The sequence below is a fragment of the Equus quagga genome, chromosome 1, assembly GCF_021613505.1.
Source record: "Equus quagga isolate Etosha38 chromosome 1, UCLA_HA_Equagga_1.0, whole genome shotgun sequence".
NCBI lineage: Eukaryota > Metazoa > Chordata > Mammalia > Perissodactyla > Equidae > Equus > Equus quagga.
In genome coordinates, this window is record NC_060267.1 from 140383679 (window position 1) to 140526378 (window position 142700).

The 142700-nt window shown below is 47.5% G+C and overlaps 2 protein-coding genes and 1 long non-coding RNA gene across 7 annotated transcripts in view; 2 read left to right on the forward strand and 1 right to left on the reverse strand.

Moving 5' to 3' along the window:
• The window catches only part of LOC124246913 (uncharacterized), a 1066-nt gene extending 179 nt beyond the window's left edge, over positions 1–887 (forward strand). The window contains exons 1-3 of the long non-coding RNA XR_006890632.1: positions 1–156; positions 280–386; positions 552–887. The exon at positions 1–156 is cut by the window's left edge and continues 179 nt beyond it. This is a non-coding gene — a long non-coding RNA (uncharacterized LOC124246913). The remainder of the gene's footprint in view (positions 157–279; positions 387–551) is intronic.
• Positions 888–25325: 24438 nt separating this feature from the next.
• Positions 25326–80567, forward strand: CDCP1 (CUB domain containing protein 1). Of its 5 annotated transcripts, XR_006889783.1 has the most exons (10): positions 25326–25534; positions 54492–54701; positions 60022–60384; positions 61194–61562; positions 70262–70483; positions 71489–71869; positions 73291–73653; positions 75015–75179; positions 75744–75831; positions 78214–78236. XR_006889783.1 is itself a non-coding variant. In XM_046669782.1 (9 exons), exons 1-8 carry the CDS (start codon positions 25453–25455, stop codon positions 75161–75163), a joined length of 2139 nt encoding a protein of 712 aa, XP_046525738.1. In that variant the 5' UTR covers positions 25326–25452; the 3' UTR covers positions 75164–75179; positions 75744–75835. The 5 variants fall into 5 exon arrangements, 4 of the variants coding, with proteins under 4 accessions (XP_046525738.1, XP_046525718.1, XP_046525728.1 ...); XM_046669782.1 differs by lacking the exon at positions 78214–78236 and having other exon boundaries at positions 75744–75835; XM_046669762.1 differs by lacking the exon at positions 75015–75179 and having other exon boundaries at positions 25327–25534; positions 78214–80567.
• A 43166-nt stretch (positions 80568–123733) lies between these two features.
• On the reverse strand, positions 123734–132370 carry CLEC3B (C-type lectin domain family 3 member B). The gene is made up of 3 exons (XM_046678452.1): positions 132138–132370; positions 128282–128380; positions 123734–124156 (listed from the first exon to the last, which is right to left on the reverse strand). Exons 1-3 carry the CDS (start codon positions 132244–132246, stop codon positions 123756–123758), a joined length of 609 nt encoding a protein of 202 aa, XP_046534408.1. The 5' UTR covers positions 132247–132370; the 3' UTR covers positions 123734–123755.
• Positions 132371–142700: the final 10330 nt, after the last annotated feature.

Genomic DNA, 142700 nt, shown 5'->3' on the forward strand with positions numbered 1-142700 from the left:
TGGGGGAAGAAACTAGATCACATTTCCTTCCAAACATCTTCCGTCTTACACCTGACACAGGCTTTCAAACTCAAAAGTCAAGGTTTTGTCAACTTTATTCTCTGCAAGGCAATGGGCCCTGATTCCAGCTGCCTGAGCACGAGGAAGGCCCTTAGGGTAAGTGAGGAAACTCAAGTTCATGCAGATCTCCCCCAGGCCTTTTACCAGCTCTGGGCGTCCTTCCCCTGGCTTCTGCATGCTTTGCTGCTTAGGGCTGACCCCTGTGACTCTGACCCTTAGGGAGAGCTGGAAGTGCCTGGGAGCTCTCCATCCCCTACCCGACTCCAGCAGCCTGTGGCCAATAACTGACTGATGTGGAAGAGAAACAGCAGCTCCTTTGCCTGCAGGTGAGCCAAGCCCAGAGCTCCCCACAGGCTCAGGCCGAGGCTGCCCCTTCACCTGAAACCTCCTCTGGGGGGCTTCTTCTCCCTCTCCTGCTTTCCCCACTCCCCTCTAGGTTCTCCTGGGCACACTGCCTTAATAAATTCCTGATGCCCAACTCCTTGGCCCAGGTTCTGAAAGAATCTGACCTGAGACTGCAGAAGGATCTGACCTGGTCAGCACCTCCCAAGAGTCAGGCCAGCAGTTACCGTTATTGGACACGTGCTAATGTGTTGGGCTGTGCTGCCTACATTTACAGCCAGATGTCAACAGGATTATTTTGGGTGCCAACTCGCATCTGGAGAAACTGAGCATTCAGGAGGTCAGGAGACGGGCCCAAGCCCTGTGGACGGCAAAGGCAGGTGCTGGCACTGTCTCAGATCTGTTCCTCCAAAGGCACACTCGTGGTTGCACCTCTCTGCCTCCCCGGTCTAGGCTGGTTGGGAGGTGTTTCTACTTGTTTGTTTTTTTAACCCAGAAACACAGACCCACCTATCAGGTCACCACTAGAACTACATACGTGCTGTCCCGGACGCAGCGCTGGAGAAATGCTGCTGCCTGCTCCCTTGGCAATCGAGCCTGGTGTTACCTGCAGCTGGGGTGATGGTGGGCACTCAAACACTGTGCCCCAAGGCCTGACAGAGTGGAGAAGTGCACTTTCAGATGAACCCCCAAGTTCTAGCTTCAGACTCCCTGGGGAGATGTTCTCAGCCGGAGGCAGTGCCCTAAGCATCAGTGGAAACGTCTCGGGGGGTGAGCTGGGCCTTCCCGCCTTCACTGGGCTTCCCCAGGCAATCCTGGTCTGCCCCTTGTCTCATCTCCGTGAGCTCTCTCACGTTGTGCTCCAGCTACCCTGAACACACAGAGCCGCTGCATCCCTCCGGGCCTTTGCATGGGCTGTTCCCCTTGCCTGCGGTGCCCTCTCCATGCTTCACTCTGTAAACATCTCCTAAAATGTTGATTACATGGATGGCAGTGTGGTCTAGTGGTTAAGGGCTTGGGATCAGGCTCGAAATCCTGTGGCCTGGGCTCTGTTCCAGGCTCTGCTGCTGAACAAACGTGTGAATGTGGGCAACTTATTCAACGTACACATGACTCTTGTCATACAGTTCTCTAGGCCAGCCCTGCTCTGGAGCAGATGGGGTGTAGACAGGGCACTTGAGACACAGAGTAGACTCTTAGTATTTAATTTTAATTGATATGGATTGACCTGCTTGTCCCTCACCTGGAGTGGCAGGATGAGCTTGGCCAGACAAAGAGATAACACAGTTTTGGAGTTAACCACTCAGACCACCTCCAGCTGAGACCCTCTTCCCGGGGAGTGTTGGTTTCAGATCACAGCTCCTCCCTTTCTGGCTGAATGACTTCGGGAAAGTCTCTGATTGACTTCCCAAGGGTGTTGGAAGGACCGATAAGTGCTTTGGACAGCGTAAAGGACGTGCCACTAAATTGGGAGATGTTAGGGCCAAACAGGGGCTTCCTGGAGGTGAAAAGAGGCAAAGTGTAGCTTTCTAATGGTGAAATTTCAAGCACATGCAGGCCAGAAGGGGCGCTGCATTTAGAAGCTGGGGACCTGTGAGTTCCGGCGGGCCTGGCTGTGACAGTCTCACATAAAGCTGATTTGGGGCTCAGGCAAAGCTCCATCAGTCCCAAAGGCAGGGAAGCCCCCAGCAGTTGGGCATTGAGAGGGAAGAGTTCTTGGCAAAATAAAGCTTCCATTCAGGAAAAGCTGTGTGTGGAACTATGCCAGGCGCTCACATGGTTTATAGTGTCTCGTTTGCATGACGACAGCTCTGCAAGGCAGATGTCATTATACTCGACTTATAGGTGAGCAAATTGAAGCTCAGAGGGGTGGCAACCTGCTCAAGGATACACAGTTCATTAATGGCAATGCCAGGATGCTAACCCAGGGTGGCTGCTTCCAAGGTGACAAGTAACTGTCACTGATTGCATGTTACAAATCATCCTCTCCTATATTTTCTTGCTTGACCTTAATATCAACCTCTGAGATAACAAATGAATGCCTGGCCCAGGTCCAGCTCACAGTGGGTCCTTGTGGTTCATCCTTGGAGCCGATTGGTGGTCATTTCTCCAGTCCCCAAACATATAATGCGAATGGATATACATTTACTTGGGAGTAAAATCCTCGTTGGATCCTCAGCCTGTGGGGTGGGAGCTGCCATGGTGGAAATGGCCAAACAGAAGGCCCTGAAACTACTTCCACCTGTATCACATCGCTAGGAGAATGGCAGAGACTAGGGCCACTCTTAACACCCTAAAAGATGCAAGGATGGTAGTCCCCTACGCAAGGCAGAGGGGTCCTGGAAGAAGACAGTGAGCCACCTCAAACTTCACCAAGTAGTAGCCTGATGGCTGTTGCCAAATGCCCTATCTTTGCTCAAGCAGATTAACAAGACCTCATATATGTGGTAGATAGCCGTTAAGCTGGCAAATGCAGTTTCTTTTCTTCCCCTCACCCCATCCTTATCAGAAAGAATTCAGTTTCACTTGGGATGGACAGCAGCACACATTGATGAGCCTGCCCAAGGGCTATGTTACCTCTTCTGCCCTCTGTCATAATATAGTCCAAAGGAACCTACCTCACCTGGAGATCCCTCAGAACACCCTTGGTCTGCTGCATTGAGGAGATCATGTAATCAGAACAGAGGATCAAGAAGTTGCAAGTATGATAGAGACGTTAATAAGACACAAGCACTCCAGAGGGTGGAAGATAAATCCTATGAGAGCTCAGGCACCCACCAGACTGGGCAAGCATTCAGGGGTCCAGTGGTGTGGGGGCATGCCAGAACAGCCCCTCTGATGTAAAGAGCACATTAGAGAGTTAATGGAGCGGGTACCCTGAGAGGATGGGGTGTCATCCTCCAAGAGTCACTACGTACCCTGGCACCCTAAGTCAATGGGCATCATATGGTACTGTGTCCCCATTAGAGAGAATACACACTCTGGAAACCAAAGAGGGAGAGCCAGAGTGGCCCTACTTACTGTCACTTCTGGGAACACAGTTGGAGAATTTCATGTCCCATCCCCACACTGCGGGTTTAGAAATCCTGGTTTCCAGAAAAGAAAACACTTCCACCAGTGACACAGTGACGATTCCATTAAACCCCAAGCTGCGGCTGCTGCCTGGTCACTTTGGGCTCCTCGTGCCCAGAGGCCAGCAGGAAAGGAGAGGAGTCACCTTCTCAGCTTAGGTCATGGACTGTGGTCATTGGAAAAAGCCCAGCTGCTGAAACACGATGGGGGCAGGAAAGAATATATTTGGCACCCAAGCGGTCCACAGGGGCCTCTCTTCGTTCTCCTGTCCCCAGTTTTGACAATAAATGAACAGGTACTTGGATCAAGAAGGGCATAGTGATGAGGGGCACAGACCTTTCAGGGATAAGGGTCTCAGTCGCCCCACCATCCAAGCCACCACCAGTGGAGGTGATAGCTCAGGGTGAGGGGACGTGAGAATGGATGGTGGAGAAGAGGATGGTGAGTATCAATTACACCCTCAAGACCAGCTGAATATCAGCCCTCTAACCTTCCCCCTGTAAGATTCCCCAGGAAAAGAGGCCTAACAGAATCTGGAGGAGCTGCTTCCAAAACTTATCATATGAAACTAGTGAATTCGAGCAGCGCAAGGGGCGGTGGACGCTACGTGCATGGCCCAGATACATCCTCCCGGCTCCGGCACTGAAGACTCACACCGCCAGCTCCTGAAGGCTCACGGCTGAGTGCCCCTCCGGGACTTGCCCTCAGCTGCAGAGAAACCGCTTAGCCAAGGTCAAGTTTTGTCCACAAGGGCAACTCGCAGTCAGTGACTGGTCACTGTGGCCCCACAGCCTCGCCCCCATTTAGGTCAACTCAGAAGACCTTGGAAGAACCCAGAGCTCTCCATAGGATGGACTGAGGTCTTGGTCACAACTGAATCACGTTCAAACTCTCCCTCTGGGGACAACCTGCTCTCTTCACTCCTCTGGAGGCCTTGATCCCAAGAGCCCTCTCCGGCAAGCCTGGATTCGGCAGACAAATCTATGCCCAACGTATTTCCTAGGGACCCACTTGAGACAGAGAGCCCCATCCAACCAGTCTCCGCTGAAGGTTCTGGAATAGGAATCTCATCCCACACCAGGGGAGCCAGAAGTAAGATTTTATTTTTCTGTAACTTAACCCAGCTTCTAAGGAAGCCCCGTTCTGCTGAGGTGCTGGACGTTTACCCTGGTGTGAAGTTCAAGTTCAGGGGCTCACACTGGATGGAGGACCCTTGAGGCCCCTCTGGACCTTCCATCCTTGACACGCCCACCCGCAGCTCTGCCCCAGCCTCGGGAATCCTTTCTCACCTCCAGAAGAAGCACCGTGGTCCTCAACTCCCTCCCGCCCCAAACTCCTTTTCTCTGCCCCAGATCTTTTCAGTCCAAAGTTGTGAACAGGCGTGGGACAGGTGTGGCCCATGGAATTAGCTGCATTCTAAATTTTTAAATTGATCATCAACATTTACAAATTAAGAAATCCCACATCAAAATCCGTACTTTTCTGCTTCCCTGGAAAGAAGAGATGAGGTATCCTTTAATTCCCCTGATGGCAACTGAAGCACGAACTGCCCCCTTCCGCTAGACCGGCTGGCTGTGGTCCTTCCTGCAGTCCAGCTGGCCGCCAGCTTTCCTCACTCAGCCACTGCCCCCGCCTGGTGCCAGGGCAACTGTTTGCTGCCCTGGGCTCCCTAAGGGCTCGGGGCTGCAGCTTTGGAGATACAAGTCTGCCAGTCTCTTCTCTTCTGAGGCGATGGTGGGGAAGGGGTTGCTGGGGGTGAGAGGGAAAGGCCGAGAGAGAAAGCTCCTCGAGCTGGGTCGTGAAGGCTGGAGAGCACTTGGGAAGTGGAAAGAAGAGGATAGGACATCCCAGGCCGGGAGAACCAACTGAGCAAAGGCCAGGAGGTAGAACGGGGCTGTCCCCACCGTGAGACGGTGCGGGCACCTGTCTGATTGAACCACAGGACCCCAGGTTACGGAGCACTGGGGGAAAGCTTGGCAGGGACACTGGGGACAGAGTACAGACAGTTACCTTGACCCACCCAAATCCCAAGCTGTGGGCAGCCAGAGACACAAAATCAGTTACTTCTCTGAGAGTTTTGTGTTTCTGAATGACATAAGTAGAAGAAAGTGGGTTCACACCAAGCCATCGTCCAGACCCAGGTCTGTGCCAAACCAAAAGGCAGTTCAACTCAACTGACGATTTTGGCTAATATTTTGTTCAAGGCTCTGTGCTGGGCACGGGGAGGAGGGGAATGAAGGCCACAGTAGGGAAACCGGGTGCAAGTTCTCTGACATTCCTCACATCAAACGGCGGAAAACAATTCCCCTTCCTTTGCATATGGGTGACCCTTAGCGACTCAATTCTCATCAGGAAAATAGAGCAGAATGACACTGTGTGACTCCTGAGGCTATGTCATAAAAGGCAATAGAACTTCCTCCTCTCTGGCGCTCTTTCCCCACCCCCACTCCCCGCCGCCCTCCTCTGAGGGGCCCAGGCCACAGAGAGGGAGGCGATGTGTGGGTGCTCCAGCCAGTGGGCCCACATGAGGTCCTAGCCAACAGTCAGGACCAACCACCAGCCGTGGGAGTGAGCGAGCTTTCAGATGATTCCTGCCCCAGCCTTCTGGCTGTCCCAGCTGTCACCATAAAGAGGAGTAAAATAAAGGTGGTGGTTGTTTTAGCCGCTAAGTGTTGGGATGGTTTGCAATGCAGTAGTAAGTACCAGACAGAATTACACAGACCGTGTTGTCACAGGACAGACTAACTCACCTCTTGACAACAGGCAGCCGAGCACAGTATCTGGCAGATCCCAAGTGCTCCTTAGCCATCAGATGTTTATTGTTTGTTTTCAGATGGAACAAGTCAGTTCTAAACTGGTTTTCAAGTACTGAGCTGTGCACACACAGACCACAGACGTGCAGCCCAGGCAGGGGCAATGAAGGAAGGCCTCACAGAGGTGACTGCATTTGGGCCACACCTTGGAGGATGAGGAAGAGAATTTCAGGACAAAGGGCAGCACAGATCCCAGACACTGGAAGCTGGAAGGGGCCTCGGGGGCCCCCTGGTCAATCCCAGCCTCCTTGGTTAAGGATTAGCGGCTCAGAACCCACATCCTATCCTGGGTGCTTCCCCTCTTCAGGCTGCCTGCTGCCACTCTCAGCCTGGGCATCCACCACCACAGTTCTCCTCAGCCCTGCAGGGATGAGGGGTTTGACATCTGTCCCCTGGAACCAGTCTGTTGACTGATCGTGGCTGAATTGTGTGCTCTGAGCTCCTTATCTCCCTATTCTGGCCTCAATCCCTGCTGGGCCCAGCAGTTTCTTCTCACCTACTCACGGCTGAGTCAGCCCTGGAGTTCGTTACTCAGGCCTCATCAGGCCCTCACTGATGGACACTTCCTTCTTGTTCCACTGCCAACATCCGGCTGCTTCTCCACCAGCCTTCCCCGGGGGACTGAGGCTTAGAGGGCAGGTGGTTAGAACCAACTTCCCAGATAAACAGCCCCTTAGGATGCTTTTTAAGTTATAAAAGCAAGATAAGTACATCACAGAAAGTGTTAGGAAATCCAGAAAAAAATTCACCCACGATCCCACCACTCCACTCTGAGCTCATTCTGCTTATGTTCCTCGTGTATTTTTTCCAAAACCTACGGTATTTTTTTAAACCTGTTATAGTCATACTTTACATTTAATTGTAACCTGAGTTTTCCATTTAATGTTGCAGTGCATGCTTTTGTCATAATTTTCTGTCTTAATGAATACACAGTGGCATCGAGTGGCTGAGCCACATTTTCTGTGATCTTTACTCCAATGTTTGCATTTAGGTGTCTTCCGGCGTTTGTCTGCAGTAAACGTTTTCCTTGCCAAGAGCTTTTTCCGAAAGCAGAATTGTCTCCTCAGGACAGATTCCTGGGAGAGAAACGACGGGGTCAGAAGTTGTGGGCATCTTTACAGCTCTGGATATCCATCCCTCATCAAAGATCACAGTGACTTTTTTTATTTTGAATTGTGATTCTTGTAGTTGATGCTGTTATTGTTACGAAAGGATTAGATGATCGAAAAGTCGAAAGATGCAAATAAAAATCTCCCGTATGTCACCCACCTAAACGGAATCATCATCAGTAACGCGTTGGTGTATCCTTTTCCTGTATTTATTTTTCTTTAATGTAAGTTTTAGGGTTTTTTGTTTGTTTCAGTGCATGCATGAATTAACATAATTGTGATGATACTCTGAATAAATTGGAGATCACAGTTTTCCTAGGGCATTACAGCTAAGCATTCTCCACTCTGTTGCAAACTCTTCATAAATACCCATTTAAGAAATGCATGGTTTTCCTTTGGGCAGGTGTATCCTCATTTACTTGCCTGTTATCCTATTTGGGGACACTTAAACTGATACCAAATTTTTCCTATTATTATTCACTTGCCATGAATAAATTTGCAAGTTATGACTTAAAAAGCAATTCGCAAGTTGGGTAAATAGAAAAATTATGGAAACTCACAATAGAGGAATTGACTAATTGGTCTTGATTGTGGAAAAGATTAATTTAAAACCTCTTTCCTAGACTCATGACTAGAATTTAAATAACCAAAGATTTTTTTTGGGGGGGGGGTCTTGTTTCATTTTTTGACAATCAAAATGAACCCAGTGGACAGAATACTGACTGGGAGTCAGGACATCTGGTTCTCTGACGGCTTTGCCTCCTGCTGTGTGACCTTGGGCAAGTCACACTGCCCCTCTGGACATGATAAAATGAGCAAACTAGACGGTGCTGGCCCTGGCCACCCGGCGCTCCCTGGCTGGGTCGCTTTCCTGCCCATGCCTTTGTAACCTGCACCTTCATTAAGCGCTCCTCGGTCACCACGTTTGAGTTGCCATCTGCTCCACCCCACGCTCCCCAAAACTCACATAGCAGCCTGGGGACACAAGTTCTAGAGTCTCTGGGCTCCACCACTGGCGGCAGTTCCCTAGAACAGAAAGTGTGCTTGATGCACAAGCCATTAAAAATGGTTGATGTTGCTTCCTACGTACAGACATGGAAAGATGAGACTCTTGTTACGCTGAAAAAAAACTCCGAGAGGCAGAACAAGGTGATAGTGCACTACCGTTTGTATAAAAATGAAATGGAGAGCTAAATACACACATATAAAAAAAATGAGCTCAGGACTTGGAGAGCAGCAGAGGGCTCCACGGTCACCACTGGCTATCACGACAAATGTGGCTTATTCACTTCCTAACACGTTCTATGAGGCCAACATCACCCTGATACCAAAGCCAGACAAGGACAACATAAAGTGGGATTTATACCAGTGACACAGGGATGGTTCAACATCCGCAAATCAATCAGTGTGATACACCACATCAAAAAGATGAGGAACAAAAACCACATGATCATCTCAATAGACGCAAAGAAAGCATTTGAAAAGATCCAACATCCGTTTATGATAAAAACGCTCAATAAAATGGGGATAGAAGGAAAGTACCTCAACATAATAAAGGCCGTATATGACAAACCCACAGCCAACATCATACTCAATGGGGAAAAACTGAACACTGTCCCTGTGAGAACAGGAACAAGACAAGGGTGCCCACTCTCGCCACTCTTATTCAACATAGTACTAGAGGTTTGGGCCAGAGCAATTAGGCAAGAAAAAGAAATAAAAGGGATTCAAATAGGCAATGAAGAAGCAAAACTCTCCCTGTTTGCAGATGACATGATCTTATATATAGAAAACTCTAAAAACTCTATTGGAAAGCTATTAGAAATAATCAACAATTACAGCAAAGTTGCAGGGTACAAAATCAACTTACAAAAATCAGTTGCATGTCTATACTCTAACAATGAACTAACAGAAAGAGAACTCAAGAACAACCAGGATCAAAATGAAAAGACAGCCCACCAACTGGGAGAAAATATTTGCAAGTCATATATCTGACAAGGGGTTAATCTCCATAATACATGAAGAACTCACACAACTGAACAACAAAAAAACAAACAACTTGATCAAAAAATAGGCAGAGGATATGAACAGACATTTCTCCAAAGAAGATATACAGATGGCCAATAGGCACATGAAAAGATGTTCAACCTCACCAATCATTAGGGAAATGCAAATCAAAACTACACTAAGATATCACCTTACACCTGTTAGAATGGCTATAATCACCAAGACGAAAAATAACAAATGTTGGAGAGGTTGTGGAGAAAAAGGAACTCTCATACACTACTGGTGGGAATGCAAACTGGTGCAGCCACTATGGAAAACAGCATGGAGATTTCTCAAAAAATTAAAAATAGACCATATGACCCAGCTATCCCACTACTGGGTATTTATCCAAAGAACTTGAAATCAACAATTCAAAGAGACCCATGCACCCCTATGTTCACTGCAGCATTATTCACAATAGCCAAGACATGGAAGCAACCTAAGTGTCCATCGACCAATGACTGGATAAAGAAGATGTGGTGTATATATGTACGGTGGAATACTACTCAGCCATAAAAAGGCAGCCAAGGTGGAGAACCACTTCCTGGGACAGTAAGGCTGAGAGATTCACTATTCCCCTTTCCTATTAATTTGGGATGTGAGGATGGAGTAAATAACACCTATAAGCCACTCTCAATCTCCTACACTTTAGTATAAATTAGTTTTGGTCATGATTCTCTCTGTGATGGCTAAGATTCAGGCCCCAAAGGCATGGGAATGTTTATGGCCAAGAAGGGAGGGGTATATGTTCTTGATGAAGGCTGGACCGCAGAGACGGCCGGCTCTGGTGGGTGATGCAGTGGGGCCGGGAGGAGAACCCAGAGGGAGATGAGCAAACAGCATGCACTTCCCAGCCTCCTCCAGAGTTGGCCCCAAGTGGCCATCCTCCTGCTGCGTTTCCGTAGCTCAGAGTCAGCAGGCATCTTACAGAGCAGCCAGGGCCACCTCAGGTGACACACACTAGCACCTGTTGCAGACCTTTCCCATCCTCGGGAGACACCTCTCCACTCCTGAGTACCTCTCTTCACAGACAGCTCTTCCCTGCACCAAGCTAAGGGCCCCCCTCCCGCAACATCCAGGCCATCCCCAGGGCTCTGCTCTGCGGAGCTGCAGATGAGAATGCCAGCCCCACCTCGAGAGGACAGCCCTTCAGACCCTGAAACCCATCCGCACGCCCCCAGACCCGCTCTCACCTACACGGCAGCTCCTCGTTCCCTGAGTGCGGCCCGAGTCGCCCGTTCCAGCCTCTCATTACCCTTTCTGGGGTCCTCCGTGGATGGTCGTTATGCCACCAGGTACCAGAGTGACAGCTGTGTGTCCACTGGCCCTGAGTTCTGTCTCTACCCTATAATTATTCTCTCAAGTCCTCACTACAACACTGTAAAACAGACACTGTGATGAGCATTTTATGTATGAGGAAGCTGAAGCTCAGAGCTGTAAAGAGACTTGTCCGAAGTCACACAGCAGGTCGTTAGTGGAACTGGGATTCAGACTCAAACCTGCCTGACCCCAGGACTCCTGCTCATCTCACCAAACCTCCCCACTGGGTCCCTCCGGGGGCTTCCCAGAACAGCAGACTCTCTGAGCAGCCCAGCCTCCCTTGGCCTGTAGACCCTCCTAATCTTCTAATCAAACTTGAGATCGGCTTAATCATTTCCATAATGGCCCACCTGCCCCATCAAAGCTCGGGAGGCCCAGCGGAGTAAACTCCCCCAGCAGAAACTCGAAGCGCCTCTGATGAAGGTCACCCCCATCTCCCCGTCCCACTTTGGGGGTGGTAAGGATTGTTTAAGTTTCCTTCCCAAACACTTGCTTGTTTTTCGGGTGTTTTTGCAGAGGAAGATTCGCCCTAAGCTAACATCTGTTGCCAATCTTCCTCCTTTTTTCCACCCCAAAGCCCCAGTACATAGTTGGGCATAGTTGTAAGTTCTTCTGGTTCTTCTGTATGAGCTGCCGTCACGGCATGGCTACTGACGGACAAGTGGTGTAGGTCCGTGCCGGGACCAAACCTGGGCTGCCGAAGTGGAGCGCACTGATCTTTAACCACTAGGCCACCAGGGCTGGCTCAACACTGCCTTGTTTTTGCCACTTCTGTTTCTCAGCACTTTCCTTGCAACTAGCCTTTGATCTTTCAAATATATTTTATTATTTAAAAAATTATAACAGCCTTAGAAAGAAAGACTAAAACAGCCAGAAAGTGACGAAAATGTGCTGGAATTAGGTAGTGGTAACTGATGCAGGACTTTGTAAAAGTACAAAAACCACTGAGCTATGAACATTGAAAGGGTATGTGGATTATATCATATACCACATACTTTATGGTATATGAATTATATCTCAAAAGAGCTGTTAGTTTTAAAAAATAGCCCATAAAGCATATATTTTTAAGCGATTAGAGTGAATTTGGAAAGGTCTGGAAAGCGTGAATGAATATAAGCCTTGTGACAATCTCGCATACAGTGAATGTGCTCAGTTTGTATAAACGGACTCTGCAAATCTGGCCAGCCTTGACACTCAGTGCCTAAAGGAATGCTCGTTAGGGTTGTTGTGAAAAGCAGAGAAGGCTAGGGCAGCATGCTCTGTGACTCCGGACTTGTTACGAACTGAAGAAGAGCCAAAACTGGGAGGCAGGCCATCCAAGTAAGAGAGGTGGGGTCTGAGAACCTAACAGGCTAAGTTTAATGTGTTTCCACTTTTCACTGCTTCTGAAGAATATCCATAGATGTGCCATGAAAACTGTATTTCTTCAAATCTCAAATACCACGCATGCATCTGACACCACTATTGCGGCTACCTCCAAGAAATAAAAAACATACTGTTTTCTTGTCTAGTCATCTGTAAGGTGCATCCCAATTTCAGAAATGTTAACATGTGAGAAAAAAAAATGAGTGTCTCTGAATCAATGAAATATGGTAAAAGGCTTCAAGGTGAAATGCATTTGGGAAATCTTTGAGTTAAACCAGCCTCCTTATTGCAGGACTTGTCAGAGCTTTTAATGTGCTCACATGCACTATGAGTCTCTACCAAGGGATAAGGAATGAGCTGTTTCCTGCATGTGTTGGTCCAAAGAACCCTTGCTACCAAAGCATCCCAGAGAAGGGGCGTTCCGAAGGGTCGACTCAGAAAAAAAACACTTTAAGGAAAGGGGGAGCATATGGGGAGTGAACCAAAAACCTAGGAGTATTTAAATCTGAAGAGAAAAAAATCAAACACGCTTTGGAAGAAAGACCTCAGAAAGAAGCCTTTTGGAGAGAACTGAGGTGAGGGCCAGGGAAGGAAGAAGAGCTGGAGAGAAACACAGGAGGCTGACACTTAAAAAGAAATCCAAGCTCCGCCCCAAATGAGAGGCAGCGTAACTCCCCGTTCCCTAAGTGTGGGCTGGGCATGGCAACTTCCTTCCAAGGAGCACTGTGTGGAGAAGGGGGGCCAGGGAAAGACAGCTGACACCGCCTCCTCAGCCAGGCGATCAAGGTTAACATCAACCATGATAAGTCATGTTGACGGTTTATGCCCTTGATAAGATGTAATGGGCATGTCATTTTCCCTCCGTGGCCTTCCTCCCAGAAGCTCAGAACCCAGTCTAATCAGGAGAAGAACATCAGACGAATTCCAATGGAGAGGCATCTTACTGTGCACCTGACTGCGCTCCTCAAAACTGCCCAGGTCGTCAAAAACGACGACGGGGAGAGAAACTGCCACAGCCAAGAGGAGCCTCAGGAGAGCTGGCAGCTCATGTAATGTAGCGTCCTGGTTGGGCTCCTGGACAGAAAAAGGACATCAGGTAGAAACTAAGGACCTCTGAATCCGGACTTCAGTCAATCCGATGTGTTAATGTTGGTTCATCAATCAGAAGAATGGACCATACTAATGTAAGATGTTAATAGGGGAAACGATGGGGGGATGGGGAGGTGCACGGGAATTCTCTGTGCTCTCTGCTCAAGTTTTCTGTAAACCTAAAACTGGTCTTAAAAATAAAGTCTATTAAAAAGAAACCACGATGGAAGGAAGTTATCCAAGGTGACAATTATTGGCCCTGTGGGGAAGAAAAGAAATGATAGCCCTGCTCGAATGTAACTGGAAATCACTCGTTCTGACCGGGACCTTTGGTGGTTCAGAAAAATCTTCTAGCTGAGTTGTCAGAAGTCCATGGAGAAAAATGAACCGGAGGGTTGTAATTAACATGACCATGTTTTCTGATCCCAGAATCCATTCAGGTGACCTGAAAATGGGAATGTTTTAAACTAGGACTCTTTAGAAAATCTAAGCTGGACAGTTGGGTGTATTTATTGTTTAACTGGAAAAGAAACAAAAAGACCACTGGCATAGATGCAGGGGATTTCAACTCGTCTAAGAACAGCTGCAGGAATGATGAGAATGAGGAAAAGCAAATTAACATTTTAAGAAAGCAAATGGGTTTGGGTTTTCAAATATTTATTCCAACTAGACCTTGTTCCTGGTAAAAGCTCAGTAAATGTATACCACCTGACTCTTAGCTTCATTCCTCCAATAAATATTTTTGAAATAGCTGTAAACACTGAGTTAAGTTCTGTGGGGAGGTCATCCAGATAAATAAAACAGGATTCTTGTCAGCCACATAACTAGAAATTCTGTATTTCATTGGATGCATTTTTTAAAAACTTTTAACATTTCTGAAATTGGGTACATCTCACAAGCCATTGACGACCAACGGCAGTCCTGGCATGGTCCTCGTGCCTGTAGACACTCACACTTGCCCATAACTGTTCAGATTGCATCACTTCAATTGAATTATATGCATAGTTGGTTCTACACATGTGGACATGTGGAGTCTAATACCTTTTACCATATGGTCAAAAAGATTCCAATATAATCCAGTATGGAAACAAAAAGTTGGCATGGACACAGAAAGGCATGGAAATGGGGCAGTGGGGCATAAATTTAATAGTAGAGTAGCAAATATTTGTCATTAGAGAGATGATTGCAACTTCATACTTTCTTGCAAAGCTATAACCGAGTGTTTATGGGAGTTAAGGAAGAACGTAGAATAAATAGAATTAGATTACACTGCTTTGTCACTGAGAAGTGTGCAGAAAGAGAGCAGACCACACAACAAGCAACGCAGGGGAAGGCAGAGGAAGCTCTGAATCCGCCCAAATAGATGAAGGAAACGTCAAAGTGGCACAACAAAAGCCGGTGTGATGGATGCCCTGGCTGCAAAGGCTGCCGTCAGCACACCAAACCTCCATCCGTCAGAGGCGCCCACTGACTTTGACTGAACTAGCAAATGCGATTCAGTTGAGGAAAGAAGAAGACTATGAGTTTAGTGAAAAAGGAAAATGCTAACTCGATCTCGGTATTCTTCAGCTTGGCTCAAAATTATCCTGACAATGAAGAAGTTCCAAGTGGTAAGAAAGCATCGTGCCATGGATTAATTCACAGTGTTTTTCTTTCTTAGCTGTACATGAAATAATCATGTTTCTTACTAAGGTAAGAAATCATGGTATCTTTGATTTGCTGAAAGCTACTATGTGAAATGAGGGTGAAAAGTGAACTATCGGGCCAGCTGTGGTGGCCTAGTGGTTTAAGTTCGGGGTGCTCCACTTCAGTGGCCTGAGTTTGGTTCCCAGACGCAGACCTACACCACTCTGTTAGTGTCTGTGCTGTGCTGACAGCCCATAGACTAATAAATAGAGGAAGATTGGCACAGATGTTAGCACAGGGCAAATCTTCCTCAGCTAAAAAAAACCAAAACAAAAAAAAACCCCAAACTGTCTTCGTTTAGGAAAGACCTTGATAAGGTAAGTCTTGAGGAATCGAAAGGTCCTAGAACTGAGCATCAATAGATGCTAACTGGGCATCAATGGATGCTAACGTCACCAAAAGGAGACAATCGGTGCCTTGTGACAGAAGTCCGCAACCCCACCCGTGAAGTGATCCTGCTGAAAAAATCAGATCAGTCAGATCAGGCCTCTAGAGCCAACTACCAGTTTATAGGAACTAGAGGGCAAAGGAACAGGCTAAATGACACCAGACAGACACATCACAGGAAAAGCAACCCGGTTTCTTTAACAAATAAATTTTGAGAAAAAAATAAGAGAGATGGGGAAACTATTGATTAAAATACATTTAAAAGACACCTCGTGGACTTAGTGATTCAATTCTGAAGAACAGAGCCGGGAGGGGCGGGGAAAATAGTACCTTTATGGTGGAGAAGCCTAGAGACACACTTAACCAAGTGATGGGGGTGAGCTCCCCCAGTGATGGTGTGTGGCTGTCACCACCGCCCCCCCACCCCCCGCCCCAACAGGAGGCGATGAGAAGGGGGCTCCACCTCTGTGCTGTTCTTACCAAAAACCCACTTCCCCAGTCTAGTCATGAGACAGACGTCAGACAAACCCAGACTGGGACACATTCTACAGGATCCCCAGCCTGTACTCAACACTGTCAAGGTCATGAAAAACAAGGAAAGACTCAAAAACTGTCATAGATCAGAGGAGCCTAAGGAGACATGATGACTAGATGCATGTGGTCTGCAAGATGGAATTCTGGGACAGAAAAAAGGTATTAGTGGAAAAACTCGTGAATCCAAACAAAGTCCAGAGTTTACTTCATAGTAAAGTACCAGTGTTAATTTCTTAGTTTTTGTTGTTGGTTTTTCTTTTTTTGGTGAGGAAGATTGTCACTGAGCTAACATCTGTGGCCATCTTCCTCTATCTTGTATGTGGGATGCCACCACAGCATGGCTTGATGAGTGGTGTGCAGGTCTGCACCCGGGATCCAAACCCACAAACCCCAGGCCTCTGAAGCAGAGTGCACAAACCTAACCACTACACCGCCAGGCCGGCCCTCAATTTCTTAGTGTGGACAAACGTATCACAGTATGTAAGATGTTAACGTTAGAGGATCCTGAGTGAAGTGTATGTGGGATTTCTCTGTACTATCTTTGCAACTTTTTGTAAATATAAAATTATTCCAAAATAAACAGTTTACTTTATTAAAAAAAGACATCCAGGGGCTGGCCCAGTGGCACAGTGGTTGGGTTCCTGTGCTTTGCTTCCACAGCTTGGGGTTTGCAGGTTCGGATCCCGGGTGCGGTCCTACACACTGCTTATCAAACCATGCTGTGGTGGCGTCCCACATACAAAATAGAGGAAGACGGCCACAGATGTTAGCTCAGGGACAATCCTCCTTAAGCAAAAAGAGGAAGATTGGCAACAGATGTTAGCTCAGGGCCAATCTTCCTCACCCCAAAAAGAAGACATACCAAACAATTGCAATACATGAACCATGTTTCGATTTGATTCAAACAACTAAACTATTAAAAACGATATTGATGAGACAATTATAAGTTTGAACACTGACTAGATATTTGATGCTGTTAAGGCACCATCACCCATTTAGTTGTAGGTGTGACGATGGCATTGTTATTACCACGTGATCCAGCAATTTCACTCTGGGTATAGACACAAAAGAATTGAAAGCAGGAACTCAAACAGATATTTGTACCCCCACGTTCATAGCAGCATTATTCACAATAGCCAAAAGGTGGAAACAATCCACATGTCCATTGATGGATGGACAGATAAACAAAATGTGGTATATCCACAGAGTGGAATATTACTCAGCCTTTAAAAGGAAGGAGATTCTGACACATGCTACAACATGGATGAACTGACAACATTATGCTAAGTGAAATAAGCCAGACACAAAAAGACAAATATCTTATGGTTCCGTTTATGTGAGGTACCTAAAATAGCCAAATTCACAGAGACGAAAAGTAGAATGGTGGTTGCTGAGGGGGAGGGAGAATGGGAAGTTGTTTAATGGGTACAGAGTTTCAGTTTGGGAAGATGAAAAGAATTCCGGAGATGGATTGTGGTGATGGTTACACAACAATGTGAATGTCCTTACTTAATGTTACAGAACTGTGCACTTGAAAACGGTTAAAATGGTAAATTGTATGTTATGTATATTTTACCAGAGTAAAAAAAAGACTCCCACCCTTATGGAAATACATACTGAAATGTATTGCAGATGAAATGATACGCTCTCTGAGGTTTGTTTCAAATATCAGAGGAAGTGGGAAAAGTGGGCTGTTGGGTGAAGATTGGGCATTGAAAACTGTTGAAGCTGAATGACGGGTACACGGGAGTTCATAATCCTATTTTCTCCATTTCTGTGTATGTTTAAAATCTTATGTAAGACAAGAAACCACAGTGACAAAGGAGAAGACGCCAGTCTGTTTCCCCACTGTCTCTGACTCAAGCAGCTCGTGCGCTGGTCGGGCCAGCAAAACAAGCGTGCTCACCCCCGTGCTGCAGCGTGACAGCGAGACAAGGGGAGGCCAAGCCCGTGTGCACGGAGCACAGCAAGGCGTCTTCCAGAGGAGTGCCTTTGAGCCGCCCGAGGTTATGGACTGGATTCTCAGCCCATTAAGTGACTGTGGGGTGGGAGGTCACTGCAAGCAAAGGCTGTGACCAATGGCTTTGGTGTCACTTGGTTAACCCCGTTTTTGCCTGTCCCTGTGCCTGAACTAGGCAGGCGGCAGGGACGTCTCAGAGACTGGACCCGAAATCCTTCCCCACCCCATTCTCCTTCTGAAGCCATCTTCCTGTCACTAGACCTGGTGTGACTAAGGGGAGGGGCTTTGACCATTCTGGGGAGAAAATTTCAGCAGAGCAGTGGGTGGGGGGAGCCACTCGGTGAAGGGCTGAGGGTCAGAGGCAGCTGGCAGCGTGGTGAGTGGAGGCTGAGGGCACCAGGATGCTGGCCAGCCCAATGCACTGGCAGAATTGGACCAGGATTTTTCAGGAAGGAGAGCTCATGGGCTCCTGGATGGAACTGACTTCCACTCTGCAGGTCACGTGCTGTGTGACTTGACTGTGTCACATCCTCTGTCTGTGACTCCATCCAGCAGGAGGTGACAACCAGACGAGCTCCAAGGCCTCCAGCTCAATGGTTACGGGACTAGATTCCCCTCTAGGGGGAAGAAAATCCCTGAAAGCGTTATAAAGGCCGCTTTCCTTCCAAACTGCAAGCAAAGACATAGAAAAGAAAGCAGCAGGGCTGGCAGGCACAGGCCTGACGTGGGTATGGGTCATATCCGAGGGTGGTGCTCTCCGGGGAAGAGCAGTGGCTGGCTCTCTTTGCCCTGTGGGCAAGTGACTTACAGGGAGCTGGTTGCACAAGCATAAGAAGGGAGCAGAGGACAGCTCTGTCCCCAGCTCCGCTTCTCCTCTCTTTTTGCCCCCTGACGTTTTACCTTGACCTCCTAGGTGGCACGATTTGGGGAGGTGATGGATTGCAGATGCTGGGTTTCAGGTAACTTTGGGGTAAGCACAGAGGGTGCCGGCTGCCTGCTAGCAATTCCTGAGTCACGTAGACCCGAGCTCACTCAGCCCGTCGTTCTGTGGCGGCATGACTACCTACCTGCTCCTTGAGGGTTTTCGTTATTTGTCTTACTCAGCCTACCACTGAAGTTGTACCAGGTGGTTACCCCCTGGGGAAATCACTTGGCGAAGTCAGTCATTCCTGAGGAGCACCTAGCTCACCCCGAGATCAAAGCAGACTCCTCTGTTTCAAGGCTCACAGAGGGGCCTCTGCCCAAACCATGACTGGGTGGTTTTCTCCTTCAAACAGCAGTTGGCATTGCATGGACTGGAAGGGCTGTTTGTGCCCTGAAAGAATCTCTGCTTTGTTAACGGGCTTAATCGCCTGGAAATTGAAATCGCAGAGATGCTGCCTCATTCAGACAGACGGCCCTTCTGCCCTCTGTTCAAACCGGATGAAGTCCTGGGCCACCAGACAGTGGCCAGTCCCACAAGTCCAGGCTCACTGCCAGACACCTGGCATGGGCCACAGTGGCTTCATTCTGGAAGCCAGGGGCCACACCCCTTTTTAAAATGAATTGTGTATTCATCTTTTCAGGGTCTCAAGTTTCAAGGAGCCCCCAGGCTCAGCTGGCCGTGTTAGCAGGGCCGTCCATGCATTCACAGACTAGATGAATCCATTCATCCCCCGCCTATTTGTTGAGCACTGACTACATACCGAGCACTGATTTTGGCATCGAGACCACATAGATGAGTAAAGCAGAGACAACTTCCTGCCTTGGGGAGCTCACATTTTCATGGTTGAATGAGATCATGAGAAGTTTGTCTCCAGACTTCTCTTTCCCGAACTCTCCCCTCCACCTCCGTGGCTTCCACCCCCACCAAGGTGACACCCACTCCTTTCACAGCAAAGCCAGTCTCAGCCAACTTTGCTGTGTATTTGCTATGTGCCAAGCACTGTGCTAAATGCATTACATAAATTATCTCATTGATCTTTGCAACACCCATAAAGGATGCCCTCTCAAACCTCACTTTATGGATGAGGAGACTGAGGCACATAGAGGGTTGCCCAAGCCGGCAAGTCGCAGAGCCTGTATCTGAATCCAGGACTGACTCCAGAAGCCGCGTTGGCCGTTGCTGAGCCATTCCACCTCGCCCATCTAGGTCAAGCTCCTTTCTGCAGTGAATCACTTGGGTCTGCTCTCCCTTAAACATTTTACAGCACCAGGAAAATCTCCTATGCTTGCCTTGGGATGAGGTTCAATTACAAGTGACTGGAAGCCCCATATCACAGAAGCTTAAAAAAGAGAAGTTTATTTCTCTCTCGGGTAAAAATCCAGGTAGGTGCCCAGGGCTGGTGAGTCACTTCACGGTGCTGGCTCCTTGTCTCTGGCTGCTCAGCTGCACGTGGCTCAGGTGCACCTGGACAGCACAGGTGTGCTGACGTGTGGCATGTGCGAGTCTCAGACAAACACCATTATTATTTGAGGATCTCATCAACAAAAGTCATGGCTCCATGTGATTTTACTCTGTCCTCCTGTTCACTTGGGAGGGACCCCCCTCCCTCCTTGGCCATACAACTTGACTCAGTCTGGACTCCGGGTGCTCTACGCCTGGTGCACGTCACTCCGGAAATTCCTTGCCTCTCCCTTGGGCTGTATCTTGCGCTTCCTGAGTCCAGAGGCAGATGGCATCACGAAGCTAAGAACGCTCAGCCATCACCGTGCAGCCCCTTCCAAGGGTGTGTGTTCACCTGGGTACATGTTTCTTATAAAATTTGCAAAGGCATGTATTTCAACTGCAAAAATAGTTTTCCCCTCACTTCCTCTCCATCACACTTCCCTTATGCACTGCAGCATTGAGTGGCTTCGGGCATTTGGGGATCTGCCTAAGGGGAAGCTGAATTGGAGATACATTTAATTGGGGTTTAGTGGGATGTATTTATGTAATTCACGGTCACTTTCAAGTGCAGTTAATTCATTGCTTGCCCACATGTTGCGGTAGTGGCTTCCAGGAATACTTCTCTCATCCACTGGGCTGACTCACCACGGGAGGTGATCAGAAAGAGCAAGGCCAGGGGTGGTACCACATTATGAACTTGTCCTGGAGCGCCCAACCGCCAGAAGCATGTGGACAGTGGAGGAGGAGGAATCAGGTTTGAATATACAGGGCCAGAAGCTAGTCTGTAGACAATTCTTCCAATTAGCAAAACTAAAATTTTAAGCAGCAAATTCAGTTCTCATCATGCCTTATCAAAAATGCAGCATTTTTTTCTATCAGAAATAAGTGGATAATGCAGCATGTAAAGTTATCCGTGTATTGTATTATTTTGTATTACCGTATTATTTTGTGTGATAAGAATCACACAAATAGAATTTGTAAGAATTCCTGTATTTGTAGGGTACAACACTACAGTGTTTCTACAAACAGCGAGTTCTTCCGTGTGTGAATCCACATTTTATGTGTCCCAACAAATTAAGACTGAATCTTATCTTACCTGATGCATCTCATCATCGTGAAGTCTGGCAGTTCCAGAAGAAATAGCGCACATGTCAATGAAGCAAAATGACCTGAAGAAGTGATGATGGAGAGCTGTACCCGTGAGTTAATAGTAAAGATATCATGCTATTTTTCTGGATTTTGTGACATTTGTGATATTTTTCAATTTTTTCAAGTTTGTAATTTGTTGTGATTTCTTTCCTCACTCTAAATAAATAATCATTTTCACACCTGAGTTTCTATTTGTAACTGTGTATTCTTTTTCTTAGGGTGATTAATATCCGCCCCACAAACCTGTATCCACTCCTCTCTGTGTTTCCTCCATTTCTCATTTAATTGGAACACATCCTCCAGTATTTTCCTGAGAAAATGTGAGTGGAGGTTCAGAGTTTTTTGTTTTAGATCTTGGATGTCTAAAAGTGCCCTTTTTCTACCTTATCACTTAATTGGTAGATTGGTTAGGTATAGAATTTTACGTTGGAAGTTATTTTCCTTCAGAATTTAAAGGTATTGCTTCATTGTCTTCCAGCTTCTAGTGTTGCTGTTGACAGACCCAAACCCATTTTGATTTTTGTTCCTTTGCATGAGACCCATTTCTTGTCTCTGGATGCCATAGAATCTCCTCTCTGTTCACAGATTTCTGAAATTTCACCATCACATGCCTTGATCTGGGCCTATTTTATCCATTGTGCTGGACGCTCCATGAGTCTTGAAATCTGGAAACTCGTATCCTCCAGGCCTGGGGGAATTTCTTGAATTATATCATTGATGATGTCTCCTCTGTTTCATCTGCTCTCTCTTTCTAGGAAACTCATTACTCAGATTTTGGATCTCCTAAACTGGACCTCCAAATTTCTTAACTTTTCTTGCCTATTTTTTTTATCTCTTTCTCTTTTTGCTTTACTTTCTAGAAGATATTCCAACCCTTCTATTTTTTTTTTTAATATCTACTACCATTTTTTAAACTTCCAAGAACTCTTTTGTGGTTCCTTGAATATTCATTTTCTATAACATCCTTTTCCTGTTTCATAAATACAAGGCTGTCTGCTAGCTAAGGAAGTTAGTAATTGTTTTTGTTTTGCTTTGTTTTGGTTTCTTCTCCTTACAGTGTCTCTTTCCTCCAGGTTGCTTTTTTCTGTTTGGTTACTTGGTTGATTCTGACTCTACCGTTAGAAGATTTCCTTAGATGTCTTGAAATCCTGATTGTCTGGTCATACTTAAAAGTGAAGGATTAAAAGGCTGAATTGGCAGGGCTTGCCAACTGGGAGCCTCATGGTAGGGATCTGGTTAGCCTGTTGATGGGGATAAATGTCTGTATCTTTAGATCTTTCCTCTTGGGCTGGTCAGATTCGGCAGCAGACTTTCCATCTCCAGTAGGGATGGTAAAGTCCTCTCTCTCATATCCTGGGAGGCAAGTTGGGGCTCAGCATTCGCAATGCATATGTCCCCTTTATCTACCTATTTTTCAGAATGTTTCCAAGCCTTCAGCTACGCCTGGCCCTTCTCAGCCCAGATCCCTTGGTTTTAACCTCTCCAGTCTTCAGACTTCTGCTGGTGTGAAGGAGGGGCAGTGGCCCAGTCAGAAGCAATGGAGGGGAGGTTCTGGGAATCTAACAATAGTCCTTCTCAAACAGCTTTATCGATAACCAGGCTTCCTTGTTTTAGCTTCCCCTTCGCCTTCCTGTTCCAGAATACCTTGTACTGCCAGTTCCTGACGGATTTTTTCGCAGTTTTGTTTTTTAGAATTCCACAGTATAAATCATGCTATATCTCAATTTTCCCCACTCCTGGCTTAGGGTTCTGCTGTCTCCAAGCTCCTACGGCAGTTACCACTTGTCCATCTGCTTTCCAGCTTCCAAGAGGATTTTGCTGTTGTCTTCCCTCTGTTCTCCCCATCTTTGTTGTCTTAAGTCTTTTTGTATTTTTAAATCTCTGTTTTGTAGCTTCTGTAGGGTTTCTGGAAGGGTCAAAATTAGATGGAACAGTACGTCTTAAAACTCACCCTTCAATCTGTCATTTTTCTCTGGCAAGAGACTATAGCTGCCTGGATTTTTTCCAGTTCAGAAATAACCTTTTAAAATTGACTCCTTCCATTCAGTCATGTTTGAAAGATGAAACACTTCCATACCTCGGCAACGCTTTGGTCACACTCGACTCCAAGAACCAAGACATTACCTCAAGACCTCTTGACTTCAACTGTGTAGTTGTGCTGTCATGCCAAGGACGCTGATACGCTTCCCTACTTTTTTCATCTCGTTCTCTTTGCTGCGTGGTCTAGGACCATCACTAATGCTTCACGTCTGAGGATTTTTGACTCTTAATTAATTTACAGAAAGTTAGTTTCACAATCCCAGGGAGGCCAGTTAAGCAAACTTTGGAGAAATGAGAGACAATAAAATAACTTGTTCCTTAGCCTTAAACCATCCAGCAATATTTCTGATCGTTTCAATTCAACGCACTGCCGTTCTGTTATTGTTATTATTATTACTGCATGTGGGAAATCGTGGCGTTATGGATGCTAGGAAAACATGCCGCGGTATAGAAGCCTGCTTAGAATTAGGAAGACAGACAAAATCTGCTTTCACTCTCCTGGTCCTCGTAAACATTTTTAAAGAATGTTTAGATTTTTCTCAAGATTTCTTTCTCTTACTGAATTTGCCTTCAATTCCTTGGGAGAACCAAGAACCTCCCTATTTTTCTCATTCTCTACCTTCCCTCTAGGCCTCAGTTTCTCCATCTATCTGCATGACGAGGGAAGTGGGCTAGAAGATTCCCTCCGAGGTCCCTCCAGCGCACAGTCCAGGCTCTTCCACAGGTAGGCGTGTGGATGTGGTCACGCCCCCACCTGGACATCTCTGCTTCCCTCACAGACTGTGGGCTCCCGAGGGCAGAGTTTGCTTTATTCTCATCCTTGAAGACACGTAGAAGGAAGGGGATGAAGCTCCTAAGAGAGGATTTCTCACCCAGTGTTCACTCTGAGAATAGGGGCAGGCTGGAGGGGCTCAGTTCCCCCAAGAATTAAACAGAAGTGGGGGCTACACTGAAGACTGATGCTCTTGCACATGCTCTGGTTCCTGTCCTAGTCCTCCTAGGCTGTTCTAGGCGACCCTGGCCCAGCCTCTGGCTGCCCACAGGCACAGGTAGCCCCAGGGGGTGCATGGAGTCATTTTGGCAAAACTCTGTTCTGCCAGCTGAGAGTCGCTGAGCCATCCACTGCTTTTCTCCCAACCCTGTGACCCTGGACTTCACGTGCGGCCTACAGATGGAAGGAGAACCCACAGGACCTTGGAAGCCAAGAAGAGGCGGTTTACCCACAGCTGGGAGGAGAAAAAGGAGCCTAGGGCCATTGACTCGAATGCCTTGTGCCCATACCCACACTCCACTCACAAGTCAAGGAGGAGGTCCTTGTCGACCTGTTTAGGCTTCTTCTCTTGGTCCTTTCCAGCCTTAGGCATTCATTCCCTCACTGATTCCTTCTTCAAAAATTTAACAAAGCAAGTTCGTTTGCAGAAAGCTCTTTCTGTGCTGCCAAATCCTACCTCTAAATCACTGACTGTCCTGGCAACTATGGTCAGGTTGCTAACTCAGCAAGTCTGTTTCATCCGTAGTGTGGAAGGACTGCCATGAGCCTTAGAAATACCGCAGACGAAGTGCGGGAGCAGGCTGCAGGCTCACAGCTCTGCAGAGGGTAGCTGTAGCGCGGCCGTTAAAGTCCAGGGAGCCTCCGGCCCGGCTCAGGCAGCCGAGGAGAGAGCACCGAGGAGGAAGCCTGGGCTTGGGTGATCCACGAATACGATTCCCGCGCAAAATGGGGCACACACTGGCCTCCTTCTCCGGGACAGCGAAGGGAAGGCGAACTGGCTTCCCCAGGGCCGACCAGCAAGCCTTTAGACAAGACGACCTGATTACTCTCTGCCTCGAGAGGGAGGACACGCCCGGGAAGGTGGCGACAAGTCCCAGCACCTTGGCCGGGAGAGGCGGGCGCTTGAGGCAGGAAGGGGAGGAGGAGCGGGGAGGGGACAGGCTCGGCCAGCTGGTGCTCCCGCGGCGCAGGGCGGAGCTCAGGCGGGTCCGCCCGCACACAGGTGAGCGAGCCGGGGCGGAGCGCTGCGCAGCCGGTGCCAGGCCAGGGCGCCCGCGGCGGCCGCTCCGTGCCACGGGCCACAGTCGCTTTCCCCGCCGAGGCCGAGGCGCCCCGCAGCCATGGCCGGCCTGAACTGCGGGATCACAATCGCCCTGCTGGGGGTCCTGCTGCTGAACGCTGCGCTCCCGCCGCTAGGAGTGGGTGAGTGCGGCGCTGCGGAAGCGGGTGGCGCTGAGTGGTTAAGGTGGCCCGCCAGCCGGCCAAGGCAGAGGGCTGGGGTAGGGGCGGAGGGTGCAGAGTCGGGGGCGGCGGCGGCGCAGTGGGGCTGACGGACGGCCCGGGGTCCCCGAGACCACCCGCCTCCGGGGCGCGCCGCGTTAGGCGCGGTGGCCGGACCCTCCAGGATTCCGAGCGACCTCGCCCTGGGCGCAGGCTGCGGCACGTCGGGTGTCCCCGAGCGGGGAGCCCCGCGGTCGGGGAGGCGGATGAGCGCGGCGCCCACCGAGGATGAAAGAAGAGCGCGCCGAAGCCGATCCCGGAGGGCCTGCGGGACAGGGCGCGCCGCGCGCTCGGGGGCTGTCCTTGGATTCCTGGGGGCGCCGGGGTAGGGCGTGGGGAGGGGACTTTCCTCTCTGGCCCACCCTCTCCCTGCTCGCCTGGGCCAGGGAGAAGGTGCAAGAAAACCGTGGCTTGGCGCCCCGATAGCCCATCGATCACCTTTTCCCCGTCCGGACGCTCCCTTCTTGCTCTCCTGAAGTTCAGGAACATTAATTCGAAATTGAAAGCGCTAGCTGGAGGCCGCCAGGCATCTGCCCCGCGGAGGCTCTACACCCCCGGCCCCTCGCACCTCATTGTGGTGGACTTTCACGGGGTTGAGGGGGTTGGCAGAGCGGGACGTTCCGAGTTGTGTGTGAATTTCGAGTTGTTCCGGTTGGGGGAGGAACGGCCGCTGCCTGTGTCTGCAAGGAGGTGCCCTGCGGGCCCTGGAAGTAACAGAACATAGCGTTAATCTGGTTTCTTCATGTAAGAACTTGATTTGAGGCCTTTCCTGAAACTGGCACAGGTTTTGTGGAGTTTTTTGGGTTTTTTTGGTGAGGAAGATTGGCCCTGGCAGCTGTTGCCAATCTTCCTCTTTTTGTTCGAGGAGGAGTGGCCCTGAGCTAACATCTGTGCCAATCCTCCCCTATTTTGTATATGAGAAGCCTCCACAACGTGGCTTGATGAGCAGTGTGTAGGTCTTTGCCTGCGATGGAACCAGCCAACCCGGAGCTGCCAAAGCACAGGGTGCAAACTTACCCACTATGGCCCCGCTGGCCTCCAGGTTTTGTGTTTTTAAAAGAGCTATCCAGGAAGAGATTGGGGTCTTTGTTCACCCTTTGCTGCGCCTAAGGGGACGTTTGTACTTGGCAGGTAGGGACATTAGGATAAATTACCTTAAGGAATAAAACTAAGCGGGTGAGGTGCACTTGGGAAGTTCAGCAACTGCCCTCGTTCCAGATCAAGGTGGGAAAGCTTCCCAGTTCCCTTCTCCGCCAGCGTCAGGTGACTCAGTGCTGCACGGTGGGCAGAACGTGGCAAGACCTCACGTAGAATAGTGTGTGCGTGTTTACAGTAATTTAAGACTGGGCTTTCAAGATTTCCTTTGAAGACAAAAATCAGCTTAAGAATAAAGCGTAATTTAGTTAAGGAAAATGTATAAATGTATGTTTGAGAAAAATTGTGTGCCCACCACCCTTGGCAGCGATGTTGAAACTCTGGGAATTGTTTGCGATGTTTCCGGTTGTCTGTGATAAGAGTTGAGAACTCCTCCAGTAAGAATATGGTGTAAATCAGGGCGTTACTGACGATGACAGTGACAGCCTGTCCTGAACTGGCTTCTCTTATGTGTCTGATTTTTCCTTGTGGCCTAGAGAGGCTGCTCTTTTGGTCTGCGGTAGCTCCAGTGGAGTCCCTTCCTTCCAGGAAGTTCTTGACTGTCAGAGCCTTGTCTCATGGTTCTGTGTGTGAGAGGAGGAAGTCCAGAAACACTCCTGTTTCACGCTCTTAGATCCTTCCTCTGGCCTCAGGAACTGGCCCTGTGAGGCCACATCGCCAGGCTGAGCTGAGGGCTCTGCCTTTGTGGTTAGAACCCTTGCTGAGTACATCAGCTCTGTCTAAAGTCTTGGGGTTGGTCTAACCTATGGGGGCCTTTGAGAAGTTACTTGAGTCTGTCTTGAAAGGATTGAGAAAGCCAGAGAGAGCCCTGGCCCAGCAGATTTGTTTTATGAACTCTCTTAACAAAGACTGGGCAGAGGGAAAATGAAGCTGGTGCCGCCACAGGGCTGCAGAGTAACGTCTGCATCACGGGGTGGTGTGTTTGTGGGAGTTTGGTGGGCCCCCCGCTCCCCCACTTCCAGGAGTGAAGAACTGGTGAAACTGAACCATAGCCTTGCTGAAACCCCCACCTGGTGGCTTTCCAAGAACCACTCGATGCCAGGGTCTGGGTCAGTGACCCCGTTCTTGGTGCCCTTGTTTCTTGGCAGAAATGTGAGCAGACATCAAATGACGTGTTCACTCACCCTGGGTGACTGTGTGCGTTCGTCATTCCTCAGATTCAAATGAGGAGCTGCTGGCTGGTGTCTGGAATGTGTAACTGGCAGGGCTGATGAGTCCCTGCTCCCCCACACCCTCACAGATTTCCGTGACTAGGGTCAGAGCGGGCTGCTCTGCGTGTCCTAGAGATGTGTTCGGGTGCCGGCTTGTCAGCCTCAGGGGTCACCGCAGATGCTGCCGTATCACCTGCACTGACTCTGCAAACAGACACTCTTCTGGGAGTTCTCCCAGGCTTCTGTGTGGGGGAAGGAAGTTGAAAACAATAATTAAATTGTTTTAAGTAATATATAGTTGTTGTAGAAAAATTGACAATAAATATAACCTAAATGGGAAACAATCATCTGTGAGCAAATCACCTTGGTCATTTTGGTGCACAGTCTTCTCGTGTGTGTGTGTGGGTGTGTTGTGTGTGTGTATAAAGCCAAAAATGGGACCATTCCATTGTATGGCTTTACCCAGTCTCCTATTGTTGGAAATTTAGGTTGCTTTCCATAAAAGCAGAACATGCTCAACAATAGGAGACTGTTTATATCAATTTTGATAGGTCTGTTCAGTGAAATGTTAAAAATTATGTAGCACAGTTTCTATAATGACATGAAACAATGTTATCTTTGTGTTGCTGAGGTTATAAAATAATATAAGCTAGATTATCCCATTTTGATATACCTGAGAATGTCTTCTTATGGCTGTATTGTTCCGCACGTTCTTCACTATTTTGTCTGACTCAAATTCTGGAAATAGAATTGCTGGGATGAGTGTAGAGAAAATGTTAGAGCTCTGGCTACATACTTCCGTGCTGCCCTGTGAGAGCATGTCCTGGTCTCCTGGTGTGCATTCCGGCCAGCAGCGTATGAATGCCTGTTTCCCACGCTCTCCCAGGCTGTCATCATTGTTGTTTCACTAGCATCTGTGGAAAAAGCATCTTCTTCCCTCTAGTTCAACAGTCGGGGTCTGAGCAGTGTTGGAGGATATTCGAGAATCTTAGGAGCACCCCAGCTGGATGGTACTAATAGTCCAGCAGTGCTTTTTTTGCCAAAAGAAAACAGAACTGAGTCCCTTGGCTTATAACACAAGCCTTACCTGCAATTTTGCCCAGCAGCGCCGACATGAGTTTGGACAGAGAAGGGGGGCTGAGTTTGCTGGTCAGAAGGACCAGTGATTGAGGTCAAGATGGGGGGCGAGGGACAGTAGGGGATGACAAGATCCCTGATATAGGAGACCCGGGGCTTAAGGCTCTCCACCTGGCTGATTAAAAAGAGTTCATACCCTTTAATTATCATTCTGAATTATAAAAATTATCCCACAATCAAATTATTTCAAACCACTTCCTACAACCTTATAATTAGCCCATCACCTTCTCCTGGGCAGCTGGCAACATTCTAGACAACCAGGCAGGGAGAGCCAGTTCCTTCCCTCACCTCTTTGCAGCCTTGGGTTTGTATTCAGTACATCAGTTTTTAAAATTACTCACTACTACTTGTAATAACTAACACCTATTGAGCATCTGCTCCGTGCCAGCCACTCTTCTGCATATTCTGTCTGTAAGCATCTCCCGCTTAACATCAGTAATTCATTCCTAAGAGCCAGACGTTCGCGTGAAAATACTCACCGATACCCTACGTCTCATTATTTCGTGTGGGAAAACTGTAACATCTCATTGCACAACAACTCAAACCCCCAACAGTTTCTAAGAGCATAAAGAAAGACGGGAAGATACCCACATATAATTAACAACCAATTCTATGAAACGTAAAATGCGTAAGACATCCCTTCTGGATTGCCTGTAAATGTTTATGTAGTTTTTCACAAACAGCTGCTTTGTGTGCGGTAACTTACTGCACCCTCCTTTGCTGACACTCGGGGCTTCTCCACCAGATCCTGACACTCTCCCTGTTGTATTTGCATCATAAGTCGAGACTTTCTGCATATCATTCTGTTTAAAATCATGTGTTGTGTTTGGAGATGTAAATATACATGTTTCCTAAATAGACATTGGCCAAAAATAACTATGATGGATGAAAGATAAGTTCTGCAATGTTCAAATCATAAAAGCTAAGCTGTTTCTCCTGAGAAAATGTAAATCGAGGAGGTGTTCTTGAGAAGACCTGCTAGTTGTTTGGCTCTGCATCCTCAGGCAAGTACTCCTCCTACACCCCTGTACAGGGCCACAGAGAGGTGAAGTAACTTGCCCAGGGTTACCCAGCTGGTATGTAGTGACGCTGAGACGGCAGCCCAGGTAGTCTGACTCTAGAACCCAGCTCTTGTCACCAGTGTACCATGCCCCCAGTGCACAGTGGGACTCCTGAAGACAACATTTGCTAGTTATCTTAGAGACAGCATCTGAACTCCACACATTTTCTTTCATTTTGAAAAAAACCAACCAGCGCTTACTGAGTGCTATGTTCATTGTTATTCTAGGAATGTATATGTATCTTTAATATTCAAGCAATCTAAAAACTGTGCTTAGATAAAGAATTACCTGTACACGGTAACAAAAATTCAAATAGTACGAATAGATGTGCAGGAAAAAGTAGATCCCCTTTTACCTCTGACCCCGGGCCTCCTCCCAGAGGCAGCCATGGTTTCTTGTGTGTTGTTCCTGAGTTATTCTACACATGTACAAGTTTATAAATATATGTACCTCCCTTGTTTACACAAACAGGAGCCCAGATATATAGTATAGGACGTGTCCCACATGCTTCTTGAGTTTTTTCACTTAGCCGTCCATCTTAGTGCGCACTCCATATCAGAACATATGGAGCTGTCACATTCTTTTTGACAGCTGTGTGATATTCCTTTCATGGGAGCACCATATTATATTTAACCAGCCCCTTATCGATGGGCTGTCTCTAGTCTTTTGTTACTGTAAACAGAGCCTCAGTGACCATCTTTGCAGTTGAGTTTGTTGGGTAAATAGACAGGTTTATCTGTAGGTGAAATTTCTGGAGGAGGAGTTACTGGGTCAAAGGGTTTGTACAGAAAGTGTCAAAGAAGAAATGGAAGAAAGTGAGTAACAAAGCTGGGGAGCGTCTTGCCCAAGGTCAGAGCTAATAAGTGGTGGTGCTACCTGTGAATGTGGGCAGTCTCCTTCCAGGGTGCAGGCTCGTAACCACCCTACGCTGCGGCGCACGACTTCCTTTATTCTTTCCAGTTGAAACTAACCATAAACTTGAGGTGAGGGACATGTGTTGAATTTTCTTTCAAATTCTGACTTTTGGTTAAGTGATCAGAATGCCATGAGTACTGTGTATCAGGAAGACTGAAGGCAGGCTGGAGCGGCTCTGGTGCTGACAGTGAGGAGTGGTTAGTTCTGACTGTACGTCCATAGGTCTAATAGTTAAGGTGTAACACACTTTAAGCTGCTGTAACACACAAACCGAAATGTGTATAATGGCTCAAACACAATAGATGTTTATTTCTTGCTCAGATAAGATCCCAAATGGGATCTCCTCCAAGCAGTGGTGTGCAGACCCAGGCTCCTTTCACTTTCCGGCTCCGCCATCTTCATTAGGCAGCTTCTATGTCCATCCACATCTGACTGATAGAAGAAAAATGCATGAGGGGTCCGTCAGGGGAGGGTTTTATGGCGCAGGAATGGAAGTTATTTCCCATCACTTCTGCTGCCATTCTATTGGCTAGAACTCAGTGGCATGGCCCCATCCAACTGGAAGGCAGGCTGAGATGCAGTCTAGGTGTGAGCCCAGGAGGAAATTGTCCAATTGGCAAGGCGGCTGGCCAAGTGGTCAGAGCACCAGACTTGAGAGTCAGGACACCTGGTTCTAACTTCAAGTCCTATCAGCAGTTGACTTTGTGACTTAGGAAAAGGTGCCTTGCCTCTCTGGCCTCAGTGTTCCAGTCTCGAATATAGGGACTTGCACTGTGCGGAGGAACCACCAGCCTTAATGTTTTACGAGCTGATTTATTCAGAGCTGATGTGTGGACCTGCTGGAGACCCCAGAGCTAGTGGAACAGCTCAGGCGGTTCATGTCCAACCCCCATGAGGTAAGTGGCTGGAATGGTGCCTGGCACATAGCAGACAGTAAATGTCTATGGAATAAACAAGTGGGTAATTCAGGTCCACCCCTCACGCCAAGTCTTTCTAGGAGGTGGAATGAGCTTATAGAAGTTAGATGACTTCTTCAACTCTCGCTGTTAGAAGGTGGCGAGGGGAAGAAGTTCTAAAGCTGAGCTCTTCCGGCTCCAAATCTGATACGCATCAGACAGAAGAGCAGGAGGGCAGCACAGTCCCAGTGACTGCGTGTGCGGACTGGGAAAACTGGAAAGTAGAGAAAAGAAAATGTGGAGTGACAGATGGGACCCCAGCTCTCTGTGTCCCTGCAAAGGGTGGAAGAGATTCCCTGGTGGCCCAGGTTCTCTGCCTCACCCCAGGGCTCGGGGTCTCCACCACGTAGAACATGCCCGTGAATCTCTGCTGGTGCCTTTAAACATGTGTCCAGGAGAGAGCGGATGGCGGTGTGGGTGGGTTTGCCGGAGCGCAGCCCACTCCTGGAAACTTCCGATTGAATAACCAAACAATGACGGAGAACTGCTTGTGATCCAGTGAAAGAAGCAGGGCGTGAATAGTGTGTATGTACCGTGTGACTCTAGTCACGTTATCTTGCTGTATTTCTGTCTGTATCGCTTGTGAGCTCAGGAAGAAAGCCTGGAAGGAAGGAGTTACAGCGGAAGTATCTGGCTTCACGGTGAGGTTCACAGATCCTCCTGTGTGAAGGACGGTTTGTTGTTGGTCGTAGTGACGATCGTGACACGGAGTTCGTAGTGTCCTGCATGTCCTCCCCATTTGAACCACGTTACTCCACAATGTCCACGCTCGGTTTCGTTTGGTTTTCTTTAAATAGCAATGCTGAGTGTGTGATAAAGTACAGTAGAAAATCAGGATTTGCTTTACAGAGATTCACTTCACAAACTTATGAAATTAAAAATTCCTTCTTCGATTATTCTACTTAAAAAATAATCTGCACTTCTCAATTCTGTTCTGAGTGGAGCCCAAGCCAAGGGCACCACTGAAAGTCTTGTCTGTCTCCCTTTGCCAGGGAGGGTCTGTCCTCTTGGACCAGCCATCCATTCTGCCAGATGGAAACGCAGCTTGGTAATAGGACTACGAGGCCATTAAATGCCTCACCTCAGGGTGTGAACATCTTTAAATAATAAATTTAGAAATGTCTTGAAAAACAAACTAAAACTGTTCCATGGGCACAGATGGTATAACTTTCTGTACATTTTAAATGAAGTACACATACTCCCTACCCTCAGTGACAGAAGACCAAAGCATTCTGGGTAAAATGTGGCATTTCTGCAAAAATGTGCGAAGTGCCAATCTGCTGCCTTTGTCTGGGACGATAAAAGACAGTTTCCGGAAGTGAGTTTCATCAACTTTCCAAGCCTCAAAATCACATGGAGTTTCAGTCAGGCTGTCGTTTTTGCTTTTGGGTCTGCCTACTTGGCCATATGTAATATCCTACAATGCTCGGGGCCCAGAGGGGGCTTCCGCAACATTTGACAGTGTGTGGTCCAGCTAGGAGCTGGACTAGGAGCGTGTATGTCCAGGCATGTGCCAAATTCATCCGAACAGGTGCTTTATCCTTCATTACTGATCTGGTGATGGGAACATCAGGCTATTTCAAACAAGGATGTTTAGCTAAAAACATCGTTCAACCTGAGAGCAATTTACAAACATTTAGTGCGAGGTCCTGGGACACCGTGGAAGATGCAGACGTGGTGAGATGAGGCCCCTGAGTTAGAAGGGCTCAAAGCATCTCTTGGACCCAGACAGACACTCGATTCTTGTGCACAATGGCGTTCTAGCCACAGAGGAGAGGCCAAGAGCCAGCAGCACAGAGGGAGTAGTTATATGCTGCTGCTCCTGCTGGAAGTCTGCACTATGCTGGAGGCCCCAGACAGGTGGGGCCACTGTCTCGGGAGGACGCAGCCAGTGGGGATGGGCCTTCCTCGCCACCTCCCACCCTGCTGACAAGTCTCACTGGAGTTGGACCTTCGAGCATCTCCAAGGCATACACCTAGTGTCTCTCAGTCACTGCTGGCTTCTGGGTCTTGGCTCACTGCCACGTTTCTCATTTCCTAGACGGCGCATCCCGAAGGGCTCCGATTCTCGACTGGAAACTGGCGTAGGGAGAAGGCGCAGAGAAATGGAAGGACTCGAGCCAGAGATCTCGCTGGGCTCACAGTTACCTTCTTGTTTTTTGGTTGCAGCCTCAGTCAGACGTGCTTTGGAGGTAGACAAAGCTTGGTTCACATCCTGACTCCACCACTTATTAACTAGGTGACCTGGGCAAGTCACTTAGCTTCCCTAAGACTCAGTGTGCTTAGTTCCAAAATGGGGTAAGCAACACCTCGTGGTTGGCTGGAGGTCTGCATGAAATCATGTCTGTAAATCATTCAGCACAGCATCTGGTCTTGAACGGATTCCTCATTAATGAGAATTGTTATTACTTTGATTATCTGAGTTGGGCCCAAAAAGAATTGAGATTTTCAGCAGCAGACAATCTGGACCAAACTGCCAGGCCATAGTCTGTGTCACCGGGTCGCTCGCGGGGAGGGGGAGGTCATTTATGTTGTTTTCAGGCCTCTGCTGCTACCCGCTGTGCTGCAGTCACTGTCCCGGTGCCGTCAACTCCTGGCACTTGTGAGGACATCTCGGGGGAGTTCCTCAAAGTGAAGCTGCTGGATTAAAACTGCAAGAAATTGTTCTCAATAACCTAGAACAAGTTTTTAAAAATTGTTTGCAAGTGAGTACCTGTGTGCACGCGCACACACACACATACGTATTTCCTGTTAGCCAAGGGACTGACCGGACTGGTTCTATATAGCTTAAATGTCATGCCCAATTTCATGTGAGAAATGAACAAAAACACCCCAGTGGGCTTCTGAGGACTACAGCTGTTTGTAAGCAGGTGTCATAAACCAAGACTGGGCTGGAGTGTGCCAGGTCGTGAGACCAGAGCTGCGTCTCCGTGGAGCCTGCAGGGCCCCCGCCTATAATCCCTGCTCAGAGGTGGAGAAGAATGGCCGAACCGGCCTGGAAGTTGCTGACAATCTTCTCAGGCACTTCAGGCTTGGGCAAAATCTGTCAGGAGCAAGGTCTCAACTTGTTGGAACATAGAGGGCATTTTTCAAACTGTAAACAGTGCTCGGATCATCTTGCAGAAGCGTACCACAGCCCAGGGCAGAGAAACCCTTGGAATAACAGCTTCCAGCCTCTCTGGTCTCTGCCTCTGTGGAGAGTACATTCCTAGTTCCAGCCAGCAACCTGGGATGTGAGGGAAAGTGTGTCCCGCTGGCACCTTGAAACTCTAGATAAGCATCTTCTGCTCCTTGGCCTGGTAGCTGGAGACTGGAAACAACCCAAATGTCCATCATTAGAACCCTGGTTAAATAAATTATGGTACCTTCAAGCAGTGGAATGCTATGCAGCCGTGTAAAAGAATGGGGTACTCTGGATGTACTGATGTGGAGTGACCCCCAAGATAAATTATGGAGAGGAAAACACAAGGTTCAGACAGGGAGTATGGCGTGCCACCTTTTGGCAAGATGAAATGAAATAAAATAAAATAGGGGTGGCAGACAGATATAGACTTACGTATTCATAGATTCATAGATTCCCTGTGGAAGGACGTGAGAAACTGCTATCAGTGGTTGCCTCTTGCAACAGCAGCAGATTCGAGGTAAGAGAAAGACTTTTTCACAAACCAAGTCTCATTGGTTTTTTTTTAATTTTGCGCTTCATGTGTTATTTATCTAAGAGTAAAACATGGTTTTCAGCTTTATTGAGGAATAATGTTCAAGCCGTAAAATTCACCAGTCTCCATTGCATTATTCAATGAGTCCAGTCAAATGCATGATGTGACATTTCCATTGCCCCGTCGGGTTGCTCCAGACGCCTCTGCAGTCCATCCCTGCCCCTTGGCCCCTCACAGCCATTGATTTGCCTTCTATCATCACTGGTTTTCCCTAAGAATAGTTTTAAATTTTAAAAAATATTCAAAGCCAGGTATGAATATAGCAATCAATAGTTTTGTTGTGTTAAAAAACAAATTTCTTGAATGTAGATCCTGTCTTTAAAAAAGTCTACAGTTGATTCCTGCAGGAATTTGGTTGTACAAAAGGGGTGGAGTAGAAGTGTGAAGTCACTAGGAATCCAGGAACTAATGACCAAAGCTGCCTTCTCTACTCAGAGCGACTTCTCTTGGAAAGAAACTTGCTGTGCTTTTGGGTTTTTCCCCCTATTTTTGGTTTTTTGGGGCCCAGCACTTTGATTTTTGCCTAGAATGTCTTGAAAAGATCTAGCCCAATCCTAGGTCATTTTGGTAACAAGTTCCATTCATTCCACAGATGTTGGAGCCTCCTGTTAGATGCTAGACATAGAGAGGTAGAAAACCTTCATCCTGTGCTCTCCAGGGACTCACCATCCAGAAAAGACATATAAACCAGGGGCTACAAATTGGTGACTTAGAGGCCTTGGCCCAGTTCTGTTTCATGTGTCCTGACAAAAGCTGAATTACAAAGTTTTTAGTAGAGCATGCACACTATGATTCAACAAGACCTCCCTCGCTGTGTTGGCTTTTCTCATTTATATTACCTGCCTGGACCCCTGAAAGCATTCAGTTTGAGATACTGTCCAATGTGATAAGTACAGCAAAAGATGTGTGCACAAGAATTGCAGTAAAGATCAGGGATGGGGCGTAGCTTAGAGAAGCTAAGAAAGGCAAAGAGAAGGAGGAGGACAAGGTGTTCCCCTGGTGTCTGAGGTCTGTGTGACATCATGACAAAACCCAGAGATTGGCCCCGGAGCAGAAGCATGGCTCTGTTACTTGTTACCAATAATCCTACAGTGTTCTTTTGGTATTTTTAAAGGGTTTTCCCACCTTCTCTGAAAAGACAACTTGCCAAGTGATCCACTATCTGGGAAAATATAATTAAGAGTTAATCCTTCAATGTATGATTTATAACTGGAGACACACTATAGGAGCAAAATAGAGTGTAGTTAAATGGCGATTAAATGCCTCCTTACTCTGAGATTTTAGAGTTTTGTCCCATCCTCCTCTTCTTTCCTTGGCAATAGCAATTAACAGGAGGGCCAACTCCTACTGTGAGGAAGGAATATGGTTCATGGAAAGGAAAGTGCTCGGAACCACAGTCTTTCTCCCTTTCAGGAATAACCATCTGCTTTTTTCTTCCGCTTGCCAATACAATGTGATTTGGAGCCAGGCTCCTCAAAACTCCATCTCAGCATTCTTGGCCCCTCAACTTAGTTTTTCACCTCTATGAATTTTTTGGCATAATTATCTTAAGATCGCTGGCTAGTCCCAACACTGGTACTGTCCAGGTGCCAATAATGGCCATCTTACTTGGTGTAACACCTTCCATCATGACCATCCTTATTGATACAACGTCATCCATGATGGCTGAACACCTATAATGTCCATTCTTGTTGATTTAACACCTTCCATAACAGCCATCCTCATGATCATAACACCTTCCATAATAATGATTCTCTGAAGTAATTTATTTCATAATGGCCCTCCTCATTGACATAACACCTCCTGGGGACTGTCCTTGCCCCTCTGGGTAAGGCGAGCATGTGTCTGTCTGGCCCCAAAGAGTTCCTGGAGTGTGCAGCCTTCCTTTGCTGACATATTTTACCCCCACCTACCTGGTTTGCCAGAGGAATCACTTTATTGACCTGGCCTGCAGTTGTTTGAGAGCTTCATTCAAAGACTTATTCTCCAAGTCAGGCTGTGTGGGTTGATACATGCTTTAAAATTGCTGGAAACAACAACAACAAAAGGTACTAATCCCCAGTCCTTAAAACAGAAGGTTTAAACAGATGGATGTATTCCCACTTGGCTGCCTGGCCCCTGGGATGATGAGACACTCACAGTCCCCAGTGATGTCTCCCTAAGTGTTCAAGAGGTTAGGCCTTTGCCGTTAGGAAACAGGTAGACCTAAGGCCCCCCAAGACCAGTTTCACCCCCTCCCAGCTGCCCGTGGGGAAGGCTGACGTCCCCTGGCTGCAGTGGGCGGATGCCGCAGTCTGTGCTTCCAGTTGCAGCAGCGATGGAGCTGGGGTGAGTCAGCTCGTAGTCATCCCCCTGACGGTGGTAAAGGCAGAGTGTAGATTGCTGCCAAACTATCAGGAGGAAAGGGAGTGAAGGAGGCGGTGCAGAGGTCAGAGATGAGAGGATGAGCAGATGCCATCCCTGGTTGCCCAGGACTCGTCTTTCCTGAGGACGAATTGGGGTCAGGGCTCTGAAGGTCAAGATTACAGGCCAAGGGGGGGCCTCATACTAGGTAGAGAGTCTTGCTTGGGATGAGCCTCCTTCCTAGCTACAGAACATTTCTGTGGTCAGGGAGCCTCTGGACTTGGGCAAACCGCCAGGTGCATATTCAGAGTAGGTGTTTGGAAAAGAAAACACCTGCACTTCTCTCTGTGTTGGTGGTGTTGAGCGGTACAAACCGAAACAACTCTTTCTGACCACTGCCCCTCCCTAGCTGGGGTAGGGGGTGAACACTTGAGGTGACCTTGAGGGTGGACATCTTGGAGGAGGAGCAGTGCATGGGCTCCGGAGTCAGGCAGTCCTGGGTTGGAATCTCAGCTGTGCATCTTCCCGGCTGTAAATTTGAACAATTTACCCAAAGGAGATGTATAGAAAGTACCTGGCACCTGGCAGATGCTGAACAAATGGGGGCTGGTAAGTTATTGCCACCCTTCCTAGATGCCACCTCCCACCGGCCTTCAGCCTTGGCCAGCCCCTACACAACCTAACATTTCTGGACTCTTTGGGTTTTAAGGCTGGCCTTGCCACTGAATCTCCCCTTGATTTCTGGATTTCGTCTGAGAACTCTCCTCTTGTTCTTGCTCTGCCCTCTAGGTGAGATGAGCAGCCATGAGCTCCCTTGGCCTCAGCATCACCTTCTCTCTGACCCACTCATCCACCTCCCTACCTGTCACCTTCCAGCATCTGGACACTAAAGTTTACAGTAAATACAATGGTTTTAGACATCATCATTGCTGTACGCTTCCATAAAGCCTATCCACTTGACATAGCAGCTTCCAGATTAGTAACTCAGTTCAGACAGAAAGGCTTGGTGTCCTAGATGACTTCATACTAGTCAAAACCCCTTGCCTTGAGCAGCTCAGCAGGTCCTGCCTGATACCCGTCTGGTTACAAGTTCTGTATTCGTTTTCTGTTGTTCATAACAAATTGTCACAAACTCAGTGGCTTAAAACAAAACCTGTCAATTAGTTCACGGTTCCGTAGGTCAGAAATCCAGATATGGTGTGGATGGATTTTCTGCTCAGCCCCACAAGGCTAAAATCAAGACGTTGGCCAGGCTGTGTTGTCTACAGCTTGGGGTCCTCTTCTAAACTCACATGGAGGCAGCAGAATTCAGCTCCTGTGGCTGTTGTCTGTGGTCCCCCTTTCCTTGCTGTCTGACAGCCAAAGCTGCTCTCAGCAATGAGAGGTTACGCCTATTTCTTGCCACGTGACCCCCTCCGTCTTCAAAACCAGCTCCAGAGAATCTCCCTCTTGTCAAATCCTTTTCACACTTCAAGGCACTTTCTCTAGGAAAAGCCCAGTCTCTTGTAAGTGCTCAGCTGATTAGGTCAGCCTCACCAGGTAAAGTCACCTGGGCCATACAACATAACCTAATCACATGAGTGACAGCCTGTTTTATTCAGAGTCCCTCCCACCTCAAGGGGATGAGAATATACAAGGGTATGGGTAGCTGGGGGTCTTAGAATTCTGCACACCACAGGGTTCAGAGGCTCAGGGGCTTTGTCTGATCTGTGGGGATGGTGATGATGGTGGCCATCACTAGTTGAGGGCCTGCCACATGCCCAGCCCCATTCTTTGTGCTATACACATAAGGTCTCATTCCAACACTTGTAGCAGCCCCACGCAGTTCATGCTTTTAGCCAAATATTACAAATGAGAAATCTGTGGTTTACCGAGGAAGGGTGGCTTGTCCACAGTGGCCCAGCCAGGTGCAGGCCCAGCAAATGACCGAGTGACTTCGCTCATGAGGCAGAGTGCTACTCACGTCCACTGGAGTGTTGGAGGTCAGCACTCAAATGGCCCCCCAGAACTGGTGTCTGTCTTAATAGAACCTTCTCTCCTGCTCTCATTCTCCCCTCCTTCACTAGTGGATTTTAAAAGCTCAGGCTGAACTAAATCAAAGGTGGATGTTTTAGTCATGAAGCATTTCCCTGCCGCCCCCACCCCCGACTCACACAATATCCTTTGAGGGACGATGAATAATAAGGTAGAAATAGGCTGATAAAACCTTCTGGAAAAGCTCATTTCAAACTGAACTTATTTTTAGTTTAATCAGCTCATGGCTTATGTTCAGACAAGTAAGAAAGTTTTCTTTTATATCCCTCCTAATCGCTGAAGAATGCAGTCCTATGACAACATTTCTCCTGGAAGCTATGCGCTCCTGCCCCCAAGCCCGTGTCCGTTGTTCAGTCTATGGCACAGAGACAAGGGACGGTAAAGGCCTTTGAGAGCCTGTGGGTGGCAGGCTGAGTGACCTCTGACCACTTCTTCACTTTTTGGAGAAATGCTCCCACTTATTTTTCATAACCTTTTGCCATCTTTTAAGTTTTCTAGTTATTGATACCATTTTTCGCTTAAAGAAAAATTTCTCCCCCTTCTTACAGAGCAATTATTATGTATATGCATGAATTTGAGTCTGTGTAGTTTTGCTCAACTTTTGGTTGTTATTCAAATCAGTGATGAGCAATTAATTCTCAGGTTTAATAGTGAAGCACACCTACTCTACGCTACGTGAAGTAAGCGAGACACAGAAGGACAAACACTGTGTGATCCCTCCTGCATGCGGTACCTAGAGTGGTCAAATTCACAGGGACGCAAAGTGGACCAGGGGTTGCCAGAGGCTGTCGGGAAGGGGAATGGCAGTTGTTTAATGGGTGCAGAGTTTTAGTTTTGCAAAATGAAAACAGTTCTGGAGATGGATGTTGGTAATGGTTGCACGATGTGAGTGTACTTAATGCCGCTGAATTGTGCACTTAAAAATGGTTGTAATGGTAAATTTTATGTTATAATATACTTTAATATAATATAATATAATATACTTTATCACAACAAAAAGATGGGGAAAGAAGTTTGCAGGGCTTATTTGTGGATAGTAAAAAGATGAATGCTCTTTTACCTTTTCTTTTTTAATTATTTACTTTTTACCCCCCCCCCCGCCCCCCGTACACACAAAAGTCAAGCACACCCCACAATTCTAAGGCTCGTCTTGTAAATGTACGAGTGCGTCGGATTCTAACCTTGTACTTGGAGGCGGTCTTGACACGCTCCAGGCCCCTCCTTTCCTAAGGCCCAAAGACATGAGCCTCCCGCCTCCGCCGTAACTCCCTGCACTTGGGGTTCAGACTCTGGTAAGGACCATTTCATCAGAAGCCAGCCGGCTTTTCTCCTCCATCTTCAGTGGTGGACAGACAACAGTTTGTTGTGTCAAGGGAGGCTCTGCAAGAACCTAGTCCCCTGAGGGCAGAGACTGAATCGTTTGTCTGGTCGGTGAGACCCCATGCCCAGCAGTGCTCGGGCACAGAGACGGACTCAGGAGGGGTTTGCTGTCTGCCCAGAGGGACGGGGGAGGGTTGACTTCTCATCCGAGAAAGTTTCAAATGGTTAGCAATGGTTTTCTGAATTTTAGAAATTGTTTTATTGAGGCATACAATAAAGTACACAAATCTTAAGTGTACAGATTGATAAATGTTATGTATGCGTATACATATACGCATACACATATATACTTCTGTGTGTGTGTCATTCCAGCGCCCCAGAAGTTTTCGTCTTAGCCCTTCCTGGTTAATACCTCCCCCCAGAATTCGCTATGCTCACTTACACGAGCATGGATTGGCTTTGTCTTCTTGAACGTGATACAAATGGAATCACACAACATGCAGTCTTTTGTGTGTGATTCTTGTTTAACCATCTCCCTGCTAACTTTTTTATTTTAAAATTGGCACCTGAGCTAACATCTGTTGCCAATCTTCTTTTTTTATTTTTCCTTCTCCCTAAGGCTTCCAGGACATACATAGTTGTATATTCTAGTTGTAGGTCCTTCTGGTTGTGGCATGTGGGACGCCACCTCAGCATGGCTTGATGAGCGGTGCCACATCCGTGCCCAGGATCCGAACCAGGAAACCCTGGGCCACCAAAGCGGAGTGCAGGAACTTAACCACTTGGCCTCTCCCTGCTAACTTTTTGTCAGAAGAACTTGAACAATGATTCAGTCTCTGAAGGCAAGCCAGGGCCATTGGAACAAACTGCTCAAGGGCAGGAACACTAAAGAGATTGGAAATTCAGTAACATCTAAACATTTAGCAGACAGGGAAGGGGCACTGGGACCCCCGGTCTGCGTCCATCCCTGAGCTACATGCAGATGGGCTTCTTTTGATCTCCTCCTTTGATTCTTGCCATCCGTCCCTGTGATCCTCAGTGCCTTTCATGGTCATCGTGACTCACACTTCAAGGCCTGACGAAATGAATCTTTTTAACATTTCATAAAATGTTAATGTGATTTAAACTGGCCCAGTGGCATTTTAGCATATCATCAAGAATTATTTACAGTGGTCATAAACTGAGTTATATTTGTTGTTTAGTTCTGCAATTCCCACATCCGAAGTCTGTTCTTCTGCAGCTTTCTCTACCTCTGTGGTTCTTCTTTGAGCTCTCCAGTGCAGTTCCATTCAATCTGGAGTTGAATGTTAAAGTCTGTGTCTTAGGTTGGCAAGAAGCCTTAAAACGGCCATAGTCCTAGAGGGATTTATGGATAGATGTGTCCATTTTCTTCAGACCTTGGCCCAGACAGGGCCCACAGCCCCACTGTGGGTCTCTAACATGGTGTGTGTCTTTGATCATGAAAGGGAAGATAACACAGAGGGTCTGGGTGGTTCTGTGCAAACCCATCGCCACTTTAGAAAAATAATCCAAAGCACCAGCCCTGCAGGCAGTTGATCGCTAGCATCCCCTTTGGAGGACCGTTCAGTTACTTTAGGAAATAAATAACTTCCATCATGGCATCTCAATTTCTTTCCTAAGGAGTGTGGGAATTAAAAGTAGGGAGTAAATGGATGGACACACAGTCCCCTGTTTTGATAATCTATTCCAACAAATCGGATTGGCTTGGAGTACACATGGGTTCCTTTTAACACTGCCCTTTGAACTTTGTCTTATGGTACTCTATGGTCATTCTAAGTGCTAGGGAAATAGTAAACTATTTTAAGGAAACTGTGGGTCTCTCACAAGGGGGTGGAAGTGACTCTGGAAGTCCGGCCCAGCTTTGTTCATCTTTGTATGCCAGTACCTGGCCTGGATGGCAGCTTGTCATGACCTTGAGTGTAGTGGCCAGAGTCAACCTTCGTCAGGATTACAGTACCAAGGGCTGGCCCAGTGGCATAGCAGTTAAGTTCACATGCTCTGCTTCAGCAGCCCAGGGTTTGCCAGTTCGGATCCTGGGCATGGACCACACACCATTCATCAGGCCATGCTCTGGTGGTGTCCCACACAGAAGAACTAAAGAGCTTACAACTAGGATATACAACTATGTACTGAGGCTTTGGGGAGAAAAAAAAAACAGAGGAAGATTGGCAACAGATGTTAGCTCAGGGCCAATCTTCCTCACTGAAAAATAAGAAATAAAAAGAATTACAGCACCAAGTTGTCTTCAGGCCTTCCACTTCCCCTGTGCGTGCCCTAGTCCTCCACCCCGTGCCTTTCTCCCTGCCCTGACCTCCCCAGTGCAGTCCTGTGTCCTATCCTACCCTGGGGGACACTCAATCACGCCCAGACCGTTTATTTCTACCTGTGGTCGATGTCCAGTCCTTCGTGGGGTGTTAGCCGATCATTGCAGTGTTCAGTGCATGGGCTGAAGATGTGGCCCTCTCCTCTGGAGAGCCTGTGAAGCTCTAATAGTGGAATGGCAGGCGAGTTCTTGTAGCCACCTGTGGCCCGTATCTGCACTTGGGAGGCACACATGCTCTTTGGGGCTGGGGAATGGAATGGTCACCTGTCCTGTCACTCACCTCTTCCTCCAGACTTCCAACGGCAGCCTGGAACATCCTCCCCCTCCTCCTCCGGCATGGCCCAACCCCCACCCTTGCCCCGGCTTCTTTGTGGGGTGCCTTTGGGCAGCCATCATCCCACATCCCTTTACTTCTGAGAGAGAGAAGGAGACATTTGCCCTGCTGCCTCGCAGGCTGCTTTCCCCAAGCCAGCCAGGGGAGCAGGTGGGTGCAGTGGGGAGCGGGACCAGGTAGAGGTGTGGGGAGCGTGAGTGTGTCTTATCAGGTCCTGCTGGATTTCCAGACCAGTGGACGAGTGGCTCAGACACCCGGAAGGACAGGTGGGAGTCTCTTTCCAGGAGGAAACACTTCCCGCCGAGCCAAACCAGAGGCCTGAGTTGAGATTCTCTCACCTCAACTAAAGGAGAAGCAGACTCGGTCGATGGAGATATGGGGAATTCTAACCCTAGGTCTGATTTTGCCCGTGAGTGTCACCGACGGTGGCCTCCAGAAGGGAGCCCCTCGGGCTGGAGTTCTGGAGGATGCTTTCCTGCCAAGACCTGGCACCGGCCCTTTATACCCAGTGCTTTGTTCCACAGTCGTGGCTGCTTTTCTTTTGCCACCAACTCGGCCGCGTGCCTCCCACGCCCACAACCCCCAGGAAAACCTCACGAAGCTGCAGAGCCGTCGCAGCTAAACATGGCTACTTCCCTTTCTCAGGCCCTTGTGCTGAGACGCTGCCAAAAAAATACACAAAAGAAGAAACACGCCCCAAACATTTCGAATTCCAGAGCACTTTAAATCTGAAATGTAAATTCAAACGACCCTTTCAAATCATTTCGAAATAAAGATGTGTATTAATGCAGTGAGCCCGTTTAACCCTTTTAAACAAACCTCTTTCCTTTTGGACGTCCTGGAGAGCCCGCCACCAGGAAATGCTTTATTCCAGCCTGACCGACCTTGTCTGTGGGAACAAACCGTTGGCAGCAGAGCTCCTGGCTGTGCGTGGAACTCCTAGGCAGGCCTGGCTCTGCTGAGCAGTCATTATCGGGCCTGGGCTCCAGTGTCAGACGCTCGGGCACAAAAGCTGGCCCTGCCTCTTACTAATCCCATTGCCTGGGCAAGTTACTTAACCTCTCTGAGCCCCCAGTTTCTTCACCTATAAAATGGGGATTCACACTAGAACCTACTGTATGGGGCGCTTGTGGGGATTTTTAAATGCTTGTCAAATGCAAGCTTGGCGCCTGCACGTATTAAGCTCTCACTGAGTGTTCACAGTTGTTATTTTTCAGGCAGGCCTGGTGTCTAGAGTCTCAATGCTTCTCATCCAAGACAGACTGAATAGCTCCTGAAAGGGCAACTTGTCTTGTGCTTCCTTTTTGTGTGAATGTGGGAAATTAACTATTTCCAGGTGGACAGATGGGTGGTCTTCCCGCCGTTGGTGACACTTCCTCCTCAGTTTACCAGTCTGTGAATGGACCTGGCCACATCAATGCCAAATGGATGTAGGGATGTAGGGTGTCGAAACCAGTTGTCCCTCCAATGCTTGCAAATCTCACTGCCCCAGGGCCACTGGATTAGAAGACTCCAGATTTGCCATGTGACCGTCTGGTCCTCTCCACCCCCCCCCCCCCCCCCCCCCCCCCCCAGCAGGCCCCCCTGAAGTGGGTTATGTTGGTGGTGATGCCAGGCCCTGGGGTCAGTCAACAGTTCCACGCACTTCATAAGAATGGCAGCACTTCCTCCCCGTCTGCTGGTTAACGTGAGCAGCCTTGGCAGCTTCCAGGATGCAGCTCCGTGTGGTACCCAAGGCCAGTGGAGAGGGCAGGGGTGCTGGGGTCAAACCAGAATGTCCCTGCTGCCTCCTGAGCTCAGCAAACTTGGGGAAGTGAGGTCACTTTTCTGAGGCTCAGAGGGGTGCTGGAGTCACATGAGTCAGCACATATAGAAGGGCCTTAATAGCCGGTAAACAGGGCCAGGCCAGGGCAAGGAGGGCGTGGGGAGGGCAAGGAGGCTCTCACACTTGCACAACCGAGAGCCGTGCCTCCTTAAAGTTGGCCCCTGGGTGCCTTCCCTGCCTCACCCTCATCTCGCCCAGCCGGCCAGGCCTCTGGGCTTTAGGCTGAGAGCCAAGCTGCTGCTACAGTCGTGCCCCCACCTACCGCCTCGGTGGTGCCCTGTCACTAGTGGTAGTAGTTGTACCACCGTTAATAGTACCAACCATAATAACAGCTAATGTGGATTGACCACCTGGCATTGTTCTCAGCATCTCACAGCTAACAACTCATTTAGTCCTTACAGTTCCATTATTATCCCCATTTGCAGATAAGGAAAGTGAGACACAGAACAGCTAGGGATTTGCCCGAGGGGGCCCAGCTGGTACGCGGTAGAGCCAGGAATAGATCCCAGGCAGTCAGATTCTAGAATCCAAGCTCTTATCCACTACACAAAGCTGCTAAAATGTGCTGGTCTCACCGGGTGAAGCCCAGACTCCATGGCCAACAGCCAAGCCCCTTCCCGGCCCGGCCCCTGCCTCTGTCTCCAGCCGCCTCTGCCCACACTTTCCTGGCCCTCTGGCTCAACCAGACTCCCTGGAGTGGCTCCAAGGAAGCCATCTTCTTCACACCTCTCTGGCGTTGCGCCTGCCGTTCCCTCCACCTGTCCTTCCTGACGCCCGTTTCATTGTCCGTGGCCAGCAAATTCCTATTCACTTTTCAAGACCTATCTTAAGTCGTGCTTCCTCTGTGAAGCCTGCCGTGAGACAGTTAATAGCTGGCCCTCAGGGTCTGCAGAGTACCTTGACCTACCTCGATGCCCTCAAATTGCTGGCCATCTGGTGGGGCAGAGAGACAGGCAAATATGCATTCAACTTATGGGAATTCAGCAAGTATTTCCCGCAGGGAATAAAGGCGGGAGAAATCATGTAAACGGGTGTGAGTGTCCCGGGGTGGAGGGGGAGGGGGGATGAGAGGCGGAGGACGGATCCCTGTCCCTCCTGCTGGTGTCACTTCCTCAGGCTCACCCCACGCTCTGAGTGAGCATTCACATTTAATGAAATGTATTTTGCAAACCTGGCCCCTGACATCAAATCAGTACTTTATCAGGTGCTCAACCTGAGAAGCGGGGATCTGCTCTGTGGATGAGCAAACACCAGCCACTGCGCCATGGACTTGTTGAAAGAGCAACACTGGCTTGCGACGTGACATCTTCCTAAAAGAGGACGGGGCTGTTTTGGCCAGAAGGGATTTTCTCCTTATGGGCTGGCTTTGGAGTCTGACTCCCACACAGGCTGTGATGATCCGCTGCCCTGATTCACGATTACACCGCTTGGTTCCTGCTTCCGTCTCCATCGGCATCCTGGGCACTCCTCCAGGGCACCATTCGTCTGAATACGTATCTCCTGGTGCTCAGGCTGTGCCCAGCCCCCGGCTGGGAGCTGCTCGGTTCACCTTCGTTGGACAGAGAGAGTACCTGAGAGCTGAGCCTCCCAGGAAACCACACCCAGATTTGAGGCAGCTGGTTCTGACCCATCTAAGAAATTTTAAATCACATTTGTTAGTCTTTTAAACCGTATTTGACAAATCTGGGAGCAAATAACTTTCCTGGTGTTTAGTGGCATCGCCTGCCTTCTTTGCATTTGTTTCCCTTGCAAAGAAATGGGGTGGTGGGGAGAAGAAGTAACAGGGCTGTTTGTACAGTATCCTGTGATACGGTGATTAATGAATGGTGAATAATGAATGGTGATTAAAATAATTGGAAATTCCCGCCCAAGAAGCTGCTGGTGAGGCAGAAACTAGCAAAGGTGTCCTAATAAGGAGGCAGGAGAGTGAAGAAGAGAGCTGTGAGTCATGCACCCACTGCCGTGCCTGCAGCTCTCGAGAAGGCTGGGGGGTGGAGAGCCCACGCACCGCCACTCAGGATCAGCTGGGGTTTCTTTCAGCCACTGAGACCTCAAAATCACGACAGAACCTGGAGCTTTGTCTGGGTTTCTGTTCACTAGACCAGTGAAATACCAAGTTCCTGGGGAGACGAGAGAAAGAGATGTTGAGGAAGAAAACGCCCATCCTTTTTCTCTAAATTACAGTACATTTATCAAGCGCTGCGATGTGCCGGCCCCACTGGGGGTGGTGGTGGTGGGAGGCTGAGATTTATTCCACAGTGTTGGAATCTCCACTTTCAAGGGATGATTAACGGTGGCAAGTGGGGAAGAGGGAAAATGTGCCAGCAAGATGTTGTTTTCAAACTCCAAACATTTGTGATAAAATGAGTTAGAAGTTATTTCACTCCAGCAGCGAGGGTCTCTCCCCTACTTTCATCCAGTGAAATCAGTGCCTCTAGAGTGTGGAATTGGGTGGGGGGGGGCGGGTCAGGGGAGTCCAGGTGTCAAGGATGTACGTGGTTGGATCATTGTCCCCTCACTCCCGCTCTCCCCCTCCAGCTGATACAGTTACCTTGTAGGATGAGGGCGGCAGTTGAAAGTGACAGTCCTTGGGGTGATGTGTGCTTGGCTGTGACCCTAGGAAACAGCCTATAATATCAAGGTCTTCTCCTGCTGCGAAGGTCGGTAAACCCTGGCTTTGGTGCACAGGTGTTCCTCCGGGCTGTGAGCTGGAAGCCAGGTGCAGATTACACACCCAGGGTCTCTGGTCTGGGGCACAGAAGGAGTGATGCGAAGTGTGGCTGGACAGGATATGCTGGGTTGGTCATCTCCAAGTCAGAACAAAGAAACTCCATAAGACGTTAAAAGTACGAAAAGTATACCCGGAGTGAGTCATTTAACCCTTACAAGACTTCATCTTCTTTGTTCGCAAAAGGAGTCTGGATGAAAATCTGGGTTATTTAGACCCAAAATAAAAACATAAACAACAGAGGTAGTACTAGTGATTCGTGAAGGAAGGACTGGCATATTCAATCATTAGAGTTGGGGCAGTTGGCTTTCCACATGGAAACAAAAATTGAAGTCAATCCCTACTTCCCACCGTACAAAAAAAAAGTGTTTCCAATACAGATTCCCAGGTCCCATGTTGGGCATTCTGGGACTCGGAACCTCATCATTTTTAGCCCTCCACAGACCATTTAGAAACCCCGGGTCTAGACTATTAACTCCCTGGGGACAAGGACTCCAGCTGTTTTTGTCGTTAAATCATTCCTGATGCGAGGTCGGTGAGCCGAGGAGTCCGAAGAAAGATTTCTTGGACTCTCAAGATCTGGCAGTAGGGCTCTTTTATTTAGAGAATAGTGTGGAATAGCATGGGGACAGGGCCCAGGGGCAGGCAGAGCCGCTGCTGCTGCCCCCAGTTGAGGGTTAGGGCTAATTTTATAAGGCATGGGTATGTGAGTCATTTCTTTACAAGACAAAGGAAAGAACATGAATAAAAGTTAAAATGGTATCAGTGCAGGTGAGGTCTGGTTGTTGGGTGATCCCATGACTTTTAGACAAGAATCAAATTGGATTAAGTAAAGGTCAGAAGCCACCACCCTAAATCAGTTACATGAGATTGCCAGACAGCAACCAACTTAAGTTCTTGTCTTCCCCATTAAGAGTTTCTAGGGATAAGGTCATCTCTCTTCTTCTTCCTGGTACGGAGAGGGAGGCACCTTTTACAGATAGAGATTTACCTTACAAATGTAAATGTGTCCCGAGAAGGGCAAGTTCCATTCCTCAGAGCCTCCTTGCCTGTCCCAGTTTATCAAAAGCAATCAGCCCCAAACAATCCCGATGCCAAAGAGACACATCCTGGGGTGGCCAATTTCAGGTCCCTACAAGGTCATCCCTCCTTCCTTCACAAATGCAAATATCTCTCAAAGAGCAAGCAAATTCCAGTCCTCAGAGCCTGCTTCTCATCTGCAGTTTTTTAAAGTTAACCAGCCTAAAATCCTCATCAATTCCTACCAAGTATGGTCCCTGGAACATATTGTGAACCCAGAAAATGTTTGTTGAATGAATATATGACTGCAAAGATTCTAAAAGAAAAAATGAATTTCTAAAAGAGATTATATATTTTTCTTTGGCTGTCATTAATAATAGAATAGAGTCATATACCCAGAATTATTTGAGGTACTGACCTGGCTGAAAGCAGGAGAGAAGAACTGAGAGGAGAAATTTTAGTGAGATCAGCCTTCTTCTTCTCAAAATCTAATTTAAAGCTATTTGAAAATGTTACTCATACCTTGAGAGAAACCAGGCCCACCCAAAAATATTATTATTAAACTATATTTTAATTGTGGTTATGATTATTCTTTTTTTCCATTTATTAAATACCTACTTTGTATAGAAACACAGTCTTTCTGGGGCCGACCTGGTGGTGCAGCAGCAGTTAAGTGTGCACATTCTGCTTCAGCGGCCCGGGGTTCACTGGTTTGGATCCCGGGTGTGGACATGGCACCGCTTGGCAAGCCATGCTGTGGCAGGCATCCCACATATAAAGTAGATGAATATCGGCATGGATGTTAGCTCAGGGCCAGCCTTCCTCAGCAAAAAGAGGAGGATTGGCAGCACATGTTAGGTCAGAGCTAATCTTCCTCAAAAGAAAAAAAAAGAAACACAGCCTTTCTAACACAAGTTTTTTCCTCTTTTTTGTTTATTAAGGGATAACTTACACACAATAAACCACCGATTTTAGCTGTACAGCTTGATGGATTGTGGCCTTTAGGTACACTGTGTGACCACCACATGGTCAAGCTACGGAAAGGTTCTGTCACCCTACCGTCTCCTCTGCCCTTTGCCCTCCAGCCCCTTCCCCCACCTCCAGCCTCTGGTGACCACTAATCTGCTTAGTGTCTGACACTTAATGATAATAATAGTAATCATAATGGTAAAGTCAGGAATTTGCAGATGTTTTGGCCAAAGGGTGTAAAGGCAGACAAAGGGAAAATGAGACTGGGAAAGAAATTGCTCACCCGACTAGCTGGGCTGCAGACCTCAGCTGGCAGCAGCTACACTTGACGGGGAATCAGCCCCACGGGAGAGCAGGCGGACGCTTCGGAGACTGGGTGTCCAAGAAGTTTTTACAAATGACGTGGTAAGACGTCTTTGTGATTACAGAGAAAGAACACAAGGGTTGGCATATACAGCTTGGATATCAATCTGGCAGCCAGGTTTCTGGACATGGATCTGATTCCTTTTTAATGTGATGTCTTGAAGAACCCCTGGGCCTGCAAATCCATCTCAGAACATCCAAAATGGCCCTGCTGCTTGAAGATGAAACATTCGAGTAAACAAACTTCTGTCTCAGAGGATGTTTTCTGTCTCTGAGGCTATGAATTAAAAACCTCAGGGGCCAGCCTGGTGTAGTGGTTTAGTTTGGCGCACTCTGCTCCAGTGGCCCAAGTTTGCTGGTTCAGATCCTGGGCGTGGACGTATACCACACGTCAGCCATGCTGTGGCCACAACCCACAAGGAGAATGGAGGAGGATTGGCACAGATGTTAGTTCAGAGCTGATCTTCCTCAAGCGGAAAAAAAAAGAGGAGGATTGACAACAGATGTTACCTCAGGGCGAGTCTTCCTCAGCAAAAAAAAGCTCAGAGTCCCTGGTTCCCACCGAGATTTGTTAGCCCAGACTGAAATATAGGAATGTGGTATGTCTGTAAGAAACTGTTACCAAAACCAAAGTGGGTTCCCTCCTGGCGAGTTAAATCAGACTCTCCACCAGAAGTAGTTGCCTCACAAAGTAAAGTATATTTGCGGCAAATAGGAGACCATGAGGAACCATTTCCAAAGTCATGGCGTCCTCGAACAAAGGGAAGCAGGGACTTTTATTTTGGATGGGGGACGAATATTCAAAAATAAGAGGTGGGTATTCGCTTGCGCAGGCTCAGCTGGAAAACTTGCTTCCACATACCCTGTAGGCTATGGGAATAAGGCCTAAGCTCGTCCTGGAGAGATCTTAGTGGGAAAAATGCGGGAAAGGTCGTGGGTGTGGCTCTTGTGGTGAGGCTTGGTCTGGTTCCGGGTGGTTGGTGATTGCATCTCTGTAACATAACAAAAGGAAAAAACCAATTTGGAAAAACAGTTAAAGTATCCAAATCTATCCTGAGTTCCTTGGGGTGACTAGTCAGTGACGAAACTAAATGCATCAAAGACAAGAACGTGGAGATTTTATATAGAGCTGTTGGGAGGCTTGTAACTTCTGCCTCCATGTGAGTACCGGGCACTGTCTGGGTCCTGGGGCGCCCACTGACAAAGACAGGCTAGTTTCTGCTACCTTCTGATAGGAAGGAGCTCATGTTCCGTTCTCAGGAGGCAGGAACAAATTAACAAATAACGTGGTGCTCAGTCACAGATGAGAGCAGCAATGGACATAGAGCAGGTACGGGACAATAGGGGAGGGTGTGGGAGGGGCACTTCAGGTGGCTGGTCAGGGAAGGCCACTCTGAGGAGGTGACTCTGGAGCTGAGACAAGAATAACAAAAAGGAACCAGCTCTTGTTAGAGAAAGAGCATTTTAGGAATCAGGACCAGCAAGTGCAAAGGCCCTGAGGTAGGAAAGAGGTTGGTGTGTTCAAGAAAGAAGGCAAAGGTGGCCTGAGCACAGTGACCAAGGTGGAGAGGGGTAGAAGCTGAGGCTGGAGAGATAAAAAGCTTTGCTCCAAAAATGCAAACCTAGGCCCTCTTGAAAAAAGTCACCAAGCCAGCCGTGCTGGTGACCTGGTGCTCTGAGAGATGTGTCACTGCTGGGCAGTAGTTGGGAATGCTTACAGTTGCAAAATCTCTTCTTACTTACTCATACTGATCATAGACTGCAAGCAGGCAGGGAAGGCAGAGTTATTCTAGCCCAACCTCCTCATTTTGCAAGTGAAGGGCCCACAGAGGGTAAAGTTCTTACCTGATAAACCAGGGAAAATATTTGCAGTTCATTATCACAGGTTGAGGGATCAATTTCCACACTATGTATAGAGTTCCTGGTGGGCAGGGCTGGAGCAGAGCAAACAAGGAGGGGAGGGGTACAAAAAGAGGTTGACAAAATCCAAATGTTTGATCACACACCCTGCTGGGCTGCAGGAATACAGGCCACCCGTGTACTGTGCAGGAGGAGAAATGCACAGCTCTCGTGCAGGCTGGCACATCTGGTAAAATTACAGCTGGTCAAAAACTGGAAAGAATTCAGATGTCAATCAATAGGTGAATGGATAAATAAATCATGGTCTCTCCAGACAGTGGAATACTACTCAGCAATAAAAAGGAGCATGCATCCATGCAATAACATGGATGAATCTCACGAACATGAGAGCAAAGAAGCTGGGTACAAAAGAGAATATACTGTAGGATCCCCTTTATATGAAGGTCTAGATCAGGCGGAACTCACTGACAGTTTTTTGGGACCAGGAGTGGAGGTTGACTGCAAAGAGGCACCAAGGGAACTTTTTGGGGGTGATGCAAATTTTTTTTATCTTGTTTGCGGTGGTGGTCACGTGTGTATACACATTTATCAAAACTCTTAAAATGAATAGGTCCTTTTTAATGTATATAAATTATATCTCAACAAAGTTGGTTCAAAAAGGAAAGGAAAAAGCGTAGCTGGAGAGCAAAGCTTTTGGTTACATTGCTATTTGTTGGCTAAATGCTTACTGAGCACCGTCCACGGACAAGCGCCATAGCGGGTACTGACCATCTCTTGGCTCCAGAAAACAGCAGGACAGAGGCACCAACTGCAGCCCCTCTCTGTGAGCCCCTGGGTTCCCTCCACGGGCCCCACAATCATCCACTGCTCCCAGCCCCTCAGCCACCTGGAGACTCACAGTCAGGACCCAAATCAGGGAAGGGGCAGTGGCTACTAAGGAGAAAAGCAGCTCTTCCTTTCAGTCCGAGAGGACTTAAAAGTCGATCAAGTGAAGGGGGTGGGAAGGAGTTGGGCTTCTTGGTGAATCAGGGCCCCGTCCTGACCTGGGCGCACACCGCTGTCTAATAACAACCCCATCTCCCTCGCTTGGTATTGTTTGTTCAGACAATTTTGCTGAACCCCAGTCTGAGGTATTAGCACTGTTTTGCTCTAAGTTTCCAAGTTCATTGCCACAATACGTTTCTATCTAATTTCTGCAAGTTTTCCTAATGTCCGCTCCTGCGTATACGTGCGGACTGGGCGTGAGAAGTGCCTGGCGCGGGAGACGGCAGCTCTTAGCAGGTAAACCTCTCTCTACAGATGGACGGTTTCTGTGTGTGGACTTTCATCTGATTGCCGTTTAATACTGCGCAGATGGGGTATCTGAAAACATACTGCTCAAGACATCTAGGTTGTGGTATAGTGTTTTTAATTGTTGGAAAAATTGAATAAGCCAACCAAGAGACATGTGTCAATGCCCAGCCACAATGGCTCGGTTCTTTCCCACTGGTAAGGACAGCAGTGTCATTTTGCATCATCTCCCTTCTCAGGCCAGGGGGGAAGAAACAAAGGTGTCAAAGAGGACATCCTCCTAGACCGACTGAGGGGATGACAGAGGGTTTGCACATCCAAATCATCCTGCTCACTTCAGTTTTCTTCCTTTCTTCAGAAGCTTCTGAGATTGCTGTGCCACATGGAAGCGGCATTACAGTTCTCATAAAGCCCGGGACCCCAACTCTGCCAGCGAAGGCCTGTTACATCGTCGTTTTTAAAAAGCATGTAACCATGTTGTCCATCAAATCCGGAGAGAGAACAGTCTTTTCCTTTAGCTGCCAGGATCCAGAGAATCACTTTGTTGTGGAGATCCAGAAGAATATTGGTAAGTGTGCTCTCGGGGACCGTTGGGCCCCCGTTCCTGTGCCAGCCAGCCTCTAATGCGAGAGAGCTAAGATCTCTCCTGCACCCTGCTTAGCTCTGATGCAGCCAGTCTTGGTTCTACGCGCTGTACATGGGTTCAGTTGTTTACTCCTCAAAACAACCATCTGAGAAGTTCACAGAGAGAGCACCTTGCCTCAGATGGCATAGCTCTTAAGTGGCAGCAGGACAGGAGCCCGGGCACGCTGGCTGCAAAGTTTTTGCCTGTAACCATTAGGTAACACTGCCTCTTAATGGAGCTGCAGATCTTCAGGACTGTGGTGCTCAGTCTGATGTGCAAAAAACATCAGGCTGATGAGGAGCAAAAGTCAAAGGAGTTGGAGGACAGAAGAATTGGAAGTTTGAGGAGATAAGAGTGAGGAAATGGGTCCACAGAGCACAATGGAGAAAACTACAGCTTTGGCGGCTGAGGGAGCTAGGCTTGGCTTCAGGCTCCAGGGCTACTGATCAAGTGACCTGATCACAGGGCTTCAAGTGAGTGACTGAATTGCTTTGTGACTTAGTGTTCTAGTCTGTAAAATAAGAGTCATTGTACCAACCAACAGAGTTGTTATGAGGATGAAATAAAATAATGGATTGAGAGTATGTGACACACAAGAACTCAACAAACTATAGATACTGGGTATTATTATTATTCATAATTTGAGGTTGGGAGAGGAGAGTGACATAAGAAATAATAATCAAGCAGAAAGAATTAAATGTATAATTTCCCAATCATTTTAAGTCGAGCATGCCAACTAGGAACTAATAGATGTAGTTATAACAAGGAGAACATTATTTTGACCCAATCAAAGCCATACTCAGAAAATTTTTTTCTTTCTTTTCTTTTTTTTCTTTTGAGGGAGATTAGCCCTGAGCTAACTGCTACCAATCCTCCTCTTTTTGCTGAGGAAGACTGGCCCTGAGCTCACATCAGTGCCCATCTTCCTCTACTTTATACGTGGGACACCTACCACAGCATGGCTTTTGCCAAGCGGTGCCATGTCCGCACCTGGGATCCAAACCGGCGAACCCCGGGCCACCAAGAAGCAGAACATGCGAACTTAACCACTGCGCCACCGGGCCGGCCCCTCAGAAAATTTCTTCACCTTTAACTGAAAATAAATGTATCAGGCAGTAGATCAAGAAGCAAGTAAAAGGATAAAATAAACGTTAGGAAGAAGGAATTCAGAAAAATAAAAAGAGAAAAAGTATTTAAAAACAGTTTTTAAAACTATGTCTGATAACTAAAGCCAAGACCTGGTGCTCTATAAAGACTAATTGAGTAGACAAATCTCTGACTAGTCTCCCAGAGAAGAGAAAAAGGAAATACAGATATACAGTATTGGAAGTATAAATGTGGATTTAATGACATATACAATGGTGATTTCTAAAATTGTGAGAGACTGTGTGCAACATAATGATCATAAATGTGGAAATCTGAGTGAAATAGATGATTTCCAGGGAAAACTTAATGGGCCAGATTGACTCATAGAAAGAGAGGAAGCCTGAATAAATAAATAACCAAAGAGGAGATTGGAGAAAACATCCAAGATGGGAGAGAGCAGGGTTTGGGTTAGTGAGAGACAGTTTCAAAGAGGATCTTATAAAACTTCAAGGAGAAGAGAATCTCTATGATATTTACCATTCTAGAGGAAGGTCGGCAAACTTTTTCTGTAAAAGGCCTGATAGTAAATATCTTAGATGTTGTAAGCCAGATGGTCCCTGTCACAACTACTCAACTCTGCTGTTATAACACAAAATCAGCCGCAGACAATAGGTAAACAAATGGGCGATGACGTCCCTCATGTTAATTCACATTAACGGTTATTGGGCTGGATTTGGCACATGAGCTGTGGTTTGCCGAGCCCTGTTCTAGAGCACAGAAAGAGGGAAAGTTTCACAGTTTATTTCATAAGGCCCTTACAACCCTGATGTCAAAGTGTGCCAAAACATAAAAAAGAAAACCATAGACCAATCTCTTATGAATATACATGCAAAAAAATCCTAAATAAAATGTAAGTATATCACATCCAAAAGATTCATTGAAAGACTAAAGAGGGGCCGACCCCATGGCCAAGTCGTTAAGTTCGCACACATGCTCCACTTCGGTGGCCCAGGGTTTCACGGGTTCAGATCCTGGGCACAGACCTAGCACTGCTCATCAGGCCATGCTGAGGTGGCGGCTCACATAGCAGAGCCAGAAGGACCTACAACCAGAATATGCAACTATGTACTGGGGGGCTTTGAGGAGAAGAAGAAGAAGAAAAAGAAGATTGGCAACAGATGTTAGCTCAGGTGCCAATCTTAAAAAAAAAAAAAAAAAGAAATGGGATGTTTTGCCAATCCAATAAAGTGTGTCTGTCAAAAACTGATAGCAAATATCATATTCAACAGTCAGCCATAGAAGCATTCCCATTAAAACAGGGAGCAACATAAGGATTCCCACTACGCATGCATGTTCTTGGTCGCCATTCTTCAGAAGTTCTAATTAAATGCTAAGGGGTAATCTTAAGAAGCACATCAACTCTCTATGAAGCAGAATATAAAACTCTACTAAAAGACAAAACAGAAAGTGGAAATAAATGGAGAGATCACCATGTTACCTGATGAAAATCTCAGTATTTTTAAAGTGTCAATTCTCCCCCAAATTAATTTACCAGTTTAAGTTAATTACAGTGAAAATCTCAATGAAGCTTTTACTGAGCTGGGGAGAGTACTAATATACTTAAAAATCCAATGGAATGGGGTGTTGCTGTTAAAAGAATAAAATAGATGTGTGCATCTGACATGGAAAGATGCCCCAGATAGTTTTGTTCCACTGAACAGAATGCAACTTACAGTAGGAGGATAGTTTGTGTAGTTCAACCCCTCTTTATTAAACCCACACACACTCACACACAATCATACAGAGCCCCGCGTCTGGAGGAATAAACCCTAAAATGCTCACCTTAGATTCTTCCTATAGTGGGGGAGGGGGGACAGGAAACATTCATCTTCTTCTTTGTGTTCTTCTGTACTGTCATTTTTGATAAACATGCATTACTTTTATAATCAAACCAAAAATGACTGCCACTTTGAGCAAGGAAAAGGTAACTGATGGCACACCTCACAAGATGAGTCTCCCAGTCAGTCCTCAGATGCCACACACAGTTCACTATATAGTAAAACCCACGGTTTTCAAAAAACAGTGTCATTTCTGAAGTGATTCACAACTCGTATCATTTATGAAAATATTAATTTCTAAAATAATAAGTCTAGACACTGGAATCAAGTCCAGAATTCTGCCTGCCCCTCATTTTTAAAACCTCTCCCGAATAGGCCTTCTGAAAGTTCCCGTGTTTGACACCTCTGTCATCATCCCTTCTTGAATAGTCCCATGAAAGTTGATGGAAGTAAGTCTGTGCCGAGGAAAACAGTTGTGACCCACTTCCGAAATGACACCTCTCCATCCTCTGGGTAGGAACCGTTTCAGTTATTTCACATTTCTGCGCTGGACGGGGAACAGGGGAAGGCTTGGAGGCACGCCCATCATTTTGACTCCTCTTACCTGTGTGTCCATCCTAAACCAAAGCTCTTAGCAACAAATTAAAAAGTGCTTGCACACTTGACTCTCCCAGTGTCGCATGGCTGGTAGCAGAGCCGTGGCTGAGAGATGGGCTTTTTGACTCCGGGTCCTTAGTATCGCATTAAATTAGAATCACTCAGGTGACCCAGGCATGTGTATTTTTTAAGCGTTCTCCAGGTGAGCTTGGCGTTGGAAGCAGGGCTGAGAACCACTGCCTTAATAGGGTTAAGTGATCCCACAAGAGTGCAGGACCTAGCAGGAGCCACTCCACGTGGCCACCCGGCACACGTGTGGGTGGAAAGCTATGAAAGCTATGTGGCTCGATATAAACAATGAAGTTCCTGTAAGCTCCTAAAAATAGGTACTATCTTTACTGACACGTGGGATCTAATTTTAGCCGCATTCGTCACCTTGTTATCTAACCATTTTATCGGTTAGACAGCGTGGCGCGTTGGCAAGAATTCAAGTTGACCAAACACAGCCAGGGTTTTTGTCCTGGGATTGTGCGCACTGAAGTGCCACACTTGTCACCCAGACTCCAGGGCTGCTTTGCAAAAACTAGAGGTTTGGCATGGATGACCGCAGAGGTCCTGGATGGTTCTGAAATTCTTCTGTAGTTCCATTTTGAGTTGGCAGTGCTTTCAAATACCCACCTGGGGCAGCAATAAAGGTTGGCAGATTATCATTAGAGTGAGCAGAGTCCACTCATCTTTCAGATTCCCCGTGCAGGAGCCCACAGGAGCCCTCCTGTTCCGGTGCCTGCTTTCTCTTACTTCTTCCACTTGCTTTCCTCTTATTTCCTCCTTGACAGCCGCGATTCTCGCTTTGTTTTAAAAGGCTTAGGAAACAGTACATCAAAGGACGTATTAGTTGTTAGCCGGAAAAAAAAAAAAAAAAAATTTAACTGCAGTAGTAATAAAGTGCCAGCATTAAAAGTCACGAGGCAGAAAGATAACCGTGCCTTGGGGTCCCAGCCATTAAGAGGGTTGTACACTCAGAGTGTACTGAGTAGGTGGATGAGTGTGTTGATGGGAAAACCAGTTTTGAAAGGTGGAGCTTGGCACTGTGCCCTAAAAATTGTGAAACCGTGCCTCTCTCGGAATAGGGGCAGTAGGATGGCCCAAAGCACAGGTTCCATTGTGGAGGGCCTCCCTCTGGCTTCCAGGGAAGCCTGGACAGAGGCCCCCCACCTGGACTCCAGTGACCTAATCTGGAAACACAGTAGTTAGGAGGTATCTTGGGTCTCGTTCCCTGGAGGCAGAGCCTGACATGGGGATTTTGGTTGGTCATTTGTCTTGGAAGAATCCTATGAAGAAGTAAGAAAAGCAGGATAGAGCAAGGGAAGAAGTAAGCAAAGATTTGGTTTTAGCTGAACTGTAGTCTCAGGCTGATGCTGGCATGTGAATGGCGTCACCAGATCGTGTCACTTGAAACAAGGAGGGCAGGCTTTTTCACTCCTGTACTGGGCAGTGATTGGCTGTGGGCTGCTGCTCCCCCTTGGGCTGGGAGTGACAGGGCAGCAAAACCTCTCAGGCTTTTCGGGTCCAAGTCCACTCCCACAGCCAAGGCACTGCCCCCGAGAAGGGTGAGCCATTGGCCGCCAACACTCATGCAACCAGGGGATGGGAGCCCCCTAACAGCCTCCTCCAGGGCTGAGGAGGAGCTGTGAGTAGCCTGGTAGCGTTTGTGACTAAGATTGCTTTTGTGGCTGTTTCAGACTGCATGTCAGGCCCGTGTCCTTTTGGGGAGGTTCAGCTTCAGCCCTCACCGTCGGTGCTGCCCGCTCTCAATAGAACTTTCATCTGGGACGTCAAAGCTCACAAGAGCATCGGTCTGGAGCTACAGTTCTCCAAGCCTCGCCTGAGGCAGATCGAGCCGGGGGAGAGCTGTCCAGATGGCGTCACTCACTCCATCAGCGGCCGCATCGATACCACTGTGGTCAGGATCGGAACCTTCTGCAGCAATGGCACTGTGTCCCGGATCAAGATGCAAGAGGGAGTGAAGATGGCCTTACACCTGCCGTGGTTCCACGACAGAAACATCTCCGGCTTCAGCATCGCAAACCGGTCGTCTATAAAACGTGAGCATGCCACTCCCTCCCCGGCTATTCAGTGAGGAGGAAACATACAAAATCACCACTGTTCTACGTCGGGAATGGTCAGATGTCGGTGATTTTGTGTGATTCAACCCTAATCCCTTAAAGGAGGATCCCACTCTTCTGTAAGCAATGTGGGCCCCTCACTCCTGGTGTGAACCCACTCTTCGCTATTAAACACACCCGTGGCGACTCTCTTTCCTTTCTCCTTTGTGCATATGAGGTTTGTTTTCAAGAAATGAAAGGGGATTGATTCCACAGACCTACCTTAATTGCTGTTCCTAATTTCTTTGTCTTGTCCTCTATCTCTTCCACATTTTCTATCATTGTATCAGTGGTGTGCTATTAGTTTAGAAACAAAGGTAATATATTCTCAAAAACTCATCACATCCTAATTACTTTACTACGTTTTACTGTTATCTGTGCTCTTGAGATTATTGGTGCCGGTTGTATCTGCAGGTGGAAATACTGTGTGGTGAGCTGCTGCCCAGGTCTTCGCAGCGCCACATGCAGTCAGCTCACACTGGGAGCTTGAAGTTAGCCATGGTGGGAGTGCTTACACCGAGGAAGTGGGCAGATGCTATAATTAGGGCTTTTTTTCTGCTGAGTCGGTTATTAAACATATTTCTTTGCACACCGCTGACGTCTCCTTATCATGCCATATCCAGACCCACTGCTCAGGACCTGAGAATCGCCTTTTCTTCCCTTCTAACCCCCTGCCCCTCAGCTGTGGACAACCAGGGCAGGGTCTAATTGCCTCCTGTTCTTTTTCGTTTGGGTTCCACTCCCAATAGGACTGTGCATCATCGAATCTGTGTTTGAGGGTGAGGGCTCAGCAACCCTGATGTCTGCCAACTACCCCGATGGCTTCCCTGAGGACGAGCTCATGACGTGGCAGTTTGTCATTCCCGGGCACCTGCGGGCGAGCGTCTCCTTCCTCAACTTCAACAACTCCAACTGCGAGAAGAAGGAGGAGCGAGTTGAGTACTACATCCCAGGCTCCACCACCAACCCCGAGGTGTTCAAGCTGGAGGACAAGCAACCTGGGAACATGGCCGGGAACTTCAACCTCTCTCTGCAGGGCTGCGACCAAGATGCCCAAAGTCCAGGGATCTTCCGGCTGCAGTTTCAAGTTTTGGTCCAACATCCACAAAACGAAAGCAGTAAGTGCGCCCACTTTCCTCTCCCCTGCTCCTCCAGCACCTCTTTCCCTCCTGGGTAGTCTGCTTGGGGTGAGGTTCCCTTCCTATCTCTCATCTGCGTCTTCTGGAACACTTGGACTCTGGACTCGGAGCGTTTCAGGAAGCACGTTGCTAGGCAGCTGGGCAGGCTCATTGGTGAGCACCTGGCATGTCGTTCTGTCTCAGCATAATAAGAAGCAAACGTGATCTTGCATTCACGGTGCTAAGTTGTTGTTAATGAAAGTGTTGGAAGGTTACCCTCTAGATCTCATGTCTTGACCCTACAATGTGAATCAGGATGTCTTCATCAATCATAATGGTAACTAACACTGTTTTATTGGCCGAGTGCTGCATACCATGGGCACACGCTCTGCATGCCAGGCCCTGCCCTAAGCACAGCACTTATGTGGTCTCAGCTAATCCTTATTACAACCCTGTAAGGGAGACAGGAATTATCTTCATTTCCTGATGAGAAACCAGAAGATTCAGGAGGTTATGGAACTAGCCCAACATCACACAGCTTGTCAGGAGCAGAGCAAGCTCAGAACCCAAAGCCTGTGCTCTGGGCCATAACTGAGCCCCAGGTGGATTAATGAGAATAGATTGCACACATACAATTACTGAGATGCCATAAACCTTGAGAAGGGTCATCAGGGCCAGAACTCCTCAGAGCTGAAGTGCCCAGGGCACAACATTTAAGGAGGCACCCACGCTGAGGTGCTCACTCTTACAGAGGCGCTCCCCGTTGGGGTCGTGTAAGCGCAAGATCGGCACCTGACAGCCAGCGCCTCCTTAAACATGCTCTCTGGGTGCCTCGCTCACCTCAGCGAGGGGCGTGGTCTGGATCTTGAGATAAAAGGTACAAGATGAGTTCAGCGTTGCTGTTCCTGGGACTATCTATGAGCGGGGTCTGTGAGTTGTGACAAGTGACCTTGAACCAGAACATCTCTGATGTGTGCTGAGGATGGGTTCTGTCCAGAGGGCTGATTCTCATCCTTGTTTTTTAATATTTGCTTCAGGGAAGTAGGCAGCAATATTAAGTGGCAGTGTGGAATGACATGCTGTTTGTTTTTGAGGGCAGATAAACACCTGAAAAGTGACCATGTGGAGTCCATTCAAGGGGTCGCCCAACTGGCGCTGCCTTGGGAATGCCCTCTCGGTGCCCACTGGGAGCCCGTCTCCTCAGGAAGCTGCAGTTCCACCCATAGCTTGACCCAAGATTCCTTCTAATTCACTATAACTATGTGGAAGGCATAACTTTATACATATCTGTGTTTGTGTGTGTGCGTCCACTGACACATTTTTATGATTCCACTGTCACAATTTCATCATCAGAATGTTGAAAACAGCCACGAAAGGATTTGGAAATTGAGTGGGTTTGAGTTTGAGGAGACGGAGGGTTGTGTTTATCTTCTCAGTCATGGCAAAGTGCTGCTGATTAATTCTGTTTCCTGTAACATCAGCTGGGTTGATTTCTAAAACTAATCAAATTGTTACACATGCTGTAACCAGCATCAAGAAGGGCATGACTTTAGTTTGAGGCAAATAAATAAAGAGTGATTAACTGCAGTTGGGAGATATTTAGCAATGTCAAGGCTTTACATAAAGTAGAGTTTGTAGTTTTCTAGAGGAGTGAGTGGACTTGGCCAGCAGGAATACCCAGGCTACACTGGACTCCCTGAGAGCTCCAGTTTCTGGACACCTCCATCTTGATCCTTTGAACCCTGACATGGACCCTAAATTTCAAGGGATTGCCCAAGGAAGCCAGCCCTGCGCACCCACGTTTGTCCGATCCCATCTTCACTATCCTTCATTCGATAAATATGTGTGGGCAGCTTGTTTCGCAGGCAGCGTAGTCCACTGGTTCAGGGTGCCTCCTCTGGAGCTGGCCTGTGTGGATTTGAATCCTGGTTCCCCTGTTACTGTGTGACCACGGGCAAGTCACTTAACCTCTGTGTGACTCAGTTCCTCATCTTAAAATAGAGATGATAGGACTGCCCTTGTAGGGGTGTTGTGAGGATGGAATGAGCTATCACAGTGCCTGGCAGGTAGTGAGCCCTCTTTAAATGTTATCCTGCAGTGTTGTAGGTCGGGGAAGGGACTCAGGGTTGAAAAGACATGGTACTTGTCCTTAGAGATTAGCCCGTGGCCCAGGAGAGATATGAGGCTTATAGGATGCAGGAGGTCTCCTCCCAGGAGGAGTTTCAATGGTGTGTGGTGGGGTTCGAGGCAGGGAGCACACCTCAGGCTGGCAGGAATACCAAGAGGAGACATGGCAGAGCCTGACCCTTCTCAAGCTGCCCTGGAGGCCCCAGACAGTCTGTGCCCCTCATTGCCACAAGAAAAGGTTCTATATGCTGTTTCTGCTCTTTCTTAGCCTCAGAGATGAGAAAGAAGAAGCCGGAGGGTTGGGGAAGGCTTCAAGAGTCTGAGTCCCTCGGGCGGGAGCCTCTGCCCTTGCTTCTCCCAAGAATGCTGGTCCCCCATGGAGCCTTCCTCCTGCTGTACCTCCCTGAGCCCAGGCCAGGGCCTCTTACTCCTAACTTGACCTTCCTTCGTCCCCAGCAGTAGGAAACAACATGGAAAGCCAGAGCCACGGCAAGGGCAGAGGCAGCCGTCAGAGGCACAGAGCCAGCCCAGACCCCTCGTCATCCATAGCAGGATCTGACCACAGTGGGTCCAGGCTGCAAAAAGACAACTTCTGAATGTGGGCAGCAGGCAGATGTTACCTTGAAACTAATTGTCTGCCAAAAAAAACCTCTACTATCAAACCCCCTCTCTACTTTGCTGAAAAATATCATATAAGCTCAAACTAGACCCAGAGGACCTCTGCAGGGAATATCTTTTTATGGCTTGACCACAAGCATCCTATGTCTTAAGATGACTAATGTACAAGCTGCCTGGGACCTGAGGAATAACTGATCTGGCCAGCTGTGACCAGACGTGTGAGCACTGATGGCTTATGCTGCCCAAAATGTACAGCTCAGTGATGTTTGAGAGTTCGATTTCATGTTCATCTCTACCAAACAGATCTTGTTTTTAAGTGCTCCATAATGCGCTCTCTTCTTTTTGGATGGTACAATACTACCACGTCATATCTGGTATTATTGCCACATCATTACCTGGAGGTCTAAAAAATAAATTTGGGGCCTCTTGGAGTTTCATCTAATAGTCACAGCAGAGAGAAACCTTCTCTGTTGTCCTGTGCAGCTAGTTTCTCTTTTCATGGTATTGTTTCTAAAAGGTTCAAGGGCCCCTGCTGATAATGATCAGATGAGTTAATAGTCGTCTGCCTATCGACATTATTCTCTTTAGCAGGAGCAGACTGCTAGCCTGCTGCTTTATGCATCCTCCTCCAGCTTTTGGAGGAGCATCAGAAACGAGAGCAGAGGCAGAGCCAGGAGGCCTGCTCAAGTCACAGAGGGTGGCTGTCACAGCAGCCATGGAAAGCCAGAGCCTCAGCAAGGGGGGAGGCAGCTGTCAGAGGCACCCAGCCAGCCCAGGTGTTTACTTGCTCTGAAAATACCAAATGGCCTAGTGTATCTTCAAAATCCGTGGATTTCTGGGTTATCAGGACTCAGATAAGGTAGACGGACAGGAGTTTGCAGTGTTGTACACCAGGTTTTCTTGTTGACCGCTCCGGGTGTAGGGGAGGAAGGCAATTCCTCCACCCTCTAGGTCCTTCTGGCTGGCCTAAGAATTAAATTGACATGAGACCAAATAACTGGAGAAAATCAAACAAAGTTTAATAACATTAATACATGAGAGAAATCCCAGAAAACTGAGTAACTCCCCAGAACGGCTGAGGTCACCACCTTAAATACCATCTTCAGCTAAAGACAAAAGAGGATGTTGGGGGTGGGAGGAGTCAGTTATGGGAGGTTACCAGAAAAGCACAGTAAACAAGAGTAAGGTTATTATGCAGACTTGAGTCCTTTCCTTCCGCGTTGATAAGAGTTCCTAGAGATAAGGTCATCCCCCCTTCTTCCTGGTACAGAGAGGGAGACACCTTTACAGATGGAGATTTCCCTCATGAACGTAAATGTCTCTTAACAAAGGGTAACTTCTACTTGGTTTTCAGAGCTTCTCCCATGTCTGCAGTTTTCTAAAAAATGACCAGCCAAAAATAAGCCTCATGCCAGAGAGACACATCTGGAGGTGGCCAATTCTGCTCCCCACACAGGCCAGCACTGGTGGTGGAAGCCGTTGTATTTGCTTCTTTGGCTTTTATAAACTCCAGAAGTGGGGCCAGCCCAGTGGCGCAGCAGTTAAGTGCACACGTTCCGCTTTGGCGGCCCGGGGTTTGCTGGTTTGGATCCCGGGTGCAGATATGGCACCGCTTGGCAAAAGCCATGCTGTGGTAGGCGTCCCACATATAAAGTAGAGGAAGATGGGCACAGATGTGAGCTCAGGGCCAGTCTTCTTCAGCAAAAAAGGAGGATTGGCAGCAGTTAGCTCAGGGCTAATCTTCCTCAAAAAAATAAATAAATAAACTTCAGAAGCCACCCAGAGCCTTTAACTGAATGTTGACTCTGTTTCTGTTTTTTGTTGTGTAACTTATGCTCTGTGAGTCTTAAATTTGTCCTGGTGGAATTGACATGTCTTGTGGCCTCTGACTTAGTCCCATGGAGCCCATTTTCATTTTAAAGTGTCGATGAAAATAATCCATAACCAATCTATAGATCAAAACTGGGGGGAGTTTATTATGAGCCAGATCTAAGGACTAGCCTAGCCCAGGCCTTCCTTCCCCAAGGAACAAAGAGGAGACATCACGTATGATAGGAATGTCCCCTTTTACAACAGTCAGGAGATTGCCTAGCGAGCACAGCACAGCTATTCACACAGCAGGTAGTAGGTCTGCTGTCTCCGTTGACACAGCAGGGTGGCAGGTCTGTTGTCCTCCTCGAGCTGGGGGGTCACAGGGTGGGCAGAGCAATCAATCCCTAGCCTAGGGAGAGATGCTTATCTTTAAGGAAATGCCAAAAGGAGGAAATTGCATCTTTATCTTAAGGGCATTTGTTCTTGTCTTTGATAGTAGCAAAGGCTTAAAGCAGATATACAAGGCATGCTCAATAGCCATGCTAGGCCCTTTTGGGAAAAACAAGATCGGGCCAGATTAGGTTTACACCAAATGGCTTCCTCATATACTCCAGTATATCCTCTTGCTTGCCATTTGTTTATCAAAAGTAAGAAATCTCTAACTATAGGTAGCCCCAGAATAATTAGGGGCCTTTGTGAAACTTCAGTCAATAACCTAATCCCTTCAAAGGTTCCCAGTGTCCGTAACTATCAAATAGTGAGAGATTTTCTTTTTTGTGGGAGGGGTCTTTTTAATCCTCAGTCTCAAATGTTTTTCACATGAAGGAAACACCTGAAGTGTTGTAGAAAGAATACGGGATTCTTTGGCGGCAGGAAACTGGGTCCAGACCACAGATGTGCCCTCTAACCGCTGAGTAACCCTGAGCAGTGAATTTGAAGCTCCCCGTGGTCTCCTCTGTGAGGATGGGATAAGGCAGCTTGTCAAAGCACATGGAAGACACTGAGTGAAACTCTGCCTTGTCTTTCCAGAGATTTACGAATGTTAATAGGTGACCTTTACATTTAAAGGACCTCATCTGTGAGACGGGAAGGCTACACATTTCCATCCAGCTTTGCCTGCGGAAGCCACCTAAGAAAACCTTCCTTAGGTGGGGTCAAAACAACTAAGATGAGTTTTTAAAGGACAGTAAGAAATGAGCCGAATGTGGGACTAGGAGACTGAAAAGCTTACCGTTTTCTAAATCAAATCATATTTAAGTTAACAACATTAGAATATATACTCCAGCCCTGGACATGATATCTCTCTGATTAAAGCACTATTAGGCATCATGGTAAAATTTACAGAGAAACAGACAATAAGAACTAAAGAAAGGAGTCAGCAGATGTGACAACCCTAAGGCATTTCCCTAATTATGCTTCTAATTTGACAATGAGCTCCCTGGCACCCAGTTCAAAGGGAGCAATTCCATTAATGAGACGGTTCTTGTTCCCAGGAAGGAAGAAGCTGGGCAATCCTCTTGGGAAACAGAGCTTTCCCAGCTGTCATTGAACTTAGTCCCTGGAGCTGTAGGCAGAGATGCTAAGGGACCTGATGGACACATGGGCAACCCCTTGAACTGCAAAGGCAGCCCCACCGTGCGCAGGCTCCCTCCTGATTCGATGACTTTCTATAAAAGCATAACAAATGGAATTAAAAAGCAACTCCGTAAAAAGTGATCTCCAGGGCTTCCTAGGGTAGAGTCTTCTGGGAATGACATTATAAAGAGAAAGGACTCTTTTATAAAGTAATCTGGTAATCTATTCTAAATAGTGGAAAAAATATTCCTATCTTTCACCTAACAATCAGTTCTGGGACTTTATCCTGAGGAAATAGATTAAAATTAAACATGCACATGTACTTACTAAAGTCTTTTATTTCTAATGGCAAAATCATAGAAATCGCCTAAATGACCAATAATTGGGCAGTTTTTGCAAATTACGTAAGAAATATGTGATTATTGTCTTATTAAAAATTCAAACGTTACAGACAAAGCTAAAACCCGCTCCCCACCTCCGCCGACCACCTGCAGTGTCCCCACTTCCAGGCCCTTCTCCTGGAGGAACCACAGTTTTGGATTTGTTGTACTTCTTTCCACATCTTTTTTCTCCTCATTTACATACATAAGTATGTACATGTAGAAATAGCTATTTTGTTTTACAAAGAGATTTTATAATCAAATGGTGTCATAGTCTGCGTATTGTTTTACAGCTTGCTGTTTTGCTCATACTGTATTTTGGAGGTTCTTAGATTAGTATATTTAGATTTCCCTCATTCTTAACTGCTGCATAATATTCCATTCATGAATACTCCATAGTTTATTTAACTATTCCAGTATCAGGTGGTTTCTAGTTTTCCGCAAGTACATTGCTGTGGTGCAAACGTGGCATACATCCTGGTCACGCTGCTGGCTTCACAGGGGTGTGGGGTTTTTATGTTTAAACCATACACTCTTTTAATTTGGTTTTCTCTGATTACAAGTGATGTCAAGAATGCTTCATATTTCGGATTTTGGACATTCATATTTCTTCTGTGAACTGCTCAATCATTCTATGTTGCAAATATTTTCTCCCAGTGTGTCCCTTGTCCTTTAATGTTATTTATGGCACCAATTGTCAGAGTAGTGGTTTAGTGGTTAAGATTCGATGCTCTCACCATGGTCTCGGTTTGTTTACCAGTCAGGGAACCACACCACCCATCTGTGGTTGTCACCCTGTGGCAGCTGCATGTTGCTGTCCTGCTGAAAGCTATGCCACCGGTATTTCAAGTCCCAGCAGAGTCACCCATGGTGGGCAGGTTTCAGCAGAACTTCCAGACTTAGACGGACTAGGAAGAAGGACCTGGCCACCCACTTCTGAAAAAATTGGCCATGAAAACCCCATGAATAGCAGTGGAGCATTGTCTGATAAAGTGCCGGAGGGGGAGAGGATGGTGCAGAAACTCTGGGCCGGGTCCCGCTCTGCTGTACACAGGGTGGCTAGGGAAGGGAAGTGACTTGACTACACCAACAACAAATTGCCAGAGAGATTTTTTTTTTTTTTTTTGCTTTTACAATTTGTGTTTACTCCACACATATAAAGATACTCTCTTTGTTTTTACTGTGGGGACTGCTTTGAGGTGCCAGTCTAAGTTTATTCTTTTACTAATGGGAGAGTCAGCTCTCCCGGCCCAGCCTACAAAGCAGTTCATCATTTTCTCACTTATTTGAAATAGAGCCTAATATCTGTGGTTCTATCCATCTATGAATCTTCTCTCCCTGCGCTAACACCACACTGTTGTCAATTACTGTTCATAACGGGAGAGTATTGAAATAAAGGATGGAAATCTCACTTGGTTGACTATTATACAGCCATTAAGATTAATGAATGTTGAAAAAGATTAGAGAATATGAAAACTCTATGGTAAGATAAGTAAAACTGTATAAAATAATAAAGTAAAAGCTGAGTATAAAATTTTATATACACTATACTTTTAATCAGGTGAAAATATGCATAATGTTAAAGAACAAAAGTTCAACCAAGTAAATTTGAAGATCTAATTGGCTTTTTTAAGCAGTTCATGAACTGGGCTGCGTCTCATCTGGCAAATAGAGAGATACTCCAAGGAGTTGTACAGAATGGAAGGTTTTTATAGCAGAAAGAGGGTGGGGCAAGGAAGTTAATGGCAAAAGAAAAGAAAGGATTGTTTCTGGCCTGGGCCTCTTTTCTGGGGAGGGCACTGCATGGGTTCTATGCAGATTATCTTAGTGCTGCTAATCAGGAAATTTCAGATGGACTGTTTAGAGGTCACCTTCCTGGGAGAGGGTGAAACTGCAATTAAGTCTTGGTTTGCTGTCATGGGGGCAAATGACTCCATTTTGGACCTGTTATTTCTTCTTTAACAATACATATGAATGAGGACTAAAATGAATTTGAAGAAATGCAAGCAGTTAACTAAGGGTGGTAGAAATGCAGTCCATTATTTTTCTTTTTATATTTCTTTTAAAATTATTGTGATGTTGCCTTAATAATAATAAAATCTCTCCAAGGTTTTGTGCTAATTTTTGCCATGTCACTGGGTTGCTGCTGATCTATTCTTCACGCCTGTTTTCTATTTGTGGTTCCAGATAAAACCTACGTGGTAGACTTGAGTGATGAGCGAGCCATGTCGCTCACCATCGAGCCGAAGCCCATCAGACTAAGCCGAAAGTTTGTCCCCGCCTGCTACGTGTGTCTGGAGACTTGGTTCTGCAACACCACCCTCACCCTGACATCTGGCTCCAAACACAAGATCTCGTTCCTGTGTAATGATCTGACACGGCTGCGGATGAACGCCGAGAAAACCATAAGTACGCCCCCTTAGTGCACCCTTCCCAGACCTTGGGCAGCTCTCCCTTCCCTGCTCTGTCTCCTTAGTGGGGTCCCCTGGGTAGTTTGCAAGTAGTATGATCAGCAACGTCCCCCGCAGTGCAGGTTGAGCAAGGCTGAGCAAGAAGCAGACGCACCCCCTTTAGGATCAGCGGTCTCAGCTGGAACGTGCATCCTTCAGAATTGCATTCTCCGTGTCTGTGCTTATATCTCCATGCCCAGCCTTCCAGTCTCTCTTATGAAATCCTCTCCTCCTCTTCATAGCCTTCCCAGCTTCGCCTGTCAACATGCCCCCTACTTCCACACTCACTGCCCGCTTCTCTTCTTTCGCATGAGACTGAGTCTTGAGGTCAAGAACTTTGGCTCATTCCTTTTGCTATCCTTTTAGCCCCCAGCAGTTCTGGGCATGTGCTAGTCACGTCATAAATGTTTGATGACGGGAGGGCAGCCAAACCAATAGTCACCTCCCAGCTGGGCTACCATGGTCTCTGACCTGGACGCTCTCAGAGTCTCTACAGATGCAGCAGCTGAGGCCACGAGAGGCAAAGCGGCCTACTGGAGGCCACCCCACTGGGAAGTGGCAGAGCGGGAACATGAGCTGAGATGTCCCCAACTACACTCCAGCCTCTAACCACTGCACAGAACGGCCTCCCCACAGATGGGACCACTGGGAGGAAAAAAATCTGTGCCCTGCCCACATGGCATGTAGCATCTAAGGTACAGATACACACAGGAGAGACCTTGAACAAACAGGAAAGGAAAATTTCAACACTAAAAACTCCTCAGAAGTTGGTCTGCCAGTTTAGTAGTCAGTAAGAATGTGAGAAGAGCAGGAGGGGAAGCCAGAAAAGGAGCCAGCAGCAGAGGACAGAGTGGGAGAGGAGAGACCAAAAGGAAAAGCAAGAAAGCCTCGGGCTGACTGGAGAGCTGGGGGATGTGCTTCCAGTCTCCTCCCGGCCTGGGTACCATGAGCCCCTCTTTTCCAGGCTGCACGGACCACCGGTACTGCCACAAGAAGTCTTACCCACTCCAGGTGCCCAGCAGCATCCTCCAGCTGCCTGTGCAGCTGCACAACTTCTCCTGGAAGCTGCTGGTGCCCAAGGACAGTCTCAGCCTGGCACTGGTGCCGGTCCAGAAGCTGCAGCAGCACACATACGAGAGGGCCTGTAACACCAGCTTCAGCTACCTCGTGGCCAGTGCCGTCCCCGGCCAGGACCTTTACTTTGGCTCCTTCTGCTCCGGAGGCTCCATCGAGCAGATCCAGGTGAAGCAGAACATCTCGGTGACTCTCCGCACCTTTGCCCCCAGCTACCAACAGGATATCTCCAGGCAGGGCCTGACCGTGTCCTTTAGACCATACTTCACAGGTAAGGGGACTTTCACTCCCTCCCTATCTCCATGCCCCTCAGCCTTGCTTGTTTGGAAATTCATCTTATTTTGATTTTGTGATCATCTTAATTAAGTTGTAATGTGAAGAGAAGGGGTAGCTGAGTGGGACAGTCCTCACACAAGAAATTTGCAAGATGGTGAGTCCTGATCCCGACTTTACCATTTACCTAGTGTGGAAAATTCCAGGAGTTAGAAATAAAACTCTCTGACAGTGGGAGGTGCTGGCTGGTAGGCAGCAGAACAAATAATCAGTTCCGAGTCTTTTTTGGAAGCAGGCAGGGCATAAAGGAGGACTAACGAAATATTCCTGAGTCCTGGATTTTTAAGGTGGTGACATAAAAATCCTTGTGCAGACAGTTTTATGATTCTACTTTGACAACTCAGAATGCAGTGTGGAGAGCAGGGAGGGAGGAGTCCTGGGAGAGAGATGGACTGAGAGTGCTAGGGTCCTGGTCTCCTGCCTGGCGGAGCAGACCCCTCTCGGCAGCTAGTGTATGATCGTCAGTGTTCTGAGGCAGCAAGTGAGGTCTCAGTAGGTCACAACCGTGAACTCGACATGGCTGATGTTAAAAGTCCCAGTCGCCATTACAAGTTGCTCCAGGTTAGAGGCCATTTTAAAATAGACCAAGCCTTTCTTTGAGGTTTACTTAGCACTTTTGTTCTCAGAGGCATGAGTGGGAGGGAGGGAGAAGAATCTTCGGCCATAAAATGATGGTCAGTCCAGGCTGCCTGATATCTCCAGGGTCACCAGAGGAACTCCTTCTGGGGCGTTTTCGAAAATAAGACACACTCGCCTCAGCGTGGAATGGTGGGTGTTTATCTTACCCGAAGGTGAATTAGGGATTAGCTGACGTATCTGACGCTCTTTCAGCTTTGCGATTCTACAGTTCTTCCCAGAACTTGAAATGTTTTTAATCTCTGAAACCGACATCGGTGCATACCGGTCCCACCGTGGAGAGAGCCGGTAGATGAATGTTAGCTATGTTGAGGGCATTTCTGAAAGGAAGCTGAGTTTGACAAACTAGCTTGTTTTTTGTTTGTTTGTTTATTTTGTTTTTTTCAAAAGGCCTGAGCACCTAATCTGACTGAGACTCTAATCCTGTGCTGACCCATACCGTAGCCACTGGCCACATGTGGTAATTTAAATTAACAGGAAACAAAGTTACAAACTCAGTTCCGCAGTCACACCAAGCACAGTTCGAGTGTTCGGCAGGCACTCGTGGCACAGGCTGCTCCATCGGACAGCATGGATGAGGAACATTTCCCTAAGTGCAGAAAGTGCCGTCGGACAGCACTGGTCCAGACGGTTTAATACCGTCCCCTCCACCACTGCTTTCTCTCCCTTTTGGTTCAGTGAAACAACATCTGTCTGGATTCTCTTCCCTTTCCTTTCCTGCAGAGGAAGCTGTTTTCACGGTGACCCCAGACGTGAAAAGCAAGGTCTATCTGAGGACCCCTAACTGGGACCGGGGCCTGCCATCCCTCGCCTCGGTGTCCTGGAACATCAGCGTGCCCAGAGACCAGGTGGCCTGCCTGACCTTCTTAAAGGAGCGGACCGGCCTGGTCTGCCAGACAGGGCGTGCGTTCATGATCATCCAGGAGCAGCGGATGCGGGCTGAGGAGATCTTCAGCCTGGAGGAGGTGCTTCCCAAGCCAAGATTCCACCATCACAGTTTCTGGGTCAACATCTCCAATTGCAGTCCTGTGAGCGGCAAGCAGCTGGACATGCTCTTCTGGGTGTTGCTTTCCCCGAGGACAACAGGTGAGGGTCTTCAAGGTCTTTCAGGGATGGTGGGGGATAGTGAATTGGCAACTGAGAAGTGAGGAGCAAGTCTGGGAGGCAAGCCATAAAACATAGATTTGAGTCCTGGCTGTCCATGTAGCAGTCAGCTGTTGCATCAATAATGCTGCATAAGAAATCACTCCAGAACTCAGTGGCTTAAAAACAGCCATTTATTATTGCTCACATGTTGGCTGGGCAATTCTGGTCTGAGCTGGACTTATCAGGGTTCATTCACTCATGCACCTGTGGGCTGCTGCAGGTTGGCTAGAGGACTTTGCTGGTCTTGGCTGGGCACTCTTACACTTCTGGGCCCAGCCAAGATCCACTGGGATAACTGGGCTGCCTCGGCTCTCCTCCACATGGTCCCTTATCCTCCAGCCTGGGCCTGTTCTCATGGCAAAGGCAGAGAGGTCCAAGAGGGGCTGGAGGTAGCATGCAAGGTCTCTTGATGCTTAGGTTAGGAACTCAGACACTATCCTTTCTACCGCATTCTTCTGGCCAGCCCAGATTGAAGGGGTGGACAGCAGGCTCCACCTCTTGATGGGAGGAGCTGCAGAGTCACATAGTAAAGGACATGGTCAAGGAGGGGGTAGAATTGAGGCATTTTTGTAGTCGGTCTACCACCATTTACTCTCTCTCTGACATAGAAGTCTCTTCACTCCTCTGATCTTCCTCACCTATAGAGAGTGGATGATAATAACAACCTCATAAAAGTATCGGTGGGAATTCAGCATTGGTGATTAAAATGTGGGGACCTGGAAAGTTGACACAGGTGCATGGTGCTGACATTTTTCAGTTAGTCCAGTGAAACACTGGAATCCATGAAATGCCCTCGGTGGCAGGCCTCAGAGCCCAGATGGGAGTTTGCCTCTCTGCTCAAAGTTGCAGGATCCATGGAAAAGTTTCAGACAAGGAAACGTGAGTGTGGCCGGGCAGTCTGTGGGGGGGCCTTGTTTGCCCTTTATTCCAAGGTGGTCCCAGAGCATCACAGAGTGTCAGAACCAGGAGGGACCATGGCGGTTGTTTCTCTCTGCCCCTTCCCTTGCTGGCGGTCAGAGAGATCGAGTGTCCACCCACGGCCACACAACTAGTGAGCAGCGAGAGAACTGATGGGAACCGACAGCCACAGAGCAAAGCTCTCCCACGCTCTCAAGTCAGCTCCTGGCTTTTCTTCCTCTCTTACATTTATTTTCTGTCATTTATTTCTATTCCTATTTTCTCCTAATCTCCCCTTTTGTTTTCTTGTTGAACAAGCAAGAAATTCTAAGTCCTTGTTGGAGGCAGGGCTCCTTCTCTGATTTATTTTCTTTTTCTTTTTTTTTTCCTTTGTACCGCTGCAGGAAAGAACAGCACAGATGAAACAATCCTCTGCTTAACTCCTCCCCCTCTGACTTCTGACTCCCTGTTTCTCCCACACCTCTCTGCTCTCCTCTCGTCCACAACAGGTGGTGGCCATTGGGGGAACACATGCGGGATAGGCCAGGAGTAGCCTTGGAGTAGATCTGGTAGGTCCCCGGTTTGTTTCAGTTAGCTATCACCGCATGACAAACCACCCCAAGATTTAGTGGCTTAGATGATAACCATTTTTCACAATTCCAGGGTCGGGAATTTGGACAAGTCCCAACAGGGTGGCTCCTCTCTGCTCTAAGGTATCTGGGGCCGTAGCCATACACCTTGAACAGCGATAGGGTGGCTAGGATGGTTTACATGGAGACAGATGTCAGGGCCCTTGGTGCTCACTTTTGGCCAGGTTCCTTGGTTTGTTTTCCTCATAGAGTCTCCAAATGGCTGGCCTGGGCTTCCTCACAGCCTAGTAGTCTCAATACAGTCAGACTTCTTATATGGTGGCTGACTTCTCTTCAGAGAGAAAGTGCAAGAAGCTGCCAGGCCTCTAAAAAGTTAGGCCCAGTACGAGCACAGCCCAGATTCTAGAGAAAGGAAACAGGCTCCTCGTAGTGTAAGGCAGGGAAGGAATGGCTGGCGGCCATCTTTGGAGACTCGACTCGAGTTCATCATCGGCCTAACCCCACTTGTCTCCTCCTCTCTCTCCCTTGTGTCTCTGCTCACAGACGTGACTGTCATCATCATCGCAGTGGTGGGAGGTGGCGCCTTACTGATGTTTGCCCTCGGACTCATTATTTGCCTTGTGAAAAAAAAGTAGGTGGAATTTCTCAAACTATCTTCAGCTGATCTGACGCATCCTTAGCTCACACTGACCAGGGCTACTGTTAATTATTGACTGTTTTCTTGCTTCCCATTTTCTCCCTGAAGATCAATGTTAAATAATATTGCCAGATGTGAGTTATGCTTGGAGCGGAAAAAAGAATCTCATACCTAGCAGGAAAAAACCCAGAAAACAAAATACATATGTGGTAACATTTTAGCCTGTGGTTTTTATGAGCTGCCTCCATACAAGTCCCCTGGGAATCATTTGCCGTCGGCTCATTGATCATCGCAGGGGTGATCCTGACAGCAAAATGCTCCCGTCAGCCCCGCCAGACCGGGCCTCTGAACCCGCTCCCTCTGTCACCTTGAGGAAAGCAAATGAATCCTGCCCTGGCTTGTTCTCCTCCAGTTTCTTAAACAAACTGTCTGTTTTATGCTTGTTTATGGGACTCCAGACAAGCACCAAAAAGCCAGCCCTGTGGGCGAGAGGAAGGAAGACCCAGTTAACTGACTCACACTCGCCTTCCTTCCCCTGGGGATGACGGCTTCTGTCTTACAAGAGAAAGTGTTGACCTCTTTAGACAGAGTACACACTGCCACCAGATTTTATCAATTCTGCTCGTAGTTCTGATTAAAGCCTTGATGGAGGGGGGGCAAATCTATTTTCTTTAGCGTGATTTGACCTTCCAAAAAGCAAAAAAAAATTTTTTAATTAACTGGGTCCCTGAGCAAACAACTGAAATTCCTAAACAACGATGAGACTGTCTCGAAGTGTCTCCACTGATCAGGAAGGACCTGCCCACGGCAGATCCAGGAGAGGCCTCTTGTCCTTGAGATGGGATTGTACATCTATTGCATGGGGGGAAAGGACTTCTCTAACAAAACATCATTTCATTGTTTCTCTCGGAAACTTTCTCGTCTGGGGTACACAGTGTGTCCCACCCAGATCAGAAAGCATGGCATTAACACTAGGCCCAGCTTCCTCATCAGGAGGGAACTGAGTGATTGGAGGGTCTAGTACTTGCCTCCGTCTCTAAGCTGCCCCAGTTCTGGCCTGAGAATCACCAGCCCCAGACTTGCTGTAGCAGAGGCCACTGGCTGGCAGGTTGCATAAGGCTAATCCATCCCCAAGTTGGTATGGGAGGGTGGACGGGTTGTGCAGAGGGAATGAGGGAAGACAGTGCCACTGAACTTGTTCATCAAACATGTATTTCCGAGAATCTCCTGGGCACTAGGAACCATGCAAGGTGCTGGGGATACAGCAGTGAGCAAGACACAGTCTCTTCTCCCACTGCCCAGGGGGACAGAGGGACTAAAGAGGCAGGCAGATAAAGAGGCAGTTTCAGGACAGCATGAGAAGAGCTTTGTGGGGACAAGCAAGGCACAGTGGGAGCACGAAGGAGGGGCATCTGTCACAGGGCTTCAGGCAGGAGCCTTTGGAATCCGTCATCCTGGCTAGAGACTCAGTGTTACGAGCTGAATGTACTAGATTTATTTTTGTCTCAGAAAAGTGCAGGAGCCTGTCCAGAATTACTGAACCGCCAGCCTGTGCATTATATGGTCCATTATGTTAATTGAGCTAATGTCCTCCGTTTGAATCACTGGTCAGCTGAAAAGTCAGCGACCCTGCTCTTGGCTCGTGGAGATGGAGACTGAAGCCTTGTTTTCCGTGACAGAGAGTGCTCATGCCTATCTGCATCCAAGTACCGAAGAACATTACAAACCAAACGTTAATGGTGTTGAGGAACTCTGGCACCCTGGCCTGAATTGTCTTCTTTCCACCTCTTTCCCATGTTGAAGGTTACTGCCAAAGGGACCAGATCCCTCTGCTTATGCTGAGTTCTACCGTCCCCAACTCCAGCTAAAAACTAGGAAACAGCCTTCCATTCTGAGTCCCGGACATTATCATTTAGAATCTAGATGGTCAGAGCTTTTCCCCGTGCGAAAGAAGGATGAAGCCTTAGCTATAGGAAATGCTGAGAGAGTCGTAGAAGGTGGGCCTGGGCATGCTGTGCCTGGTGAGGTTGGGCTGAGACACCACCCCTTCCTAGTAGGAGAGAGGGCTTGTCAGTTGTCTCCACCATCAGATACTGTGCATCTATCCAGGCAAATTCAAGCACAGATAGTGTTAACAGTTCCCTCTCTAAACCACTCTCTAGTCCCTGTTTCCACCTTGAGAACTGGAGACAGGAGCTGGTCCCTCCTAAATGTTCACTGAGGACAGTAGTTTCAGTTTCAAACGTGAAGTAATTTGAAGGCCTTGGGGGAGACACGGTCAGAACCCTGACGGATCTAAGTTCCAGAAGGAATATACACATGGTGCATAAGTAAGATCTTTTATTCCTGACTTCTGTCTTGTGTTCTTTCTCTCAGGAAGAAAAAGGAGATAAACAAGGGCCCGGCTGTAGGTATCTACAATGGCAACGTCAATACCCAGATGCCGATGCAGTCAAAAAAGTTTCAGAAGAGACGAAAGGACAATGACTCCCATGTGTATGCGGTCATCGATGACACTATGGTATATGGGCATCTGCTGCAGGATTCCAACGGGTCCTTCGTCCAGCCAGAGGTGGACACCTACCGGCCCTTTCAGGGCCCCACGGGGGACTGCCCTCCCTCCCCACCCCCCATAGGCTTCAGGGCCCCAACTGCAAAGTTGACCACAGATGAACCACCCCCTGACATCCCTCCTGAGTCTGAGAGTGAACCGTACACCTTCTCCCACCCCAACAAAGAGAATGTAAGCAATGGGAACACAGACATTCCCTTGCTGGATGTCCACAAGCCAGCGGAGCCAGGGGAATAACTTGGGCCCATCCCAAAGACTTTGCATGAAGCAGGGCACTGAGACACCCTTTAGGGTCTTCAACCAGAAATCCTAAAGAAGGAGAATTATATGGAAGGACTAGCAGGAGGTTTTCCTGGATACCACCAACTTCTGATTTCCAAGTGGAATCACTTCAATGACGAGACGTTGAAAATGATGAATTCTGATCTGGATACAATCATCACAATTCATGTCCTTCTAAACTCAGGTTGGGCTGTGACTGTGACCCAGCCCGTAATGAGAGGGGAGAGGTGTAGTCACCCAGTACAGGGTTGCAATGAGCCCTGGATTCAGATTTGGATTTAGAACTCTTCAGGTCAACAATTCCAATCCCTAGGAGGCCACCAAGGTCCCTGCTCTCACTGGCGTCCCCTGGATGAAAATGGCAATGTACCTTTTTATTATTATTATTATTTATTTGTGGTCCTGTGTATTTAAGAAGTCAAATGTATAAGCGTACAGCTTGTTCACCTGACCTGGTGACAACTCGTGCCAATGGTTTGGATGGCTGGGTTTTGACTTCTACTGGTGACCACTAGATACCCATGTGCTTGTCTGCTGGGAAGTGGGAATGATTTACGATCTGTCCACCCAGAAAAGAGCATGTGTGTTTGAGCAGCGTTGATGCATTGATGCTTATCTGCTTTGATAAGAGACTTCTTGGTTCTCTCTCTCTGCGTGTGGTTATCCCACTGCAGAAATTCATTAAGTCCCATTGTCCTTTAGTCCTGGAAATAAGAGAAATTTCCTTCCATTGTCATGTGTGGCTCTCCCAGCTGCAGCATCTAAACAGAAACTCAGAGAGTATTTTCATCCTCTGAAAATGTTTAAAAATACACCAGAGAGTGGCCACCTGGATTTGTTTCCTATTACTGCTGTAACAAGTTACTGCAAGCATGGTGGCTTAAAACAACACAAATTTCTTATCTTCTGGTTCTGGAGACCAGAAGTGCAAATTGGGTTTCACTGAGCTAAGATCAAGGTATCGGCAGAGCCACGTTCCTTCCGGACGCTCCAGGGGAGAATCGGTTTCCTCGCCTTTTTCAGCTTTTAGAGGCTGCTCACATTCCTTGCCTCCGATGGCTGGTCACGCTCCGATGGCTGGTCACACTGTGGCACTGTGACACTGAGCCTCCTGCTTCCCTCTTTCACTTATAAAGCCCCCCTGGATAATCCAGGGTAATCCCCACCTCAAGATCCTCAGTTCACTCACACTGAGAAGTCCCTTTTGCCGCGTAAGGTAACATATCCTTATGTTCTGAGAATTAGGATGTGAACTTCTTTGGGGGACCATTATTCTGCCTACCACACCTTCTTGTCACTGCAGGAGAGACTACAAAATGATCCGGCCCACAGGTGTGTTTTGTTTATTAGCTTGCAGAATCTTTTTGAGAATTAGTTACTAACACTTAAATTACACATTTTTTACATAAAAATCCAGATCTGAAGATCTGGCCATGCTGGGGTTCACATTCTCGCCTAGCCACAACTAGCTAGAGTTGAGAAGCAGCTCCACCTTTAGATGGGGCATCCACTTCATCAGTTCACCACAGTCCCCAGCACTCCCTGTCGCCTCCCTGTGTCTATTGCTATTGATCAATGCCCTTGCAGGGTTGCTTTTCTCATAATGAAATGGAAAGTTTGGGACCCATATCTCAGATCAAATGAGAACAGAGGCCTCAAGGCTGCTGTGTGTTTCAGGAAAGTTTTTTCTTATACCCCGCCCACATCCCTCATTTATCCTAATTACCAGCCCAGCTCCTGTGGGCGTTTGCCTCTGTGGCCCCTGTTCTCTCTGGGAGGAGGATCGTGTTGTGGCCTGTCAGCCCAGTCCAAAGTTCAGTATTTCTGTGGCAAATCCTCCTTTAAAAAATAAACGCACTTCGTTGTGTTCAGTGAATTCACCTTGGAAACGCACCGCCTAGACTTGTTCCCGTGCTGCTTTGCCTCCGTGAAAAGGAGCTTTGCAATTTCCTAAATGGTGTGTGCTCAAGGCTTCTTGAACTCTTTCCAGAAGGAAGTTTGTTGTTGGTTTTTTGTTTGTTTTTAAATTATGTCCTCGGTGTTGCCTATGGCACCTTTCCCTCTGAAAGGCTGGCAAACCCCCCAGGAAGGGCCACGTGAGGGCTGTGGCTTCCTTCCCTCCGGTGAAATTGTCTCATTCTGTAAAACCACGGGTGGAGCCCTGGCCCTCCCCTCTCTACCTTCCCGACCTCCTGGCCTCTTCTGAGGCTCACTCAGTGGGTGCTCTGCATTCCGCCTGCAGCGTGGCTGGCTATCTTTGGGCTGGCTGTCATCATACTTGTCACCTTTTCTTACAAGGGCCCCGGTGGCCATTTTCTTTTAACCAAGAGCTCAAAACTCCAGGCCAAATTGCTATCTTCCTGAGACTTAGGTGGATTTAATATTTTCTGAAAATATGCCTCCTTGAAGGGGCCAGCCCAATGTACCCCTGGCCCTTTGCTTTAAGTCCCAGCCCCACTTATGTACAATATTTCAGGGTCACTGGAAACCAGTGAGACACGTTTGTTAAGCCTATTTTGTGTCAGCACAGTGTCCCTCCACACTGGGTCAGCCGATGCCCCGGCCGCTGTCACGCCCGTCTGCTGGACCCGTGAGGAAGCCGGGTTTATACAGGCCTGATCTCTGATGCTGGGGTCACTTTGCATCCCGAAGCAGGAGGGGAAAGTCTCAAGGAAGAGTCAAGGGGGAAACGCATAAGTCCATGGGACGCAACCTTGGTCAAGCTTGGAGGACTGGTTTGTGTGGATCTGCAAAGCTTAACTGGAAGTAATTTATTTGTTGTAGATACTTTTTAGGTAGCATTTTATTAATTTCCTACACTTTTTTAAATAAACAAATGTACTCCAAAAATGGGCATCAGGTTGCTTAAATGTTTCGGCCGCTTGTCCCCTGGTTCAGCTGAGGCCCCAATTTCCCAGTTGTTTATTGTGACAGGCTCAACAGGGCCTCAGTAGATGCCGTCTCCTCCACGTGCTTATGGTTCAGGAAGCTGCCAATGAGCAACTCAGAGGCCGGAGCTGGTTCTGTTCTGTTCTAGTTGAGGGAGCATGAGCCCCCTCTTCACCACTCCCAATACCTGACCCCCACAGAGGCCTGGGGCCGCCCTCATCACTGACTACAGTGAGCTCTAAGCCCAACACGGGCACTAGGCACCAGAACAGAAGCCAAGGGAGGGTGGTGGGTGATGGAAGCTTGAGATGGGCCCCCAGCACCCACCATGCACTTGGAGAGGAGACCCAAGTGCCTCGAGGAGACCAGACGTTGCTACGTAACAAACCAGCCCACACCTTACTGACTGAAGGACAGTGGTTTACTTTGCTCACCAATCTGATTTGAGCAGGGCTTAGTAGGGGCAGCTTATCCCTGCCTCTTGTGGACTCTCTGGGGCGGCTCAACTAGAATCCACTTTCGACGGTGGTATCACACAGCCGGCAGGTTAGTGCTGGCTGCCAGCTGGGTCTATGACTCCTCGTCCCTCAGGCCACTCCACAGGGCCTCATGGGCTTCCTCACAACATGGTGGTGGGTCCCAAGAGCGAGCGTTCCCAGAGTCAGGAAGTCGGAGCCACCAGTCTCTTGAGGCCTGGGCCTGGAAGCTGGCTTGGCATCACTTCCATTCTAGCCTATGGGCGCATCAGTCACAGAGCCTGCCCAGATTTAAGGAAAGGAAGCCAAGACCCCACGTCTCAGTGGCAGAGGGGTCAAAGAATTTGCAGCCATCTTTAATATGCTAGAGTGGGGCTGGGGAGATCAGAGCCAAGTGTCCGTGCCCTTGGGCAGCGCTGACCAACACTGTTCCCCTCGATCACCATGTCCACATCTGGGCCACATCCCACCTCTCTCACGGCCCCTTCTGGATCCTGTTTTGGGGCTTCAAGATTCAGTCTTCAGCATTCTGGCCTTTCTCCTTGCACACTGCCCCATGGGTTTCCAACCATGTCATCAATTCTAGGACAATGCCCCAAATCCCAGCTGATGTCTTCCTGGGTGCCGGGCCCCCCATTTCCAGCAGTCTGGTGGATTTACCTGCTCATATCTCCCATGTACCCCAAACCTGATTGCTCCAGAGGTGAATTCATCGTCTCCTCAGCCCCCTGCCCTAAATCTTCTCCTCCTTTACTATGAGTTTATTTCTTAACTCTGCCCCTAACTAGCTGTGTGGCCTCAAGTTGGGTTCTTTTTCTCAAGTGCCTACTCAAGATTAAATCTTCTAAGGCCACTTCCATCTCTAAAACACTTCGATTCCTTCGGTCACCCAGGCCCAGGTTACTGGACCCAACTTTGGTTCATCCCTATCACTCACTCTGATTGTTCTAGATTCTTCTCCCAACCGGCCTCCCTTTTTCCATTACTCCTTTTTATCGTGTGACTCCCTTGCTCTGAAATCCCTGCCTCCAGATTTGTCCCTAAGAACGAAATCCTTGCTCTGCTGCTGGAGGTATGACCTCCAGTTTACCGTCTGACCCCATCTACCTCTCCAGACCCCTCTCCCTCCATTCAACCCATGACCTCACAGCTGCATCCCAGCAAGGCTCAAAATCCTCAGGGTGCCACACGGTCCCTCCTGCCCACATCTTGGCTCATGCCACTGTTCCTGGACAACCCCCAGCCAAAAGCTGTCCTCCCTCCCTACTAATGAAATTCCTACCAGTGTTTCAGAGTCTCCCACAGAGCCCGCTTCCTCCAGGAAGCCCTCCACTCCACTGAGCTCTCGGTCTCAAAGCCAATAGTCCTCATGATTCACAACACTCTATGCTCTGGTTCACTAGTTTCATTACTTAGAAGTTTGTGCTTGCGTATCTTTTGCCTAACAAGATCGTACTTTTCTCAGAGGTAGGAGCCCATGTTTTGTACTTGGTTCATCTGCCTCCCATTGCCCAACACAGCGGGGGCCCTAGAAATCACGTCTGTTACATTTTAATTGTCAGAATAGAGACACACTGTACTTCGGCAGTGACTTCAGGCAGGTGTCAGACTTGAGGTTGCCAGATGGAGGGAAGGAATTAGATGCCAGGCAAAAACTCTGTGCTAGGAGTTTTGCAAACCTTATCTCAAGTCAGCCTCTGAGGATCCCAGGAACAACATTTCATCTCCAGTTCACTGGTGAGAAAAAGAGTCCCTACTAGTAAGATGGAATCACTTGTCTGAGGCCCCAAACCTGCAAGATGCCAGGTGGCGACCACACGGCCTTTCCACGGTGCTCTGCTGCTTAGCTCAGCCCGGGAGCACCCTGTTCTCCTGGGGTCCAGGATCAGGGGAGGGACTGCCAGGGATGGCCCAGGGCTCCCATGGGATCCTTGTCTGCCCCGTCTTCTTTCCTTCCTCCAAGAGGCCACAAACTTTAGGGGAAACAAGCCTCAGGGACACTGAGCCAGTACACAGGGCGTTCCTGCTCCCACCTGTATCCACCTACAGTCCCTCTCTGGACTTTGATTAGCAGCTCCTCCCCCAGGTCAGGATGCCCAGGGATCTGGTGTTCCAGCCACAGAGCAAAGCACCTACAGCCCTCCAGGCCGCTGCCCAGCCCTTTCCCCCACCCTCACCCCTGCCCTCAGCCCGCACCGGAGGGACTCCTGCTCCTGTTTACACCTGCGTGGGTTCCAGGATCGCTGTCAAAAAGAGCCACAAGGCACCCTCAGCAACGCTGCACCTGGGCAAGCAAACAATGCCCCACCCCAGGGCTCACTGTTCTATGTCGGGGTTCACAGGGCTGCTTTTGGCTTTAAGGGTGCTCCTGAGGAATCAAGAAGGTGTGGAACTCAGTCTCAGCCCAGCTGATTCTCTCCTTGCCTTGGGCCCCTGAAGACCCTCCGGCCCACCCCACAAGTTCCAGGCTGAGCCAGCGCGGCCTCTTCCCCAGCCTTTGATGAAGGCAATTACAGGGACATCTGAGACCAGTCAACAAACAGGACAAGAACAAGGTTTGCTGTGTGGCCTACAGGACTCAGACAGACGGAAGACCCAAAACAGATGTTAGGGAAGAGCGCCCACGCCAGCCTGCCCTGGGCCCGGGCCCCAAAGCCCCACAGCCCCACAGCAACAGCAAACACTCTGGTCTTTGCTCAGCCCTTGCGCCCACTACTGCTTTCAACACTTTGACCCCTCAGCGCTCCTTCTCAAAGCCCTGGGGGCAGCGGCAGGGCTGAGCCACCTCTGCAGTCCCGGAGGCCCCCACTCGAGTGCACGGACGCTAATGCTCCACTGTGGCCAGTTTGAAATTCTCGATAATTTTTGAACAAGGGGCCTTGCACCAGACCCGCAAATTCTGCAGCCAGCCCTGCATGGAGGTGATGAGCCCTCTTCTCAGAGGACAAAGCAGGCTTTGAGGGGTTAAGTAAAACTTGCAGGAGCCCACAGCTAAGAGGTAAAACCCAGATTTGAGTCCTCAAGTGTTTTAAACTCCATCCAGCTCTTTCTTCAGGGTTCTGGCCCCTGCTTGCTCACCCAGACTTTCCTCTCCTGTGTACCTGATTTTCTAAACTCTTTCAAAGGGTCCTTCCATACCACACATTGATTAACTGGTTAAAACACATAATTACTAGACTGATAATCTGAAAACAGAACATTTAGAAATAGGTCACAGGATAGACTATAGAACTGTTCTTTACAATAGCCACTGGCCACATGTGGCTATGTAAATTTTAATATTAAATTAATTTTAGTTTAACATAATTTGGTGCTAATTAATGCATCAAAACGTACTAAGGTTTCCCTCTTCAGATTAAGTGTGCATGATCGTATATGGAAGAGATGCTAAGGTCCCAGGTGGGAGGACCACAGAAAGGGATACAGAGGCGACACTTGACTTGGATGTGCACCTGGGGGGCTCTGCGTGAATATATTGCACGCTTCAGCACCTTATTCGTTTTGAGCTGAATTTCAATAAACTACAATTTTCACCCCTTCCTCCAAAAAAATTTAGTTCCTTAGTTGCACTAGCCACATGTTCAAGTGCTCAGTAGCCACATGTGGCTAAGTGGCTACAGTATTGGACAGCAGTGACATAGGACATTTTCATCATCACAGAAACTTCCAATGGACAGCACTAATACACTGAATGTGTGTGTGTGTGTGTGCATCCACAAAATACCACCTTCCATGTGTTGAATGCTTACTATGTGCCAAGAACTCTTCCAAAATGTTTGTATGGACCATTCCACTGAATCCTCATATTTACCTTTCAGTCCTTATTTGACACAGCATTGAACATCCCCTCTCACTCTCTCCTCCATTAAATATTTCCTTCTCTTGGCCATCACACCCTCAGACTTGGTTTTCCTCCTCCCCTCTGGCTTCTCCTTCTCCGCCTATTTTGCTGGTTCTGCCTTGTCTCGCAATCTCTAAACATCGGAAGGCCCCATGCCTCAGTCTTCAGATCCTTCTCGTCTACATTCACTCGGTGACCTCCTTCAGTCTCGTGACGTTAAATGCCATCTAAGTCCTAATGGCTCTCAAGCTGGACCTCTCCCCTGAATTCGACTTATGTATCCATCTCTACTCAACACCTCCACCTGGCGTCTAACAGGCATCTCAAACTCAAAACATCCCCAACTGTCTTCCTGCTGTTCCCCCTCCGAATCTGCTCCTCCCATTGAGGGTAAGGGTGGAGGAAACAGGTTTGCTCCAACTCAGTTGATGGCAGCTCCACCCTTCCACTTGCTCAGGCCAAGACCTTTGGAGTCCTCCTCAACTCTTTCTCTCACACTCATATTCAGTCCACCAGTAGGTCTTAATGGCTCTTCCTTGTATCCAGAATCCCCTATCTTCCTACTTCCACTGTTTCGCTGGGTCCAAGCCACCATCATCTCACACTCAGCTGATGCAGTCACCTCGTAATCAGTCTCTGTGCTTCCGCCTTTGCCCGCTGCAGCCTCATCTCAAAACAGCAGCCACAGTGATTCTGTTAATATATAAGGCAGAGCTTGCAACTCGCCTCCTCAGCACCATCCCGTCACCCCATTTCATTGAGAGGAGAAGCCAAAGTCCTCCCTATGGCCCGTGAGGCCCTGCTAGACCTGGGCCCATCACCTCTCTAACATCAGCTCCTACCACTTTCTCCCTCAGTCGTTCTGCTCCACCCTTTCCAACCCCTTGGTAATTCTTGAACCTTCTGACCCCACTGCCTTTGTACTTGCTGCTCTCTCTACCTAGAATGCTCTTCCATCAGAAACCCGCCCTGGCTCTCTCTCCTACTTCCTTTATATCTTTACACAAATGTCACCTCAGCACCTCAGTGAAATCCCATGTGGCTTCCCTGGCCACATTCTCTAAAGTGTTAAGCCTTCTGCAACCTCTACACTTCATATCCACCTCTCTTGCTTTATTTTTACTTCTTAGTATTGATCATCATCTAACAAACTATATATTTTATTTATTTATCTTGCTTATTGTTGGCCTTCCAACTAGATTATAAGCTTCATGAGGCAGGGACTGTTGATGTGTTTTACTCATCCCCACCCCAATACCTGGAACAGTACCTGGCACATGAGTACAGTCAAGTTCATGTAACAAAAACAAATAGTGGCTTAAACAAGATAGAAGCCTATTTCCTCACATACATGATGTTTGGGAGAAGGACCTGTCTTTCTTCTTCACCATCCTGGCTGTGGCTTCTACCAGCAAGTGTACCTCATGGTCTCATCGTGGCTGCCCAAACTCTAGCAATCACATACATATTCCAGTTAGGAAGAAGAGAGATGGAGTAAAAGGACACCTACCTCTCAGCTGAGGCAGTCCCCATTAAAGAACTTTCTTGGGACCTCCACTCAACAACTTTTGATTACACCTCACCTCTATCTTCAAGAATGACTGGAAAATTAACGGGCACATTGGTGACTCTGACAATGTAAAAGTCTATTACAGGGGAGGAATGAGAGAGTAGACACTGGTTGGGCAACTTAGCATCTATGCCTCAGTCTTGGTCTCTTATGTATTTGTTGTAAATCCTTCAAAGACACACAGCCTTTGTTTCCAGCATAATGTGACATTTGGTTAGAGGGCTAGATTCTCTTCATTCAGACATTTATGCATCCAGCTCATTTCTTTTCTTGTTTCTTGTCTTATCAATGTAAGAGCCTCTAAAGAGATTTTCTCCCCATTCCATCACTTTTCTTAGCTGATTAGAGACCACTCTAAAAGTCACTGGTGGTTTAAATAGTTTTATCCTATCTTTATGTACTGGAGAAATGTCTCCATTGAGAAAATTGAGTATCATTTGGCATTTGAAATGTTTTTCAACAATGAAAATGAACATGTTTTTGGCAGGCATCAAATGAGCGCCATCTTGTAATACAAATGTGCCCATTATAACACCAGAAAAAAATCCTGAGTCCTGCTGTTATATGGTGATGTTTTGTTTTGTTTACATAATTGGGCATTAAATAACCTCAAAGTACAATTTGTCACCGAAAGTCTATGGATTTGACAAAGAGCAGTGGTCACGAACGAGGCCCAGGTGAACTCATTTAGACAATGGACAAGCTAATTGGAAATGTTCATCCATATGGGAGCTTTCATCATCTTACAGAGTTAATCTTCATTTTCCCCAGTTTTGAGCAGGGCCTGAGTCTGTTGAAACTCAAGGCCTCTCTAAGCCTTACTTGAGGGTAATATTTGTCCTTCTGGCCGGGCCTCAATGGAAAAGTTCAGCTGCTGTGAGTTTTCCACCCTGCTCTAGTTGGTGTCCCATCCCATGGCCTGGAGTCTCTCAATGTGATTTCGCAAAGCTGTGTTCAAATTGCCTGGAGAACTCAAATCAAAGGACTGCCAAGTCCTGGGCCCCACACACAAGTACGGTCAGGATCTCTGGCCTGGAGTTCAGATGTTCTCAACAAGCTTCTCGGTCTTCAATCAACTAGCCAAGACTTTTATTCAGAAAGGGCATTGTCTTAGTGTGTTCTGGCAGCTATAACAAAATACCCTAAACTTGGTGGCTGATAAGCAACAGAAATGTATTTCTCCCAGTTCTGGACGCTCAGAAGTCCAAAATCAAGGCACCGGCAGATCTGGCGTCTGGTGAGAGGTTTCTTCTTCATAGATGGCTGGATCCTCACTGTGTTGTCCCGGGGAGGAAGGGGCTAGATAACTCTGGCTGTCTCTTTTATAAGGGCTCTAATCCCGTTCCTGAGGGCTCCACCTTCATAATCTAATCGCATCGCAAAGGCCCCACCTCCCATGCCATCACCTTGGGCATTAGGTTTTCACATATGAACTCAGGAAGGACACAAGCATCTGTAGCAGAGATCTAGACGAGACTGGTCAGAGCCCATCTGGGATCTCCTTCCCAGTTGAAACTAAAGCAGGCACTGGTGGGTGGGGCTGCTGAGGCGCATAAAGGCTACCTCGGTACAGATCCAGGACCTCCCAGTGCCTGCGCAGGGACTCAATGTCACCAGCCAAAACTGCAAATGCTGAATGAGGGAGCACTCCTCAAGGAGCAGAGGATCAATTTCATAGTCAACGTGTCCATTCCTTCTGGCACTGTTCTAAAACAAAGACCTGGGACCCAGATAATGGCCGGTAGTTCAGACCTGGGACCAGCAGAGCCAAACTCCTAGGGCCAGTCCACGCTGCCTCAGACCCACCCTGTGCAGGTGACTTGAAACTGAACTGCTGTCTGTGTGGGGGAGGGGCCTTTATTCTGCTGTTTGCCTGAGGTCATTCACTTTTCCAAAGCTTTACCACTTAAAAATGATCCTGTAAGATCTTAGAAATGCTCTTTCTTTTCTTTTCTTTTCTTTTTTCTTTTACTTTTCTCAACTTCCAAAAATTGTTTTACATTTGACAAATAAATATGGCAAGTAATAGGATATATTGGAGTATATGAGGAAGCCATTTGGTGTAAACTTAATTCGGCCTGACCTTGTCTTTCCAAAAGGGCCTGACCGTGGTCATTGAGCATGCATTGCATATCTGCTTTAGACATTCCCCATGGCAAGAACAAAGGGCCTTGAGATAAAGGTGCAACTTCCCTCCCCCTCCCAACGTTGGCATTTCCTTAAGGATTAAGCATCTTTCCTTAGGCTAGGAACTGATTGCTGCGCTCACCTGTGACCACCCAGCTCGAGACAATAGATGTGCCTCCTGCTACCCTTCTCAAGATAGCAAACCCACTACCTGCTGTGTCCATCAAGCGCTGTGGCGACAGGGCAATCTTGTGACTATTGTGGGAGGGACATTTCAATCATATGTGAAACGTCCTGTATGGGGGTATATAACCACTGTGTATACCTCACTTCTTTGGTGCCCTTTTTTCCTTCGGGAAGAAAGGCCCCAGGCCATGGTCCTCAGATTTTAGCTCAGAAGAAACTCTCCCAAATTTTCATTTATAGATTGGTTATGGATTATTTTCATCGACACATTTTATTATCGAAATCTTCTAACATGCCCTCAAGTAGAGAGAAGAGTAAAATGAATACTAATACATCCATCACCCAGATTCAACTGTTATCAGCATTTGCCATTCTCATTTCATCTGAGGTTTTTTCTTATTGTCATAATAGTTTATAACACTGTAAAATTTCAGTTGTACATTATTATTTATCAGTCACCATATAAATGTGTTCCTTTTACCCCTTATACCCACCTTCCACCCCTCTTCCCATCTGGTAACCACTAATCTGTTCTCTTTGTCCATATATTTGTTTATCTTCCACATATGAGTGAGATCATACGATGTTTGTCTTTCTCTGTCCAGCTTTTTGGCTTAACATAATACCCTCAAGGGTCCATCCATGTTGTTGCAAATGGGACATTTTTATTTCTTTTTATGGCTGAGTAGTATTCCATTGTATATGTATACCACATCTTCTTTATCCAGTCACCAGTTGAGGGGCACTTGGGTTGCTTCTACGTCTCGGCCATTGTGAATAATGCTGCAACAAACATGGGGTGCATAAGTCTCTTGGAATTGTTGATTTCAAGTTCTTTGGATAAATACCCAGTAGTGAGATGGCTGGATCATATGGTATTTCTATTTTTAATTTTTTGAGGAATCGCCATACTGTTTTCCATAATGGCTGTGCCAGTTTGCATTCCCACCAGCAGTGTACAAGGGTTCCTTTTTTCCACATCCTCTCCAACATTTGTTGTTTTTTGTCTTGGTGATTACAGCCATCCTTTTTTTTTTTTTTTTTTTATTGAGTTAATGATAGGTTACAGTCTTGTGAAATTTCAGTTGTACATTAATGTTTGTCAGTCGTGTTGTAGGTGCACCACTTCACCCTTTGTGCCCACCCCCCACCCCACCTTTCCCCTGGTATCCACTAAACTGTTCTTAGTCCATAATTTTAAATTCCTCATATGAGTGGAGTCGTACACAGATTATCCTTCTCTCACTGGCTTATTTCACTTAACATAATTCCCTCAAGGTCCATCCATGTTGTTGCAAATGGAATGATTTTGTTCTGTTTTGCAGCTGAGTAGTATTCCATTGTATATAGATGTGCATGTATATTGCATGCACATCTTCTTTATCCATTCATCTGTTGATGGGCACTTAGGTTGCTTCCAGGTCTTGGCTATTGTAAACAGTGCTGCAATAAACATTGGGGTGCATAGGACTTTTGGGATTGCTGACTTCAAGCTCTTTGGATAAATACCCAGTAGTAGGATGGCTGGATCGTATGGTAGTTCTATTTTTAATTTTTTGAGGAATCTCCATACTGTTTTCCATAGTGGCTGCACCAGTTTGCATTCCCACCAGCAGTGTATGAGGGTTCCTTTTTCTCCGCAACCTCTCCAACATTTGTTACTATTAGTTTTAGATATTTTTGTCATTCTAATGGGTATAAGGTGATATCTTAGTGTAGTTTTGATTTGCATTTCCCTGATGATCAGCGATGATGAGCATCTTTTCATGTGCCTATTGGCCATCAGTATATCTTCTTTGGAGAAATGTCTGTTCATGTCTCCAGCCCATTTTTTGATTGGGTTGTTTGATGTTTTGTTGTTGAGTTGCGAGAGTTCTTTATATATTATGGATATTAAGCCTTTGTCAGATATATGACTTGCAAATATTTTTTCCCAGTTAGTGGGTTTTTTTTTGTTTCAATCCTGTTTTCATTTGCCTTGAAGAAGCTCTTTAGTCTGATGAAGTCCCATTTGTTTATTCTTTCTATTGTTTCCCTTCTCTGAGAAGGCATGGTGTCCAAAAAGATCCTTTTAATACTGATGTCAAAGAGTGTACTGCCTACGTTTTCTTCCAGAAGCCTTATGGTTTCAGGTCTCACCTTTAGGTCTTTGATCCATTTTGAGTTTATTTTGGTGAATGGTGAAAAAGAATGGTCAATTTTCATTCTTTTACATGTGGCTTTCCAGTTTTCCCAGCACCATTTGTTGAAAAGACTTTCTTTTCTCCATTGTATGCCCTCAGCTCCTTTGTCAAAGATAAGCTGTCCACAGATGTGTGGTTTTATTTCTGGGCTTTCAATTCTGTTCCATTGATCTGTGCACCTGTTTTTGTACCAGTACCATGCTGTTTTGGTTACTGTAGCTTTGTAGTATGTTTTGAAGTCAGGGATTGTGATGCCTCCTGTTTTGTTCTTTTTTCTCAGGATTGCTTTAGCAATTCGGGGTCTTTTGTTGCCCCATATGAATTTTAGGATTCTTTGTTCTAATTCTGTAAAGAATGTCATTGGGATTCTGATTGGGATGGCGTTGAATCTGTAGATTGCTTTAGGTAGAATGGACATTTTAACTATGTTTATTCTTCCAATACATGTACATGGGATGTCTTTCCATCTCCTTATGTCGTCATCCAATTCTCTCAGAAAGGCCTTGTAATTTTCATTATATAGGTCCTTCACTTCCTTAGTTAAATTTACCCCAAGGTATTTTATTCTTTTTGTTGCGATTGTGAATGGTATCATGTTCTTGAGTTCTTTTTCTGTTCTGGAGTATAGAAATGCTATTGATTTATGCAAATTGATTTTATACCCTGCAACTTTGCTGTAGTTGTTGATTACTTCTAACAGTTTTCCAATGGATTCTTTGGGGTTTTCTATATATACGATCATGTCGTCTGCAAACAGCGAGAGTTTCACTTCTTCCCTCCCTATTTGGATTCCTTTTATTCCGTTTTCTTGCCTGATTGCTCTGGCCAGGACCTCCAGTGATTACAGCCATTCTAACAGGTGTAAGGTGGTATGTTAGTGTAGTTTTGATTTGCATTTCCCTGATGATTAGTGATGTTGAGCATCTTTTCATGTCCCTATCGGCCACCTGTATGTCTTCTTTAGAAAAATGTCTATTCATATCTTCATCTGAGGTTTTTTTAACCAAGACCAGATGCCTGGAATCTCCGAAGTGGCAGCAGGACCTTGAAGAACATGCAGGTGGTTACCTCTAGCTCCTCCAAACTCCTACCACAGACCTTAGTGGCCACAGCAGCCCTGGACCTCAGGAAAATGGAGAGAACATGAAGACCAAGAGGGCTTCAGAACCTTGGGAACATTTACTCACCTGGTGATGCTGGTGAGGGGATGTTGGTGTTGTTTCTCCTCTACCCATCTTAGGTTCATTGGCTGGAACCCTGCAAATTAGACTGACAATAGACAGGTTAACAAGAGAAGAATAAACAGAAGTTTATTAATGTGTGCAACACGCATACACACAGGAGAGCTCAGTGATGAGTAACTCAAAAGGGTGGCTAGAACTTGGGCATAGATAGCATCTTAAAAGAACACTAAATTTGAAGGGAAGTGACAAGACAAACGAAAGGGACTTTGAGCTCCCACGGGGTGGCAAACTGTAGAAAGGTAAGTATATGGGGGCCTGTGGAAGAGAAGGGTTCTTTTGGCAATTGTGTTATGCAGATATCTCTGGGCTGAAAAAGATGTAGAGTTGTCTCTGGTGATTAAGAATCACCTTGTCCTTCCTGGTAGAGAGGGAGAGGACAGAGAGTTTTTCTTGTGTCTGCTTCTTCTTAATTGCCTTCAGCTCAAAATAATCCTTATACCAGGGTAGCATATTTTGGGGTGAGATACTCTGAACCCCTCATTCTCCCATTTGAAATTCAGTAAGTTTCATATAGTAAAAGTTGAGTTGGTAGCTGTGGAGAGAGATTATGGGTTAGAAGTTGTGAGTTAAGAGATCTGCAAAGGTGGAGAAAAACATTAGATGGGACAATGGAAAAAGAACAAATCTAAGTTTTGCCCCATATTGTACTGAAGCAGTGTCTCCGGCCTGGGAACACGTGGCTCCAGATAAACAGCTGTGTTTCATTTCAGGAAGGGGTGGTGTAGGTGGGAGTAGGGGGCCCACCTAAGTTAGGCTTCCATATGCTGTGAGCCAATCAGGCACTTAATGAGGGACATCTCTATAGAAGATGAAGGGGAAAAAGTTATAGTTCGAACAAACTATAAACTCAGTTTTCGAGTCCAAAGTCTAATTAGTTGAGAAGATTTCTAGATTTTGGGCTCGGAGCATTTTTAGATAGTGAAGTGAGAACATCAGCGCCAATCCAATGAATTTCCTAGTTTGCAATTTGAACATCTGGTGATGGCATACACATCAATGTCACAGTCACGGATGTTTCTCAGAGCAGAGTATGGTGTGTCCAGCTTCAGTTTGAAGGGCTCTCCTTCTCTTTCTCCTTTTTCTCCTTTCTTCTTTTTTCAGATAGTCCCAATAAGGATCTGGGCAGTAAGATTTTAGTTCTCACTGCCACCAAGTCAGGAGGGTAAGAGAAAAATTGGAAACATTAGTTACTGACAAAATGCACAAATGGCAGGAGCCGGTCTACAAAGAGGTAAAAACGTTCAAAGACAGTGAGCATGGCTAGAATTTAACAACCCAGAAAAGTACGAATTGGTTTCTCATTGAAACACAGAATTTCTCTCTACAATCATCCCCATTTTTATCAAAGATAATCAAAGTAAGACTATTTTGTTTGCAAGATAAGTCTATTCTCATTAAATTTGGCCTGATTATTTACATAAGTGCAGCAAGAATAGTAATTGACCATATAGGATCTTTTTTTCTTTTTTTTTGAGGAAGATTATCCCTGAGCTAACATCTGCCAATCCTCCTCTTTTTTGCTGAGGAAGAGTGGTCCTGAGCTAACATCCATGCCCATCTTCCTCTACTTTATATGTGGGACACCTACCACAGTATGGCTTGCCAAGTGGTGTCATGTCCACACCCAGGATCCAAACCAGGGAACCCTGGGCTGCAGAAGCAGAATGTGCGAACTTAACTGCTACGCCACCGGGTTGGCCTCTATATAGGATCTTTTAAATCGGCTTTGCTGGAACTTTTAAACTGAACATAAAATGGACAACTAAAAGCTTCTCAAAGCAAGGAAGCTAAGCTAGGAAATTGCCATCAGATTTTACCTGTAATACCTATAGATTGGGGTGAATTCCTCTTCCCAAGGTTCCCAATGTATTCTAAGGTTCCTGTGGCTGCTAGCAAGTGACCTTCCTTACTCGCCTGTAAGGTTGGGAACCCTGTAACCAAGGCACCAAGCCAGTATTCCAAGAGGATTTTGTAAGCATTGACTTAGAGTGCTTACATAAAGTCAACCTTAGTTCCTTAAATCTGTCTAGTCACATCTGATTCTGCTCAACGTTCTTAAATACGACATTTCAGTCAAAGCCTTGGTAATATAACCCATGTTTCCAATTATGTTCTGTTCTAAGGAGAACAGACTCTTATTGAACTTATGCAAATAACTATATTACCATGAAAATAAGAATATTAAATAAGAGTTTCTAGATTTTTAAGGGATCAGGTAGGGAGAAAAAGATAAATGTTTCATTTCTGTTTATAAAAGTATCATCAACCAGATTGTTGTAAGAGAAAAGGAGCAGACTATGCCACCCCAAAATATTCCTCTTTGGCATAAGGATTATTTTAGGCTGATTATTTTTAAGAAAGAGCAGACACAGAAAAAGCTCTGAAAACCCAGTAGAACCTCCCCTTTTGTAAGAGAAATTTACTTTTATAAGGAAAATCTCTGTTTATAAGGATGTCCCTCTCTGTGCCGGGAAGAAGAGGATGACCAAATCTCTGGAAATGTTTATCAAGGAAGAAGGCAGCAACTGAAATCTGCATAACAACCAGACCCTTATTTACTGTGCTTTTCCTAGTAACTTCCCATAACTGACTCTCCCCATCCCCCCGCCAACATCTTTCTTTTGTCTTTAGCTACAGATGGTATTTAAGGTGGTAGCTTGGGCCATTTTGGGGAGTTACTCAGTTTTCCTAGGTATCACCCACGTCACAGGAGATACACAAGTTATTAAACTTCTGTTTGTTTTTTTCCTGTTAATCCATCTTTTATTTCAGGGGAGTCTCAGTCAAGAATCTAGAAGACTAAACGGAAAATTATTTTCCCCCCTACATAAGGTATAGATAGTTTAAGAGAAAAGAGAAAAAAGCTTGCTTAAATCTGGAAAGCAAAACATTAAAGAATGAGTAACGTTTCAAACAAAAATTCATAAAAAATTATAATCATCCTCATCAGTTCGTTCAGTCTCATGTAATTACTTCTGGTTTTGCTTGATTTTCGATTAGCAGTTTCATGAACCCATCAACTTCTCCACTATAGTTCTGGGAATTTTTACTCAGTCCAGTGGTGTGATTTTAAAGTTATCAGAAATCTATACTCCAGAATACTTGTCAGAGTCTTTTCTGTGAATCTCTTTGAAGACGAAGCTCTTTGGGACCGTAGCTGATTGCAAACCCTTTCAGGAAAGCATCAGAGTAAAACAATAATTGTCTGTGAATGACAAAAGACTTAAAATGCCCATGATTAAAGATCTGATGAGAGTCCATTATCATTCAATGGACAAGGAAATTTGGTTTTGGCCGTTCTAATAGTGTTTTGGATTTTGGCCATTCATATAGGTGTGTATGGCATCTCATTGTTGTTTTAATTTGCATTTCCCAGATGACATATGATGTGAAGCACCCTTTCATATGATTATTTGCCATCTGTATATCTTCTTTGGTGAGGTATCTGTTAAGGTCTTTGGCCCATCATTTTTTTTTAAAGATTGGCACTTGAGGTAACATCTGTTGCCAATCCTCTTTTTCTTCTTCTTCTTCTTCTTCTTCCTTTCCCCAAAGTCCCCCAGTACATAGTTGTATATTCAAGTTGTAGGTCCTTCTGGCTGTGCTATGCTGGATGCCACCTCAGCATGGCCTAACAAGCTGTGCTAGGTCCCCACCCAAGATCTGAACCAGTGAAATTCTGGGCCACTGAAGCAGAGCACATGAACTTAACCACTTGGCCACAGGGCCGGCCCCTGGCCCATCTTTTAATTGGGTTAATTGGTTTCTTATTGATGAGTTTTAAGTATTATTTGTATATTTTGGATAACGGTTCTTTATCAGATGTGTCTTTTGCAAATATTTTCTCCCAGTCTTTGGCTTGTCTTCTCATTCCCTTGATTTTGTCTTTCACAGAGCAGAATTTTTTTATTTTAGTGAAGTCCAGCTTATCAATTATTTCTTTCACAGATTATGCGTATGGAGTTGTATCTAAGAAGTCATCACCATATCCAAAGTCATCTAGGTTTTCTCTTATGTTGTATTTTATGAGTTTGACAGTTTTGCATTTTACATTTAGGTGTATGATCCATTTTGAATTAATTTTTGTAAAGGATGAAAGGTCTATGGCTACATTGAGAGGTTTTTACCCTTATTATTCCTAGCAGTTTCATTTACATATATTTATTAAAAATTTTAACCCTTAGTAACCTTAATCTCCAGTGAAAACTAGGAAGCAGACAGTTGTGAACTATCATCTATCGGCATTCTATAGTAGATAGTAAATTTGTTAATATACCATTTCTTAATTTCTAGAGGTGTATGTTTCTTCATAGTACAAGAATATAATTTTTCAATGTGGCAAAAAATAACTTGTTTACTAACAGACCCAAGTATCTTTAGTCCCTCTGCAAAACTTACGAAGCCAAAAGTATACAAACTTAAAGTTATGTTTAGCAATTAATGTTGCAATACTTTATCTTATTTGGAAATGATCTAGATAGTCAATGAATATCCATCGTTTAACTTAAGTTAGCATAACATTAAGGTTTCCAGCTACCAAAAAAATTTTGCAAATGATTTTTAAGCAGACATTATAAAATATAATTACTTGTTGAAAAGTTCATTTATGAACTTTTATGTCAATTTAATTCATTAACATCAATTTAATTTACTTGTTCCTAACAATTATGATTGGATTGTTCATGAAAATTTCATGAGACATTAAAAACCTAACCATCATCTTATTTTTCTTGTTGATAAATCAGACAAGTATCAAAAAAATCACAGAAGCAAAGAACCTAAAAATTAAACATACAGCTCTTTCTTTTTTGTTGTTTTTTACTGCCATGCTTGACGTACACCAAGCAATTTATTTTTAGTGTACATTTTGTTCTTAGATTAAATTTATAGTATTATAATTCTGAACATCTATTAAGATAATATAAGCTACTTTGATTGGTAAACCCAGGTGGAATAAAATTGTGTGTCTGCATTATATTTAATGTTGATAATTCTAAAGACATACCTGTTTTTATTTAACCAACAATCTTAAACTAGTCTTACTTACCAAAGATTATTCAGATCACATGAACTTGGGGGGGGGAAACATTTGGATTAATTCCTATTTTTTTAAGAGTTTTAGAAATAATTTATATAAGCACTTATTTTTTTAAAACCAATTAAAGCAGAACAGGATTTTATGGGTTAATTTCAGTGACACCATCTGGAAAGAAAATACCACCTTTACATATATACTTAGACATAAACATATAAATGCTAATAGAGATCTTATAGCTTTTATTTTAAAATTTTATCCATGAATCAGGCAAATATAGTAATACAAAATTCGCAAGTTTATATAAAATGGTTGGCTCTGAATTGTTTCCTACAGATGGAACAAATTAATGTTCAATGAGAGCTAAAGCTTTTTATCAATATTTGTGGAGGAGACTGCAAGGTTTTCATTTGCTCTTAATAAGTAATCGAATGGAGGCTGTCAGCTAAGTTTTGGGTAAATAACCCTTTGGAAATGCCAAGTAGCAGTTTGTTTCCAAAAAGCCTGTTTTTTCCTTTTTTTTTTTTTTTTCTCTTCACTCTCAGGTAGTTGCTTTAGCCAAGAATCATCTCCTGGGATGTTTACATTTCAAAGACATCATAACATTTACATCTTAAAGGGACAGAGAAAAGATGTAAGGTTTTTCCTAACAAGGAGTTTAGGGGCTTATTATCAGAAATCTAGAACAATTGCTATGTAAGTTTTGTTTTTCTTGGCAGTGGGGGATCCAGGATACATTTATAAAGGGCTTTGCTTGGCAAGGCCTGGAGCTGATGAGGTCTGATGACAGAGTAAGGGACACTGAACCGGCCTTGCTGTGTGTTCCAGGGCCTTTGCTAAAGTTATTTCCCAACTGTCAGTATTTACAGAAGTCTTACACCTGCCCAAGTGCCTTTTGAAATTCTTAACTCTTGTTCTAAAGTTTTATATAGCATCTCAACAAAATTTGTAGAGTAGTGACAAGACAAAGGAAAGGGACTTTGGGCTTCTAGGGGTGACAAATTGTGGAAAGGTAAATATATGGGGGAAATTGATGGAAGATTCCTCTGGTGAGGCTCTGGCCTAGTAAAGAGTCTAGAATTGTCTCTGGAGGTGAAGAATCCTCCTGCCCCTCCTGGTAGAGAGGACGGAGACAGAAGAGAAGAGAGTTTTTGTGTCTGCTTCTCCTTAATTGCCTTCAGCTCAAAATAATCCTTATGCCATAGTGGCATATTTTGAGGTGAGATACTCTGAATTCCTTCACCAGCCAGCATTCTGCGGGGTAAAATGAAATCAAAAAGACCCCTGAGAACCAGATGGATTCTGTGTGGCTAACCCAGACCTAAAAACAAAATGGAGCCAAGTGGCCATGACGGGACCGGGAAGCACTCACAAACTCTGTTCTCAGAAAAACAGAATGCACTCTCAGGCTTTGATTCTGCCAGAGTTCCTGATTTTACAAAAGCCCCAGCGGCCACCTGGACCTAACCAATAAAACTGTGACCTGTGCCAACCAATCAGGACTAACCTGGCTTGCACCCCTCATTTGCATAAGTAGACCTGAGTAGGAACCTGGGTGGGACCTTTTTCTGTAAAGGCAGCCCCCTTTCTTTGTTCTCCTGGAGAATAATTTTGGTTTGCTGCTAAAGGCCATGTCTCCCCAATTTGCAAACTGTATGAGCAATAAAGATTTCCTAACTAAATTCTTGTATTCCAGATATTTTCGTTGACAATTCAAACTATGTAACACTTCATCCCAACACTTCATCTCAGGCAACAGAATGTCCTGTGACAAAGGGTTACCTGGGTCAAACTCTCTTCCACAGTGTACAACCTTCACAGTTGTCCCCTCCCCCATCACCATAACAACCAACATCCCATAATAAGCATCCAGTTATCTAGAGAAATGGGAAAACAAGGTAGCAAATCTGATCTTCACTCCAATATGAAGTCTTGAATTCTAAGGGGTCTTACACGGCAATCTCACCTTACTCTTTTGGGGTCTTAGTACAACATCCACCCTTGAACATAGAAAAATCCCCAGACAGCTTCGGGTGCCCTTGACATCTTGCAAAAGATATTTTTCAGGGCTATATGTTACATGCCCAATAATCAGCATCAGAAGAGAAAGGGAATATAAAAATCTTGCATCTTCAGTAAAGGGAAGGTAAGGAACCCTAGCTCTAACGCTTGGGATCACACAAATGTTATCAATTATATAGATAGTAACCTATGGTTTTATTGCCCTATAGGACGTTAATCAGATTTGTGTCCAACTTTTAAAAAGAAATTATTTTGGTGTGCCTTTCCCAGTTCCTCAAGTGCTCTTGGCTTTACCAGCTTTACCATTTTCCTGGTTCCCTCATTAATTAATGAGTTGAATAAAACCTGTGGCTCATTTTCATTCTATTTGGCATAAAAGTCATGTTTATAACTTTTTTTACTTACGTTTTGACACAAGAACTGTCCCCTGAGCCTGCTGTCACAGTAATGAATGAGGCTTGTCTCAGCTGGCTCCCTTCAGACCCCCTGTTTCAAGGAGAATGTCTCATTGGCTGAGTCCAGGTAACAGGGTCCACCCCTGGCTACATCAGATGGGGGAGAGGAAGGACCCAACCCCTTCAGCATCCAGAGTGGAAGGCAGGCTCCAGGGAAATGCCTCCAAGTAGACCAAGTAAAGTGCCACTGGGAAATGAGAATGGATATTAGGCAAGCAAATATGACAGGTGTCACTGTCCCTTCCTTCGGCCTGCTGTGACCTAGTGCAATCCTCTGATTTACAGGTGAGCATGCTGGGCCTCACTTCGTCGTCCAGCTATGCCACAATCACTTGTTTGCTGCTCCTTGAGAGGCCTCAGAGGACTGGTTGGGGAGGGAACTGGTCTTTGAGGTGTGGGGAGGAAGACAATTCCTCTACCCTCTAGGTCCTTCTGGCAGGCCTAAGAATTAAATTGACATGAGACAGAATAACAGGAGAAAATCAAAGTTTAATAATACATATACACGGCAGAAACCCAGGAAAACTGAGTAACTCACCAGAATGGCTGAAGATGCCACCTTAAATACCATCTTCAGCTAAAGACAAAGGAGGATGTTGGGGGTACTGGTTTGGGACTTCAAAGGGGAGAAAGGCAATTTACATAGAGATAGAAATGCAGATTTTTTATAAACAAGCATTTGCTGGGCCATCTATAGATAATGTGACCCCAGAGGCAGAACTTGGATACAAATGGTCTTGCTAGTGCCTTCCTGTCTGTCACTCCTAGTTTACAGTATGCTATAGTTGTCTTATGGTATTAGCTCCTTCCTGGAACAAGCCTTCTATCTTAAATTCTTTTAGGCAGTTAGGGGGAAAGTCAAAGTTTCTTTCAGAGTCTTTTGTCCTTAAAAACAATCAAGCCAAAGAGACACATTTTGGGGTGGCCAATTCTGACCCCCATAGATGGAATCACTGCCACCGTGGCCCCTCATTGTGTTCCAGGAATGTTCCAGGAGCAAACCCACGGGGGAAGCCACAGGCCAGTCACTCACCACATCTCAATGAGATGGTGTGGGTCTATCAATTTGTGCATAGGAGTATGTATATGAAACCCAGCCTATCTCATTTTTAGGAAACATTTCTCCCCAGCCTGAAGAAAACTGCAGAACTGCTGAGAGGCACCTGTGAAGTACCAGCTGTGTGACCCAGGGAGGCAATTTAACTTCTCTGGGCCAAAATTTCCTCAACTGTAAAATGTGAATTCTAAATACCTACTTAAGATGGTGATTGTGATGGTGGGGAGAGATGACGTATATGACCATGTCTGAATTTAGCAGCCACCCTTCGTGAAATCTACACTGAAGAGGAAAAACAGCGCCAACAGTGTGTTTATTCTGGGTTGGTCTCATCCTCAGCAAGCTGGCTGTCCCTTCCTGTGACTTGACAGTTGTCTAGCTAATGGTGTCAGATTCAAAGACGCTGCTCTCCTCGTCCTCTCCAAACTCATTTAGCTGTCAGCCCCAGCAAGCTGGCGTATGATCTTACAGTATTTGTGCAGCCCTAGAAAGAGATGTTCCTGGGAGAAGTGTGAGCTGTGTGGGCTCAACAGCCAGGAACAGGGACCTGCTGGGTCTCATTTTGTCACTCTGTTGCAGTGTGATGAGATCTCAGCTGCTGGTGTCTGAGGCAGCCCTGGGCGTTTGACCAGGGCATCCAGATCAGAGATGGACCCTGATGGAGACGTGTGAGGAGATGCAGCATTCCCACCACTGTGGCTAGAAGTAACCATAGCAACTGTCCAGTCTTTTTTCCCTGCTCCATCCCCACCCGCAAAGGACGCCCTTCCTCAGTGACAAGGGGCTGGACAAAGAGTACCATTCCTTTAAGGATGGTTAGAAACTCATTGCTTCTCCTCCAATATGCAGCCAAATCAGTGCCTCTAAAGAGCCTCTAAGCATTTAAAAGTTGAAAAAAGAAGTTTGAAAAACATCTTGTTAAATAGAGACTGTGAACAGTGTTTGCCTTTGTAGGGGAAGAAGACTTTTCCTCTATCCAAAGTGGGTTCATCTGGCCGGAGAATGAATTAAATTCACATGAGACAGAATAGCAAGAGAAAATTAAACAAAGCTTTATGAGGACCATGGCCCAGGGCCTTTCTTCCTGAAGGAAGAAAGGGCACCGAAGAAGTGGGGTGCACAGAGTGGTTATATACCCCTAAACAGGGTGTTCCGCATATGATTGAAATGTCCCTCCCACAATAGTCACAAGATTGCCCTGTCAGCACAGCGTTTGATGGACACGGCAGGAGGCAAGTCTATTGTCTTGAGCTGGGCGGTCACAGGTGAGCACAGCAATCAGTTCCTAGCCTAAGGAAAGATGCTTAACCCTTAAAGAAATGCCAACGTTGGGAGGGGGAGGGAAGTCAGTTACAGGAGGTCACCAGACAAGCACAATAAAATGCAGATTTAAGTCCTTGCCTTCCCATTGATTAAGAGTTTCTAGAGATATCTTTACAGATGGAGAGTTCCTTTACAACGTAAATGTCTCCTAACAAAGGGCAAGCAAGTTCCACTCCTCAGAGCCTCCTTCCCTGTACCAGTTTATCAAAAGCAATCAGCTTCAAATAATCCTCATGCCAAAGAGACATATCTTGGGGTGGCCAATTCCAGGTCCCCACACCTTCATGGTGGAAACTGTGTGACCAGGAAACTTCTCACTGTGTACCCTTTTGTAACTTTTCAATTTGAATCTTGTTAATGTATCTCATTTTTTAAGTAAAATAAAATGAAAATGAAAAGTTCTTTTTAAAACCTGTCAAAACTCGCGATTCTGTGATTGTGGAATGCCTGAAGACAGTGTTCCAGCCTTGCGGCCTCTGGTGAATCCAGCCGTTCAGGACTTTAAGCCTTCCCTCCCCACCCCCAGTGGTGCAACCAGTTTGGCCAGACTTCACCCTGCTGTGGTCAGAGATGCCAGGTTACTCCCCAGGAGGCTAATGGCCAGAAAAGACTGGAACGGTGGCAGCAGAAACGCTGCTCTCCCTCTGCTGGAAGCCTCTTCCACACCACCTCTGGGGACTCTGAACTCCATTCAGCCACCCACTCCTCAAACCTCGATACTCCCAGGCCAAGATGTCCTCAGGGGGCTGACGACCAGCCCTGGGAGAGCATGGCTCCCTCCATCTGGAAAGAGGAGTCCTGGCACTGGCTGGCAAAGTGACTTCCAGCCCCTTCGTGCATTCCACAGGTTGCCCAGGACGTTCAGATCTGACCCCTCAGGGATCCAGGCGGGAGGGACTAGAATCTGCACAGACCTTAAGCCGAGGGACTAGGGTTGTGAGGGGGTCGGGCTGGTCCTTGGAGTTCAGGGAGAGAAGCCCGCCACCTGAGAAGGGCCGCTAGGAAAATCATTTTGTGGTTGCTGTGTAATTTGAGGGGAAAAAACATTTTTAGACAAAATCCAAGTCCACAGCCTTGTGAGAGTGAGAACAAGAGCCACCATGCCTGCCTGGGACGTGGATTCTGCGTGAACTTTGGACCCTGGGCTGGCTCACTGGGTCTCAGCAGGGGCCAATTCCAGTCTTGATGGCTTTCTTTTCACAAGACGCTAATTGCTTGGCTGCCTGCCACCCGCGGCGCAGCGTTGCCTGAGCTGGCTTGCAGGCTGAGCGCGGGCAGGATCGACCCATATTCCTGGGTTAAGCGTCCTTCTCCACCTTCAACCTTGGGACCGCCTTCCAATCCCCTGCCAAGGCTGCCACCCTCACCCCACCCACACCCCTGGTCGCTGCAGGCACCAGGAGGCCAGCCTGCAGGCTGTCATGGGTCTTTGATCTCAACGATTGTCAACTAATTATACCTTCTCTTTTGATTGGCAAAGCACTTTCCCAGACATTATTTTATTTTATCCCACAGGCAGCACAGAGCCTGGCACTTAACAACTCAATATCTGAATTGGATCGGTCCTTATAACCACCCTGTGAAGTTAGGGCAGCAGGACAAATTATCTTCTTCCTCTCCTTTTTTTTCAATTTAAATGAGGAAGTCCAAAGAATGTGTGATCTTGCCTAAGGCCTCACAGCAGGAAAGTGGCCAACCCATGGGAGGACTCCAGCCTCCTGCTTCCCAGTCTGGGGTCCCTTCCACGAGACCACATGTCACTCCGAGGTGTATTTATAAAGCTTTTTGGTGGCTGCTGATCTTTCAACTCAGTGTTTCGGTGCTCCTGACGGCATAGGTCCTCCAGAGCCTTAGGGCAGGGCTTCCCCGGGGCCTTTGGCGTAGGGATTCCTATGACTCAGGATCTAGCCTGTTTCCTTTTTTTTTGCTTACGTGTCTTTCTATAAGTAAAGTCACTAACAGGTCAAAAAGCTCAATTTAAAGTTGCCCAAGGAGAACGAATCTGTCTTTTTACTCTGAGGGCCCCCATTTCCAGGAAAGCCAAACATTCCTGAGTGATGGTCCTTGCCATTCCAGAGAGACACTAATAAAGGTAATCACATATCAAGACCCACAAAATGGAGGCCGCCCCACTCAACCTAAGTCAGCCTGCACCCACTGGGAAGCACCTCGCCGTCAGGGCAACCTAATATATGCCAGTCACAACCCTCCAACTCAGCTTTAGCCAGCTGACCTGACCCTAGAAAACAGGACCCGCTGGACTTGTAGGGAAATCCCTGCCCTCCTAGCCCATCATGCCCTCTGTCCCCGCTGCCGCCTCCAGCGCTCTTTAAACTCGCTCCTGCCTGAAATCCCTCAGGAAGAGCGCACCCCTGCTTGTGAGGCACTGGACTCCCCCAATCCACGGATCGTTTTCCCTTGAATAAAGGACACCAAACTCAACTTACTAAGTTGCATTATTTTTATCATTTGACGACACCAAAAAGGGGGCTGCAAGAAATAACTCATTCATCCGAATGTACTGAGACATCGCCCGCCAACTCCCCCTTCCCCAGGTTACTGAGGAGAGATCTGTGGGCAGAGAGAACTTACATGGCAGTGGTGCCATCAGCTGCAACAGCTCCACAGGCCACAGAAGAGGCACTTGTCCTTTTGGTCTAGTCAGGCTTGGTTATTATTTTGCAGGAGTATGGTCAATCATGTTAAGAAAAGTTATCCAAAACTTGAAAGTTAGACAACATGACAGCCTGAATGTCCTTTCAGAGTCTCCCAGAGCAGTAACAACCCCCGCAACGGTCACTTAGTGATCCAGGGAAATGGAAGTTTGGGTTGACTACTGATTGGGACCTAGACTCTGTTAAGAGTATGTGCTCATTTGCAGAAAATTGATAAGTTGCAAATGTTTTTTATCAGGTAGAGATGCAAATAAACTCTGTCCAATAGAAAAGATAATGTCAAAGGTTATGGTTTTAATGCCCCATAGGACATTAACCAGTTTTGTATCTAACTTTGCCATCTTATTCTACCATTATTTATCCCACTGAGTATACATTTACTATACATCATGATTCTTCAGAAAAATAAATAATTCTGGTGGGCTGAGTGTTTTTCTAAAACAAGCTACCACCTTCAAGAGAAAGAGAACAAAATGCATCTGAAGCACCCAGCAATTCTGCTCCCCACTGTCACCCACTCAGAGATCCGGAGTTGGCTCCCCACACGGTTGCAGGAAAAATAGAATAGAGGAAGACTCCACTGATGTTCAGCTGCAGGAGACACAGAAGGAACTTCCTCATCCTGTTGGAGAGAGCAATCTGTTGCTCCAAGGGGAGGGTTAGAAACAGAGCTGTGGAGGCCTTCAAGAGGCAACGGACTTGTGGACTAGTGGAAGGGCTGTGGACACCAAGGGAAGTAGGAAGCCCCAACATGGGGCGCCCTCCAAACGACTAAACAGTCTTGTCTCCTTATATAGTAGCAAGGGTTGAGTTAACTAAACTGGGGCATGCTCTAGCTGAAGAATTGCTTATCCTCCAGCACAAGGGTGTAGGCTCCCTATGTGCGGGGACTCAGCCTTAGTTCACTTCTGTATCTTTAGGAAAGCCAGAGGATGGGATGCTAAGGGGTGACACCTCTACACTGTAGACCCAGTCTGATGAGGACTGACTACAAAAAAACATGAGGGAACTTTCTGGGGTGATGGAAATGTTCTCTACTGTGATGGAGGTGGTGGGTTCTATGGGGGTAAACATTTGTCAAAACTCATCAACTCTACACTTAAAATAAGTGTGTTTGATTGTATTTAAATTATAGCTGAACAAAGCTGATTTAAGAAGAAAAAACACTAATCAGCATTTCCTAGATTTTTAAGACAGTCTGTACAGGGGAGGGAGAACGATCCCTCCTTCTGGCTGGTTTAAGAATTAAATTGACAGGACACAGAATAACAGGAGAAAACCAAAGTTTAATAACACGGGAGAAACCAAGGAAAACCGAATAACTCTCCAAAATGGCTGCAGCTACCACCTTAAATACCATCTTCAGCTAAAGACAAAGGAAGATGTTGCGGGTAGTGGTTTGGGACTTCAAAGGGGAGGAAGGCAATTTACATGGAGAAGGAAAGGCAAATATTTGATAAATGTTTGCTGGGCCATCTATAGACAACATGACCCCAAGAGAGAACTTTGATAAGAATGGGCTTAACATGGATCCTCCCAGTCTATTATACCCAGAGTTATCTATGGTGACGGCCTGTCCTGGGGACAGGGCTTCTATCTTAAATTCTTTTAGGCAGTTAGGGGGAAGGTCAAAATTTCATTCAGAGTCTTTTGTGCCTAAAAGTAATCAAGCCAAAGAGACACATTTAGGGTTGGCCAGTTCTGATCCCCCACATCTGTGACTCATTCTAAGCAATGCCTGGTTTACAGACGCCAGACTTCACTCTCCTGCCATTTTCAGAGCTTCTGTTTGAAATGCAAATACTTGTTTATAAACACAAATACTTTGGGAGACTCAGTGGAGGCAGAAGCCTTTCCTCATATCTTTAAGAATAAAAGACTAAGATAGATTCATAATTTGGTATTAACTGACCAATTGCTCTTCATTTCAGCCAAAGAATTTTCATTTTCAGCAAAGAATTGTGAAAAATTAGAATTAGAAGGAATGTTAAAGATCATCCAGTGATCAACCCATTCATTTTACAGATGAAGAAACTCAGGCCCAGCTGAAGCAAAGATAATTGGGAAATGCGTTCTTCAGAGGTGATCCTTGAAGTCAGGGGTTAGATCTTTCCAGAAATCTCCCTCACTTCCTCTTGAATGGCAACCCAGTGATTTTTCTGCAAATAGTATCTTTGAGAAACACTAGCAACAGAGAAACTTCCAATAATGAAGATAAAAATGCCTTATACCTTTTAAAAAATGTCTAGCATCAAATCACTCCAGTATATCCAGAATGAAGTTGTATTTTCAGTTATGTTTTCCTTAAATAACATGGATAACAAGCTCCTTTTGAGATAATAAAGCTTTTGTCTTCAGTGTTAAAAAAAATAAAAAATCAATTTAATTTATTTTCTCCAGGCCAGGGACATCGATTTTTAAGATGAAAATTTACACTTACTACAGAAGCTGCAAGCGTAGACTTCTTGCACAAATAGATCAAGATGTTTCTATTTGTCTTCAGATCCTTGCCAAGGGCTGAGCAATAATTGAACATGACATCACGTCTCCTTCGGTCTGCATGGAGAATTTTAGTGCGGATAGCACTAAACTGTGTGGTATTTATTCTGGTAGATATTCATTTCAGTTCGGTTTTTTTGATTCACTCTTATTGAATACCTACTATGTGCAAGACATTGTGCTGATGCTAAGTGCCAGTGGAGAAGAAGTTGCCCCGTAAAGCACTATGAGGGAGGGTCCAGAAATGAGGTGGGTGGGGAGGGGGAGGAGATTGCAAACTTTAGGTGGTAGCATTCACCCACTCATTCCACGAGCATGGCATGATTTCTTGAGCTGTTAAGACACTTCTAAACTAGAAGAGGAATGAACGTGGGGCCTGTGGCTGGGGGGGGGGGGGGGGCAGTAATAAAATGTGACGAGGGCTCTTCACCAATTTTTATTCAGTTTTCCCAATTCTGGGCTTTTGTTTCTAGCTCTGCTCCCAAGGCAACAGACTCCGGGCAAACAAGCTACGTTAATCTATAAACCAATTAAAACATATTGCAGTAATTTCTCAGCAACATTATTGAACTAATAACTTTCAATTTGGATACTGAAAAAGGAAATCATGCACTCTGTCATGGCCCTCAGGAGCAATGAAGGCCAGAGCAGCTAGAAACTTAGATTCTGCACCTGTAAGAGACAGGCTCACCTCCAGATTTAGCCTTGATTCCAAACCTCTGCAGAGAGAACTACGGTTCCTTTAAGAAAAGCAACCTAATATTTTTCTCACCTGAAGGAGAGAGGAAAACCATATTTGGGCCACCTGGGAATAAAAAGAACCAAAGAGGCTGAGGTCAGGAGCGGGGTACTCTGGAGCGTTCTCCATCCACCTCATCATACCCAGGGCTTGGGGTGGCGACAGTGGGCACTTCAATGATACTGTAGACCCATCTTGAGTTTCCAAAGTGGTATTTTCCAGGTCCCCTTTCCCAAGTTTTTTGAGGCCCCAAAGAATCAGAAAGAGGGTTTTGAAGATAATGGCTGTGCTAGGGATGAGCTTCTGCAGAACACACCCCATCCTTGACCCCTCTCTGAACAGCCGCCATAAGATGCTAAGTAAGTGATGACACGAGGAAAGGGCAAGGGAATCAATGAACTTTTCTCCTAGGTTGGTCAAATTCTTCCAGCAAATTCCCATGAAAGGGTTCTTGCCGCAAGAGGACCATTAAAGGAAGGACTGCTGGTGCCCAGGGGACATCTCCCTCCCAGACATCTCCAGGGGCTGCCCCCAAAATGACAACAACAAAAATCTCCACCCAAAGATCCAGGGTTATCTCAGCCCCTAATTCTTCCAGATCTTTCTAGTTTAAAAGCTCTCACCCAGGGGCTGTGAGGCAAAGGCCCCGAGGCCAGACTCATCCCAGCCCCTCCCTCCACCTCCTCTTCGAGGGGAGGGTGAGGCACATCTTGAGGCAGATGTTTAAAGCAACCGTTCCTCGTCTTCATCCTGCCTCCCACTTCCAAGGCAGGATAAAATGGACCAGTGTGGGGACAACTGGGCAACAGACGCCGAGGCCTGAGAGGCCCAGAGGGTGAGAAAGACCCTCGAGCCTGGAGGACGAGAGTTGAGGGAGAGTGAGTTCTGGAGATGGGGGAGACCCCGCGAGCAAGGCTGGGGGAATAGAGGGGAGGGCGTGGCGTGAGCCTCGGAGATTCTGGGGAATCCGGGGGTCGTGAGGAGCGGGGGGGCGGTTAGTCTCGCGGTTGCAAGCCCCCACCTTCTCCCTCCAGACGCCAGCCCTGCGAGAACCGCGCTATGCGCAGGGTGGAACAGCGCGGAGGAGGCCGTGAGCTCCCTGGCCCGCCCCGGGAGACTTCCACATGGGCTCGGGGTAGAGGTGAGGACCCCTGGGCCCTAATCAGGGCGCAGAAGCCCATTAACCCCAGGTTTGAGGCCAACAGCGTGTGCATGAGGAAACTGCTAGGACCCCAATTAAGAACAGGCGGATGGAGAAGGAGCCATTCGTCCAGGTTAGTTTCCTGTTCATGTGTTCACTGCTGAGGACGGAAGAGGTGTGCGCTCTCAGAGCCCCGGCCTCGTGGTCTGGGCCTGCTTTTCCTCTGGGAGCCTGCGTTTCCCCATCTGCGCCCTCCAGTCCTCCCCTAGTTGAGTGCAGAGCTAAGAATGTTGGCAGTGAGAGAGGACAGCATGGCCTACGGGCCATCCCGCTGGCGCAGCCGTCACCGTTGGCAGCAGCCCGCTGCTCCAGCCGACCGGTCCCAGGGAGGAGCGTAGAAAACCTTTCTGATCCTCTCTTGGAGCGCACACGGTTCCCTCAGTCTCCTTCCTAGAGGCACACATGTTCCTGCGCGGCACACTTTGCTTCCACTCACCAGTTGAAGTTGGGCTGTTAACTGTGGCCTCATAAGTCTCTGGAAGGCGACACTCATTTTGGTCTGTTCTCCCTAAAGGCCCGTGCATTTCTGACGCTTGCTCGGGTGAGAAGACTGCTGTGGTGGGCAGGGACCTGGCGCCTGCCCTGCAGCCTTGCCCTCAGGGGCTTCCTTCTGACAGAAGGAAGGTCAGGGGCACACATGCCCACCTGGGGCTCTGGCGTCAGCCGTGCTTGGAGGTGGGCTGTGGATCCCTTCTGGGGTGGATGTCCCTCTCCCGGCTTTCCTGACCCATCCCTCAGCACTCATCTCTCCCGTTTTGCCGGTCCCCCCACCGGTTCTCTGGTGCTGTTCCCAGTGCCTCCCCACGTCTCTTCTCCCTTGGAGGGATGGCTGTAGGCTGGAGTGATGCTTCAAGGGAGGGCCCAGTTGGGATGGACTCGGTCTCCCCTCTTCTATATCTCCTGGGCTCCCCTTTCCAGCTTCGTTACCCCTGAAATGATCGGATTTTCACTCTCTCTCAGTTCATCTGCTCCTGTTCTGGGAACCTTCAGGCTTCCCTCAACCTGCTGGTTCCTCCCATCTGCGAGCAAGTGCTTCTTGTGAGCCGCCCATTGTGCACGCACATTCTCATCCCTGACTCGTATAGAACTGACTTTGCTGCCTTGTGAAGGTCAAATGTGTCTCCACTTCAGTGTGAACTCTTAAGGTCACACAGCGATAGAGTTGGACTTGGAACTCCAGTCAGAAGGTTCATCTACGCCTCAGCTGTGTGTACTGAAACCTTTTTGTCTCGTCCTTGTCTTGCCTTTAATCTCTTCTCTTTTTCTTGCATGGGATCGATCCAGCACCTTGGAGACAGACTCAGGAGCTGACGTCATAGAACAGGCCAGGACCTGACCCCTGTGGACCACGTGTCTATGCCTTGTACCCAGTCCACCGGGAACAAAGTTGGATTTCCTGATTTGTTGCGATGAGGAAGACTGTATTCGATGAGGAGTCCTGTGGCCTCTCAGTTGGAGGGTGCGACAAGGGACTTATAATACAATTAGACTTGTGTTAAGTGACGCGGGGCAAGTTTCAAGGAGGTGGGGGTTTGTGCTGGACTGGGTGCTATCAGAAGGCAGGATCAATTCTATGATCAGAAATTCCCATTTTTATATAGAAGTTGAGACAAAGACAGCATAACTAAAGCCGCGGTTGGTAGAGATGGCCGTCACTTGTGTCAGCTGAGGGTGGGGATGCTGGGTGGTTTTTGTGGTTTGCACAGTGGCCTTGTTTTTGTCTGTGCTCAGAGGTGATTACTGAATGGTCTTGTGTCGGAGTTTCTCTGATGTTGGTCATCTGTGAGACTGGCTCTGTTCAACAGGAGAACATTGCAGCCTAGCTGTGAGCACCTGGCCGGTGGGAGCCTGCAGCCAGGGGCTACTTTTCTCTTTCTCACTGCGAAGGCAAAGCTTGATCCTCAAGGTCCAGCCTTCCCTATATCGCAGTCTCATCTCTTCATGGTGGGATAAAGGTCATCACATCTGAAGAGGAAGAAAAGGAGGAATGGACAAGACTAAGGAGGGGGGTTTGTTTGGGGGTGGAGATGAAATAGCATCTTAGCTTAGAGGATTCATATCTCTGTCACCTGAATGGATCCATGGTTCCGTTCCTCCATCTGGATACAATGGAATTCCAAAGCCATGTTGGGGGGGAAGAAAAAAATGAATTAGGATAACATTGGTGTGCAGGTGTCTTCTCAATTTTTGGAGGAGGTTCCCAGTAGAGGGATGGGGAAGGCAATGAGAAGTGGCTGTTCTTAGTACAGATAATCCTCACTTAGAAATACAGTCCACTCTCTTGGGAGATATAGGTAGGGTAATCTCACATCCCAATTTTCTGGTCCATCTCTGGTTTTAAGTAACACAACTATTCGATTACCTTGGATATAGTTTTGCTACATATATTGTTTTATATAATTTTAGTTTTTTAGTGAAGGGAATCCATTACTTCTCTGGGCTTCTGAGAAGCAGACAGCAAGATGGGATTAGAAGAGCAAGAGATTTACTGGGGGAAAGAGCTGCAAAGGATCAAGGGTTCAAGAGAGCAGGAGTGGGCAGGGAGAGCCCTCTGCCATTCAGGTCTGACCGCCGCCCCATGCAGAGAGAGAGAGAAAGAAGGCTGGGGTGGGAAGAACCTCAGACTGCAGTGACGTTCTGAGAAAATCTTGGCCTTGCCATTGGGGGTCCCCAAGCTAAACTCTCCCATTCAAGGAGTCACCTTGTTGGGCGGGAATGGTTCAGCACTGGTGCCCCTGCTGTGCTCAGTCATTGCCCAGAGGCAGCAGGGACAGACTGGGCTCCTGGCCCTGGGGGTGGCACCAAGGCTGTCGGTCAACTCTGCTCCTTGCAGCAGGTTCTGTTAGAGCCATCTAAGTGGCACCTCCGTGGCCCTATGTTTCTTTGGTCCCAGTACCACTCTTTTTGAGTCATTGAACCAGTTCAAGTCCTCCTAGAAGCAGAAGCTGGGATGGGATTAGACATGCAAGAGATTCTTCAAGGGAAAGGCCTGAAAAGGATAAAAGAGGGAAGAGAGGAGGAAACCAACCTATACAAACGAGATTTAAACTGTATACTGCTGTGAATAAATCAAATCATAGGAGAGTTCTTTTTTTCAAAAAGCCTTTGTTAGGTCATGTGTCCTGAATTTTGGCTTGGGAAATATGGTTTCTTTGTAAGTCATGAGTGATGAAGTTGGAATTTGAAGCATCAAACAAATAACGTCTGCCTCAATGAGCATTGAGGCCCCTTTCTGTGAGGGCTTCCCAGGTGCCCTCTCCCTCACGGCTGCTCAGCTTCTCAGCGGGGGGCCATCTGCCCCACTATGGGATATTTGGCAATGTCTGCTGACATTTTGGGCTGTCACAGCTGGAGCCGGGTACTGCTGGCATCTAGTGGGTAGAGGACAGGGATGCTGCTAAACAGCCTACAATGCATGGAACAGCCTCCATAACAAAGAATTATCCGCCCCAAAATGTCAGTAGTGCCCAGGGTGAGAAACTCGGCCCCACTGAGCGTCTCCATCCTCTTGCAAGGAAGCTGGCAGCATGGGTGACTTAAGTGGGCTTAGTGGGCAGACCCCCAGTGACTGGGACCTCCTAGGTGCGGCAGCTCATCCCTGAGCCAGCGCCAGAGCAACCGAGCTACATACAGCTATCTCCTCCCAGTAGACTGTTCGTAGAAATCAAGCATCCTGCGGAAGAGCAACCAGACCCTCTTTCCTATTTAAATAGCAAGTTTTTGTTTAATGAATGCCCAAAGACCCTCAATAGATTTCCAAAGCTGTAACTAAAACGCACAAAAACATAAGCTACAGAAACTCTCATGTCAGAAAGTAAAATGCTTTAAAACTTGATCCCAAGCAATATGCTCTATATGCGGTAACATCTGAGAGAGATGTACCCACGCCCGCCCTGACATTCTGTCAGTTGTATTTAGAATGTAATTTGAAACTTCCCCAGCCCATCTTGCTTAAAATCTACTGAGTTTGGGGAACTGTCAATAGGAATTTTTCTTATAAACACTGCCTGGAAAACACTTAGTTTGCTTTTTCTCCTCCCTATTGACCTCTAACTCTTTGGGTTTTGTGTCCCAGCCAACAGGAAAAGCAGCACCAAGGGGTCCTGCAGCACAGCGGGTGTTAGAAGGAGCCCCACATTGAGATTCCCGTCTCTGTGCACTTAGTCTGTACAAGGTAATGTTAACACTGAGCAGCAGAGGTGCAGGCAACTGTCCTGGACTGCGGGGCCTGGACGTAAAATGACAGCACAGCATTAAGTACACGTACGCCCCATCCACGCTCCACTCGCCTGCCCTCTGTGTGCCCTGGGAGCCTGAGCAGATTGCACTGCCCGGACCTACTGCTAGCTGCCTTTCCACTGGGTTCACCCAGTGGGAAGCACCTGCAAAGTCGGGAGGGTGGGCAGAGACAGGTGATGGGGTATTTCTCCCAGTCCCCTCTGTGATCTGGGCCACATTTCTCTCTGTGACTGGGTCCCTTCGCAAAGAGACTCTTCCCGTGTGTCCCTGCTCCACGGCTCCAGCAGCACTCTTTGCTCTCCTGGCCCGTCTGCCCTACAGGATGCTCCTGGCGGTGGCGAGCCCCTGGATGCCCTGCTATCCTTGGCCCATTTACTGGTAATGCCCATATCTCTGTAAATACAGGAATCCTCACTTCACACAGCAGTTTGGGACTGTAAAAATGACCGGGCAAGCTGAAACCTTGCAAAACAACCTTAATAATCAATGGGAAAAGTTATGACTGTTGAATGGCATTTCAAAATGTTTGTCAAAACATTAAAACCCTCTTACATCGATAAGAGAAAAAGGACTAAAAATTAATATTAAATACACTAATTTGAAACATCAGGAACATTGAAAGCATTTCTCTGTAAAAGTCTTACCAAGAATAGTTCGAACAGTGCTTGCTTGCTCCTCCTGTCATATATCTTGATAAGGAGTGAGCATCTTTTCTTTGCCTTGGCAAATTGTCATACTCCTTTCTAAGTTTGGATCAGCTTTCAACATTTTATCCCTTTTACTTTCAATGTCACAACATACCTCCTAGGGTTCCTTTACTGCAGGTTTTTGCTGGCGTCACCTCTTCTGGGACATCTTCATCCTTTTCGTCACTTTCTTCACTTTCTCATTTATGTATTAAATTCATCTTCCCTAGGTTCTTCCAGCTGCATATCTAGAGTCTCAAATGGCAGCAGTGACAACCTTCCCACAGTCAGCTATCCTGTAACTCCATCTGTATTCTACTCAAATTTCACTTCCAGCATTATCACCTTCCATTTCTTTGCTACATTTTCATCTATATTGGCCATTTCCCTCTTTTGATTATCCATTTTTGTAAAATGGCACATGGGTTTATCACTAAGAGACAAGGAAGCAACACAACCACACACTTTGCTGTCTGTGCATGAATTGCATAACAGATGTGCAGTGACCAGGCACCAACAGGCTTGCAAAGAAGTGACACGATTGGTCACTGGTCATGCTGTGCATCTGTTATTTACATGGTGATTTATGGACTGGAGAGCTAACAGTCCAATTGTGCTTTAGCAATTGCAGCTTTATGCCATCGCTCACAGTTAATGTACCACTGTAACAGAAATTTTAACCATCTTGTAGGGGGTGTTATACAACTAAAATAATTGAAATTCATGCAGATCAGAACTATGCAGAACAAGGACTGCCTGTGGTCCTTCCCTCTAGTCCTTTGAACTCTCTGAGTTGGATTCTGCTTCCTGCTGGGACCATAGCTGACACAGGGTGCAATTACCTCTCCAGAGGAGCAGAAAAGAAAAAGTTTTGGAGAATTCAGCCAAGGTCTGCCAAGATATGCCCTGTGGCTTCTGAGTCAGGATCAGCCATCAACGATTCTCCCGTCCAGGTACAGGCAGGCAGGAAGGCACCTGGGGTTCACACCCTTCTAGGTCCTGGCTCTTCAGGAAGAGGGCTGGTCCATGAGACAACTGACCCAAAGTAAGGCTGAGGCAGCCATGCTTAGGAACCAGGAATTTGCTGAAAAAAAAAACTAAGGCATGACCCAGCTCCCCAGTTGAAAACAAGCTTCTCCCACTGAAAGACCTGTGGCAGCAAGTTTTGGGAACCAGATGAATGAATCATCATTCCTTCTTCAAAGTCTCTTGTTTCTCCTGCCTCCCAGCTTCTAGTTCCCTCCACGTTCAGGCTTTGGGTCTGCAATGTCTCAATGGCACAAGCTGCTAATTACCTACCCTTTGCCCCTTCTTCCTTAAAGAAGTTTAATTTTATTTGGGGTGTCAAGGTACCTACCTAAAGGGTTGTACTTCTCAGCCTTCCTTGCAGACAGGCATTTGATGAAGCGCTGGCCTATGAAATATAAGGAAAAGAGAAGGCTCCTGAAAGGAAGCTGACTGGACCTTTCTTGCCCATTCTCCCTTTTCTTTTACTTGATGCCTGGAATGTGGATGATAATGGTTGGAGCTCCAGCAGCCAATAGGGAACATGAGATGACCTCAAAGATGGAAAGCCCACACTAGAATGGTGAATGGGACAATAAAAGGAACCTTGAATCCCCATGACCACAGAGATGCCATACCAGCATTAGACTACCTACCTTCAGACTTCTGTCTTGTTTAAGGCACTGTTATTTTGGACTTTTCATTATATGCAACCAAATCTAATCCTAACTGATAAACATGCCTACTTCCTACTGAAATTAACCTATTATACCAAGTCCTTCAAGTCGAACCTCTACTTCCTGTCAAAATCAATATAAAACAGTAGCCAAACTGATTGTAGCCAATCCCGATGAGTGTGCATGGTACCACTGCTCAATGCTTAGAAGGGTAGGAAACAGACTGATGCACGTCATGGGTGGAGATATTCTGGGACTGATGGGTTTCCTCCAAAATCCTAACCTAGTAGGCAGCTAGCTTCACCTAAGCCAGTGGTTCTTTACCACCATAGCTTGGAACCACCTGGAGAGGTTTCAACCCTCCCACTGCCTGGGCCCATTCGCTGGAGATTCTGATTTAACTGGTCTAGAGTGCAGCCTGGGCACTGGGTTTTTTACAAGTAGCTCAGGTGATTCTAATGTCTGGCCAGGGTTGAGAACCACTGACCTAAACTTCAACTTGGCCTGGTCCACATTAGTTCAGATCCAACTACGTTACCAGACTCTCTTCCCGAGAGAAACGTCTACACAGTGTCATGTTAGCTCACAGTTGAGCTCACTGTGTTTTTTTCCCCACCCAGGTAAAGCCACGGCTTTTTATTCCCTTTCATGTAGGGTACCATTGTCTAAAGGTCTTCATAACTGTGTGCCACGCAGTGGGCTAGAGGCTTTGCATGTAGTAGTCTTCACAACAGCAGTGTGAGAGAGGCATTGTGCCCTCTCCACAGATGGGAAACAGCCTGCGAGAGTAAGCCTAAGCCTGGGTCACCACAGTCCCCAAGGAATGGTCTTCTGCTCTCACCTCCCAGTGCATGCCCTCCCAACACCCCAGAAAGTTGAATTGCTTTATGGAAGCAGGATATGTGAAAGCTTAACATATGTGGATTACAGGTCCTTCTCCACTGCCTTCTCCCATGGCCCTGGAGACAATAATTCAGAGGGGACTTGAAAAGACTGTGGTAAGAGAGAAGCCAGCCATGGCTGACAGGAGAGGCTAAGAAATCTGTCTTCATCCAGGTCTGTGAGCTTGGCTCTGATGCTTAATTCTCCCATCTCAAGTTGTGCAGGTGAAGAAACCACAGCCCAGAGACTGTGACTCCCCCAGGGTCACAGGACTAGAAAGTGGCAGAGCTGGAATCCAAGTCCAGAGTTTCTTCCTGACCCTGTGCCACTGCCAGTGAGTAACTTCAATCTGGTTTCAGGCTTTCCTGGTTAAACTTGGTGATTGATTGGAGGAACCCCTAGTTTCCCAACTTGTCTTTGACCTAGCTCTTTGGCTTGTATGTCCTCATCTGAACAACATTTTCCCGCCAATACTGCCCAATTGTTTTCCCAACAGTGCAAAATATAACAGCTACTCTCTGGGCAAACCAGCCCCATCTCTTTGTCTTTGATCTCCTTAAGGTGCCAAGTCCCCCACCAGCTTGTGTGAACACCTCAAGAGCAAGATCCAGGCCTCCATGCCCCAGCTCCTGGCAGAGTGCTTGGCACATGATAGGCACACAATACTTCCTAGTTGGCTGTTTGGAGAAATGGCTTGCACAACACTTCTTTCTACTAAGAAAGTGAAACTCTGGGCTCATTCGCCAGCAAGCTGCGTGACCCTGGCTGTTCACTTAACCTCCCCATGCCTGGTGTTCTCATCTGAAGATTGCGTTGCTCGTTGTGATGTTTCTCTCCTGGGTGTGCTCTTACACTGCACGAAACAGCAGTGCCCTCTAGTGGAGGAAATGGTTAGTGGCTCTGTATGTCTTGCCATGATTTTTAGCTTAAAGAGTCATAAACCACGTTCATAAATGAGTCACCCATAAAAGCAGGTGACATCAAACCTAACACCAGGCTTCAGAAATAGCCCTAAGAAATCTGTGTGGAAAATGTGTTTTTACAGGATTCTCTACCAGCAATCACAAATACACACCAATGCTCATCACTGTCAACTCCTCTTTACAAACCTTTCACAATCACATCATGAAACACCTGAAAAGCTTCTTCAAGATTCAGGAAGAACTTGATGTATATAACAGATGGGATGTAGGCTTTGAAACTCAACAGTTCTGTGCGGGAATCACAGCCCTATCCATGGATGTTCTTGGAAAAATTATCCTCTCTCTCATTTTCCTCAACTATAAAACCAGTTTGGTAATACCTCTCCCTTAGGTGATTATGAATATTAAATGAGATAATTTCTGGGTTGTTGCCAGGATGCAGTAAGGGGCTTCTGGGTCAGTGCCCAGCACACATGGGGAGCATATACATTGTTCATTTTGTTTTTGTTAATATCTCCATCTTCTCTTAGTGAAGCCAAAATCAAAGAAAGAATGTGCCTGGAGGTTTAAGGCATCAGGGACACACCAGCGGATTGATGTTTTCAGTTGAAGCAAATATGTGTGTATGTGTGGAGGGAAGGCCACCTTCCGCAGGCCACCTCTGAGCAAGGCGTGGACCAGCCTTCTCTGCTGTGCAACTAGCAGTTGTGCAGTAAAGGTTCTGGTTCAGGGAGGGTGGGAGAGCCGTGGGGGCAGATGGGGAACCGGGAAGGATGTTATTTGCAATGGTTCAAGCAGGAGACATGGACCCAGTAGCAACGGAAGCTGAGAGGAGGGGACAGACCAGGGACTTCTTCAGAAAGTAAAATAATGGGGTCCTGATGATTATTTGGATCTCGAGTGTGACAGACTGAGGCACCCATGATGCCTCACAGGTCTGGGGCTCCGGTGACTGGGTAGGTGGGGACCTCCCATGGAGTAGGTGGACTCAGGAAGGGAAGAAGATGGAGTGGGAAGATGCTGAGTTCCTTTTTGAAACATGTTGACTTAGGTACCGAAGGACTTGTAGGTGGCGGTGTCCACCAGGCATCTCAACTTGCACCTGAATTTGGGATGCAAGGGAGAGGAAGCAAGGGCCTGTGGTCACTGCAGAAAATGAGATGGCCAGTGTAGGGGGTGAGCCTCGTGTGCAGAGGAAACAGTCACCAAACCGCTTTCTTTTCTGGAGAGGATTCTACAAAAGACATTCCCGAGGACAGCTGGGCAGAAGCCTGGACTCAAGAGTCCTAAGAGAGCATCTAGTCTAGACCTCATTTTGTAGATGTGGGGCTGACATGCCCCACAGGCCTTCTCCAGGATCCCAAGGCTAGTGCCACCAGGACCAGCCGCAGGCTTCCCAGGGCACCCCTTTCTCCACACTGGGGGTCTCCATCTCTACTTCCTCCCTTGGTTCTCCCTCCCCTTGGCTGGGACGGGCTAGGCTGAGGAAAGCTGTAGGAATGGCCAAATGTGAACAGAGGATAAGGAACAGGAGTGGTGGCAGTGATGGGGCAAGGAGAGAGCAAGGCTCAGGTGGGGCCTGAGCACACGCCTCCAGCAAGTTAGTGAGGGACAACAAGCTAACAGAGAAGACCCTTACAGAAACTGCCGCCTTTTGCTGGAGAGTCGCTCAACTTTCAAATGCATTGTTCTCAGAGAAAGGGTTTACGCTGGTGCTCTTCAAACTTATTTTGCTAGCATTCTCTCAAAACACTTACTGTTAGTACCCAATTGAGCAAAACATCACAGATATATTACATATTTTTATACACATGATTAAACTGCAATCTCTCTCTCTCTGTTTTTTTCGTGAGGAAGATTGGGCCTGAGCTAACATCTGTGCCAATCTTCCTCAATTTTGTCTGGGGGATGCTGCCATCACTTGACAAGTCATGTATGTCTGCGCCGGGATCCGAACCTGCGAACTCCGGGCCACTGAAGCAGAGCACATGAACTTAACCACTACACCCATAGGCCGGTCCTTAAACAGGAATCTCTTAATCACATGGATGGATTTTTCTTTAATTGGTTCATGTATCCTAGAGTGAAGCAAGGTTCAGCATCAATATTCTGACTTTTCACTTTTAGAGTTGTAAATATTGAGAAACCTTGTTCAGATAAATAAGTTAGTGAGACTGAAAAGAATGTCGCTTAATATTTGGACTTCTTCTAAAGTACAGGTCAAAAGTGCTCTATCATTGGAAATGATTTTGCACAGTCTATATGAGCTAAGAGCTGGATTAGGCTCTGCTCCAAAGTTGTTGAAGGCAAAGAACTGGAAACCACTAAACTTGCAAAAGGAGTTTTTACCCAGTCTTTTGCTTCCGCAACACCCACACCAATATTTCAAATTGTCCCTTTGTTCGGCCTCCCCACAGCTTTTTACATACGAGGGCAACACACCTTGGTAAGGAGGGGAAAGGGTGATTATGAAAGAGGGCTCCCCTGCCAGTTCTGGTAGAGCAATACAGAAGCTGAAGATCTAGAAACCAACTTCATATCATCGTTTATATACACCTTGGAAAATTCTCTAAATTTTGTACCTCTGAGAAAGGGGCAGAACTAGTGAGGTGGGTTAGGCCTTCACCTGGGGTGAATGGAAATTTAAGGAAGCACCAAAAAAGTTCAATGATCATGATAAATAATATTTGAACATGATAGTTCAAAAAATCAAAATTAATGTAAAAAACATCAATGATGAACAAAAGTCAAAATTTAAAATAAAGACAAGATCCCAGGACAGGTGTACCCCAGGTTGAAGTCCACAGGTCTCAGTGTCCCAAATGCATTCGTGGCTGATGAAAGATGGGTAACGATTCTCTTGCCCATACTGCCACCTGCTGCCGGAAGCGGGCAATGCTCGCTGCCTGCCCCAGGCGAGCCAAGCAGCGCCTCTCCACCAGCCCCCACACTCACAGTGCAGGGGCATGGTGCCCTCTTGCGGGTAGCCACCCACTCCCAAAACTTTGAAAAACCCCTGGCCACCAGCGTCCTGCTAGAGAGCTAAGTGGGGTAAAAAGAGCCAAGACTCAGAGTTGCAAGACCTGGACTTGAGTCTCAGCTTTGCCTCTTGAACAAATTGCATCACCCTACTGAGCCTGTTTCTGCACCTATGCTGGATCTCATTATGTCTTCCCATAATTGTTGAACTGTATGAGATGCTTTCTGTGACAATGCCGAGCAGACTATCTGGTATCAAGTATGTATGCAGTTCATTGTAAGCTACCTCCCCCAGCCCACCCCACCACCATGGATCAAATCAAACTATCACCAATTTATTACTGAAGGCGAGCCCGACACACTAAAAGGCCACCAGGAAGAGAAGGTACTGCATGTCCCGACAGTGGAGAAAACCATGGCTGATGAGATAAAGAAGGCTTCCCTTGGGAGGTGGCCTAGAGCTCAGCCGGCGTGGTTGGATGGACCAGGTCACACCAGGAGCTGGCCAATAGCCTCTGGAAATCACTAGGCCACTTTTCTGATTTTTTTTTTTTTAAGATTTTATTTTTTTCCTTTTTCTCCCCAAAGCCCCCCGGTACATAGCTGTATACTCTTCATTGTGGGTCCTTCTAGTTATGGCATGTGGGACGCTGCCTCAGCGTGGTTTGATGAGCGGTGCAATGTCCACGCCCAGGATTCAAACCAACGAAACTGGGCCGCCTGCAGCGAAGCGCGGGGACCCAACCACTCGGCCACGGGTCCAGCCCCTGATGCTTTATTTCAGGAGAGTTCCATCACAGTGGTGGTGGGATTGCTGAGGCCCTTGGAATCAGCCCTGGTTAAATCCTGGCTCTGCTACTTATCCTGTGTGACTAAAGGAAGTCATTTAACTTCCCTGAGCCTCGACTTCCTTTTCTACTAGGGGATAATAGCACATCTTGTCCTGGATGGATAAGATTAAATAAGGCAACGTGAGTAAACTTCCTGCAATATGGTGGGCTCAGTAAGTGGTAGCTGTTACTGCTAGCAGGGAGCTTTCTGCGAGGAGCAAGAAGGAGGGGGACACGCCAGTTAGTCACTGTTGGCAACTGTCACACTTGGCTCCTAGACCAGTCCCCAGAGTGTGCTGGGAAAGATGGGGTGCAAATCTCTTTGGGGGCAGCCTGTGCTCTCACTCCCCAGCCCCACCCCGCCCCCAGCAGGACTCAGCATGTCAGTGCATCACAAAATGGATCCACAACAGGAGGGAGCAGGGGGTGGGAATGTCCCCCCTCACCTGGAGGGGATACTGGATTCCAACACATGGAAGCGGAGTCTACAAAAGGAAGCCTGGAAATCTGCATAAGGGCTGTAATTTAGATGATACTGTATCAGTGTTTATTTCCCGACTTTGATAACAGGGTTGTGCTTAAGTAAGAAACTGCCCTTGCTTTCAGTAAACACATACTAAGTATATAGGGATAAGGGGGCATCATGTCTGCAACGTACTGTCAAATAGTTCGGAAAAAATAAAAGGATACAGCAAATATGGGAAAATGTTAATGTTTGGGAAATCTGGATGGAGGGTATGCAGGAATTCTTCCAGCTTTTCTATGAGTAGGAAATTATATGAAAAGAAAAGGTTATAAAAAGAAAACAGGCAGCAGCAGTACGGGGTTCTCTGTCTCCCCCCTGTTCTTTTCCTGCTCCCTCTCCTCAGGCTTCCTCTCCGTCCTCCTGGGGAGAAGCCATACGTGGTGTGAAAGGCGTGTGTCCCGCCCGCCTTCCTTCCCCAGCTCGGTCCCCGCCTCCTGCCACACGCCCTCCCCCTGGGCTTTCTGGCCGCCCGCCTCCTGGAAACCTCCCGCGCCGCGGGCCGGCGCAGACCGAAGGCATTCTCCGCGAGGCAGCACCGACTTTATTTGCAAAAGGAGGGGTGCCCGGCAAGCGGGGGCGGGGCGGGAAGGTCCCCGCGGCCCCTTTGCCGGCCCCCCACGACCCCGCCCCTCCTTCGGCCTCCCCACCCCCTTGCTCCCTCCCACCATCACCCTCCCACCCCCTCCTCCACCTCCCCACCCCCTCCTCCCCCCCCCCCCCCCCCCCCCCCCCCCCCCCCCCCCCCCCCCCCCCCACCCCACCCCACCCCACCCCGCCGCCGTCCCCCGCCGCCCGCTACACGATGGCGAACTGGCAGATGTAGGGCAGCTTGTCGCGGCAGCGCTTGTCGAACCACTTGCCGTTGGCCGCACCCGACAGGGCGGCGCAGTTCTCGACCTTGCCGCCGTCCGGCTGCGCCGTGATCTCGGTCTCCCAGTTCTTGTAGGCGATGTGGCCGCCGGTCATGTCCACCCAGGCGCCCTCGGCCGCCATGTCGTTGAGGCCCAGCCAGATCTCGGCCTCGGCGCCCACGGCCTGGCGCAGGTACTCGTACAGGGCGTCGTTCTCCACGCCCGTCTGTGGGGTGCCCAGCGTGCCCCCGCGCGAGATGCAGTCCTCGCTCGCCTCGTGGAAGGTCTTCGCCTGGGTGAAGGCCAGAAAGCACTTCATGTGCACCTTGGTGCCCTTCAGGCAGACTGGGAGGGGGAGAAATGGCCGTCATCGAAGGTCTCCGGTTCCCGAGGCAAAGTGACAACCACCAGGGGCCGGCCCGCGCCATCCTCCATCCCGTCCCCATCCATCCCACCGGTCCTGGACGGCCCCGGACCCAGGCAAGAGGGCCGTGCTGTGGTGGACGCTGATGCAGAGCCCACATCCCCATTCAAGACGTCCTGGTGCTCCTGGGAGCGAGGTCAGCGCTCAGCTGCAGACACCCTCTAGCTCAAGGCCACACCCCTTCCCAGGAGGCCACCTCCAGTGCTGGAGGGATGTGGGAGTGTAAAGGCGGGTCATCTCTGCCCAAGGCAGGACAATTCTCAAGGGCCCTTTCAGCTTCGGGGCTCCCTGCGGTGGCAGAGGCTGGCATCTGATCTGTACTGCTGCCCAGTTCCCCCTCTGATGGGCTGCTTCCTTCCCTTACCTGCACTGGTGGGATCCAAGGACTCCCCCTAATAAATAAACCCCATCTCAGAGTGAGCTTCCCAGGGAGCCCAGCCAGAGCCACCTGCTGTGGTCTTCCCTCCATAAGATCAAGCAGCTTGCAGGGCCGGGGCCATGCACACCCAGAGCCTAGACCACACTCCAGGTACCCAGGAGCCCAAGTCCCTGCCAGGAAGCCCAGGCAAGCTCCCAGCACCTGCCAGGCGCCTCTTCCATGGTCAGTGCTCCTGAGAGCTGGCTGGGGCCGGGGCTGAGAGCTGAGACTGCAAGACCCTCAGACAGAAGAGGTGGCACAGGCTGTGGGCCAGGGGCCGGCTCCTTCAGGCATGGAATTCCAACGCCTCCAAGAATTCTAAATCTGAGTCTGGCCTCAAAGGTTGTGATGAAGGTATATATTTGGTCAAGTTAGGAGGATAGAATGTGTTTTTACTTAGCAGCTTCTTCTTTAGCTTGGTTTATATCTTAAATATTTAGACAGATGGGGCGTGTGTCCCCATTTGTCCTCTTGCTGCAGACCTTGCAAATGTTAGGGGTGGGTGTGCACTTCGCCTCCCATCCGCTCACTCACCCGCTCACTCAGTTACTTCCCCTCCACTCACTCAACAAACGTCTCATGTCCCCGTGGACGTCTGACACTCGGGAACTCTAAACTTGGGGCCTGAAGCTCTACGAGGTGTCTTTACGCACAGACTCTGTGCCAAGTCAGGCGGCCCTACCCCACGCTGTCCTGCGGCTTATCCAAGCCGGCCTTCATTGCCCTTCCCAGCCTGGCCCCACACTGCCTTTCCCTCCTGCCGGGGACACTGACTTGCTGCTTGGACCCCCTTTGGGGATGAAGGACCCCAGCTGCTGAGAGCGCTGCAGGAACCAGCCCTTAGCTCTCAGCCCCCTTTGCAGATGGCTGTGATGGATGACAGCCACCTCGCCCAAGGCAGGCCGCTTCCCAGAGCAGCCTGCACCCAGGGACTGGCCAGGGATCCCTCCTGCCCCAACTCGGGACAGCTCTGAAGGGTCCTCCATCATCAGGGCTCCCTCTGCAGTGGCCTGAGGCTCTCGTTGAAACCAGAGTGCAGCTCAGTTTCTCCCTCTGTCCACTCCTGCTTCCGCCTGTCCCCTCCCTTCCTCAGGTGCCAATCCTAAGGGTACTCCCTAATAAACCTCCTGCAGCTGAACTCCAGCTCAGGGCTGCTTTCTGGGAGCCCTACCTGCAACACCCCCTCCCACACAGTTAGTCCTCAATAAATGTTAGTCCTAGTACCTTATCGTCGTCACTAACATCTTGTTGCTCCCATCTGTTTACGATCCTGTTGATCCATGCTAGCCCTCTTCCATGCCTGGGCTCCTGCCATGCTCTCTGCATCTTCCTACACGAGCGTTAAGGGCTCCAGTGAATACACCGATTCCGTGAAGGTATGGAGGCTCCAGGAGAGCAGGGCCCTGGCCGGGTCACCTCTGCCTCCTTTAGCCTGGCAGAGCCACGCTGGGTGGGCACCTCACGTGCATTCACTGATTTGGGGAAGGAAGGGGCAGATGGCAGGAGGGGAGGGTTGCTCCCCTAAGCTCTCATTCTCTCAGCTCTTTGGCTAGGTCGACAGAGCTCAGGAGTGCTTTGGGTGGGGTGATTGACAAGGGGGTTTGCGGGTTGTTGGAGTAAAGGAGAAGACGATGAGAGGGGGAAGCTCCCCAAGGAGGCCAGGAGACGTGGAGGGGGTTGTCTGGACCTCCATATGCCATGGAGTTTTGCAGGGAGGTCCCCATCACATCACCCCACCTGAGGGGGCAAGTGGCATCTGGGTTACATGGACTTTGTGCAAGAACAAAGCTTAGACGTGAGAGAGACCTTAGAACTTGCCCTGCAAATCTATTCCCACCCCTTCCGCTTTATTGAGGAAACTGAGGCTGAAGTGGCACTGTGCTCTTTTTAAACATCCCCTCTGTGGCAGACAGTGTTGGTTGACCCAAACAACACCCTTCTCCCTTCTCCCTTGTCTGTCTCCACTACGGAGGCTGGAAAAGCTTCACTCTTGCCTTGAAGCTACAGGTTTTGGTCAACAGGATGGAAGTCAAAGACTCTTCCTTTCCTTCTTGCCTGGAATGCGCTCATGATGCCTGGGGTTAGGGAAGCCATCTTGGAACCATGAGGCGAAGCTTCTAAACAAAAGCAGCTACCTACTTCCAGACTCACTTTTTGCTTAAGCCACTGTTAGGTTTTCTATTACTTGAAGCCAGAACATCCCTGGTAGATACTTCTTGTCTAGAGCCCCCTTCCCCTACCTCCCATGTTAAACAAATTGTCCAAAGTCATGTTTTTGTCCTTCCTTTGACAAAGATTTCCTGAGTGTTGATATGTGACAGGCACTAGGCCGGGCAGTGTGACGGGAGAGACAGAGGTAATCAAAGGAAACACAGCCTCTGTGTTCCTGGGGCTTATAGCCTAGTGGGGGAGGCAGACACAAATCAGCGAATGAATCTGACATTACAAACTGCAATACATGCAATGAAGGAGAGAACATCATTCTATGAGAGCCTGGTGAGACGAGGGATTAGAGAGTCACAAGAAGGTGAAGCTAGAGGCATTAATTAGGTGGATCTTGAGGAGCCCAATTCAGGGCGCTAGAACAGCATGTGCAAAGGCCCTCTGGTGGGAGGGACAGAGTGTGGCACTTTAGAGGGACAGAAGGACGGCCCGTGTGAATGCTGAAAGAAAAGATCTGAGTTGGAAGCTGAATGTGAAAACTACCTAATAGGAAGTGTCCCAGAGGTTTCTGAGGAAGCAAATGGGAAGGGGAGGGCCGAGGCCCAGGAGATGGATGCACCTTGGTCAGAGAAGCCACAGGTGAGAGGGTGGCTGTGGGCACAGGGAGGGTTGTAGATTTCCTAAGAGGCCGAGGTGATTCCCAGATGATCACTTGAAAGACAGCAGACCAGAGCTAAGAGCAGAGTCTGCCCCTCTCGGTTGTTGGTAAGACACTCAGCTTCTCAGGGGAAAATGGCAGTGGGCTTATAGGAATAGGCCGACGCTTGGGTTTCTGTGAAGGATGAGTTAATGTACAGAAAGCACTTAGAACAGGGCCAGGCATGCAGCAAGCTCATGTTTCCTGTTCTTGTTGGTCTATATTCTCTACTGAAGAGGTAGAGGAGTCAGAGATGGGTGGAAAGTGGAGATGGTATGAAGGAACATGGTGGACAGGGAGAGAAAGGATTGCCCAGGAGGGCTGGCCAGGCAGCGCTGGGCAGGTGGCAGCGACCTGACTGTGCCCCAGCTCCGCAGCTGCTGACACACAGGGAATGAAGCCAACGTGCCCCCAGGGCTGTGGGGACCACCTAAGTGGAGAGTCTCCTGGGAGCTCATTAGGGTGGGCCACTGCCTCCCCCACTGAGCACTTGGGGGGCCATGCTTCCAGGGGGCAGTAGTGGAGTCTGTGGGAAAGCCTTTTGTCCTTTTGGCATAGTCCCACTTCCACACACATCAGGGGATCTCCCCTAGAGGAAGCAGGCTGAGGAGGGGACTCCCTGACCCGGTGCCCCTGGCCTTCAGGGCTGGCCTAACAGAGCCAGCTGGGGCCCCGGGGCTGGCTGGAGGCACAGGCACGCTGCTGGCTGCCGGCCTGAGCCCTTCTCTCTGGTGTGCCCCTGCCCAGAGAGGCTGCCTCCGCACTCACCCGTCTGCAGGGCCTGCTGCTCCTTCAGCAGGGCCACCTCCTGGGCCAGGCTGTCCAGCTGGCTCTTGAGCTCCTCAAACATCTTCGGGGTCACGACATCTAGGATGAGTCAGAAGGAAGTGGAGACCATCACAGACATGTGGGGAAGGGATTGGGGCAGGGCAGGGACTGGGCAGACTGGCCCTGGAGACCTCCCAGGTTCACCTGCCCAAGCTGGAGGAACAGGCCTAGGACCAGCAGGGCAGGCGCTCCAGCCTGGGGCCGAGGCCGGCAGCACAGGTCCACGTGTGCCTGGGCTCTGAGGCTGCATGGAAGTGAGTGACCCGGAGCAAGTTGCTCAGCCTCTCTGAATTCAGTTTCCTCATCTGTAAGGGGGCAATATCCCCACCTCGAGGACTCTGGAGAAGACTAGAGACTAGAGACTAAGAGAAATAAAGCATGTGGCCAGAGCTTGGCTCATGATCGACCCTGTGACCTGGGTAATGTGTGTGTTCTATGCCACCACTGCTTCACAGACAGGAAACTGAGGCCAGACTGAAGCAACTCGCCTAAGATGGCAGAGCCAGCAGTTGGCAGGGCTGGCCCGAACCCACGTCCACCTGGCTGCAGGCTTGCTCTTCCCTCTCTCCGTGACAGCACACAGATTCCCAACGTGAGCATCCGGAGCAGGAAGGCCCTGTCGGGAGCTGCTTATGCAGAGTCTGCAGTGGCAGGTGGAAGTGTCTTTCTCCATGTGTGTGTAAGCTGAGGGCCTGTGGGTGGATCCCAGGCTTTCTGAAATCCCAGGGGTTTCAGGAAAGGCTGTGCTCAGCTTGAGCAGAGGGTGGAGAAGCACTTCCAGGGGCCATTTGGCCGGGCTTGCATGAAGTCCACGGTCATGAGGGGTGAGGTCAGAGCCTTTGTCCACCCATAAGATGCCTTTGCAGGGAAATCACAGGGATCGCAAACACAGGCAAGAAACATACTTGTATGTACGGAAATTGGTGACGTAACTTATCAAATATGAGGAAAAAATGCCAGATGAGCAAGACAAAAAAGGAAGGATTTGGGCTGGCAAACTAGCCTGACTGGGTTATGCGTGCCTCACACTGGGCCTCTGCCTCAGCCAGTTCACAGCAGGTCTGTACCCCATCACATGATGCACCAGCACAGGGTGCTATGTCAGGTTGTGCAAGTTGGGTACTGCACAAGGGCACTCAGCTGAGAGGACAAGTGGGGGCCCATTTCTAGCCCCTGAGCCTCGCCCTGGCTATGCTGTCTGACCAGACCAGAGAAAGGTCTTTCTTTAATTTGTCAGCTCAGAGGGGGAACCTTTTATAATCTGCACCGAGGTGCCTGTGTGTGCAAGGGGCCCTCCAGGGACTGGCCAAGGAGCAAGGCGCTAGCAGTAGTCCACCCCAGGAAGGTGTGGGAGTAGGGGCATCTCCACAGCTCTGGGTGAGCAGTCAGGAGGCCCTTGTGCTGCCCTCTATCTCTGAGCCTCAGAGCCTGATGCAAGTTATTGGAGTGGATGCCCTCCAGGTCTCCCAGTCCATTTCTAAGGGCCCAGGACCCCCTGTGTGACCCCCCCCCCCCCCCCGCCCCCAAGCTCCTCTGCCAGGCATGGCCCTGAGGGCCCTGGAGCTCCAGCTGCCGGAGCCCTCCCTGCATGCCTCACCTCTGGCTGACCCCCGCACAGCCACTCAGGCCACACCCCACCCCATGAGCAGATGAGTTCCCAGAAGCACCCTGGGCTCTCCCCCCTCCCCCGACCCTGGGGGCTGGGGTCGGGGCTCAGCACATGCTGTCCTTTCCTCTGTTAGCTGGTCTCACCACCTTGTGACATGCCCTCACTCTGGCACCAAGGGGTCTCCTGGGTCAAGGCCCTCCTCTGGACTCCCTCCCTGACTTCGGTGCACGGGCCGACAACTAGATTCTCCCTGTGATCCTCAATCCTGGCAGCTCCAAGGAATCGCTGGAGACTCAAGGAAAAGGCGGATGCTGGGGCCCACACCCCAAGCCAGCGTTTCCCGGGCTGGGCCCTGGGCACCTGGGTTTTAGTGTATTCCAGAGTAAAACCACTGTGGCTCTCATGTCGATTTGCATCTTAGGAGCAGGGACAGTGACCCTCTGCTAGGGTGCTCGGCACACCCATCGGCCCCATGTGGAGAAAGAGCTCCACAAGCATCTGTTGTATATGTGGCAAGAGGTGGCAGGAAGAAAGACCCAGGCGAGTCGAAACACTGAGGTGGGTTTCAGTGAGAGGCTGGGGCAGAACAGGACGCTCCCATTGCTGTCGGCTGTGCTGCAGGCCTTGGGGATCCTGGACCTCCAGGGGCAGCTCCATGAAGCCCACTTGGGGCCAGGGTCTGAATGACAGCTGCAGAGGACCAAGGCATCGTGTGGTCTGACCTTCTCCTTTTTGACATCATCAAATACATGATTTACATAATGAAATAGATAAATACTAAAGCTTTGGTAATTGAGAAATTAGCAACTATTTTCCACATTCAAAAATTCTATTATTTGCCTTTAGAAAGAACATCCCTTGGTGGCAATTTTAGCTAATGCTCATGGACACAACCATGCATGGTATTGTCTTCTCCTTTTAATGAACATTTTCTGGAAGATAATATATGCATATAATAATAAAAAACAGTTCAAAAAGTTAAAATCTCCTTCCCAATTGAGACTGCTCTCAGCTCCTCAGTTCTTCTTCCCAGAGGTAATTACTGTTACTAACTCTTGTGGATCCTTCCAGCAAAATTCTATGCAGATACAGGTAAATACATATTTTTATATAAATCCCTTTTTCAAAACATGTCGGCACAGTATCCATTCTGTTTTGAACTTTTGTTTACTTTATAAACTGAACGTTGGAGATTATTTTCCATCAGCACCCAGATCTGCCCTCTTTTGTCGCAGCCCCGTCAGTCTCCATGGTCCTGATGTGCCTTTCTGTACATCACTAGTCCATGGCCAATGGGCAGCTGTCCATTGACAGAGGAGGCTCAGAGAGGGGCCTGAGGGTGGCCCACACCCCTCACTCTGCCTTTTTTGTGCTCTTGGCCCTAGCCGCCTGGTTCTTGGCCTAAATCTGCACTCTCATCCCCTGGAACTCTCTCTCCTGGCCTCTGAGCCCTGGGGGGTTGACAGTTCGGGTCATTGCCATGGCATTTTGCTAATGTTGTCTCAACACAGCCTGGGGTGACGTCACTGCAGGCAGGGCTCCAAGGGCAGGCCTGGCTGCAGCCAAGACAACCCAAGGACACCCCACACCCCAGAGGTGACAGAGTGGGAGCAAAGCTACTTCCAGAGTCCAGTTTGGGTTTGAAAATTTTTATTTCCTCAAGGCTGTGATACACTATAGAACTGAGAATTAACTTGTTCCAATTTTTTCCCTGTGTATCAAGTATATCCTATGTGCCAGGCACTGGGCTGTGCACTTTATATGTTTTGTCTCATTAAATTCTCACAAGATGCCTCTGAGAAAATGTCACTATTCCCATTCTACAGTTGAGAAACCCAAAGTTCAGAGATGACAAGGCAGAGCCCGTCGGCTCTCCCTGATGAGAGTTGAGCATCTCCAGACTGCCAAGCCAAAGGTTTGATTTCTTTAAAATATTGGGGGAGGGGGTAGCGGATGTCAGTTTAGATGATCTGGAAGGTTCTTTCTGATTCTGAGAATCAGTGATCCTTATAATTCTAACAACTGCCCCTGCTACTGGAGAATTCCCTCAGGCCCCAGGGGGCACTTCACTAAAGTTCCCGGGACTCATCAAGAAGGAAAATGAAGGGACAGAGCATGAGGAACAGCGAAGGAGAGGGCCATCAGCTCCCTGGAAGATGGGGAGGGGCCCCGCCCCCTCCTGCTTACCTTTCTTGGCATTTGCAGCCTTCTTGACCTTGGGGTTTGGCTCCTCAGTGGCGACCTGAGTCAGGAGGGAGAAGAGGCAGAGGAGCAAGTAGGCCCCGCAGAGCTCCATGCTGCCGCACCACCGGGGCTGCTGCTGCCTGCAGTGGCCTGGATGGGAGAGCAGTGGCAGCTGCCGCCCAGGCTGCACGTCTTAAGGCAGTGGCCACGAGGACCTCTGTCCAGGAAACCCTCCCAGACTTGGCTGCAGGCATGCCAAAAAAAAAGCCTGCAAAAGGAGGAAGGCCCAGGAGCTGCAGAGCCTCGCCTCCCGAGGAACACCCACCCAGATGCTGGCCCTGCCTTCTAAAACAGAGTCATTATTTTCTAGGATTCTGAGAAATACAGGAGAGCCATCATAACTCGCATCTGTTGACATGCCCTGCCCTGGCATTAGCTCATGGAGGCCTCACACGAGCAACATGGGGGAAGTACTATCATTTCCCCATTTTACAGGTGAGGAAACTGAGGCTCAGTGAGGTTAAGGGACTTGCCCAAGCTACCCAACCCTTACAAGCAGTGCCAGTATTTGAACCCAAGTGGGGTGACTCCAGAACGGTTACACTACAATGCCTCTTTACAGAGTGATCTTGGGCTAACTGCCTAATTGTTGAGAATGTTATGATTATTTTGTGGTTCTGTCTCTATGCACTTGATGCATCTTTGGTTAAAAATGCTAAGGAATCCTCTCCTTTCTTCACTTCCATTTCTCAGCCATCTTATCCTGAAGCAGAGGTGACCATGGTGGGAAAGGGGGAGGCCATGGTGCCCCAGAGCAGTGTCAAAGATGGTGTGGGGTGTCGGGGCTCAGCAGGGTGGAGGGGTCATCCCCAGGGGAGTGGAGGCCCTGGAAGGAGTGCTGAAGCCCAAGCGAGGAGAGGAGGGGATCTGCATGGGAGAGAGGGTGGCAGCAGACCTGAGAGGTTAGTTACATACGGGGGCATCCATCGAATAAGCAAATCTATTAAAGACAATGGGAGCCAGGTTTCTCATCGTTGGAGAAGGGAGGCACAGAGCGAGAACAAATCCTATGGCAGAGGATTAAAATTGGGGCCATCAATGTGCAATTTTGGACTTCAACATATAAAGATGAATCCATAAATTTAGATAGGAATGTGCACATCTGTTCCCCAGCTGTCACTGGGAGGGCCTGGGAGCAGCAACCCTTGCAAAGCCTCCAACATTCCTAGCATCCAAGCACGGGCTTCTAAATAGAGCTTTCCATTAAAAGGAGCCAAAGCACCTTGGAGAAATGGCTGATTTCAGGGCTGGGGCAGGGAAAGTAGAAAATGAGCCTGGAACAAGTTGTTTTGCCAGAAAGCAAGGAATTGGTTAAAGAATGATGGGGACATGTCAGCAGGACACACAGCCAGCTTGAAGGAGCTTCCAAGGGCCATCAGGGACAGTTTGAGCATCAAAATAGTGATGGTAACCATAAAATAGGAAACCACGAGCGCACAGAGATATAAATAAATGAGTGAAAACACCGAAAGTCTGATGAGGAATGGGATATTTTCATAGTCTTAAACTATGTGCCCACAAAACAGTTATTAAAATTACAAGGAGAAAAAGAGTGACGTCCGAGTGGAGAAGCTGGGCAGACATCACGTCAGTCAAGTGACCAACAGCATCAATAGTAGGACAAGGGAAAGCCTGCGGCCTCTGAGCACCTGAGGGGCTGAGGTGAGAACGGCATCGCCCCCGTGAGATTCCTGCCAAAGAAGCATCACACAAACCCACACCGAGGGGCCTTCCACAAAATGACAGCCCACGTCTGAGGAATGTTTCAGACTGAAGGGGACTGAAGACACATAACAAAAAATGCAACGTGTGATTCTGGACTGCCCCTTCCGCTCTCAAGGACGCTATTGGAGCAACTGCAGAAAACTGATGTGTCTGAGGCTATTGGAGCAACTGGAGAAAGCTGATGTGTCTGAGGAGCGCGGCAGTGACATATCTGGTTACTGTCCAGATCTGGATGGTGTGCTGCAAGTACGCAGGGGCGTGGCCTTGTCTGCAGGAAACAGGCACTGAACCATGAGGTGGTGGTGGGGCATCAGGTGGACCACTTACTCACAAATGCTTCAGGGGACGAACGTGCTTTATGCTGTAGTTGCAAATTTTCTGTGAGCTTGAGATTGTTCAAAAAGAAAATGCAGTACTATGTGATTCAGGCTTCCAGGGGCCCGCCTTGCCCCATCTGAGTTGGGGAGGGATCTGTCTGCAGCCTAGCTGGCCTGGCCCATAGCACTGTGGTCACACCAAGGGCAGGAGCCCTGGACAGGCAGCGAGCACTGGCAGGGCCCTTTAATGATGCTGGGCTCCATCTCTCACATTCACAGAGCAGGAGAGGGTTTTATATCACAGCTGGGCCCTCAGTGAGACAGCTGGGGCGGAATATTACACAGCCTAACAGGGTTAGGGGCCTGCTTCCTGGAACTCTGGGTGGGTAGCACGTGGCAAGAGAAAATTACTATTCTTTTTTCTCTCTCTAACTCCTTGGCTTTCCAGGTTTTCTCATCTTGGCTCTTTGGCAGTAAGGAAAGGGAAGAAGTTTGTTTCCCAGCATGAGGCGCCAGAGGCCCCAGATTTTCCAGGATGGGCCTGATTGTTGAGGCCCTGCCCGAGATCTGTTGGGGAGGAAGTCCCAGAAAAGCTCTGCTGTGGCGATTCAGGAAACTGGGACCCCCTAGGCGGCTGCTCCATGTCTCGTCACACAGGAGCCACACAGCCGTACTGTGTCAGGACCCCCTGGAAACGTTAACACCCCATCAGTCCCTCATTCACTCCACAATGTGGTTGGGCCTATGTGAGGCTCTGGGGGCTCAATGTGAGGGGCCCACTGTGCCATCGGGGCTGCGGTGGGCTCTTACAGGGCACCCAACGCAGCAGGGCAGGGCAGGGAAGGAAGGCAGCCCTGACCTGAGGAGGGAACACAGAGGGGTTGGCCGGGGAGTTTTGGGGGGGGAGAGGGGAAAGGAGGGTGGACAGTGCTCCAGGCCAACAGCACATTCTAGATCCTGTGAGGAAGAAATAAAGCTGGAGATGTAGAACAGGCCAGATCTGAAAGGGCTGTTCCAGCCTGTTAAAAGACGACACAAGCCTGGAGGCAGTGGAGGCCAACGAAGAACAAGCTGGGGAGGGCAGTGATCAGACCACACTTGGGAGAGAGCATTTGGGCTGCTAAGTGGCGGGTGGGGGGTCCCAGAGATGTAACAGGGAATCTTTAAGCATCTGTCCAACATCAGCCCCCAAGCAAGATGGGACCACACTTCACTGGGGGAATGCGACTCTTTCCTACTTGACCTGGCAAGTGAACTCTCCACACTTCAGGAAAGCTTGCTTAGAGCACTTTCCATTGAGCAGTGAGCAGTGTCTTCGGCTTTTTCACCTTGCAGGTTTTCAAGAGCCTGTGTGTGTGCATGCGGGCGTACACGACACAGAGCTCCTCTACAAGTACCTAGGAGTCACCTGCGCTGTTAAAATGACTGATGTGAAATCACAGGAGGGGAGGTGCCTTGGTTTGGGGCCTCCCCAGGTTTAGGCTTGGCATGTCTCCCAAGGAGGGTCTACCCAGCGCGACACACCAGCAGCCCAGAGGGAAGACAAGTTCATCACACACCGTAAATTTGGACTCGTCACCAGTGCCTGGAGCACCCTCAGAATGTTTTAAAAGGAGGTCTTGTCTTGTGAATATCATGTTGCCCTGCATCATATTTGTGTTAAAAGTGCTATTTCATTAAATGTAAATATTTAAAATATATCACCATTTTTCATAACCTTGTTTTGGCATTTCATCATTTTTTAATTGCTTCAGTGGGCCTCAAAAAATGCAAGTGGCCCACTGTCTCTCGACCTCTGAGTTACAAAGCAGGTTGGAAGAGGCTGTCTGGCATAACCACCCCTCGATGGGGGGGAGTCCCTTTCCATTGAGTCTGTCAGACGCCTCCGTGTGCTTGCTTAAACCCCTCCTGGGACGAGCAGCTCATTACTCTGCAAAGCAGCTGGTCCCATCATTAGACACTCAGCTTGCTATAAAGTCCCCCACGGTGAGGCAGGCAGGCCTCCGAAACATCACCCAGTGGTCCCTGGTGCCAGCCTCTGGAGCAATTGTCTAAGAGGCAGGCAAATATTTGAACTTGGCCATCGTGTCCTTCTTTGACTGTCTCTTCTCCATGTTCCTTTCCCCTTTTCCTCCCAACTGGCTTCTATGATACAGTTCTAGGACTTTTTTAACCTTCCAGAAAATCATCTTTGGACAGAAGTCTGCTTGTTACTGTCCTTGTTGTGGCTTAGCTCCCAGAACAAAACATGTTCTCAAGGGGCTTGCCTGTGGGCAGGGGCCTTTGTCTCCTGTGGTCAGACTGGACACCCTACAAGCATCTGGACAAGCTACAGATGCACAGGCTCTTTGTAGCAACCATGCCTCATTTGTTGCCAGTGTTGAGCCTATGGCCATTAAATACCCAGGTCCCCTTGTGCACCCCCAGCTCTCCCTGGCCAGGCGAGAACTGCCACTGTGGCCACCTACAATGGACTCACCGACAGCCCTGGTGGAGTCTATGGATCTCATCTTCCCAGCAGGAAAGATCTCCTGCTGGCACTGTCCACAGGGCCTTGACCAGCCGGTACGGCAGCAAGCGTGGTAGTTTCAGCCAGGAGAACACTGGATTAACGTTCATGAGTGATCCACTTTCAAGGAAACATCCCTGCACTAACACACTACCCTCAGGCCTTTTTTTTGTCACATTGATTTGTAACAGTGTATAAATTTCAGGTGTGGGATCATTATATTTCGCCTTGGTATAGACTGCACGTGTTCCCCACCAAAAGTCTAGCTGCCATCTGTCACTGTACACGTTTGTCCCTTAACCCTTCACCTTCTCCACACCCACCCTTCCTCTCTGGTAACCACCAATCTGTTCTCTGTATCTATGTGTGTTTATCTTCCACATGAGTGAGATCATATGGTATTTGTCTTTCTCATCTGACTCATTTCACTTAGCATAATATCCTCAAGGTCATGAATGGATAAAGTGTGGTATATACACATATATATACAAAGGCCCATCTTTTCATACCAATTTCCCTGCAGAAAGAATGATCTTGATAATAAAGCCTAGAGACAGAAAAAATCAGGAGACAGCTCTAAAAGGCACATTTCAGTTTTCAAGTGTTTTTTTTTTTTTTTCTTTTTCCTCCAAAGCTGGGAAGTCTGAGTTACATAAAACCAGCTCTGGCCACCCCACCCAGGTCAGCTCAAACAATGGGAAAACTTCTGGCCCAACACGGAGCCATCCCCACCCGCTATCCTCGCCCTGCACAGATGTTTCCTTTCAGCTCCACTGGCCCTATGTCAACAGAAACGTGGCCTGCCTATGGAGACAGAGAACTCTGCACACTGTCCTCAAAGGTAAGAGCATCCACAGTGCACCAAGGATATTGCAAGGGCAGTCTCAGCTCTTAGTCAAAACCAAAGACAAGGGTCTGCAACCTTGGCTTCGGTGGCCCTCATTACAACAGCAATTTGCTCCTTTTCAAACCTTGTTGGCCTGGAGCTCTGCCATTCATTCCACAAGTATTGCCTCTCTCCCGTGTGCCTGGGCCTGGGGCACACAGTACTGGGGGAGGCAATACACCACTTGGCCAAGTTCTTGGATCTTGTGGGGCCCAAATTTCTTGTTGTTTTGTTCCTAAAGGTCACCAGTGTCCTAGTCGAAAGAGAACTGGGGGCTGCCCCCTTGGCCAAGTGGTTAAGTTCGTACATTCCGCTTTGGTGGCCCAGGATTTTGCTGGTTCGGATCCTGGGCGCAGACATAGCACTGTTCGTCAGGCCATGCTGAGGCGGCGTCCCACATACCACAACTAGAAGGACCCACAACTTAAAAAAAAAAATACACAACTATGTACTGGGGGGCTTTGGGGAGAAAAAGGAAAAATAAAATCTTTAAAAAAAAAAAAAAGAAAGAAAGAAAGAGAACTGGGAGAACTGGGTTCCAAATCTGGTTCAGACAACTGACTCTGTGTCCTTCGGGGCAAGTTATTCAAGACCCAGATTCATCTTCCATAAAATGGGGCAATAATCTCTACTCTACCTAAACAATGGGATTCTTGCAAGGAGCACACAGAGATCCCATGTGTGAGGCAGCTGGGCAATCTGCGAAGGTATGGGGAGGAGGAGGACTGGTCTGAGAAGCCACACGGCCCTCAGGGCTCGCTGGCCTCTGTCCACCCCCTTTATTCCTTCCACTCCAGGGGCAAGACAGTAAATTACCTGATTTGTAAATGTGGGAAGAATAAACTGGGCATGCTCAGCCCAGTTTTGCACTTACCTGATGTCTTCAGCTATATCTCACACAAGAAAGAGAAAATCTGATTAGCTCTATAGGATGCTCAGGAGATTTCAATCCACCTTACTGACACTCTCTGCCACCCCTCCCCCATATAGCTTTAGAATTTGAGAAAAACTCAGCTGTGCACTTAGAGATCCTGAAGTTTCCAAATTATCACACTAGCCCTATACAACCTCACCAGTTTTGCTGGCTTTTCTTTTCCCTCCATAGAGTCCCTCTATGTGCACCAAGTGTGACCCTTAGCCCGTGTCCAGAATCTGCAAATGCCCCCCTGGGGAAGAAAATGGCTGGTAACAGACTGCTCACTCCTTAAGATCTCTTCCTTCTCTGGAATTTTTCAAAGAACTAGCTTTTGGTTTCATTAGTTTTCTCTATGGATTTCCTGTTTTCAATTTCATTGCTTTCTTTATTCTTCTGCTTACTTTGGATTTAATTTGCTCTTCTTTTTCTAGTTTCCTAAGGTGGAGGCTTAGATAATTGATTTTGGATCTTTCTTCTTTTCCAATATATGCCTTCAATGCTGTAAACTTCCTTCTAAGCACTGCTTTTTGTACATTCCACAAATTTTGGTAAGTTGTGTTTTCATCTTAATTTAGTTCAAAAAATTTTTTATTTCACTTGAGATTTCTTTGACCCATGTGTTATTTAGAAATGTGTTGTCTGAAGTATTTTGAGACTTTCCAGCTATCTTTCTGGAACTGATTTCTAGTTTAATTTCATTGCGGTCTGAGAGCAGACCACTGTATGAATTCTATTCTCTAAAATTTGCTAAGGTGTGTCCTATGGCCCAGAATGTGGTCTATCATGGTGAATGTTCCGTGTGAGCTTGAGAAGAATGTGTAATCTGCTGATGTTGGATGAAGTTGTCTATAGATGTCTGTCACGTACAGTTGATTGATGGTACTAAGTCCAAATATGTCTTTACTGATTTTCTGCCTGCTTGATCTGTCCATTTCTGATAGAGCGTGTCAGAGTCTCCAACTGTGACAGTGGATTCATGTCTCTCTCCTTGCAGTTCTATCAGTTTTTACCTTGTGTTTTTGATGCTCTGATGTTAGGCACATACACATTACACTTTTTATGTCTTCCTGGAGAACTCACCCCTTTATTATTATGTAACGCTCCTCTTTATTCCTGATAACTCTCCTTGCTCTGAAGTCTGCTCCGAAATTAGTATTGCTACTCCAGCTTCCTTTTGATTAATGTCACCATGGTTTATCTTTCTCCCTTCATCTACTTTAATCTAGTATGTGTCATATTTAAAGTGAGTTTCTTATCGACAGCATATAGGTGAGAAAGTGATCCACCCTGACAATGTCTTTCAATTGGTGCATTTAGACCACTGATGTTCAAAGTGAATGTAATGATTAATTTTATGTGTCAACTTGACTATATCACAGGGTGCCCAGATATCTGGCTAAACATTACTTCTCAGTGTGTCTGTGAGGATGTGTCCTGATGAAATTAGCATTTGAATTAGTGGACTCAGTAACATAACTGCCGTCTCCAATGTGGGTGGACATCATCCAATCCGTTGAGGGCCTGAATAGGATAAAAAGGTGAAGAGGAATCCAGCCCTTCCTTCCAGACTGCATAAGCCAGGACAGCAATTTTCTCGTGTCCCTGGTGCTCCTGGTTCTCAGGCCTTCAGACCCAGGCTGGAATCTACACCACCAGCTCCCCTGGTTCTCAGGCCTCTGGACTCTGACTGAATTGTATCACCAGCTTTCCTAGGTCTCCAACTTGCAGACAGCAGAGTGGGACTTCTCAGCCTCCATAATCGTGTGAGCCAATTCCTTATAATAAATCTCTTCCTACATACCAATACTGTTGGTTCTGTTTCTCTGGAGAACTCTAATACAATGATTATTGATTTCGCTGGATTAATATCTACCCTATTTGTTACTTTTTCTATTTGTTGCCCTATTCTTTGTTTCTATTTTTGTCTTCCACTCTATTTTCTGCCTTATGTGGTTTTAGTTGAACATTTTGATTCCATTTTCTCTCCTTTCTTAGCATACCTCTTTCCCTTTCTTTAGTGGTTGCCCTAGAGTTTGCAATATACATTTACAACTAATCCACATCCACTTTCAAATAACTATACAACACTATACCACTTTACATACAGTGTGAATACCTTATAATAACACAATAATCCTAACTCTTCCCTCCCATCCCTTCTATCACTGGTGGCATTCACTTCACTTACACATAAGCACGTATAAAGACACAAGTATACAGAATTGAATACATTGTTGCTATTATTATTTTAAAAAAATAAGTGATCTGTTAGATCACTTAAGAATAAAAAAAACAAAAGTTTTTATTCTACTTTCACTTATTCCTTTTCCAATGCTCTTCCTTTTCTTTATATAGATCCTTTCTTTATGTAGATTCTGACCTCTATCATTTTCCTTCTCTCTACATTTCTTGTGAGGCAGGTCTACTGGCAACAAATTCCCTCAATTTTTGTTTGTCTGAAAAAGTCTTTATTTCTCCTTCACTTTTGAAGGATAATTTTGCAGGGTACAAAATTGTAGCTTGGTGGGTTTTTCTCTCAACACTTTAAATATTTCACTCCACTCTCTTCTTGCTTGCATGGTTTCTGAGGAGAAGCTGGACGCAATTCTTATCTGTGTTCCTCTATAGGTAAGATGTTTTTCCCCCTCTGGCTTCTTTTAGGATTTTTTCTTTATCTTTGATTTTCTGTAGGTTGATAATGATATGCCCTGGTATAGTTTTTTTTGGCATTTATCCTGCTTGGTGTTTTCTGAGCTTCCTGGATCTGTGGAGAGACCTTGCTCATTTGGTGTTTTGTTTCGTTTGTGACATATACTACTTACAGGTAGGGGTGGCCTTCAAGGAAAGGTATGGGGTGGTAGAGACAGATGCTAACATCTATTTCTCGCCTTCATTTTCACTGTAACTGCTTATCCAACCAGCCCAGTTGTGTAGTTGCTGTACAAGTGGCCTGGCAAATCCTCATCTGTCTATCTGTCTGTCTCATCTATCTCATGTCTTTAATCATCAAAACCAAAGCCTTCTAAACTTTATTCCAACTCTAGTTGTATCTTTGCACCCCACTGTCAATGTCCCACCACAAGCCGTCAACCAGGAGCAGGGAAGGAGGAACAGGCTGACTGCTGTCAAACAGGAGCACTGTCATGCCACCTGTAGGGAGAATCACTGGAAAATCATAAAAGGAAAAACAAAAAGCCAGGCTATTTTCTCAACAGGGCAGCAGCTTCAAGTCCCAGTCTAGGCAGCTGCTTCTCTCCACAGGGATGGACCTGGCCATACTGGCAGGAGGTGCCCATGCCAAGGCCTCTGGAACCAGTCTGCAAGGGCTTCAGCTCACATTATGTTCTTTCCGTTAGGTAATAAATTCCTAACTCCTTACCCTATTTGTCTAACTGAAATGCAGAGAGCAAATGCCTCAGCTGAAATATTCTCCTTCATGAATCAGCTCCTTCCCCAGGGCTCTTTAAGACTGACTGGGGAGTTCCAGTTCCCCTGGAAAAAAACAAAGACTGCTCAACCAATGAACAGACTTAATTCCAACACACTGCACTGTGAGAATACAGGCTTATAGGAAGAGCCTTCTGGGGCCACTGAAAATGGCCTTCCCTCCTATCCTGAGTACAAAGGCAAGTTGAGTAATCAAATGACAACATCTCTAAGACGGCCTTCTTAATGCTGATAAAACAAGGAAATCTTATGAAACACCAGGGAGAGGTTACAAATCAATTTCAAAACAAGAGTGCTAAGAAAGGTTGGCTAAGTACCAAAGTGGCCGCTAAGCCCCTGACCAGAGGGAGCTCAGCCTGGATCTCCTGGAGGGCAGGAAGCAAGGACTGGGCTCCCCAGGACTCAGCAAGACTCACCAGCCAGGGAGAAGTCCTGGGGCTGTACTTGGGGCACAGTGCATCCTCCTTTCTCCTCACCCAGAAGCACTCACTACACAACGCCAATTAACCTTTTTCTCTGTGTGTGTGTGATTCGTATTGTGAAAGCTCTACAGGGGAAAAAAATTTCACAAAAAACATATCATAAGCATTTCCTTTAAACCATTTTTCTGGTAGGTCCTTCTTACAGTGTGTCTGTTGTTGTTGTTTTGAACTCCTGCAGCAGGAGATGAACGAGTCTCCCTGGGGAGGCCCATGACCAGAGCCCT

Bases quoted from the DNA above. Each gene is read 5' to 3' on its own strand.
- CDCP1 (XM_046669762.1), top strand. From the start codon at position 25,453: ATGGCCGGCCTGAACTGCGGGATCACAATCGCCCTGCTGGGGGTCCTG. The intron at 25,535-54,491 runs GTGAGTGCGGCG...TCCTTTCTTCAG, and splicing joins GCTCCCGCCGCTAGGAGTGG to AAGCTTCTGAGATTGCTGTG. The intron at 73,654-75,743 runs GTGAGGGTCTTC...CTCTGCTCACAG, and splicing joins GCTTTCCCCGAGGACAACAG to ACGTGACTGTCATCATCATC.
- CLEC3B (XM_046678452.1), bottom strand. From the start codon at position 132,246: ATGGAGCTCTGCGGGGCCTACTTGCTCCTCTGCCTCTTCTCCCTCCTG. The intron at 128,381-132,137 runs GTAAGCAGGAGG...GACTCATCCTAG, and splicing joins GGCTGCAAATGCCAAGAAAG to ATGTCGTGACCCCGAAGATG. The intron at 124,157-128,281 runs GTGAGTGCGGAG...TCCCCCTCCCAG, and splicing joins GCAGCAGGCCCTGCAGACGG to TCTGCCTGAAGGGCACCAAG.